The 141,071-nt window shown below is 56.8% G+C and overlaps 1 protein-coding gene across 1 annotated transcript; it reads left to right on the top strand.

The window, feature by feature from the left end:
* The first annotated feature begins 49,978 nt into the window (after window positions 1–49,978).
* C1QL1 (complement C1q like 1) lies at window positions 49,979–120,940 on the top strand. The gene is made up of 2 exons (XM_065422750.1): window positions 49,979–50,566; window positions 120,761–120,940. The coding sequence occupies exons 1-2, from the start codon at window positions 49,985–49,987 to the stop codon at window positions 120,938–120,940; spliced, it is 762 nt and encodes a 253-aa protein (XP_065278822.1). The 5' UTR covers window positions 49,979–49,984.
* The last annotated feature ends 20,131 nt before the right edge of the window (window positions 120,941–141,071 follow it).

Here is a 141,071-nt window from a genome sequence, read left to right as displayed (position 1 = left end):
GAGGAGCACTGGGTCTTCACCTCCCTCCAGCCATGTTCTCCGCAGCCCCCCATGTCACCCCAGTGACCCCCACCCTGTGCGAGGTGCAGTGCGCAGGCCGTGAGTCCCTGATCCCCTCACTGCCAGCCGCCCCCGCCCTGTGCAAGGTGCAGTGCGCAGGCCGTGAGTCCCTGATCCCCTCATTGCCGGCTGCCCCCACCCCGTGCGTAGGGTTGCCAACTTTCTAATTGCACAAACCTGAACACCCTTGCCCCGCCCCTGCCCTGCCCCTTCTCTGAGGCCCCGCCCCCCACTCACTCCAGCCCCTCTCCCTCCATTACTTGCTCTTCCCCACCCTCACTCACTTTCACTGGGCTGGGGCACAGGGTAGGGGTATGGGAGGGGGTGAGGGCTCCGGCTGGGGGGGGTGGTCTCTGGGGTGAGGCTGGGGATGAGGGGTTTGGGGTGCAGTGGGGGCTTCGGGCTGGAGCCAAGGGGTTTGGAGTGCACGAGCGGGCTCAGGGCTGAGGCAGGGGGTTGGGGTTAGGGTGGAGGTGCAGGGTCTGGGAGGGAGTTAGGGTGCGGGAGGGGGTTCTGACCTGGGGCAGGGGCTTCAGGGTGTGGGCTCCGTCTGGGTCACGCTTACATCAGGCAGCTCCCGGTAGGGTGACCAGATAGCAAGTGTGAAAAATCGGGACAGGGGGTGGGGGGTAATAGGAGCCTATATAAGAAAAAACTCCAAATATCAGAACTGTCCCTATAAAATCGGGACATCTGGTCACCCTAGCGCCTGGTCAGTGGTGCCCTGGTTCTGTGCTGCTCCCGGAAGCAGCCGGCATGTCCAGCCCCTAGGCAGAGGCATGGCCAGGCGGCTCTGTGCAGTGCACGCTGCCTGCACCCGAAGGCACCGCCCCTGCAGCTCCCATTGGCCACAGTTCCCAGCCAATGGGAGCCGTGGAGCCGGTGCTGGGGGCGGGGGGAGCACGTGGAGCTACCCTGATCGCCCCTACGCCTAGGGGCCAGACATGCCGGCCACTTCCGGGGAGCTGTTCAGAGCCAGAGCAGGCAGGGAGCCTGTCTTAGCCCCGCTGGGACGCTGACCGGACTTTTAAGGGCCTGGTCAGCAGTGCTGACCGGAGCTGTCAGGGTCCCTTTTCAACTGGGTGTTCCGCTCAAAAACCGGACACCTGGCAACCCTACCTGTGCAAGGTGCAGTGCAGCGTCCCTGCTCCCCTCACTGCCGGCCGCCCCCGCCCTGTGTGAGGTGCAGTGCGCAGGCCGTGTGTCCCTGCTCCCCTCACTGCCGGCCGCCCCCGCCCTGTGCGAGGTGCAGTGCGCAGGCCGTGTGTCCCTGCTGCCCTCACTGCCGGCCGCCCCCGCCCTGTGCGAGGTGCAGTGCGCAGGCCGTGTGTCCCTGCTGCCCTCACTGCCGGCCGCCCCCGCCCTGTGCGAGGTGCAGTGCGCAGGCCGTGTGTCCCTGCTGCCCTCACTGCCGGCCGCCCCCCCCCTGTGCGAGGTGCAGTGCGCAGGCCGTGTGTCCCTGCTGCCCTCACTGCCGGCCGCCCCCGCCCTGTGCGAGGTGCAGTGCGCAGGCCGTGTGTCCCTGCTGCCCTCACTGCCGGCCGCCCCCGCCCTGTGCGAGGTGCAGTGCGCAGGCCGTGTGTCCTGATCCCCTCACTGCCGGCCGCCCCCGCCCTGTGCGAGGTGCAGTGCGCAGGCCGTGTGTCCCTGCTCCCCTCACTGCTGGCTGCCCCCGCCCTGTGCGAGGTGCAGTGCGCAGGCCGTGTGTCCTGATCCCCTCACTGCCGGCCGCCCCCGCCCTGTGCGAGGTGCAGTGCGCAGGCCGTGTGTCCCTGATCCCCTCACTGCCGGCCGCCCCCGCCCTGTGCGAGGTGCAGTGTGCAGCTCATATCCTTGCTCTCCTTGCAGCTGGCCACCTGCCTCCAGTGTGGCAGAATGTTGCCATGGACAGGGCTGTGTCTAAAGAGGAGGAAGCGAGTGGTCCCAGTGCTGGGGCCGGGTGCGGGGAGTGTGAGCAGTGCTCTGGTCCCCTCGGTGCGAATTGCCTGCACCGGGGTCGGAGACAGCAGGGCGCTGTCCCCTCTGGCATGCTCGTCCTCCTCTTCTCCTCCCCCCCAGCCCTCCCCCCTCCCCCCCTGCACCCCTGGGGAGAGCGATGACGCCCCAGTGGGGAGTCTCCCTGGCCCATCTCGCTGGGATCATGACGAGCTAGGCTGGGAATCAGAGCCGGGGAGAGAATCCGGCTCCCATCACACCCAGCTGTCAGTCTGGTTCAGGTGATGGAGGCAGATCGGGGAGGTAAATGCCACATCTTCGCTCCCTTGCCTCTGTGCCCAGGGAACGCTCCTGTGGTGTAACTGAGCCGAAAGCCTCCAGGGACGCCGCTCCGCTCCTCCTGGGGAGAACTCTGCTTAAAGAGTCCCCAGCTGCTGGGGGTTTTTCTCTTTCCCTTTTTTATTGAAGGAATCAAATATATTTGCCAAGCGCGATGCAGCGGCTGTCGCATCTAATGAGATATTTGGAGGATGAGGTACAGGCAGCCGGGGTAGCAGCCAGCCAAGCTTTCCGATATGAAGCCGGGATCAGCTGGGTTTAAGAGATGCTGGATGGTAAAGAGAGAGCAGGGGCTGGGAAATTGGACTTTGCGCCATCATCCTGGGGGCCCGCTCACTGCCGGCCCCATGGAGCCGGATTTGGGATGGCGGAGCGAGCTGGTTTTGGTGCCAGGGCAGGATGTTGGCAGGTTTCCGGTGTGGGGGCTCAGCCTACGGGTGGGGCTGTATTAATTTAGATGGACCATACGGGCCCAAAGAGTCAAAGGGGATAATCTAACCTGTCACTGCCCAACACTAGGCAGGTGTCCAAAAACCTCGGCACCATGGCCAGCTCCCCGTCCACCATCAGTGGGACCTTTTATTAAAGACACAGAAAAGGAAACACAGTTAAAGCGTCTGGAGCGTAAAGGCGGAAATGAGGCTTTCGCTCCCTCTCCCTTGGGCTGGAGAGCGTCTGAGACGGAAAAGCCCCCGTCTGACGGGCTCTCGGGCACTATCAGAGATGGAGGGAACTGTCCTTGGGGACAGAGAAGACGTCCGTTCAGATGGGCCGGAGCTGCTGATGGTGAGCCCGTTTCCTAGCAGACAAACCACAGCAAAGGGGAGAGGAAAGAAGGGCAAAGGGAGAAAATGCAGCGTCTGGCTCTGGTGTGGCTCCCTCGCAGCCTCATGGCTGGAGACGCACAGGCCCAGCCCAGGGTCAGAGCAGCCGCTGCACGACGGGGTGTCGGGCTGGTTAGGGCATTGCTGCCTCTTTCTGGTCACAAGCTTGCTGCAGTGTTACAAAATAGACTGTCTTGGAAAGAAATCAAGTGGGAAAGGAAAAGGAGACATGAGGGGGTGAGGGGGACAAAGTCTCACACTCCAGGTGGTCTGGATTTAGCAGGAGGAGCTGGTGATGTCATCTGGGCCTCTCTCTCCTGCCCTGTCTGCTCAGGCCAGCTTTAGGATTAGGAGGAAGAAGGTCCGGGATCCCAGGAGATGGTGAGGGTGGCAGCCGTCAGGTGAATCTCACTTCAGTAGCTAATTTTTCTCCCCAAAGTCTCTTCCTGTAAGGACCCAAAAAGGGGGTGATGGGCAGAATAGACGCCACCCCGTTATTTTGTCCACCAATCAGGCCAAATTTCTGACCCAGCGATGCTGGTTCGTTGATTTCTGGCTCCACGCTTTTCATGCTGATGTATCACAAGCTTAACACAGGCCTTGCTTGGACTAATTCAGGCTTCCTGTCTTGCTTTTGCACCTTTTCCCATGAACGTTTGCTGCTGCCGGTTATTGTGGTTTCTTATGAACCAGGCATTTTTTACAGGTGAGCTCACAACTGGGGTGACTTGTGGGTCCAGTTCTCACCCCAACGGGAACTGGCCAAACAGCCGCAGGGTCCGATCGAGCGGGATCCTCGCGGGTCTGTACAGCCCAGCTGGATGTCCCGTGAGAAGACTCTAGAGGGGATCAGGCTCAGACTGGAATTCAGTGCTAGGGGCTGAGGGCTAGGGCCGGGGCTGAGCCAGCCGGGGCTTGGCTATGGGTGTTAGAAGTCAGTTCCCACTCGGACAGTTCCAACATAGCAAGAGCGCTTAACCCCCGAAGGTCTGAAACGCTGTGAGCTCAGCTCTGCTTGGGAGAATTCAGCTGCATCTGGCAGTGAATCAGTCCCCCGCCAGGACCAAGTCAGGATTTAGGGAGACCCCATGTGAGGGGGCTCAGGGCTGAGGTAGGGAGCGGGGGTGTGGGAGGGAGTGCAGAGTGCAGGCTCCAGAAGGGGGCTCAGGGCTGGGGCAGGGGGTTGGGGTGTGGGAGGGGGTTTGGGGTGCAGGTTCCAAGAGGAAGTTAGGGTGCGGGAGGGGGCTCAGGGCTGGGGTAGGGAGTTGGGGGTCGGAGCGGGGGGCAGGGTCTGGGAGGGAGTTAGGGTGCTGGAGGGGGTTCAGGGCTGGGGTAGGGGGTTGGGGGGCAGGGTCTGGGAGGGAGTTAGGGTGCGGGAGGGGGCTCAGGGTTGGGGTAGGGAGTTGGGGGGCGGGGTGAGGAGCAGGATCTGGGAGGGAGTTAGGGTGCTGGAGGGGGTTCAGGGCTGGGGTAGGGAGTTGGGGGTTGGGGTGGGGGGCAGGGTCTGGGAGGGAGTTAGGGTGCGGGAGGGGGCTCAGGGTTGGGGTAGGGAGTTGGGGGTTGGGGTGGGGGGCAGGGTCTGGGAGGGAGTTAGGGTGCTGGAGGGGGTTCAGGGCTGGGGTAGGGAGTTGGGGGTTGGGGCGGGGGGCAGGGTCTGGGAGGGAGTTAGGGTGCGGGAGGGGGCTCAGTGTTGGGGTAAGGGAGTTGGGGGGCAGGGCGGGGGGCAGGGTCTGGGAGGGAGTTAGGGTGAGGGAGGGGGTTCAGGGCTGGGGTAGGGAGTTGGGGCAGGGGGCAGGGTCTGGGAGGGAGTTAGGGTGAGGGTGGGGTTCTGACCTGGGGCTGGGGGTTCAGGGTGTGGGCTCTGTCCAGGTGACACTTACCTCAGGTGGCTCGCAGTGGGCGGTGCAGCGGGGCTAAGGCAGGCTCCCTGCCTGCCCTGGCTCCGCGCTGCTCCCAGAAGCGGCCGGCATGCCCGGCCCCTAGGCGGAGGTGTGACCAGGCAGCTCTGCACAGTGCATGCTGCCCATTGCCGCATGTCCCGCCCCCGCAGCTCCCATTGGCTGCATTTTCGGTCAATGGGAGCTGTGGAGCCAGTGCTGGGGGGCGGGGCAGCACGCGGAGCTTCCCTGATCGCCCCATGCCTACAGGCTGCAGGGACATGCCGGTGCTTCTGGGAGGTGCGCGGAGCCAGGGCCAGGAGGGAGCCTGCCTAGCCCCGCTGAATCGCCGACCAGACTTTTAAGGGCCCGATGAGCAGTGCTGAGCGGAGCTGCCAGGGTCCCTGTTCGACCGGGCGTTCCGGTTGAAAACCAGATGCCTGGCAACCCTGCCGCAGGGTCCGTCTGCATCCTGCAGAATCCCGTGTGCTCATCACCACGGGCCTTGTGGCTCTTCCTTTCCTGGGCAGTGCAGAGAGGCAGGGAGACGAGGGGAAGCGAAAGTAACATTTGTGAACCTCAGAACAGGTTTGGTCCAAGCATGGGGAGCGGCAGGAGGGGGTTTGGTACTTGATAGGATCCAATTTAGCCAACCCTAGGGAGCAGCTGCACATTACAGGGCCTAGCTCAGAGGGGCTGGGGGCCGCGTTTCCATCTGAGCAACATTTACTTCAGATTAAGGGGAAATGACAAAGACTCAAAGTAAAGTCTCCCTGAGAGAGCCCAGTGTGTGCGCATCTCTGTGTGTACATTGGTCTGTGGCTGTGTGTGTATCTGTATCTGTGTTTGTGTCTGTGTTTAAGGTGTGTGTGTAACAGTCTGTGTGTATGTGCGTGTCTATCTCTGTGTGTATACACTGGTGTGTGCCTGTGGCTGTGTGGGTACCAGTGTGTGTGTATGTGTGTATCTGTATCTGTGTGGCTGTGTTTAACGTGCGTCTGTATTTGCGTGTGTAGCAGTCAATGTGAATCTCAGTGTGTGTCTGTGTATCAATGTGTGTGTACATATTAGTGTGTGTGTATCAGTGTGTAGGTCTGTATCAATGTGTGTATGTGTCTATCAGTGTGTGCGTATATGTGTGTGTACATTGGTGTGTGTATCTCTGTTTGTGTGTCTATAATTTGTGTCCTTGTGCGTATAGTGGCGTGTGTATCTGTGCCTATGTTTCTGTGTTTAACGTGCATATTTTGTGTGTGTGTGTGTAACAGCCTGTTTATGTATGTGTGCCTGTGTATCAATGTGTGTGTGCATCACTGTGTGCGTACGTGTGTGTACATTGGTATGTGTCTGTGTGTATATATTTGTGTGTGTACGTTGGTGTGTGTCACTGTTTTGGAGTGTTTTTCTGTGTTTAATGTGTATGTGTATTTGTGTGTGTATGTGTAACAGTCTGTGTTTATCAGTGTGTGTGTCTGCGTATCAATGTGTGTGTGCATATCTGTGTGTGTTTGTATCAGTGCGTGTGTGTCTGTGGATCAATGTGTGTGTGTATCGGGGTGTGTGTGTGTGTGTCTGTGTAACAATTTGTGTGTGGATCTCCTGTGTCACACGCTGCCCTGGCTCTGCCTCACAAGCAGGCAGCTGGCATCTGGAAATGGGCCGGCTGCTGAGCACGGTGAAGCCAGAGCACAGAAACCAGCCCCCCACCTTCCCTCCGCTCCAGGCCACAGTGAGAAGGGGCTGGGAGGGAGCTACCTCCCTAGCCTAGCTTTGATCGTGCTCGAGGGCACAGCGGAGCTCAGGGCCGGCCCTCCGACTGCTGGGATGTACACGCTGCAGGTTGGAGCCAGCTCCTCAGCTCCGTTCCCTTGGTGCTAGGCCGGTGGGACAAAGCAGCTGGGGATTTCTCTGCTCCCTGAGCAGTGTAGCAGCCTCTACCCCATGCTCTCCTCTCACCCCAGGCAGAGGGGGCATCGCTGGGGATGCAGAGTGGTCCCTGGGGACTAATCAAGTGGGTGTAACTCAGAGAAGCCCTTAGGCTGCTCTAATTCACGCCATGGAGGCTGGTCCAGGCCTGGCTCAGAGCAGCAGAACAGTGGCTTAGAGTCCCTCCTCCCTCAAGCCAGAGGTAACACTGAGGCCTCTGGGGGTCAGAAGAACGTGTATGTGAATGTACAGGCAGGGTCCCGGTAGTGCATCGCTGCAGGTGCTCTTCTCCTGCGCTCCCAGCCCGGCCGAGCAGACCTCTCCACCCCACTGCTGCTGCAGCTGGCCCCGGAGCCAGGGAGCCGGCACTGGCATTTGAACGCACTGATAGGGTGATACTGTATCTCTGTCTCCTCTCTGCTGAGCTCAGATGCTGCTAATGTCTTTATTTAATTCTAGCACTCCAGCCCCCTGGGGCTGCTGTCACTCCCCTTCCCGTCTCTCAGCCGCACTGACTGTGATTGATACGCCTGGCCACGGAGCAGGCTTCGTGCAGACGCGGCAGGGGTGTGGGCCGCATTCTTAGCGAATTTCTCTGCTGTGCTCTGGACCGACCCATGCACCCGGAACCATGTGGCTAGATCCTCCCATGTCACGAGCTGGAGCAAAGCCGGCAGAGCCCGATCGACACTGGGAGTCAGGTTCTGTCCCTCCGGGGATCTGCCCCTCTACCTGCATGCGCCTGGGCACAGCCCCATCAGGGGGCTGAGCCGTGGGGAGCTAGGCTCACCTTGCCAGGAGGAGCTTTCTGAAGCCTTATGCGTGTGCGCATGTGTGTGTGTGAGAGAGAGAGAGAGGGGCCTGGGACCCGGTTGTTGCAAGAGTCCCCGTTTCCTCACCCCCTGTGCAGCATGGCATAAAGGGCGCTTTATCCCCTGGGGGCCAATCCTTGCCCCCAGCACAGCTGGGATGCTGCCGTGAGAGGCTGTGTGCTCTAATGGGAAGAGCACTGGGCCAGGTCTCAGAAGACTTGGGGGCTACTCCCTGCTCTGCCACTGACCTGATGGTGACTCTGAGCAAGTCACTGTCCCCCTCTGCCTCAGTTTCCCCTCCCCTCCCCTGTCTATCTTGTGTGTGTGACCGGTGAGCTCTTTGGGGCAGGGACTCTGTGTGATAGAGCGAACACGCACACAGGGCTGAGCAAGTTCAGAAGGGCCAAGGAGGAGAGCCAGGTGGTAACTGAAGATGAAGCCCAGTTGGGCAGTTGCAGGCCAGGCTTGTGCAATGGCAGGAAGTTGAGAGCAGCAGGAGGTGCTCTGTAGTCACTGGCTAGAGAGAAGAGGAGTTGGCCTGGGGCCAGGGCTAGTTCAAGGGGAGGCTGAGCCCTGACAGGCAGCGTCTGGGAATAAGAACAGGAGTACCTGTGGCACCTTAGAGACTAACACATTTATTTGAGCATAAGCTTTCGTGGGCTACAGCCCACTTCTTCGGCTGCATAGAATGGAACATACAGTAAGAAGATATTTATACATACAGAGAACATGAAAAGGTGGAAGTACCTCTCTGTATGTATAAATATCTTCTTACTGTATGTTCCATTCTATGCAGCCGATGAAGTGGGCTGTAACCCACGAAAGCTTATGCTCAAATAAATGTGTTAGTCTCTAAGGTGCCACAAGTACTCCTGTTCTTTCTGCGGATACAGACTAACACGGCTGCTACTCTGAAACCTGTCAGTCTGGGAATAGCCAGGTAGCAGAGGAAGCTCAGGCTGGTAAACCCAGAGGGGTCCAGGAGCTAGAGAAGTGAGGTAGGAAGGAGCCCAGGGAAGCAGCAACAGGGTCTGAGATTGAATAGAGCAGGGTTGCTAGGCACAGGGTCCCTGGACAGGAACTCGGAGTGGTGGCCAGGCCTGGGCTCCCCCTCCGGCCACTGGGAAAGTGGCTCCAGACCTGGACTTGGGCCGGAAGAACACCTGAGACGGCCAGCCTGACCAATGGGGCCGTGACACCCCAGGAGGGGAGACCTAATAGTGACCTGGCCAGAGGGCCAAGTCACAAAGAGGGAGCACCCCGAGCCCCAGGAGAGAGGCTACAGTGTGAGCAACCAGTGGAAAGGGGCATCAGACTGAGCGTGAGGTAATCCCCAGGCCCAGCCACAAGGAGGCACCCCAGTGGTGAGTGCACCCCGTTACCGTGCTTAGTGCAATGGGCCCTGATCTCAGACGGGGCCTCTGGCGCTATTGCAATGTACCCCATAATAACTGCTGGCCTGGAGAAGCCTGGCTTGGCGTGGCAGGCGAGGGACAAGAAGAGGGGAGTCCTCGGGAGGGCAGGGCCCTCTGTGTCACTAACGAAAGGCGAGCTGCACCGTTCCCCCCGCTCTGTATTTCAGCCCCACCACAGTCTGAGGCTGCCTGGGGCTGGGTGGGCCCCCTGTAGCCATGGGAGTCAGCTGTGTAGTAGGAAGAGCACCCGAGACATAAGCCCTTGTATCAGAGGCCTGGTGTGAGGCCTGAACTAAAGTAGTGGTCAAGCTTTGCTGATATAAAGCAAAGTGAGCAGAAGTCAGGCTCTGCCTGCTTGCAAGCTCACAGAACCTGGCAAGAACAGGGCTGGTATTGCAAAAACACACATTTCTAAGAAGTACTAGGCACAGGACACGCACACAAACACATTGCAGAAGGGTGGTACCAGAACACCCTGATACCAAACATGGTACAACCCCCCTCCCCTCCAAAGGTAATGAGAATACACTGACCCCTCCTAAAGATAAGGTCAGGATGACAGAGTCATGCCTAGAGATGTTTTGATCAAACCAACATGTCCGAGGGAATGGGTGGTAGCTAACCATGTCAGAGGGGCAATACGTAAATGAAGCCTCAAAGGGAGTGTCTCTGTCTAGCCTGGGGGGGAACGGAAAGTTCCACCATTCACTGAGCTGGTCCATTCTTACGGGCATAATACATGTATTAGTGGTCCGGTAGAGCCAGCGGGATACTAGTACTGTGCTTTGTCAACAATAAACCTGGCCGGGTGTCTTCGTCCCTTAACGGATCTTGTGGTCATTGTGTGGTTCGCTCGAGGTCCGCCGGGCCAGCTGTCTGTGCAGGGCTGGGGCAGCACACAGAGAAAACACGCACACACAGCCAAACATCTAACAACAAGCTGGATGCAGACCTGAGATCCCAGCCCGGCCCTGAGTCTGAGGGGATGTGCGTCTCCAGCCCCTCCCTGCTGGGGGCAGCTGGCACAGTCACAGACCAGGCCTGAGGAGCAGGATGTGACTGATGCCCAAGAGAGCAGCAGCACCAGCCTCACCCCCACCTCTAACTCAGCCTGGGTGACCCTCCAAGACCCGTGGGGCGCAGAGCAGCAGCACCTGTGGCTGCAGTGAGAACCCTCCCCCTATTATTATGTTGGAGATGGAAATTTGTCATGTCAGCTGGCTTAGCCCATGTGGTGCTTGGCACCAGACCCGAGTGATGTGGAGTAGAGGTGCCCACACGCCAAAGGAAGCGGGTGGAATTGAGAGGTGACAAGGTTGGTGAGGTGGCTGTCAGTGAGAAGAGCTGCCATGCCCGGGGCAGCCGTGCCCTGGCTCTCCAGGGACCCGGGGTGCGGGGTTGCCGGGGCAGCCGTGCCCTGGCTCTCCATGTACCTGGGTGGCTCGTGGGGATGAGCCGTGATGTGCTATCCACGTTTGTCTAGACAGCCCTTGTAAACTCCCCTCAGCGCACCCCATTGAACCTGGCGTACCCAGGCGCTGTGACATTGGGGTCCCTGCAGACACAGGAGCCAACGCTGTGGCTGGGCACAGGCCACACACTGCACTCAGGCTGAGCCAGACTTTGACCTCCTGCAGGCTGGGCCATGGCAAGGCAGCTCCCAGGCTGTCTGCTGCTGGGGTTCAGCATGTGGTCTGGGCAGGACAGGCAGAGCACAGACAGCACATGGGGTGCCCATGGCTCCCCATCTGACGCCGGACCCTCACCAGAGTCGGCCCATGAACACTGCCAGTGGGGTGGGACGAGGCAGCCCTGGGGACCAGCTCTGCTCTCCTCTCCCCTGCGATGGGTGGGGCCAGCAGGGAGGATCCTCCACAGCCAGGGAGGAGGGGGGTTCTCGTCACTTTTTGGGCTCTGGGGACAGCGGTGTTAGCGGGCGGTGCCCAGACAGGCCCATTAGAAATGCATTAGACAGATAGCTGGTCCCAGCAGGACCTCTCCAGAGATCTAGCCCTGCAGTCTGGGCTCTCAGGGAGAAGACCACATCCAGGCCCAGCCCAGGGGGGAGTGGGGCCCTCAGGTGGGGATTCCAGCCTGCCAAGAGAATGCGGGATAAACTGGAAGTGTTAGTACATGAGCTAAGTTGTGATTTAATCGGCATCACAGACTTGGTGGGATAAGTCTCATGGCTGGAATATTGGTATAAAGGGCCCAGTTTGTTCAGGAAGGACAGGCAGGGGAAAAGGGCGTAGGGTTGCATTATACAGAAAGGATATGGACACCTGTTCTCAGGTCCGGAAGGAGGTGGGAGGCAGACCAGTTGAGAGTCTCTGGATAAAGATAAAAGGGTTAAAAATAGGGATGATGTCCAGTGGTGTAGCCAGCTTCCAAGAGGAGGGGGAGCAAACATAAAAAAAGCACCCCCCCTTGGCTCCTCCTCCGGCTGTTCCGTGGCCCCCCCTTGGCTCCTCCTCCGGCCGCTCCGCGCCCCCCCCCCATGGCTCCTCCGGCCCTGCCGTGCCACCCCCGTGGCCCCCCCCCTCCGCTCCTCCGGCCACGCCCACCGGCCGCCATGCTGCGCCCCCCCCGCTCCTCCGGCCGCACCCGCCACCCCCCCATGGCTGCCAGCCGCCATGCTGCGCACCCCTGCTCCTCCGGCTGCGCCCGCTGCCCCCCATGGCTGCCGGCCACGCTGCGGGCTGCCAGCCTGCGCCCCCCCTCGCTCCTCCGGCCGCGCTGCGGGCCGCATGCTGCACCCCCTGCTCCTCCGGCCGCGCCCCCCCCGCTCCTCCGGCCGTGCCCGCCAACCCCCCATGGCTGCACCCCCCCCTCGCTCCTCCTGCCGCTTTTGGAAAGGCGGGGGAAGCGGCTGCTTCCCCTGCACCCCGGTAACTACACTACTGGTGATGTCTTGGTGGGGGTCTACTACAGACCACCAAATCAGGAAGGGGAGGTGGATGAGGCATTTCTAAAACAAATAACAGAAATATCCAAAACACAGGACCTGCTGGGAATGGGGGACCCCAACATCTGGTGGGAAAGTCATAGGGCAAAACACAAAATCGCCAGTAAGTTCTGGGAATGTATCAGGGACAACTTTTTGTTCCAGAAAGTGAGGAAGTAACCAGGGGAACAGCCATGCTAGATTTGGTTCTGACCAACTGGGAGGAACTGGTAGCGAATCTAAAGGTGAAAGGCGATTTGGGGGACAGTGATCATTCAATGAGAGAGTCCAGAATTCTAAGGCCAGGGAGTGAGAGCAGCAGAATAAGGACAATAGACTTTGAACAACAGTCTTTATCAAACCCAGAGAAAGTGATAGGTACGGTCCCATGGGAAGAAAATCTAAGGGAAAAAGGAGTTCAGGAGAGACAAGGTGGGAAAGATACTGGAACAAATTATTAAACCGTTTGTAAGCACCTGGAGGATAATAGGGTTAAGGAACAGTCAGAATGAATTTGTCATGAACAAGTCAGGCCAAACCAACTTAATTTCCTTCTTTGACAGGATTGCTGACCTAGGGGATGGGGGCAGCAGTAGCCATGATATACCTTGACTTTAGTAAGGCTTTGGACACAGTTCCACATGACATTCGCATAATGAAACTAGGGACCTGTGGTCTAGATGAAATTACTATATGGTGGGTGCACAACTGGTTGAAAGACCGGGGGGGGGGGCGGTGTCAATGTCAATCAGCAGTCTCTATGTCCAGCCACCGTAGTCAACCACACACCCCAAAGTCTAATCCCTCCTGTCAGAGATCCGGCATGGTTTATAATGGCCACTCCCTATGGCCAATGGCTGGGTGTACTGCAAGGGGGGACCCAGGCCCGCCCTCTACTCTGGGTCCCGGCCCAGGGACCCTCTGGCGGCAGCCTCGCTGTCCTCCTTCTCTCCCCTCTATCTGTCCATTTCCCTGGGCCGCTTCCCCTATGGCCCCTTGCACCCACTAGGCCCTTCCCTTCAGGGCCTGCAGCCTGGCAGGCCTCAGGCTAGAGCTCCTCTCTGCTCCCTGAGCCTGGCCAGCACTGCGCTGTCCGTGGTGCTAGTCTCCCTGCTCTAGAGACAGACCTTCCCCCTGTCAAAGGCCTGGGACAGACTAACTCTTGGCTCCCTGAGCAGCCTTCTTATAGGGCTGAGCCGGGCCCTGATTGGCTGCCTCCAATCTGGGCCCTGATTGGCTCCCAATAAGCCCTTCTCCGATTGGCTCCTTGTCTGTGCAGGCCCACTGGCCTGCCGCAGCCCATACTCTCAGGGAGTGGGGCAGTCGCCCCACTACAAGTAGTTATCAATGGTTTGCTGAAAATTAGGATGGTGTATCTACTGGGGTCCCACAGGGGTCAGTTCCGGGTCCAGTACCATTCAATATTTTCATTAATGACTTGGATGATGGAGTGGAGAGTATACTTATAAAATCTGCAGATGACCCCAAGATGGGTGGGGTTACAAACACTTTGTAGGACAGGATTAGAATTCAAAAGTTAAGTTCTCGTGGAGTCCCCGTCATTGGAAGAATTTAAAAACAAGTTGTACAAACCCATCCAGGATGGTCTAGGCTTACTTGGTTCTGCCACGGGGTGGGGCGTGGAGCGGCCGGAGGAGGAGCCAAGGCGGGCGTGGCCAGAGGACTTGATGACTTTCTGAGGTCCCTTCCAGCCTGATGTTTCTATGATTCCCTTTGCCTGGTGTTCGGGAATGGAGGCTGCACTAGTACCTTGTGCAGTGAAATCTGGGCATCCTTCTGGGGTGACAGCAACGTGAGTAAGAGGAGCGGAAATACTGTCCCCAAATGGAAGACCCCTGGGTGGCTGGCACCAGGCTCTGGGTCTTAGCTCACTGCCCTTGCCAGCCAGCAGCGTCCCGCCCCCTTCCCTGCCCCAGCAGGCTCCTCAAACCCCTCACACTCCCTGGCACAGCAAGAGAGCTGGGATCCAGCCTCTGGCAGAGGTTGCTGCTAGCAGGCAGGCCCTAGCCCGTGGTGGCCGACTGGCTGCTGCCCCCTCTCTTAGGGAGCCCTGTGGGTGGCTAAGGGCATGGACAGCAGCAAGAGACACCCTGTACTGCAGCCCAGCAACCGTGAGTGGCTGTGGGGGAGCATGGAGCAGCCGGCCAGCGGAGGAGGCCAGCCAAGCCACTAGCCCATGTTTGAAGCACCAGCACTCAAACCCCACCGCCGAGGTTGGGACCCATGGCTCTGGGCACTGCCCACCCTCTCCCCACTATAAGCGACTCCCCTGTCTCCTGCTGTGCCAACCCTTGGAGCCCCACCAGCAGTTGCTCCTGGCCGGGTGTCCTAGGCCGGCTCAGCTCTGGTGCTGTGAGCAGGTCTCCCCCCCCTCCCCGGCTCTGTGAAGCCCGTGTCAAAGGAAGGGCCAGGCTGAGACGCTGCTTGATGACAGCTAAAGAATTCCATCTGTGCAGGGGGACAAAGGCTCTGGGGCAGGGAGGGGACGGACGATTTTAGGGTGGTCTTCTCCTAGCAGGTCTGTGTCCCATTGGGGGCAGTCGCTTTCCCTGGTCCCCCCCATTGGAAGCCAAAGCAGTTTGGGGAGGGAGCGCGGGTTCTGTCCAGCTGGCGTGGGCAGGGAGAGCAGGGGTCAGCACAAGGCATCGTTGGTGCCATGCTGACCCCTGCTTGCGGGGTCTGGGCTGATGTAATCTGGAGTGATGGATGGGCTGTGGAGCCGGGCCGGCATGGCATTGTTTCTCCCGCCTTCAGCTGTTTTGCTCCTGTGCTGTCACCACTCCTGGGCTCCCCCAGTTGGAGACTATAAACGCAGAGTGACAAGATCCAGAGTGGAAGGGGGGCGAGGAGCGTGTCTGAGGCTGATAGGGAGCGAACATGTGATTCGCTGGGGAGGGGGTGGCTTGGAGCCCTGATCTGACAGCTCAGCATCTGCAGGGCACTGTCTGTTGGCAGAGGAGATAGTAGCAATAATAAGGACGCAGGGGAATGCTTAACCCGTGGCTGTCCTGCCCAGGATGGGGCGGCCTTGGAGCGTGGCACCTTCAGACACCCTGGCCGCATAGGCGTGCTCAGCACATTTCATTAGGGTGTGCACCCAGGGAGCCCCACCCTGCCCTAGCCCCGCCCCATCCACTCCCTCCTACTTCCTGCCCCCTGACTGCCACCCTCAGAACCCCCAACTCCCCCGCTCCTCGTCCCCTGACTACCCCCTCCTGGGACCCCTGCCCCTAACTGCTCCCCAGGACCCCACCCCCTATCTAAGCCTCCCTGCTCCTTGTCCCCTGACTGCCCCCCTAGGATCCTACCCCCTACCTGTCCCCTGACTGCCCCGACCGTTATCCACACCCTCGCCCCCAGACAGACCCCCGGGACTCCCACGTCTATCCAACCGCTCCCCGTCGCCTGACAGGACCCCCAGAACTCCTGACCCATACAACCCCCCTGATCCCTGCCTGCCCCAACCCCTCTCCACACCCTTGCCTCCTGACAGCCCCCCCCCCCAGAATTCCCAACTCATCCAACCCCCCCCAGCTCCTTGTCCCCTGACCACCCCCTCCAGAGAACCCGCACCCTAACTGCCCCCCCAGGACCCTCCTTGCTCCCTGTCCCCTGACTGCCTTGACCCCTATCCACCCCCCACCACCTGACAGACCCCGGGACTCCCATGCCCCATTTAACCCCCCCTGCTCCCTGACTGCCCCCTCCAGAGACCCCCCCCACCCCTATCCACCCCCCCGGGATCCCACTCCCTATCCAACCCACCCTGCTCCCTGTCCCCTGACTGCCCCCACCCCTTATCCAACCCTCCCCGGCCCCGGACCCCTTACCATGAGGCTCCTAGCAGCATGTTTGGCTCCGCGCAGAGCCAGACACGCTGCCCCACAGGAGCGGGCAGCCCCCCGCTCTTCAGAATGCTGCGCGCACGGCGGCATGGCTCCGGATGAGTGGGGAGCGTGTCTGCCTCCCAGCGGAGCCAAACACTGCCCCGCGGGAGCGCGCAGCCCCGGCCCCCAGAGCGTTGTGCGCTCGGCAGCATGGCACCAGGGGGGGGAGGGAAGGCGGGGGAGGGGCCGGCAGCTTGCTGCACTCGGCCAGGCACTCCGGCCCGGGAGCGCGGACCCCGTGGCTTGCCGCACCGGGAGAGTGGCGCCATTTGCCCACCCCTGCATTAGGGTGTGCCTGGGCACACCCGGCACACCCCATGTGCACGCCTATGCCTGGCCGGGAGCCCGAGGGAGAGTGGATAGACGGCGTGGGCAGCCTCCCTGGGCCGAGGCAGTGCCAGGAGAGGGGGGCACTTTCCCAAAGGCCCCCCCTCGCAGCCCAGGGCTCAGCCCTCTCCAGGCCTGGGACACCCAGGCACAACATTCAGACACTGGGCTTCAAACGTGCAAATATGGGGGGGGGGGGGTTCGCTGAGGAGTCTGACCTGCTGCCCAGTTAGTGGGGGATGGGGCGGGGAGTCTCCTTTGAACCCATCTCACAGCAGGCAGCAAAGGGTTGGGCACTGGCATGGGAGCTAGGACCCCGGGATCTATTCCTGCCACTGAGATGCTGGGTAACTTGGGCAAGGCCCTGTCCCTTTGTTCCCTCTCTGTCTTTTCAGACTGTGGGACAGGGCCTGGCACAATGGGGCCCTGTCCGGCTCTCACTTGAGGCCGCTGGGTGCTGCGGTCAGCCACGTCAATAACGACACACACAGACTGTCACAGGAACATCATTAAAACCAGCCTGTGATTGTGTCGCTAAAGCCTGGATCATGGTGCACAGGCACCCTTCGTGCTGCCATTTCCGAGGGCTAGACTCTGCAGCCTTAATACCCAAGAGGCAACGGGTGCGGGGGAAGGAACAGCTTTTATTGGGGGAGAGACAAGCTTTCCAGCCCCACCGAGCTCTTCTTAGGGCTGGGCAAGGAATCACAGCAAAAGGCAGGTGGGACAGATTGCTTAGCACAACACCCTGGGACTGACACGGCTACAACTACACTGCATGCAGCCTTAATAATGTTCTTTTAACATGGGGGTAGGGGGGGTGTAATTTGTGTGTTTTTTACAAAAGCAAACTGAAAAAAGAGCAATTCCATCATGTCCTCAGCAGGGCTGAAACCTTTAGGTCCATTGTGGAGGCTGCTGCTGCTTGAGCTAATGGAGTAACTAGTAACAGTAGTAGGTTGTCATCCTCTATGTGCACCAGTCCTAGAGGGCTCGGGCACACTTTGCCAGTGGGTTTCACGGGTATTTGCTGACAGCAGGATGGTGAGACTCAGGAATCCTGGGTTCGATTCCAGGCTCTGGAGGGGCGTGTGCTCTAGGGGGCCCAGAGGCTTATGCCCCGTTCCCCCAAGCTTGACCCTTTCTACATCATCCCCTCCAGCCTCTCCCTGACTCTTCCCTGTCCCTGCTCCTTGGCTCAGTCCCATTCTCCTTGACTCCCCATGTCGGTCTGCACTCCGCAAGCTTCTCGTCCCAGTCTCCTTGCCCAGCCAGTCCCAATCTCGCTTTCTCTCCACACTCGTCCCAATTTACTCTTTCCCCTCCCCTAGCCACCAGTCTGGCTCTGGTCCCTCCACATTCGAATCCTCCCCCGAACCAGCTGGGTGCCAGCAGGAGTCACTCAGAGCCTGTTTCTCATGCTCTAAGCTCTCGAATCCAGTGCCCGGCCCCACCTGGCCGGCCTGGGACAGCCGGCAGCAGCCATTAGAGGGAGAGTCCAGTGTGGCTCTGTAGCGTGGGCTGGAGGGAGCCCGCTCGGGGCTCTGCAGGGATGGCGCATGCCCAGTGTGCTCTGTGCTAGCTCCCCACACTGTGGCTCCTCCCCGATTGCTATGGGCCTGCGCGCTGGGGCTCTGGAAACGTCTGGGGGCGGGGGGTTCTTCTCAACTCCAGACCCCGGGATCTGCTGCGATCTCTCACTGGAGCTCGGCACACTCAAACCGGGCCAGAGGAGCCATGCACAGACAGGCCCTTCCCCAGGGCAGTGCCCATCGCCCCCTCAGCTTACGCAGCTGGTGCCACCACAGCGGGTGAGGGTGCCAGACTTCCTCCCCGGCTGGTGTTGCTCCACTGGAGTTAATGGGCCAGATGCCCAGCTGGTGTAAATGGGCCCCACTCCATTGGAGTCAGGATTTGCACTAGCTGAGGATCTGGCCCATGCTGTTTGCTGACGCTGCGTTGGGGTTAAAACATGCACTCTGGAAAGGCTGTCGACGCCAGCATGTGAGCGAGCCCCTCTCGGCAGCCGTGTCCTGCAGGGGATGTCATGTCACTTTGTTGCCCAGCCAAGCATGGGGAACATGACTCACCCCGTGATCCCGGGGAACTGGGTGGGGAAGGGAGTTCTCCCTCGCAGTGCTGAGAGCACTTCCCCCGTGGACATTTGGTTTGTTTGTTTCAAAACAAAAAGGGTTTGGAGCTGGAGAGGACGTGACCTTGAGGAGGCGGCAGAGGTTGTGTGGGCAGGGATTAGATTAGAAACTAAAAATTAAACTAGCCACGCGTGGGGGGAGCTGGGAACCTCTGCAGCCCGCCGAGCCTGCGTCTGTGTGAGCAGGCTGCAGTGCACGGGCTAATTCGCACGCTTCCCATTCCCAGCACAGCCCCCCCACACCCAGCGGGCTTGGGAATTAGACTGAGTTGTGCTCACCTGGGAAAACCCACTGGAGCCAAAGGATGCTGTTAAGGCTCCTCTCCCAGTACAAATACTTTGCTCTTCCTTAGCTCCTGCCAGGGAAGGATCTCAAAGCACTTGGCAAAGACTCGCATATTAAGCATCACAATCCCTCCTTTAAATGCACAGATGGGGAAACTGAGGCACGGAGCAGTGACGTGACATGCCCAGTGTCACACATCAGGTCAGTGGCAGAGCTGGCAATAGAACCCAGACTCCTTGCAAAATGTGGCCCACCCAGGCAGGGAGAGAGAGTAAAATATGTCAAGTGTTTATCATCAGTGTCATGGGAAGTTCTGAGGGAGCAGCCTGTGTGTCTGGGGGGGTGGATTTCAGGACAGTCTGGCAAGGCTAATAATATAGACCACATACATATCACTGATCAGCTCCCAGACTGGGCTGGGAATGGAGACATTCAAGTTACAGAGCCAGATACTCAGCATGTGTCAATGGGTGCAGCTCCCCTGAAGCGATGCAGGCCAATGGGGCTGCACAAGGAGCTTTTTAGCTTTCTAAACCCCGCCCCAAAGGGCTACATACAGGAACTGGAAGGAGGGGCATAGCCCCAAGGAATAGCGCAAGTGTGTAGGGACAAAATCAGGAAAGCCAAGGCAAGGAATGTTAGAGACAACAAGAGGTTCTACAACTATGTCAGACAAACAAGAAAGCTCAAGGCCGGTGGGGGTCGGTCCGCTGCTCAGTGGAGAAGCTGAGCTGGTAACGGAAGATGATAGGAGGCAGAGCTGCTCAATGGCTAGTTTGCTTCAGTCTTCTCACAAAAAATCACATGTGACTGGATGAGTAGAGAAGTTACCATAGACAATAAAGGGGAAGGGATGCCAGTCGGGATAAGTGAAGAACACATCAGAGAACTTCTCACCTATTTGAATGAATTCAGATCAGCAGGGCCTGATGCTATTCACCCGAGGGTGCTGGAGGAATTAGCTGAAGAAATTTGGGAGCCACTGGCAATAATTGCAAACTCATGGATAAGTGCCGACTCTGTGGGTGCTGGAGAACCCACAGGGAAAAAAAGTGGGTGCTCAGCACCCCACCGGTGGGCCCCGCCAATCAGCTCCTACCTCTCCCCCCAGCGCCTCTCACCTGCCTCTGATCAGCTATTCAGCAGAGGGCAGGAGGCACTGGGGGGGGAGAGGGAAGAGCGGGGGCAGGAAGAGGTGGAGTGAGGGTGGGGTGCGCTCATGGGAGGGGTGGAATGGGGCAGGAAGAGGCAGGGTGGGGGCGGGAAGGGACAGGGCGAGGTGTGGGTTTGGGGGAAAGGGTGGAATGGAGGCGGGGCCTGGAGCGGAGCGGGGGGTCGACCACCCCCAGGGAAATCAGAAAGTCAGTGCCTGTGAACTCATAGATGACAGGAGAGGTGCTGGAAGCCTGGAAAAAGGCTAACCTAGTGCCCGTCTTTAACAAGGGGGAAAAGGAGGAGCCGGGGAACTATAGACCATTCAGCCTGACTTCAATACCTGGGAAGCTACTAAAGCAATGTATAAAACATTCCAATTGCGAATACCTGGAGGATGGAGGGGTGATCACTAGCAGCCAGCGTGGATTTGCCAAGAACAAATCATGTCAAACCAGCTTGATTTCCTTCTCTGACAGGGTAACTGGTTTGGTGGATGGGGGAATGCAGTGGACATAATATACCTGGACTTTAGCAAAGCTTTTGACAAAGTCCCACATGACATTCTGACAGGTAAGCTGGAGAAATGCGGGCTTGGCAGAACTAGCATGAAGTGGATACAGAATGTGTTAAACAACCGCAGACAAAGAGTAACGATTAATGGAAAGATGTCAGATCGAGGGAGGTCTCGAGTGGGGCTCCGCAGGGATCTGTTCTGGGTCCGGTGTTGTTTAATGACGTGGGTGTCGGGATAGAGAGTACACTGATCAAATCTGCCGATGACCCAAAGCTGGGGGGGAGATGCTAATACTTTGGAGGAAAGAGCTAAAATTCAGAGGGATCTTGATAAATTGGAGAACGGGGCTACAGACAACAAAAATGAAATTCAGCAAAGACAAATGTAAGGTGCTACACTTAGGGAAGAAAAACCAAACGCACAAATACAGACTGGAGGCTAACTGGCTCGGCAGCAGCACAGCTGAAAAGGATCTGGGAGTTGTGGTGGATCACAGCCTCGACATGAGTCAGCAGTGCCATGCTGTTGCAAAAAAAGCAAATACAATTTTGGGTTGCTGTGACAGGGCGCTATCAGCAGCACCCTGATCACCGACATTGCTCCAGCCTGGGGAAGGAGGCAGGCCCAGCTGGGGGCAATTATACACTCTCTGGTAGGGGATTGTGAGCCCCTGGGTGACAGTCCCTGGGTTTAACAAGGTAATTGGGGAGGAATCAGGAAACAAGGGGCAGTTCCAGAGAGGCTCAGACGGCAGCTCAGAGAGGGAGGGTTGCAGGGAAGCTGCCATTGCACAAGTGTTATTATGGAAGAGGGAAATAAACGTGCCCCTTGGTGAAAGATAAACAGTCCGGTGGGTTTGTGCCTGGGCAATGAGGTGCATGGGGTAGCAACAGAGGCAGAGCATGCAGGTCACAGGAGGTGATAGTACCACCCTACTCAGCACTGGTTAGGCCTCTGCTGGAGAACTCTGTCCAATTTTGGTCACCAATGTATAGAAAGGGTATAGAGCAGACGCGGGCAAACTACGGCCCGCGGGACCATCCTGCCCAGCCCCTGAGCTCCCGGCTGGGGAGCCTAGTCCCCGGCCGCTGCCCCCCCTCCTCCTGCAGCCACGCCGCCGCGTGGGCCACGCTGTAGCCCGCTGCTCCCGCTGGGCAGCCTGGGGAGCGCAGCTGGCTCTGGCTGGGTGTCGCGGCTGCGAGCTCCTGCTGCTGGTAAGGGGGCGGGGAGTGGGGGGGTTGGGTAAGGGAGCGGGAGGTTCTGGGGGGCAGTCAGGTAGGACGGGGCGGTTGGATGGGGTGGAGGTTCTGGGGGGGCAGTCAGGGGATGGGGAACAGGGAGGGTTGGGAGTGGGAGTCCTGGGGGGCCTGTCAGGGGGCGGGGATGTGGATAGGGGTCGTGAGGGCAGTCGGGACAGGGAGCAGGTGGGTTGGATAAGGGGGTGGGGTCCTGGGGGGCAGTTAGGGGGTGGGGGTCCCAGGAGGGGGTGGTTAGGGGATGAGGAGCAGCAGGCGGTTGGATAGGGGGTGGGATCCCGGGGGGGCTGTCAGGGGGTGGGGGTGTGGATAGGGGTCAGGGCAGTCAGGGGACAAGGAGCAGGGGGGGTTGGATGGGTTGGAGGTTCTGAGGGGGGCAGTCGGGGGCAGGAAGTGGGAGGGGGCGGATAGGGGGCGGGGGCCAGGCTGTTTGGGGAGGCACAGCCTTCCCTACCTGGCCCTCCATACAGTTGCACAACCCTGATGTGGCCCTCAGGCCAAAAAGTTTGCCCACCCCTGGTCTAGAGAAGCTGGAAAGGATCCAGAGGTGACCAACAAAGATGATCAAAGGGGTGGAATGCAGCCGTACAAGCACAGGCTGAAGGAACTGGGTATGTTTAGTTTGGAAAAGAGGAGATTAATGGGAGGACATGATAGCGGGCTTCAGATACTTGAAAGGCTGCCACAAAAAAGATGGAGAAAAGTTGTTCTCTCTTGCCACAGAGGCAGGACAAGAGGCAGTGGGGTCGAACTGCAGCAGAGCAGATTTCCTCACTGTAAGAACAGGAGGTCAATGGAGCAGATACCTTGGGAGGTCGTTGTGACGAACTGGGACTGTTCTTACTGTGGTCTTTGAATGCTGACAGGGGAGTGTGGCTAGGACGGTCTGCATTGGGGGATGGGAGACAGGCCGAGGGAGAATACCTGAGCATGTAACATGAGAACCCAGGAAGGGGTTAGAGGCCAGGTGACACCTTTGCCCGGGAAACTGAACAAAGGCTGGGGAAGGAGTTGAGAGCTGGCTGGTGACATGGCTGGGAGACAGACGGGGCTCTGACCTCCCAAGGGGGCTAGGGTGCCCTGGGACCCCAAGATGGACCTAACTGGGGGGGGTCCTGTTGTCTGTGCCTGCAAGACCTGTCTTGGACTGTATTCCTGTCGTCTAAATAAACCTTCTGCTTTACTGGCTGGCTGAGAGTCATAGTGAATCGCAGGAAGCCGGGGGTGCAGGGCCTTGTGTCCCCCCACTCTCCATGACAGTCGTGGAAGCTCCTTCCCTGGAGGTTTTCCAAAGGAGGCTGGAGCCATCTGCCTTGAATGGTTTAGACCCAACAAATCCTGCATCTTGGCAGGGGGTTAGACCAGATGACCCTTCCATGAGGCCACGCCCCTGCCCCACCCCCATTCCAACCCCTTCCCCAAAGTCCCCGCCCCAACTCTGCCCCCTCCCTGCCAATATTCCAACTCCTTCCCAAAATCCCCGCCCCGCCCCCCCCCCCAGCATGTCACATTCCCGCTCCACGCCCCCCCCCCCCGAGTGTGTTAACACTGCCAAACAGCTGTTTGGCAGCGGGCAGGCGGGAAACACTGGTTGGTAGGTGGAGGAGCGGGGACGTGGTTCGCTCAGGGGAGGAGGAGGAGGTGGGGGGGTGAGGGGAGCTTGGCTGCCAGTGGGTGCAGAGCACCCACTAATTTTTCCCTGAGGGTGCTCCAGTCCCGGAGCACCCACGGAGTCGGCGCCTATGGTCCCAAGCGTGTGTTGTCCTTTCTGAGGAGCTAACCAAGGTTTGGGGCTCTGGACGTTCCAGCTGGGAGCAGAAATCAGTGATCGTCAGGTATTCCTCTGATGCAGTTGTATTTACTTGCAAAGACTGTCGGAAGTCCTGCTTCTGCAAACGCAGGAGAACCCAACAGTAAAGGGAGCAGTTTCTTACCTGACAGCCTCAAGCCTCTTTAGCCAACAGACCCAAATGCTGGTTCTAGGTTTGCCACCCGTCTGGGTTTTACGGGACAGGCCGGTTTTTGGCCTGTGTGCGGGTGCCATAGGATTGCCAGGTGCCCAGTGTTTTACTAGAAAGTCCAGGCGAAAAGGGGACCTGTCAGTGTGTGGTCAGATGTACTGACAGACACCAGAAGTCTGGCTACCATGGGGCGGGAGGAGGCGCCAGGTCATTAACGTGCACCACACCCTGCTAAGCTGGGGCCGCCTCCTACCTGCAGACCAGCTCCTCGTCAGGCTGCAGCAGCTCCCGTCCCAGCCCTGCAGCACAGGGGAGCATAGCTGGGGGAGGGGGGGGAGGTGGAGACGATCCAGCTAGCGATTGGGGAGGCGGGAGAGGAGCCAGCGACAGGGTTGAGGTCTTGGGGGGAAGAGGCGGAGAAGGGGCAGGGCCTGGGGGAAGAGGCAGGGCAGGGGGCAGGGCCTCGGGGGTCTGGGTACCAGCAATTAGAAAGGTGGCACCCCTAGCTGGTTCTCCAGCTGCTCCCCAAGTCACACTATGCTCACCACACACAAGCTACTGCCTGGCTTTCTTGCTTTTTGCCTTGGCCTCTCTGTTCTTGCCTGTCCTCCCTTCCTCCGTGTTTAGTCTCCCCCACCCCCCTGCTAGTACTCAGCAGCAGCCCTCTGCCCACTAGCCCCTGCCCTCCAGCCCAAACTCCTGGCCAGGTTCACAGCCCCCTTTTGAGTTAGCTGGGGGGCTTGACTGATTCCGCTGACAGTTATGTGCCTTGCAGGCTGCGTTCCCTGAGAGACGCCGTCCCCAGCTCAGCGTCACACGTGGTTCTTCCCAGTCTGGGTTAGGGCACATGGGCGGCAGGCCGGGGGGAAGAGAAGCTGGCTGTGTGGCCGCCCATTCCTGCCCTGCTTCAGGGACTAGCCTGCTCTGCCCAGCCTGCCCTCGCTGCGTTCTGTGCAGCACACCCCTGGCACCCCGTGGAGGGTGGGGGGCGCTGTCCTGCTGCAGACACAGGCCCAGCTCTTCGCCCTCCTCCCTCACTGGACAGACTTCTGCCCCCTGGCCTCCTCCTGCGTTTCCTCTCCCCAGCTCCTCGGCTCCCCCTCTGTCAATGTGCAGGAGTGCTGGGCAGAGCCCGGGCGTGGGGGGAGGGCGATGCACGGTGTTTGAAATGACCCCTGCTGTACACGAGGCAAAGGAGGGAATTAAATTACATCCCCCCTCGCCTCCCGCGGTGCTGCTGGCACCGATCCCACAGAGCCCGGAGCCCAGCTGGGGTAAGCCAGGGCAGGTTCACTGAAGTCATGGGCGTGACGCCCATTTACAGCAGCTGAGGACTGGGCCAACTGTCGTTAACCCTGCTTGTGCCTAGGTCCTGACGGGCTCCCCACAGGGCTGAACTCACTGCGTGAGCCAGCCACAGTGAGGAGGCCCACTGGGAAGAGTTAATGCAATTAGCACCTTGCCTGTCTCTAGTGCCTTCCGCCCCAGGCTCACAGACCCTGGGGGATGGTCAATGTCATCACCCACATTTTACTGAAGGGAAACTGAGGCACAGAGGGAGGAAGCAGTGCTCCCCAACCAAGCTCAGGGAGTGTGTGACAGAGCCAGAAGAGGAATGCACATGTGCCAGTGCCAGCTCTAACCTCTAGCCAACACTGTCCCATACATCCGAGAGAGAGGGTCTTTGCCTTGGCTCTTTGCCCTCTCTGCTCTGGGTTTCTTTGCTCATTTCATGCCTTGTGTAAGAATGGCCTAGAATGGTGGTTGGGGCCGTTCAGCCAGGAGGGCTGCATACAGCCGAGGACTCACACTGGCGCCGCTCCAGGGTGGGCTGTAACAGCGCCCAGCAGCATGGCACCAGGGCCGGCTCCAGGCACCAGCTGAGCAAGCTGGTGCTTGGGGCGGCAGATTGTTCGAGGCGGCATTCTGCCCAATCCTAGGGCGGCACGGCCGCTTTTTTTATTTTTGTTCCGCTCCGGCCGCCCTGTAGGGGGCGGCGGCGCAGCGGGAGGGGCCGCGTGGCAGCGCCCCCGCTGTAGCCCTGGCCGCCCCCTTCTCTCTCTCTCCCGCCCACTCCCTCCCCCTCCCTGTGACGAACTGGGACTGTTCTTACTGTGGGCTTTGAATGCTGACAGGGGAGTGTGGCTAGGACGGTCTGCATTGGAGGATGGGAGACTGGCCGAGGGAGAATACCTGAGCATGTAACATGAGAACCCAGGAAGGGGTTAGAGGCCAGGTGACACCTTTGCCCGGGGAAACTGAACAAAGGCTGTGGGAGGGGTCGCTGAAGGCAGAGTCTGAGGAGCTGGCTGGTGATGTGGCTGGGAGGGAGACAGGTCTCTGACCTCCCAAGGGGGCTGGGGTGCCCTGGGACCCCAAGATGGACCTAACTGAGGGGGGTCCTGTTGTCTGTGCCTGCAAGACCTGTCTTGGACTGTATTCCTGCCGTCTAAATAAACCTTCTGCTTTTCTGGCTGACTGAGAGTCATGGTGAATCGCAGGAAGCCGGGGGTGCAGGACCCTGAGTCCCCCACACTCCGTGACACTCCCCCCCCACCCCCCAGCCCCGCGCTCCGGCCGCGCCGCAGGTTTTTGTTTTTTTTTTGCTTGGGGCGGCCAAAAAGCCAGAGCCGGCCCTGCATGGCACAGAGCCGCCACGTCAGCAGTGTGTGGCCAGGGGATCTTAAGACAGACGAGAGGAACTGGAGAGACAGGGAGGATCTCCCCTCTCCTTGTGCAGCGAGTGTCGGGACAGTGATCAGCACGTCACTTCTCCTCCTGCCACAGGATCTAGTGGGGGCACTGACCCAGAGAGAACAGCACCCCCTCCTGAGCCTTCCCGCTCCCCTGGCTCCCCTTCCAGCCCGGCCTAGCTCACAAGCACGCACAAGCTCCCTCCCTATGGCGGTTAGTGCAGCACACGTGACACATCCCTGGTCCCGAGTCAGGGGGGCCAGGCCCCAAGGCAGCACATAACCAGACTTCGACTGACTTCTCGCCAGGTGATTGAACAGGGGAGGTGGCAGGCGTCCGGCTGGGAACAGCCTCAGCCTCGGCAGCCGGCCAGAACCCGTTGCTGGCCGCTCGCAGTGCAGCCCGGGCTTGGATCAGGGGCTGGTAGGGGCAGGGCTTTGTTTGGCCTCCCTCGCCCCAGCATGGACCAGGAGTTATTCCCCGGAGTGACTCAGCATCGGTGAGGGGAATCAAGCCCCCGTTCCTAGCGATCACCGGTGCTCTCCCAGGTAGGGTGACCAGACAGCAAGTGTGAAAAATCGGGACAGGGGGTGGGAGGTAATAGGAGCCTATATAAGAAAAAGCCCCCAAAATCGGGACTGTGCCTATAAAATCGGGACATCTGGTCACCCTGCTCCCAGGCCAGGGGACGGCGGACGCCCGGTTACCGTGGTGACTGGCTGGGGAGATGGAGCCGCTCCCCTTGGAGCTGCTGATGCAGTTGCAAGGGCAAGCAGTAGCCGTGGGCAGCTTGTGCTGGGGAGGAGCTGGCGTGCCACGCACTTGGGGGGCCTCAGCCCAGTTCCATCCTGGCATGAAACCAACAGAAAGGGGGCACTCGCCGGCAGTCGCAAGCGTGGGGGCAGGATTGAATGGGCCCAGGCAGCCCCTCTGAGGGGTCCCTCCCAGGGCGTTATGCTGGCTGGGGCGTGTGTTTGCTCAGTGTGGGGGGAGAGGATCGGGCCCCTGATGATAAACTGCAACAAGGGAGGTCTAGGTTGGACATTAGGAAAAAGTTCCTAACTGTCAGGGTGGTTAAACACTGGAATAAACTGCCTAGGGAGGTTGTGGAATCTCCATCTCTGGAGATATTTAAGAGTAGGTTAGATAAATGTCTATCCGGGATGGTCTAGACAGTATTTGGTCCTGCCATGCGGGCAGGGGACTGGACTCGATGACCTCTCGAGGTCCCTTCCAGCCCTAGAATCTATGAATCTATGAATCTATGATGTCTGGCTGACTGGCCATGGTCGCAGCTGCTTCGGTCTCAGCGGCTCCCTGCCCCCGGACAGACGCTGCAGCTTGGCACAGGTCTAGCAGCCTTCCTGGGGCTAGCACGCGTCCCCTTGCCGGGGGGAAAGCGCTGGCACCAGGCCAACTCACGAATGAGAAACCCTCAGGCGGCAGGGCGGGGCCGGGGAGCCAGCGCCCAGCCGGGGTAATGGAAAGGGGCAGTAATAGCTCCCCCCCCCCCCGATCTGAATCCAGCTGAGCAGCTTCAACCCTCCCACTTCCCTCCTCTCCTCGCCCTATGTCAGTCCCCCTAGTCCTGCAAATGGAGGAGAGGGGTGGGCAAGAGCTGGGCGGCCTCGGCCCTGCAGAGGGGCAAGGGCTGGGCGGGCTGGGCCCTGCAGAGGGGGAAGGGCTGGGCGGGCTGGGCCCTGCAGAGGGGGAAGGGCTGGGCGGGCTCGGCCCTGCAGAGGGGGAAGGGCTGGGCGGGCTCGGCCCTGCAGAGGGGCAAGGGCTGGGCGGGCTGGGCCCTGCAGAGGGGGAAGGGCTGGGCGGGCTGGGCCCTGCAGAGGGGGAAGGGCTGGGCGGGCTGGGCCCTGCAGAGGGGGAAGGGCTGGGCGGGCTCGGCCCTGCAGAGGGGCAAGAGCTGGGCGGCCTCGGCCCTGCAGAGGGGCAAGGGCTGGGCGGGCTCGGCCCTGCAGAGGGGGAAGGGCTGGGCGGGCTGGGCCCTGCAGAGGGGGAAGGGCTGGCTGGGCTCGGCCCTGCAGAGGGGCAAGGGCTGGGCGGGCTGGGCCCTGCAGAGGGGGAAGGGCTGGGCGGGCTGGGCGGGCTCGGCCCTGCAGAGGGGCAAGAGCTGGGCGGCCTCGGCCCTGCAGAGGGGGAAGGGCTGGGCGGGCTGGGCCCTGCAGAGGGGGAGGGGCTGGCTGGGCTCGGCCCTGCAGAGGGGGAAGGGCTGGGCCCTGCAGAGGGGGAAGGGCTGGCTGGGCTCAGCCCTGCAGAGGGGCAAGGGCTGGGCGGGCTGGGCCCTGCAGAGGGGGAGGGGCTGGCTGGGCTCGGCCCTGCAGAGGGGGAAGGGCTGGGCCCTGCAGAGGGGGAAGGGCTGGCTGGGCTCAGCCCTGCAGAGGGGCAAGGGCTGGGCGGGCTGGGCCCTGCAGAGGGGGAGGGGCTGGCTGGGCTCGGCCCTGCAGAGGGGGAAGGGCTGGGCCCTGCAGAGGGGGAAGGGCTGGCTGGGCTCAGCCCTGCAGAGGGGGAGGGGCTGGGCGGGCTGGGCCCTGCAGAGGGGGAAGGGCTGGGCGGGCTGGGCCCTGCAGAGGGGGAAGGGCTGGGCGGGCTCGGCCCTGCAGAGGGGGAAGGGCTGGGCCCTGCAGAGGGGGAAGGGCTGGCTGGGCTCGGCCCTGCAGAGGGGGAAGGGCTGGGCCCTGCAGAGGGGGAAGGGCTGGGCGGGCTGGGCCCTGCAGAGGGGGAAGGGCTGGCTGGGCTCAGCCCTGCAGAGGGGCAAGGGCTAGGCGGGCTGGGCCCTGCAGAGGGGGAAGGGCTGGGCGGGCTCGGCCCTGCAGAGGGGGAAGGGCTGGGCGGGCTGGGCCCTGCAGAGGGGGAAGGGCTGGGCGGGCTCGGCCCTGCAGAGGGGGAAGGGCTGGGCGGGCTGGGCGGGCCGGGCCCTGCAGAGGGGGAAGGGCTGGCTGGGCTCAGCCCTGCAGAGGGGGAAGGGCTGGGCGGGCTGGGCCCTGCTGTGCAGCCCGGGTGGGAGCTGCATGGTGCTGGAGGCAGGTTAACGCTGAGCCGCCGTACAGATCAGTCCTCACCCTAAGAGCCCTGCCGGGGGGCTCTGGCACCTCCGTGCCCTGTCCCCCAGTGCGGGGAGCAGAGGCCGCCGTCCGATCTCAGCAGAGCAGCAGCAAACTGAGCGAGTGGGGAAGTGCCGGGGTCAGAGAAGAGACCAGCAGCAAGGTCAGGACGCTCGGCTGTGCCCTGCAGTGTGACCCACACCCCCTCTGCCAGGGCCTTGGGGCCTTCCCAGGGGCTGGCGGGACTCAAGGGAACCCACTTGGCTCGGGCGGATCCGAGACTGATCACAGACTGAGCGCCGCAGCCCCTCGCAGGATCGGGCCCAAACAACGCAATGATGGGCTGGATCCTCCGGGCGTGTCACTGTGAATGGGCCAGGCACTCAGCCAGCATGACTCGAAGCCCGTGGGCTGATGCCCCAGGGAGGATCTGGCCCGTCGGTTTCTCAGAGAGGGCACAAGCCCCCCTGGCCTGTGTTACACCTCCCCCGCCTCAAAGCAGCCCCAGGAGGGGGCAGTAGGGAAGGGGAGCAGCATACACTCAGGGGTCTAGTGCAAACACTCCCTTCCGCTGGATTTCCCCCCGGGGCCCATGCACCTGACAGCAGCACTCACCCCGTGCCAGGACACAGACCTCGCCCACGCACTGGCACTCCCAGCCTGCGCCCTCTTGCCTCGGATGCAAATGGCAACAGCAGGGGCAGAGGGGCAGGGGCAGGCCCCTGGGCGCTGAAGGGCAGCAATAAAATGGAGAAAGCCACCAAAGAGCCTCCTTCCATGGGCTCTGCTGAGCCTAGCGGGCGTATCAGAGATCACAAGGCAGCTTTGCCAGCCCACAGGCCTCCCTTCCCTGGCCTGGTGAGAGCTGCCTTGGGCCTATCCACTAACTGCCTCCGTGGGCTTTCTCTCGGGCCTTAAATCTATGCCGTGAAACTGGGGTGTGTCTGAGCTGGCTGCATTTCAGAGGCAGTGGAATCTGTGGACTCGCAGTGTGGCCGTGTGCCACATCCCACGTAACAGCCTCCCGCTGCTCTCCCACTCTGTGCCCCTCCTGGCAGGGGTCTCTGTGCCGTCTGCCTCTCTGCACTGGAGCTGGAATTCACCCCTCCTCTGCACACACTGCACCAGGCCCAGAGCCTGCAGGTGCCCTCCTGCCAAGGAACCGTGACTGTGGAAGGGAAGCTAGACCCTATGTCCCCCTAAGATGCTCATGAAAGATCCCATGGCACTTTCTGCAAGAATGAAGATGTTAGCAGTAGGTCCTGGCCAAATCCCCACTGGGGTAATTCCATTCTGCCCTCCAAAAACGCTTCTGCAATTTCAACTGGACACTGGGTTCTTCATTTCCTACCCCACAATTGCCGTTGTGCAGCTCTTCTGTGTGCTGTTAAACAGCTGCCTTATTCCACTACAGAGGTGGCTGCATTTCAGTGATGGGGCCAGGCTTGGAAAGTGAATTCAGATCCTTTTGGCTAGAAGGTAGTAGGGAGATGAATTGGTGGCACTGACTGATAATATGGCAAGAAGGAATTACTGATGAACTGTCAGGCTTGTGGGAAGATACAAACTGGGTGGCAGCCGGAAGCAGCCTGGTTTCTGGGCAATGGACTCAAGACATCCATGGAAGTGTAAGATGCAATTAGCTGGGTGAGGAAGAAGCTGTTGGAAGAAATTAATCAAGGCAAAATGAAAAACAGAGCTTTAAAGAGTTGTAAACCTCATTCCAGACCCTAAAAGGCTTCTGTACACAGGGAAATTTACCAGCATAGCTCTACGGGTATAATTATACCACTAGGGTTCCACGCTAGAATTCCCCACGTGGGCATGCTTATTTCGGAAGAAGAGGGCCTTGTGGTTTAGCGTTTACTGCTTTCAGCCCAGTAAAGAGCCACCTCGCCTTGGCGCTGTGTTGTTCCTCCAGCCACAGAGCAGGGCGACACTCCCAGCCACAATGGGTTTTATTCTAATTTCAGAATGAAACGAGGACTTTCTAAGTGGTTCTACATTTTAAAGACCCCTTCTGGGATGTTCCATGATTTTTATGTTCATGGCATGCAGAGAAAGTGGATAAAAACATGAAATCCTCCTGCTGGAAGATTGTAGCGTAACATGACTTTATTGCTTAGAATTCAGAATGATAACATACGGGAACCCAATGCCAGAGAGAGACAAAGCAGGCTGCTCCATAAAACAGAGAGGCACAACTCACCTCACTTTATTCTAGGCTGGGGTTTTTCAGATTGACTCAGATTACATGCTTCCCTACAGAGCCCCTTGGCCTGCAAGCAGGACCAGGTAGCCTCTTACTCTTAAAGCGACAGCTTAGAATTTGAACACCGTTTTCAGTACACCACAACGATGAGCAAAAGGGTTTGGCTGATATTTCCAACTGAGCCTTATGGAGCTAGGGGCTCAACTCCCAGAGGATTCCCTTGGGATCTGGGCTCCCCTAGCCCCGTGGAAAAGCCCAGCCGCTGCACCATAGATTTGGTTTGATTTTAATGCACACCGAGCAAGCGCTGCCGCTGAGAAACTCCAGCCGTAGCTGATTTCCTTAGCTCCTGCGCTGAGGCTCGCTGAGCTTCGAGGGAGCACACGGCGGTGGATGAGGGTTACCTTGCTCCACATCCATTCACAAAGGCCCAGGCTTTGCAATACAGACCCGTTGCCCAGAGGGTTGGTCCCACTGGAGATGCCACACCAGGTTTTCCTGTCCATCACTTGATTAGCATTTTGCTCAGACTGTAAATAGGTGCCCATTGTGAACCATACAATACTCCATTTACATGTAGACAGACAGATAAACATCTCTGGCCTGAAAGAAACCTGTGTCTCCCCTTTTTCAGTGACCGGCCCCAAGTCACAGACCTTAAGAACATGGTGTTCCGGGCCTGTACATAACTCCCCGTGTTAGCCATACACACATCTCACCATGGTTATGAGGACGAGTGTGACACAGGCTTTCATTGGAAACCTTACATAGCACTCTTTGGTGAACTAGACCCAAGGGATGCCTGTTGCCTTTATGCATTCCTGTATCCTCTGCCAGTTGGCACCAAGAGGCCTCTGGGTCATAGACAGGCCTTGCCACAAGGATCTCAAAATCTGAACAGACAAAAGGTGTGAGGGGAAACTGAGGCACGGGAACTTGCCCAAGGTCACCCAGCAAGTCAGTGTCAGAGCTGGAAACAACACCTAGGTCTCCTGAGCCCCACAGAGCAGCCATTGCACCGAAGCATGGGGCCGGCTCCACCCCAAAGAGCCTCTGCTGCTGCTGAAACTAGGTGGCCCCTGTAAATATCCTGCTTCTGTGTTTGGCTACGGGGGGCAGCATGAAGACGCCTGGCAAGCGGGCAGGAAGAGCTCATGCCACCCACCAGGCTCGGCCCTTTCCAGCGCTTCCAGCCCCACCTCCCAGCCCGGGTGCAGCACTGCCCGCCCAGCTCGCTGAGCTTGTCCGACTCCCCCGCACTGGCGCCCGTCCCTGAACTCAGCACACGGCCATTTGCTGGGACAAGCTTCCCAAGGGCCCCAGCGCCTCTGCAGAGACACAGTAAAGCTGAGTGATATGGGGCACTGGGGGCAAGGAGCCTCTGCCCACGGCACCTCCAGGCTGGGCCCCAAGGGAGCAAGATGCACCTGGGCATTTGATGCTTCTGTGGCCAGTGAGTGAGACAAAACAGCTGCCCCGCACCCTGGGAGGAGAGGCAGCAAACGGGCTCTGGCCCAGGGCTCAGGAGAGCTTCTACTGCTGGCTCTGCCACTGACCCACTGGGTAAGTCACTGCCCCTCTCCCACTGCTCATCCAGCCAGACCGGGAGCTCTGGGGCAGGGCCTGTGTCAGTGCAGCGCCCGGCACGATGGGGTCCGGCACCAATCGCAGCAGAGGGGCTGCTTCCATGTATGCTCTGCAAAGCACAACAGGCTGCTCCGCACCGTTTCCACACTGCCTGGTGCACAAGGTACCTGGAGCAAGGGGGCTTCCCGGGCTGCCCTGAGCGTGGGTCACATCCCCATGGAAGTGGGACCAAGGCACATGAACGGACGGCTGCTCGCCTGCTGCAGGATCCAGTGGGTGGGGGGCTCCTGACTCCATCAGGCTCCAGGGCTCCTTTTCCCAGCTCTGCCTCTGACTCGCTGGGGGACCGGGGGTCCCCCTTGCTGGGGATATTCACTTCACTCCACCCCAGCAGGCTGTGCGGCTGGGTTAATGTAGGAAGAGCTCCGAGAGCTCCAAGGAGAGGGGGAACACAGCAGGAAAAAGGCTGGGCGACACGGGGAAGGCAGGACTCTATTCCAGTCCTGGCTCTCCCCTTACACCTCCGAGCAACACTGGGAATCTGTTCCCCCCCTCCCCCGCCCCTCCCGGGATGCTGGATATCGGCCCTACACCCCCACCCCCACCCCAGGGACACTGGGTATCGGCCCTACACCCCCCCACTCCCGGGACGCTGGGTATTGGCCCTACACCCCCCCACCCCAGGGACACTAGGTATCGGCCCTACATCCCCCCACTCCCGGGATGCTGGGTATCGGCCCTACACCCCCCCACCCCAGGGACACTGGGTATCGGCCCTACACCCCCCCACCGCAGGGACACTGGGTATCGGCCCTACACCCCCCCCCCACCTCAGGGACACTGGGTATCGGCCCTACACCCACCCCCACCCCAGGGACACTGGGTATCGGCCCTACACCCCCCCACCACAGGGACACTGGGTATCGGCCCTACACCCCCCCCCACCCCAGGGACGCTGGGTATTGGCCCTACACCCCCCCACCCAGGCGACGCTGGGTATCGGCCCTACACCCCCCCGCCCCCCAGGGACGCTGGGTATCGGCCCTACACCCTCCCACCCCAGGGACACTGGGTATCGGCCCTACACCCCCCCACCACAGGGACACTGGGTATCGGCCCTACACCCCCCCACCCCAGGGACGCTGGGTATTCCCCCCCCCCCCCCGCCCCATACTGGGAATCTACAGCTGCTCCCCCACCCCCAACAATGGAAGGACTCTGTGATCGGTGCTTCAGAGAACAAGCAGCTGACCCCTAAGTGCTGGACATTTCCCTGGTGGCCCAGGTTCTGCTCTGAAGCCTGTTGGCGGCTGGCTCCTGGGCGAGGGGAGTTCTGCCCCGATCCAGCCGGGCAGTGCTGTGTGCAGGGCGCTCAGATACCGAGCTCGCTCTGCCACGGGCTGCGGCGCCTGGAAAAAAGGTTGCTGAGCTGGAGCAGGATTCAGCAGGGAAAGGGTTAAATACACTGAGTCCAGACAGCAAATAAAGGCAGGGATTTGGGCCAGGCGGCTTCTGCAGGGAAGCCAGCCCCAGAGTGGGATGGGAGGCCATAGGCAGCTCCCTTCCTGGGCTCTCTGGCAGACCGCACCTGGCCCTGTGCGCCTTGCGCGCTCGGCTCCCAGAGAGCAGGGCAATGGCAGGGCCAGGGCCCAGGCCAGGGGCCCGAGCAGCTGGGTGGGGACTGGGCTGGGGGCCCGAGGAGCTGGGCTGGGACTGGGCCAGGGGCCCGAGGAGCTGGGTTGGGACTGGGCCAGGGGCCCGAGGAGCTGGGCCGGGGGTCTGAGGAGCTGGGCTGGGGGTCTGAGGAGCTGGGCTGGGACTGGGCTGGGAGCCCGAGGAGCTGGGCCGGGGGCCCAAAGAGCTGGGCTGGGACTGGGTCAGGGGCCCGAGGAGCTGGGCCGAGGGCCCAAGGAGCTGGGCTGGGACTGGGCCAGGGGCCCGAGGAGCTGGGCTGGGGGTCTGAGGAGCTGGGCTGGGGACCCGAGGAGCTGGGCCGGGGGCCCGAGGAGCTGGGCAGGGGGCCCAAGGAGCTGGGCTGGGATTGGGCTGGGAGCCCGAGGAGCTGGGCCGGGGGCCCGAGGAGCTGGGCTGGGACTGGGCTGGGGACCCGAGGAGCTGGGCTGGGGGTCTGAGGAGCTGGGCCGGGACTGGGCCGAGGGCCCAAGGAGCTGGGCTGGGACTGGGCCGGGGGCCCGAGGAGTTGGGCCGGGGGCCCAAGGAGCTGGGCTGGGACTGGGCCGGGGACCCGAGGAGCTGGGCTGGGGGTCTGAGGAGCTGGGCTGGGGACCCGAGGAGCTGGGCCGGGACTGGGCCGGGGGCCCAAAGAGCTGGGCTGGGACTGGGCCAGGGGCCCGAGGAGCTGGGCCGGGGGCCCAAGGAGCTGGGCTGGGACTGGGCTGGGAGCCCGAGGAGCTGGGCCGGGGGCCCAAGGAGCTGGGCTGGGACTGGGCCAGGGGCCCGAGGAGCTGGGCCGGGGGCCCAAGGAGCTGGGCTGGGACTGGGCTGGGAGCCCGAGGAGCTGGGCCGGGGGCCCAAGGAGCTGGGCTGGGACTGGGCCAGGGGCCCGAGGAGCTGGGCCGGGGGCCCAAGGAGCTGGGCTGGGACTGGGCCGGGGGCCCGAGGAGTTGGGCTGGAGAGACATTCCTCTGCCTGAGCCTCCCTCTGTCTCCCCTGGCCTTGTCTTCTCCTTCACCCCCACACATCCTGGTCTCGCTCCTGCCATCTCCTCCTCCTTCACTGTCCCCCATTGCCCACCCCTGACTGTCCCTCCCCATGGTTCTCCCTGCACAGGCCTTGCTGTCCCCACCCGTTCCCCTCTGCTGCTCCTGCACCCCAGGCCCTGGCACTCCCCACACAAACAGGCCCACGCCCCCCCAACCCAGGCACTGTCTGTCGCCCTGACCTGAGCAGGGGGCAGGCGTTGGCTCAGGCAGCGTCAGGCAGCCAGGGCTGGTTTCCGTCTCCTTCCCACTGTCTCTGCCTCTCCCCCTGCCCTGCACGGGAGCACAGCACGGCCCGGGACCCATTGTGCAGAGCAGGGCTCCAAGCCAGCCCCTGTTGCTGCTCGCTAGAGGGCAGCGAGGTATGCGAAGAGTTAAGGCAACTGACCAGGCAGAGGTTGAAGCTGGGCTGAAAAGGCAGCAGCGGGTGTTTTCCAGCTGGCCAGGTCTGACTCAGAAAATGGTCCATGAGGTTAACTCTGGGGGCGTCGCAGGCAGCCCCCGCCCCCAGCAGAACAGACTGAAAAACTGGGAAAATGCAGGAGCAAGTTCGCAAGGCGCTAGCCAGCATGCTGGGCTAGTTACTGAGCCAGACGGTCCCTGGGCTTCGCCAAAACGATGGGGCCATAAGGTTTTGTGTTGCTTGCAGAAAGCTTGATGCTGTCAGTTCCTGATGTGCACCCGATGCCCAGAACTGACGACACGCTGCTAGACACTTCAGGCAGAGCAAAATTCCTGAGTCCGGCATCCAAGACGGGGCAGCTAAAATCTCTTACCTAGGTCACTGGAGAGGAGAAGGCAACTTTGCCTGGACCCCTTGAAAGTGGAATTCGTTGTTAACTGGCCTTTACCCGGAACCAAAAAGCAAGTCCGGTCTTTTCTAGGAGTGGCTAATTATTGCAACAGGTTTGCGGGGGCTCTGTGACATTGGGCCGGCTAGCACAGACTTGTGCAGAAAGTCACAGCCGGCCCAGGCGGTGTGGAGGGCAGCTTGCCACGCAGGCCAGGCCAGCTTTTGACAAGATGTTTGAACTGTGCACTGACGCAGCTGACACAGGTCTAGGGCAGTGCAAGGGGACAGGAATAAAAAGCTTTTCTGCATAAAAAACTAAACCCCGCTGAACAAAAGCACTCAGTCATAGAAAGCGCTTGTGATGTGGTTGTGCAGGGGGGTCATGCGGTGAAGACCTTCCCTGTTTAATAGGACATTCAGGGTCCTAACCTGCCGCTCTCCATTAGTCTGCTACACAGAGCGAAAGGTACCAACTCCAAACTGCTACATTGGCGAATCACCCTTCAAGAATATGAGGTGGAAAATGAAGGGTAAAGAAATGTGGCAGAGGATGCTGTGTCCAGGCAAGAGGGTCCTGAAATGACGCTTGCCCATCAGCCAGTGGCTGACCCGACTGTATCAACATAAGAGGAGAGGTGTGACTCAGGGATGTCTTGATGCCAACGGGGTGCATAAGGGTTATAGGGATCCCCAAGGCCTGGTATCTACATACTAGTTCACCAAAGAGTGCTAGGTAAGGTCTCCAATGAAAGCCTGTGTCACACTCGTCCTCATAACCAAGGTGAGATGTGTGTATGGCTAACACGGGGAGTTATGGACAGGCCTGGAACACATGTGACTTGGGGCCGGTTACTGGAAAAGGGGAGAAACAGGTTTCTTTCAGGCCAGAGATGTTTATTTATCTGTCTGTCTACATGTAAATGGAGTATTGTATGGTTCACAATGGGCACCTATTTACAGTCTGAGCAAGATGCTAATCAAGTGATGGACAGGAAAACCCAGGCAGTGGGGGAGTGACCCTGTTTGCAAGTGCAGAGGGTGGATTTCTGGACTATAACGGCAGGGACAGACACACACTGGGCATCCTTCCATGGAGGCGGCGAGAGGGCAGCATGCTTGTCTCATGGATGGAAGATCACAGCCAAGCCTGGCTGTGATACGCTGGAAGGATCTGGGGTGAGCTTTTGCTCTTGTGCCATGAGAACGACTATTAGTTAATCTTAGGCTCCAGTTCGCGTGTTCTGATTTTATTTTATATGTAGCCCTTTGTTGCCAATATTTCTGCCTGCTGGCACCCGAGTCTCTGCTCTGTTAAATAAACTGACACTTGCTGTCGCTGTAGACAAATCTCTGTGCTGTGTTAAGGGGAGCTGAGATCTAAGGTGTGACTGGTAAGCTGGGGTGTGCTGTCCCTTTGGGAGCAGAGGGGCTGGGACGTCTGTGGGCGTCCAGTGGATTGGGGCTGGGCTCTGCAGGGGGATGCTCGGAGGACTTGGGTTGGAGTGTGCCGGTCGCTAACCTGTAGAGAGAGCAGGGCCTGTGGAGGCCCGGCAGGCAGTGCTGGTGTTGCTAGCGGCTGTTGGTGTTACGATGCTGACCCCGGCAGGCACAGCCAAGGCTCCTCCCGCTAAGGGCAGGGGGTAGCGAGACATCTCACAGCCCTGGGTACCCCCGGGAAGCATCACAATGGTGTAGTGGATACTATCTACACCCACTTCGCTGGTTAGCTCAGGGTCACGCTCCAGGCACTTATGTCCCAGCTAATATAAATACTGAGAGATTCACAAGTAAGAAGGTTGGAAACATCATAAAAAGGCTACGGTTGTTACTTTCTGTTTGTTTATTTCCAGTATGGGAAATAGAACCAAAGGAGGCCAGGATGAGTAAACCAGAGACATATGCTAAACTTAACAGACAGTATTGGAAAGACTGTGTACAGAGCGTGGCTTGAATGCTGCAGGGAGAAATGTGGCTGGGATGAAATCTCTGCTCCTGGAACATGATAAGCAGCAAGGAGATGTGAATGCTCCATCCACAGGGCCGGAGATGCAGGCTGAGAGAACCAGCCTGACACAATTCTCAGTGAGGCAGCAATAAACTAGAACGGGCTAAGCGTGCAGAGCCCACGGCTGGAACTAGAGAGCGGGAAGCCATGCGGCCAAAGCTGGAGGCGGAAAAGCAAAGACCGGAGGAAGAGCAAAGAGAGCTAGAAGTGGCCAACCAGAGAGCTGGAGCTAGAAGGCAAAGTGCGAAGCCCAAGAGAAGGCGCTTGAAGCAGAAGAAATGACAGCAGGAGGCAGAAGACCAGAAAAAGAGAGGGACGGACGGTACAGGCTGAGTATTCTGGACATATAAAACCAGATCAGCCCACGGGTCAGCCCCACCAGGGATCACCCAGCTGGGCCAAACTGGACTCTAGTTACGGTTTTCAACCGAACACCCGGTCGAAAAGGGACCTTCCCCAGCCCTCCCCAGCCTGGTGAAAATGAGTGAGTGAGTCAGTGTGGGGGAGAGTGAGCGACGGAGGGAGGGGGGATGGAGGGAGCAGGGCGGGGCCTCGGAAAAGGGGCGGGGCCAAGGTGTTCGGTTTTGTTTGGTCAGAAAGTTGGCAACCGTGGCTTGCACTGAAGACTATTTAACCGCCTTCGAAAGGCGAGGGAGTGTACGAAAAGTCCCTGCTGGCCAGAGAACGCCTGGCTCACTCTGCAAACTGGCAGGGAACGCCTGCAGGTGCCTAATGAGATGGATAGAAATGAGGCTAGGAAGTATGATATTTCAAATCGCACCAGCAGAGTATCGCTGGACATCTAGAAACCACCCAAACTTGCCAAAAGTAAGGACAGGGATTCGGTTTGCAAACTGGAGGCTTTTTGGAGGAGATGGATAAAAAGTCAAGGACACCACTGTGACGAAATGGGACTGTTCTTAATGTTTCCTCTGAATACTGTGTGTGTGCCTCAGTTTCCATAATGTATTTCTTAAGTCTCCAGTGTGCATAAATGGCCGACACTCTGTCTCCTAGCAACAAATGGCCAGGGACCTTCTCCCCTTGCAAGGGGATGCTAAAGGTGAACAAAGAGATTAGGTGACCTCCTGGCCCGGGAAAGAGACAAAGGCCAGAAAGGAGGGGCTGGAGGGGGTTCAGTTGGGAGCTGGCTGGAGACGGGAAGTGAGGGCAAATGGGGTTTTCTGGCTCGCTGGGCCCCAGAATGGACTCGGCTGAGAGATCCAGTTCTCTGTACCTACAAGCTCTGTTTTAGACCGTGTTCCTGTCATCTAATAAACCTCTGTTTTACTGGCTGGCTAAGAGTCATGTCTGACTGCGAAGTGGGGGTGCAGGGCCCTCTGGCTTCCCAGGACCCCGCCTGGGCGGACTCGCTGTGGGAAGCGCACGGAGGGGCATATGCTGAATGCTCCAAGGAGAGACCCAGGAGGTGAAGCCGTGTGAGCTTCTTGCCCTGAAGACAGTCTGCTCCGAGGGAGAGGAGGCTCCCCAAAGTCCTGACCGGCTTTGTGGGGAGCAGTTCCAGAGCATCGCCCGGGGACTCCACATTCTAACAAGGGAATAGAATTGCTTAGGAGCTGCTCAGCTGAGCTGCGCGTGGCTGGGGGAAGAAATCGCAGGCTGCTGACTCATAGTTACCAGCAAGACCCTTCATAGCATTACAGGCCCCAAAGGGAAGGGCAAAAGCCTGAAGTAAAAGGGAGGTTTGTTCTTGGGAGGAGCGGAGACTAGCACCCATCACTCCAGTCCTGGCCACCTCCTGGTAACCTGATGATCGGACCCCAGCCCAAAGGCCCACGGAAATGTGACTTACATTGGTCCCTTGCACTCATGAAGAAGCAATGCCCTGACACAGGGCATCCAAAGATACTCCCCAGTCTGTCCAGCTAATGCAGCTGCCCTGAGTCAGAGACAGCGGGAGCCCGAGGGGGACAGAGTTCATTGAACAGGCTCAGGGAGATGATCCGCCTGCTATGCCGGAGCACTGCTGTCTCTAGGCAGGAGCGCCGTGACGAGGGAGGGTGGGATAACCCCAGGGGAGGAGGTAAAACTCCTGGCCTTGGGGCAGTTAAAGCCACAGCGCCTTTATGTTGCAGTGAATTGTTGGGGGTTAAGAGGTGATTTCAGGGTGGGAGGACTTACCAGGTGCTGGGCTGGTTGAAATCACTGCCCAAAGCCATGAGTGCTGTGATCGGCACGCGGCACATGGGACTATGTCTCTGAGTTCCCAGAGGTGAACCCTGAGGGGGGAGGGGCAGCAGCGGATGGGGGGCAGGGGGGCAAGAAGCGTCTGTGCCCCTATTGGCGGAAAGCAGCACTGTGTCACGGGGGCTGAGGAAAAGGCGTTCCCCTTGGCAGCCTCAGGGCAAGCAAAAGCCAATGGAGCTTGCGGCCAAGGATGTCCTAGAGCCCAAACCTCACCAACCCAGAGGGCAAAGATCTGTGTAATAGTCGTGGTGGATTTTGCCAGCAGGAACCCGGAAGCAGTTGCTCTGTCTAATGTGGAAGCTGAAAGAGTTGCTAACTCATTCGTTTCTATATTCAACCGGCTGGGTTTTTCAAAAGGAAACCTTATCAGATCGCAGGTCAAATTTCCCGTCCCAGCTCTGGAGTGAGTGATGGAAGATGTGTGGGGTACGGCCAATAAAATCAGCCCCATATCACCCAGACACAGACAGGTCAGCTGGGAGAGTGAGTGGAACTCCAGAATCTATGCTGCAAACCAAGGCAAATGTGAGGGCAAGTGACTGGGATGTAATGTTATTTGCCCCATTTGATCTCCTGTGTGGGAGAAAGGTCAGACGTCCCCTGGATCTCATTCCGGGGCTGGAGCACCCACGGAAAACAAATAGTGGGTGCTCAGCACCCACTGGCAGCCAGCCCCTCCCCCTCCCCACCAGCACCTCCCACCCACCACAATCAGCTGTTCAGCGGTGTGCAGGAGGTGCTGGGGGGGAGGGGGCGGAGTGAGGGTGGGCTGTGCTGCGGGTGGAACAGGGCAGGAAGAGGCCGAGCAGGGGCAGGAAGAGGTGGGGCGGGGGTTTGGGGGAAGGGGTGGAGTGGGGGCAGAGCATTTGAAGTGGGTGATCTGGTACTGGCGTCACCCCTGTAACAAAATACAAACTGCAGCCCTCATGGGCAGGGCCTCTCGAGGGAGTGAAAAGGGTTAACGAGGTTATTTACAACATACTAAGGACCTGCAGCAGGGCTGCACCTCAGACTGTCCTGATAAATGGGTTAAGAGCGTCTTACAGCTGCGCATGGCGGATAAACGGACAGGCCCCTGGGGCCCATGCCCAGGGGACACGGCCAATTCGGGCCCCCCGCAGGAGCCCTGGAACCTGTATAGAAGTGGGGTGGGCCACCGGCACCAGAACTGGCCCTGCCCCTGCTCCTCCTCTTCTCCCTGAGGCCCCGCCCCTTAGCCATGCCAGAAGCTGGAGACGGACTGTGGTAGGGTGACCATATTTTCTCTCCCCACCTCATGTGGAGCTGACCCAAGTCCCCCTCCCACCCTCCCCCCGCCCCCGTGAGAAGCTGCCCCAAGCCACTTGCCCGAGCCCCCCTCCTCCCCTGCACGGGGCTGGCCTGAGCCCTGCTGCTTGCCCCCGGAACCCCGTTTTGGCAAAACTGGGCATTTGTCCTGTTTACTCTTCCCAGCTGATGATTGGCTGGCAAGAGCAAAGGGGACAAATGCTCAGTTTTGCCAAAAAAAGTTGGGACATCTGGAGCAGGGCTTAAAAAGGGGACGGGCCCGGCCAAAACGGGACGGATGGTCACCCTAGGCTGTGGTAAGAGGTCCCCAGGGAGCCCAGGCCACTGTGGAGAGCCCTGAACCCGCCACCTGCCCTGGGCGAGGGGCGTGGGCCCCCGAAAGCAGCCCCCAGGCCATGTCCCCGCCCCCCAGGGCAGGTGAAGGGTCCAGGGCTCCCCACAGCAGCCCGGGCTCCCTGCGTAACTGTTATGATAGCCTGGCTCTGGCTTCTTGCCTGGCCGGGGAGGGGGGCTTGGTGAGGAGGGGAGGAGCAGGGGGTGGGGCCCCATGGCAAGGGGGGCTATGGGGGCCCAAATGTTCTTTGTGCCCAGGGCCCCAATAAATCTTAATCCGTCTCTGCCCTGCAGTTACTCCTCCGGGCTCATGTCGCTTCTGGAATCTGCTCCCGGCTCCACGGCCCTGCTGTCACGGGGAACCCCCCCCCCCCCGTCCCCCAGGCTCCCCTGGCAGTCCGTGCTGAGCCCAGGGCTCCAGGGCAGTGCGAGCATAGAGCACTGTCTATCAGCTGAGATGTGGAACCAAACTCTAACTACTTGTGAGCAGGAAAGAGTCCACTGCACTTTTCACAAGAGTCTGTCTCTGCCCAGCTCACCCATGGTAACTGCGCTCTGCCTTCCTGCCGTCCCCTGAAGTTTCACCTGGGTGCAGTATTCTTCCCCGAGTCCCCTCCCACCCACTTGTGGAAAGCTGTTGTGCACTGTTAAACAGCTGCTGGGTCCCACTCCAGAGGTAGCTGCATTGCAGTGGTGGCTGGTACAATTCTGCACCACTGGGTTTCTTTGGGACCAGCAGCAGCACAGAAATACACGGCAGCAGTGTTACCTTCTGCAGCAGGGGGACTGTCTGATACCATTACAGAAGTCACGCTAATCCATTGACCCCCTCCCCAATGGCACAATCCCGCATGTGATGTTACCACCACCACCGCTGCTCGGAAATGGACTCTTGCATTTAAAAACCTCCTGGTATTTTGTCACCTGTTTCCCCATTTCTTTGTAATGCTCTGGCGTTGCTGCACCATGGGGCCATGTGACATTAAGGCCAAATCTCAAAAGTGAGTTCCTAAAGCCAGGCACCTAACCAGGGCTAGATTGTGCAGTGCACTGCAGGCTCATGCCCAGGGCCCTTGCCCCTCAGATCATGAGATCACAGCAGAGTCGACGTTTTCATTTAAAAAGAAAATGTCCAGCCCTCCTGTTTGAAAACATGCCCTGAGTGTAACTGCTGCGGCCGAGTCTGCCTGTGTCTGCAGAGAGCCTGAGGCAGTTGCTTTGAGGAGGGACGGCCTGTGCATCTCTGTGGGGTGTTACTCGGGGGGCTCCTGCCAACCCCAGCAGAGGACTGTGTGTGTGACAGGAAAAGAAGAGTAAAGCAGGCCCACTCCACCTATCCCCACAGACACAGCCTGGCTGCTGGGAGATGTACCAAGGGACACCCCCTAATGCCACTCCTGTTCCTGAGGAGTATAAAGGGCCCCATGCCATGGCCCCCCAGGGGTGGAAGTGGGGGGGGCATGGTGCAGGGGCAGGAGCTCTGTGTTGGCGGGAGCCAAGGATCCTCATCTGCCTTTGCACCCAAGCCTGTAGGCCCCTATCTCAGTGGGGGGTTGATTTCCCATATGGTGCCCCCCAGTGCCCATCGATTCAAGCACCCACTCAGGAAATGTTTGCTCTCTGCTGGTTTCATTATTAGCAGTTGGGTGATGCTGCAGCTCTGAGAAACACGCCGGCCTGGGAGCCCCCAACATGCTGCCTGCCAGGAAGGCGCGTGCAGTCATATTTTTATATCTATATTCATCTAGCCGCGTTAAGGACTGGATATTCCTTTCATAAGTTTGTCCCTTATATTTCAATGTATAATTGGGTTGCCTGTCACTCGTTCAGCGCTGCTATCTATCTCTGCGCCTGACCCAGTGGCTTTAAGCACGATATTGGCTGATGCTTTGAATGGAGGCGAAGCCTTATTATTTATACATGCGGCGCTGGGCGCTTGGAGGGGAGTGTGAGGGGGTCTTTTGATTATTACATTTTCTAATTTAGTGTCTTTCACTTACAGGGTATTAAAAGCCATAACATTGTTCTCCAAATTGGCCTTAATAGAACATTATTGGATTAGAAAATGGGGATTGGGGATTTTCTTTTCCTCCGCTGGTGCTGATTATTAGAGGGTGTCGAACGAAATTATCCAGCAGAAAGGGACGTATTCAGAACTGTTCCCATTGCCAGCCCAATAAGCCCATGGCTCCAAAGGCCTTACCAGAGTGGAGCTGCCCAGGCAATTAAGTGGGAGGAAGCAGAGAAAAGGCAAATAGAAAGGAAAATTCTGTGGACTAACATAATCATGGACTCAGCTCTTATTGGCCAAGAAAAACCCGTCCTCTCTGCACCCTGGGCCCCCTGCAGTGCTGGAAAGAGCCTCTTTGTCCGAATCTTCCAGCTGCCCCGTCAGCCTCTTCCCTTGCGGCCTCTCACCCTGTCAGCTCTTTGGGGCAGGGCCGGTCTTTTTGTCTGAGCACAACGGGGCCACTGCTATTCCGGCCCCATCAGCACAGCATGCGAGCACCTCGCAGCCATTTACCGGGCGCCCTCCCTCGGGCCGGCGCGATCCCCATTGCACAGAAAGGAAGCTGAGGCACCCACTGGCCAAAGGCCACACAGGGAGTCTATGGCAGAGCTGGGAAATGAATCCAGATCTCCTGCGTCCCAGCCCGGTGCTGTAACCACCCATCATCCCCGCCAAGCGCTCAGCGCTGCAGAGATAAATAAGACGGCTCCTCTTCCCATTCAAAGCGCTGGTCAATATCATGCTTAAAACCACGGGGTCGGAAGCAGGGCTAGATGGCAGCTATGAACAAGCGACAGTGACAAGGGAAGAGGCTAATGGGAGAAGCAGATGTCGGAGCCCTTTGCTGTGACTCCACATGCCGAGCACTGAGCCCACTTTGCAACCCGGGCGGTCTCACATTGCCAGGGAATCAGGCCAGAACTTTGCTCCTCCACTGGCAGAGAGAGGCTGGGTAGGATTCACTTCCCCTTTGGTCCAGTGGCTCTGGAGCAAGGGTGGGGACTGGGAACCAAGTTGCAAGTCTGCATGGGTCTGAGCAGCCTCCCTTAAAGCTGGCCCTGGCCTGGCACATGGGTCTCGTCTGGTGAATGGGGACACTGCAGGGCCATACATCCAGTCCCACTGGCACAAAAGGAAGCAAGTCAGCCCCCCTCCTGCTCTGTGAATACCGTGCGGTCCCTGCGGGAGCCAGCCCCAGCCTAGCAGGTGTCCCTCAGTTACTGCTGCTAGCTGCAATGCTGGGGACTGATCACTGGCAATCCAGAGTATTCCCCCTTCCCTCAGGACCCAGGAAAGTCTGAGCTGAGAACCAACCTGAGCTCGTTACAGTCACAAACGAAGAGCCTGGCGTGGCCACACTGCAATCAATGGGGTTACACCAGGGATGAATTTGGCCCTTGCAATGGGCTCTCGAGAGGTGCTGAGCACCAGAAACCCCTTTGGCTTCAGAGGGAATTGCTGGCACTCAGGACTGTGGCTCAGGCCAGCAGCTGGGGAATCGGGCAGGTCCTTGGTCATTGCTCTGTTTATTGGAGTGGGGAAGGGCAGACGCCCAAGGGCGCTTTGCTCCTTTAGTCTCATCTCTGTGGGTCCCATCCCCAGGGCACGTATGTCACGGAGTCCCCGGGCGATGCTCTGGACTTTGGGGAGCCTCCTCTCCCTCAGAGCAGACTGTTTTCAGGGCAAGAAGCTCACACGGCTTCACCTCCTGGGTCTCTCCTGGGAGCATTCAGCATATGCCCCTGTGTGCGCTTCCCACAGCGAGTCCGCCCAGGCGGGGTCCTGGGGAAGCCAGAGGGCCCTGCACCCCCACTTCGCAGTCAGACGTGACTCTCAGCCAGCCAGTAAAACAGAGGTTTATTAGATGACAGGAACACGGTCTAAAACAGAGCTTGTAGGTACAGAGAACAGGACCTGCCAGCCGGGTCCATTTTGGGGGGCAGTGAGGCAGTCTGCACTCACTTCCCGTCCCCAGCCAGCTCCCAACTGAAACCCCCCCAGCCCCTCCTTTCTGGCCTTTGTCTCTTTCCCGGGCCAGGAGGTCACCTGATCTCTTTGTTCACCTTTAGCTATTCCCTTGCAAGGGGGGGAAGGGCCCTGGCCATTTGTTTCTAGGAAACATTAAGAACAGTCCCACTTCGTCACAACGTGCAGTAGGGATAGTGAGTCATGCTGCTGGGACTGGGGCAGGATTCCAGGGCCTGTTTCCCCCTCACACTGGGGTGGGCCAGATGGACTCTGCGGAGTTAATGGAGTGCTACTGGTGTGAAAGCGGCATAAGCAAAAGAAGAGTCAGGTCCGGAGCCTGCCCCCTGTCCAAACCTTCCCCACTGTAATGGCTGCACTCCCTGAGCCAAGGCGGTTCTGCAGAGTTCTGATAAGAGGGTCCGGGTATCACAGGAAAGGGCTCCCCAGCTGGGCCAGGGAGCTGAAAAACTGGCACTCTCAGGGAAACCCTGTTCTCTCCAGATCCTCAGGTGAGCCGGGCGGCCCAAGCGGCTTGGGGGATCACCCACACGTCTGGATGGCTGTGCGAGCCACCTGCCAAGCGCTCGGCCGTTCCTCCTGGCTCGTGACCTCCCGAAGCGCTGAAGCGGGGCTCACGAACTCAGGGCTCTAGTGATGGGCTGGATGCAGGATTTACTTGGTGAAATTCTCTGGCCTGTGCTAAGCAGGAGGTCAGACTAGGCAGTCCCTTCTGGCCTTCAAATCGGTGAATTGAAGGCGTGCCTGGGGGTGGGTTTGTCCGGGAGTTCTTGCAGAATCTGGGGCATTTCAGGCCCTGACTGGGGGCAGACACCACCACCAGGTGCTGCCAGGTCTTCAGAGATGGTAGTTGATTCGGGGGGGCTCTAGTTTCGAAGCCCAGCCTGAGCTGCCTCACAGACTCTGAGCCACCGCTACCACGAACTCCAGCAGCAGCCGGCACGCTTAGCTCTGCCGAGAGCCAGCTGCAAGCTGGGATCAGAAATGGAGACAGTCAGACTCAAGGCCACTTTGGAATATGCTGATGCTACAGTGGCCCAGAGGACCCAGGAGTCAGAGCATCCCCCCATCCCCCGAGGAAGCACAGAGACCCCTGCTGCAGCCGGTGGCAGTCTGCTCAGCTCCCTTGGGGTGATTCATGCTGAGAGGCAGAGTGAATGTGCCTTTTCCTTGTAATTACTGGAGAGGGAGAGGACCCCCCCCCCCCGCCTTTCCCTTCCTGTTAAACTCACTGGAAGCAGCAGCAGCTCATGGGCCAAGATGGCTGTTAATTAAAGTGCTGGCGCCTTCTTCTCTGCAAAGTTTGAAGCTGTTATTTTCCACTCCAGCGAAGCGTGGAGAATCCATCTGGGGCTGACAGCGATGGCACTTGGGTGGTGAAGGGAGCACCCATGACGAGGGGGGGGCGATTTGAGTACAGATCTCCCTGCTAATAGGGGCGCCCTGGCACAGGTGGCTCTGGGCTGCAGGGAGAGGTGAGTGAAGGGTCACGGTGGGGAAGTTTGGGATTCCCACCAGGACCCTCCCGGGGTGCAGCGATGCCTGAAGGGTGGGTGCTGCCCCAGGCCCAAAGCCAGGGGATCTCACCCGAAGAGGTGGGTGGGAGAAAGGCCCAGGAAAGCAGCAGCCCCCTCACCTGAACCCCATTCCAGCTCCAGGCCCCATAGGGCCTAGCCCAGAGCCCAGGTAGCCGCACAGCCATGGAGCTGGGCTGGGGAAAGAGGCCAAGGCCCAGGGAAACCCGGCAGCTTCTTCTCCTTGCCATGCCCCAGAGCGACACATCACGGGGAGTCGGATCTTCCCTCCCTGGCCCCCTTGACCTGTCCCTGGCCGGCCTGAGCCGGGGCGCTGGAGATAAACTAGCTCCTGGGTCAGGGCTCAGGCTGTGGGCCGGGGGGGAGACAGAAACTCACAAATATCCCGATGGCAGGAGCCGCAACTCGCTTTGTGCAGCCGAAACCCTTTAATGCAGCAGCAGCGGCCACGAGCCAGGGCAAAGGGGAAGAGCGGCGGGCCGGGCCAGGCGGAGCAGCGACCCCGGCGGGCCCCTCGCCCCCCAGTGCCCGACAGGCTCCAGCCGGAGCCACAAACACAATAAAACCGGCCCCGGGGGGAGGGGCTGGAGCTGGCAGCCAGGTCTGGGGAGAGAGAAACTGAGGCACTGGTGAGCCGGGCCTGCAGGATCCTGTCTTGCACTAGTAATAATGAGCGGTGGGTCCCCACCCCGAAGTCTCTCACTCCTCTCCCCCAGAAGTGAGACACCCCAGCCCGTCTCCATCCCTAGGAGCTGTGGGCTGGGCGGGCAGGGAAGGGCCATGGGCCGGGAACCCCGCTAAGAGTGACTCGGCCGCGGGACGCGCAGCCCCGCGCAAGCGGCGCTGACTTTGGGTCGGGAGCGCGGCTGCTCTGCCTGCGTCCTGCCAGCGGGGCTGCCTGGTGACTCCCCGGGTGTCAGCGGCCCTGTCCGGTCGCGCTCAGCTGAGCCCTGGGCCCGGAAGGCCGGGAGCTGAACCTGCGGCTCGTTCCTTCGCTGGGCTCCCATGAGAGCGAAAAGACAGAAACACCCACGGGAACGGGCCCGCGCCTGCCGGGTCCTCCGTGGTTATTTGTAAACAGCAGCAGTCGTCCCCCCCCCCGCGCCAGACAGCGGCCCCCAGGAGATCCGGACCCTCCCCCCCGCCAGACAGCGGCCCCCAGGAGATCCGGACCCTCCCCCCCGCCAGACAGCGGCCCCCAGGAGATCCAGACCCTCCCCCCCGCCAGACAGCGGTCCCCAGGAGATCCGGACCTGCCAGACAGCGGTCCAGACCCCCGTCCCCAGGCCCAGGGACACACGGAGCTCCCTGGACAGACCCCGAGCAGCTCACAAAGCAGCGAAGGTGACTTCTCCGCGGCCAACTTTCCAGCTGAGGGGGGAGGGGGGCAGGGCCAGTCAATCCCGCTCTGCCTCCCCCTCCCCCGCCGACAGGTATCGGCAGGAACCGCTAGTGGCGAAAATCCAAGCGCGCTAATCACGGCGCGATCAATCCGCAGCCCATCGATTAGCCGCTCGCTGCCCCGCGCCCCCAGCCCGCCCCGCCGCTGTTTGCATGAGCCGAGCGCCTCTCCCCGCTGCGCTCCGGGGGGGGGGATCAATGGGCAGGGACCAGCCTCCCGCAGCTCCAGCGCGCAGACAGCCGGCGAGCGGAGACCAGCAGCCGGCGTCTCCGCCTTTGCTCCTTTCCCGTCCCGGGCTGGGGGCACCGCGCCGCGGTCACCCGCCCAGGGGACCCCCCGGCCCGCTGTCCCGCGAGGCGGCCCCGCCACCCGGCACCATTCCCTCCCCGGGGCGGCCGCGGCCCCGGCCCCTCCCGCGGCTCAGCGTGGGGAGGAAAACTTTGCTGGCGGCGGCGCTCGGCGTGGTGATGCTGCTGGCGCTGGTCATCCTCATCCCGGCGCTGGTGAGCTCGGCGGGCGCGGACGGGCGCTACGAGATGCTGGGCACCTGCCGCATGGTCTGCGACCCCTACCTGGGCCGGGCGGCCGCCACCGCCAGCGCCCGCCCGGAGCCCGACACCCCCGGCGGGCCCCCGCCGCCCTCCACGCTAGTGCAGGGGCCGCAGGGCAAGCCGGGCCGGCCGGGCAAGCCGGGGCCGCCGGGGGAGCCGGGCCCGCCGGGGGCCATGGGCCCGCCCGGGGAGAAGGGCGAGCCCGGCAAGCCGGGGCCCCCCGGCCCGCCCGGCCCGGCGGGGGGCAGCGGCGCCTTCAGCACCGCCACGTACAGCACCGCGCCCCGCGTGGCCTTCTACGCCGGGCTCAAGAACCCGCACGAGGGCTACGAGATCCTCAAGTTCGACGACGTGGTGACCAACCTGGGCAACAGCTACGAGGCGGCCACGGGCAAGTTCACGTGCAGCGTCCCGGGCACCTACTTCTTCACCTACCACGTGCTGATGCGCGGCGGGGACGGCACCAGCATGTGGGCGGATCTGTGCAAGAACGGGCAGGTGGGTGCGGGGCGCCGCGGCCCCCGGGGGCAGCCCGGCCCCCTCCCTCGGGGCGGCCGGAGCGACCCCGCACGGGGCAGGGGCAGCCCGGCCCCCCGAGCCGTGGGACCGGCTCCTGCCTGGCGGGTCCGGTAGCTCGCGGGTATCCAGGCTCCCAGCGCTGGGCAGGGGCAGGGGCCGAGCCCAACCCCGAGAGCTGGAAGTTGCGAAGGAGAATTTATTTCTAGACCGATTCTCTCCCCCCCCCCCTTATAAAAAAGTTTCTGTTCGAAGAGCTGGAGTCTCAGCTTCCGGGCGGGGGGGCGAGGCGGGTTTGGGGGTGAAGGGGGGGAGAGTAGGGGGAATCCCGGGGCTGGAGCGGGGTCTCGAGGTGGGGTCCCGGGGCGGGGGAGAAGGGGGGTCCCGGGGCGGGTTTGGGGGTGAAGGGGCGGGGGGGATCCCGGGGCTGGAGCGGGGTCTCGAGGTGGGGTCTCGGGGTGGGGGTGGGGGTCCCTCACGTCTCCTGGCTATTTAGGAGACAGGCTGGGGTTGGCAGGGCCCCGCCCCCCGTGGGGATACCCTCAGGCTGGGACGTGTTTGGGGGTTTCAGAGAGCGGCGAGTCCCTTCGGCTTGTCTCTGCCTCGGGGGCGCGGGTGCATGCGGGACGCTGGGGGGTTGTTTAGGATGGAGGGGAGCCCTCGGCCCGCTCCCAGCCCCCGGGGCGGCTGCTGCGGACACCAGCCGGGGGTTCCTGCCCCTCGCCTGCTAACTGCGCCAGAGCCGGCCAAAGCGCCCCGCTGATCTGGTGCGTGCGGGTCCCGCCTTGCGCCTGCCTCTGGGCCGCGCGGGGTCCGATTGTCCTGCCCCGCTGTTTGCCCCCTCGGCGCGGGTCCCGCGCTCCCTCTGCCCGCCTAGCGCCAGGGGGACGGGCCGGTTTCCGCGGGAGATAGTCCCGGCTGACTTGTGTGCCGCGTCCCTCCCGCAAGCATCTCCAGGGCTGGCTGACCCGGGTCTGGCTCCGTTCCCTGGGATACACCCCGGGCTGGGGCCCGCTCGCCTCCCGCCCCAGGGAAATTGCCAGGGACACGTGGGCTGAGGGATCTGGGGCCCTTTTTGCAACGCACAGTTGTACCCCACTGCTTAGTGCATTGGCCATTGCGCATGTGCAGCAGCCTTTCACAAGGCTAGCCTGTGCAGTGCGATGAGTTTGGGGGGTCTCCGGGAGCTCCTGGCAGAGGGATGTTACTTCACCCAAACCACAGCTGATTTATAGAGCCAGCGCTGCTCGGGCCAGAGGGGAACGCTGGGATCCTCTGCTCTGCCCTCCTTTGGTATCAGATTTATTCATTCCCCGATGGTAGCAGGAGGAGAAACTGGCACCACGATTTGCCCAAGGGCACACTGCCAGAGCTGGGACTAGAACCAGCCTCACCTGACTGAGTCCAGTGCACTAGCCACGAGAGCCCACTGCCTTCTGTAAACCAGCAGAGACACTGGGCAATCGCAGCCTCTACTTCCCCATCTGTGCAGTGGGGGTAATAGAACCCTCCTGTGTCAAGAGCCTGGCGAGCCAAGGAGGAGAAGTGTGACACGAAAGGTTATTTCTTCTTCTTCTGCATTATAGAGTGTTGTATTGACTCCGGGATTTGCTGTCTCAGGAGGCCAAAGGACTGGCAGGGCCATGGAAAGTGGAACTTAAATCCAGACAGGGGTTGTGGGCTGGGTGCAGGAAGCCCTGGGTGAGGGTCTCCGGCTTGTGTTACGCAGGCACCAGCCTGGATGATCAGAATGGTCCCTCCTTATCTCCTGGGCAGCATCCCATCAGCAGGGGCAGTGTGTGCCATGTGGCACCAGCTCTGCACATACACAGTTGGCATCAGTCTCCAGGGCGGCCAATCCAGCACCTTTTACCAGAGCTAAATTCCCTTCGCAATGTTAAGGCTTATTCATTCTCTCCTGCCACCCTGACACTGAAATATTCTTCACAGGGGTTTACTCCAGCACCTGGCAAAATGTCCTCTGCCCTCACCCACTTTATGTGTTCCGCCAAGCTGCCACGCTCCACCCCAGAGGTGGCTGCACACTGGTGGTGTCCCCAATTTGTAAGGCTCCTTGAGGTCCCACTTAGAATGCCCTGCAGACCTCACAGAAATGTCAAAGGCTGTTTTATGCACTGAAATCTACTTTCCTCTGCACCGTGGCTAGAATCCCTCCCTCCCACCCAAATAAAAACTGTCTGTGATTTAATGCACAGATCATCAGCTTTAATAGTGACTTTCCTGTCACACCTTAAATGTCACCTGAGCTTAATTTTCTTTGCTGTCACCCGCTATTGTAGTGGAGCAGTCTTGCCACCATCATTAAGGATGAGTCTCAGTGATTCATTTGTAGGAGAGGGAAATCTGAGAGTCGCACCCTCCCCTTCGCAACGTGCTCTGGGGCTTTACATATCTACCAACTTCCATCCAGGGAGCAGGCTTTGTCCTCTAGTCTTTTCCCGGTAGTTCCCATTATCATTTACTAAACGTGGGCCTGATCCTGTGTGCCCTGCACCCCCCACTCCAAGGAACTTGCAGTCGGAATGGACAAGACACACACAGGGCAAGAAGGGAAACAGAGGCAGAGAAAGGGCAGTCACTTGACAAGGTCCCCGAGCACTCAGAGACCCCAGCACAGCGGCTCCTTGCTGCCCCGTTCACTGGGCCACGGTCCCTCCCTGTACCTGTGCTCCCTTCAGAAAGCCCCTCTAGTCAGATGCTTTTGTTCTGTTAGCAGAACACAAGGATGCTTGGCCTAAACTTGGGTTCCCGTGTCTGGGCTCAGATGTGCAAGGTGCTGAGCATTCTGGCCCCAGCCCGCCAAGGCACTTAGCAGGTGCCTAACTGGAAGCATCTGAGTCGTCCCATTGAAGCCAATGCCTTGAGTCATGTAATTAAAGTTAATCATCCGCTTGGGTGGTTTGGAGCCAGTGCACTCAATGTGCTTAGCAGGCTCACGGGCTCTCTGACAGGTAGGATGTATTCCAACCCCCATCAGCTCGGGTGAGCTTGGCTGCTGACTGCACTGGGGGCAGGATCTGGCCAATGTTACCTGTGTTTTCACCCACGTTCTTACCTGAAAATTCCCCCTGTTAAAAGCACAACTTCAGAACTGCAATTGGGCAGCCAAGGTTCAGACGTAGGGTGGGAATATGGAAACAGTTAAACGGGAACATCTACTTGTGGTGTTGCTGCATTATGGGAATAATAATAATAATAATAATAATACGTTGGGAGTAATAGAAATGGCTTTTTTCCTATTCAAAGTATTATTGTTCTTACACATCCCTGGTGTGCCCATGTCAGCTGCATCGGCCTGTTAGCAGATGTGTCAGGATGCAGTCGTGACTGCAGGATCATCCGGAAAAAATCTGGGTGGGGGTTTCAGAGAGGCCAACTAGAGACAGGCATCGACATTCCAGGGGCTTCAGGCACCGAACTCCCTTCAGCTTTGCTGGAAGATCCCAGCCCTTGTCGGTAGTTAGACGTTTTCTCCCTAAGGACTAACTTCTGCTCCCTATGGGCCCCAACTCTGGGGGCACGGGATGAAGGCCAGAGTCAGTCAGCCCTGAACCTGGCCCCATGTCATGGAGTCCCCGGGCGATGCTCTGGAACTGCTCCCCACAAAGCCAGTCAGGACTTTGGGGAGCCTCCTCTCCCTTGGAGCAGACTGTCTTCAGGGCAAGAAGCTCACACGGCTTCACCTTCCTGGGTCTGACCTTGGAGCATTCAGCATATGCCCCTGTGTGCGCTTCCCACAGTGAGTCCGCCCAGGCGGGGTCCTGGGGAAGCCAGAGGGTCCTGCACACACACCCACTTCGCAGTCAGACGTGACTCTTAGCCAGGCAGTAAAACAGAGGTTTATTAGATGACAGGAACACGGTCTAAAACGGACCTTGTCGGTACAGCGAACGGGACCCCTCAGCCGGGTTCATTCTGGGGTCCAGCAAGCCGGACAACCCCGTCTGCACTTCACTCCCCGTCCCCAGCCAGCTCCCAACTGAAAAAATCCCTCCAGCCCCTCCTCCTCTGGGCTTTGTCTCTTTCCCGGGCCAGGAGGTCACCTGATCTCTTTGTTCACCTTTAGCATCTCCTTGCAAGGGGAGAAGGTCCCTGGCCATTTGTTGCTAGGAGACAGATTGTCGGCCATTTATGCACACCGGAGACTTAAGAAATGCATAGGGGAAACTGAGGCACCCACACAGTATTCAGAGGAAACATTAAGAACAGTCCCACTTCGTCACGCCCCAGACCTCTCTCTCCCGCTCTGTTAGAGCCTGGTCCACAGCCCGCTGACCACGCAGGAGGCTATTGACTGACTGCAGGGAGCTTTGGCTCAGTGTCCTGAACTATTGTTATTTCTTGCACTCACGTAACCAGCTGCAGAGGCCTCGAAATGTCGGAGAGCTGGATCCTGCCGACACTGGTTTACTTGAGGGAAGCCCCTTCTAGCTGCTAGAACTTCCTGGCCCTGCAGATGCTAACTGCCACGCGTGGGGCTGGCTGCTGGGGGTGGGACGACCCTGAGCGTTCTGGCCCGGAGGCAGGAAAGCAGCGCCATTCAGGACAGCAGTGAGGTACATGCGTAAGGCCCAGGGGAGTCAATGGGTTCAGCACATGCTTAAAGTGAAATGTGCGAGTCCATCTGTGTTCCTGACGTGGGGCCTCGCTTGGTGGTTGTACTTGCAAGACCAGGCACTTACAGATGAACAAAGAGCCAAGCAAGAGTAAATAAAATCCATTGTATCCCTTCTGCAATACAGCGCAATCGTCTTTTAACTGTTAATAATGGGGGTTGGGATATGCCAGTCTCCAGCCCTGCTTACTAATTACTAACCAAATCTTGCTGTTACCGTACTTCTCAAATACAACTCACACGGGCGGCAAGTGCTCGGGGGCGAACAGCACTGGTTAAACCATCACTGGGACAAGCACTTGGATGGAAAATGTGACTAAGACACTTTAAAAGGAAAATTCACAGTAATTAGTTTTCCTATTTAAAAAAAGGCAAAATCTCCCAAATGGGAACAGGAGTTGGGGGTCAGTGTTGGACCCCCCCAGCCCCATGTATCCAGCATGGGATCCCCCCTCCCACTCCAGCCCCATTTATAATGGTGTGCGAGAGAATGAGTGAGAAGGGGAGAGAGAATCAGGACATACCTAGGTGGGCCCATGATTTGTCTATTTGGCTGCATTCCTTTGGAACTGTAAAACCCAGGTGTCCGAGCAGAGGGCAGGGCAGGGGGTGGCCTGGGTGTCACTGGGTTCCAGTGATCACCACCAGTGGTTGCAGTGGGGAATAAGGACTCTCGGATCCTATTCCCACTTGTTTTCTGATCTTGGGCAAGTTCTTGAACCTCTCAGCACCTGCCCGTGAAATCGGGTTTATAACACTGATCTGCCGCCTCCTGTGTTGTGTGGCCAGACTTGGGACTGTCTGTGACATGCTCAGCCGCAGGGGCCGTGGGACAGCAGGAATTCTTACCCAGGGTGGATGGGCGAGGACTTCTCTCTGCAGGGGAGAGCTCTCTGTTGCAATGGGAACTTCGCTGTGACACTCCTAATTACCCAGCTCATTCCCCTGGGTTCCCTGCGATAGCATCTGTTGGACACCAGCCCACATTAGAAAGAAAGAAAGTTCCTTTGAAGCAAAGTGCTGCTAATTACTGATGACATGATTGGAATCCGTTGTAAATCGCCTGATCCTGGGGAAGGAGGGTGCCGGGGGCCGCGGAGCCATTGATTTCCTGTGGCTGTAGCAGGCCGAATTCTGCCCACCTTGCCCTTTGCAGAGTGGGGAAGGCAGCTGGAGATATTCCTGGCACGTGTCTGAGCCAGGCTCTGTCTGTGGCCCTGAGACACCTGCTGAGCAGCCTGCTTCTCACCACAGGGATTGGCCCAGCCCCACATCTGGGTGCTTGGCTCAGCACCTGAGCACCCAGAGCCCTAGAGCTCCCCCCATCCACCCCATGGGCTGGGCTGGGCTCAGCCCCCAAAATCCACCTGCCCCTCTGCCCTTCGTTCCCCTGCCCCCCTCAGCCTGCCTCCTGCCCCCCACGTTCCCCTGCCCCCTCAGCCTGCCTCCTGCCCCCGACATTCCCCTGCCCCCGCGTTCCCCTGCCCCCTCAGCCTGCCTCCTGCCCCCACGTTCCCCTGCCTCCCTCAGCCTGCCTCCTGCCCCCTCATTCCCCTTCCCCCCTCAGCCTGCCTCCTGCCCCCCATGTTCCCCTGCCCCTTCAGCCTGCCTCCTGCCCCTCTCAGCCTGCCTCCTGCCCCCTCATTCCCCTGCCCCCCTCAGCCTGCCTCCTGCCCCCCACGTTCCCCTGCCCCCTCAGCCTGCCTCCTGCCCCTCTCAGCCTGCTTCCTGCCCCCACGTTCCCCTGCACCCCCTCAGCCTGCCTCCTGCCCCCGACATTCCCCTGCCCCCCACGTTCCCCTGCCCCCTCAGCCTGCCTCCTGCCCCCACGTTCTCCTGCTCCCTCAGCCTGCCTCCTGCCCCCATGTTTTCCTGCCCCCTCAGCCTGCCTCCTGACCCCCACATTCCCCTGCCCCCTCAGCCTGCCTCCTGCCCCTCTCAGCCTGCCTCCTGCCCCCACATTCCCCTGCACCCCCTCAGCCTGTCTCCTGACCACCATGTTCCCCTGCCCCCTCAGCCTGTCTCCTGCCTCCCACGTTCCCCTGCCCCCCGTGTTTCCCTGCCCCCTCAGCCTGCCTCCTGCCCCCACGTTCCCCTGCCCCCTCAGCCTGTCTCCTGCCCCCACGTTCCCCTGCCCCCTCAGCCTGCCTCCTGACCACCATGTTCCGCTGCCCCCTCAGCCTGTCTCCTGCCTCCCACGTTCCCCTGCCCCCGTGTTTCCCTGCCCCCTCAGCCTGCCTCCTGCCCCCACGTTCCCCTGCCCCCTCAGCCTGTCTCCTGCCCTCCATGTTCTCCTGCCCCCTCAGCCTGTCTCCTGCCCCCACGTTCCCCTGCCCCCTCAGCCTGCCTCCTGCCCCCACGTTCCCCTGCCCCCTCAGCCTGCCTCCTGCCCCCACATTCCCCTGCCCCCTCAGCCTGCCTCCTGCCCCCCTCATTCCTCCACTCCTCAGAGTTTCCTGCTCCCTAACACTCTGCCCTCCATGCTGCCCCCGCAACCTCCCTTCCAGGCACCTCCACATTCCCCTGCCCCCTTCCTGGCTCTTCCCTTTGGGCAGCTCGTGGCTTCAGCCCTTGTGACTGTCATGGGAGGTGGCGGCCATGTTGGATAAGGGCAACAATCGGTGAAAACCCTTTAAAAAGCCCCCCAGGCAGGCGGCGAAGGAGCAGACCCTCAGGACCGTGTTATGCTGCGGGCAGAGGTGCTGGAACTAGGTATGCTGGGGGCTTGAAATGGTTTCCATCATAGGCAGGGTTTACAGTTTGGTTCAATGGCTCTCAGCCCCCCACTCTGCACACTGTCCCAGGGGGCAGCTAGGGAGACCAGCGTAATGATCCCCAGTGCATTTGGCCTGGACGCTGGGTTGATCCGACTCCTATGCAAAGGGCGCTGGGATCTTTGGTGGCCACGGGGATGGGGGGGATGGGGGCAGATACGAATGTAGTTAGACCCCAGCCAAGCAGCTCCTCCCTGTCCGACTGAAAACACTGAGTGGGGATCTCGGGGCTACCGGGACTGGGCTGGAACGTTTCTAATCGAACCAGACACGTGGGGCTGAGGAGAAGGTCAGGCAGGGCCTGGGGACACCTCGCCACCCACCCCTCCTGCCTTGTTACAGACCTTTAGCAAGGAGAAGGCCGAGGGGCTGAGACCTTGAGCCACGAGGAGCCTCCTCCCTCCGCTAATTGGGAGGAAATGGAGCGTGGGCATCCCAGGTCTAGCACTCAGCCCCTTGGGGAGAGCCGCAGCTGCCCCCAAAGAGTCACCAGAGACCTGATCATGCTGAGTGCTCAGCACACTCCACTGGGGGTCCAGGAGATACCAGCACCTTGCAGGATCGGACCTCGCAGGCCTCTTCCCGCAGCCTCGCTCACAGCCCGCCCCCACACTGCCCCATGGAAGTCTGTGGCACCCCGCACAGGCAAGGGCTGTGGCTGGGAGGGGGTAAGAGCTGGAAAGGCAAGGCCCTGGGACCCCGGAATGGTGTCTGGGAGCGAGGGGGTGGCCCGTCGCAGGGCAAGCCCCTCCAGTCCTCTGGCTCTCTGAGCATGTCTCCACGACACCTCGTTCCCCAAACCTCGTGCCCCTAGGAGGCTGCGGGTAACATGCAAAAAACCAAACCAAACCTGCTCTTTGCTAGTGAAGTTTAATTTCCTCTGACGAACCCCAGCTCAGGGGTTGCTGATCTGTCTCTCATTTAAACTGCATTCCCACCGCAGGGGCTTCCTCCCCGCCCCTCACGTGGGAATTTGCCTCTTAATAGGAAAACACCATCCTCTTGTGATCGCTAGTTGGTGCGTATTCCCAAGCGCTCTCATGCTGCGGTGCGGAGGGCTGTGGAAATACTTGGGCAGAGAGATTCAGCTCCCGCTTATTAGTTATCATTATGATTTTGATGGTGTTGTAGTGGATTTCAATGCACTGCCCTGGGACTGCCCTATCCCGAGTGTCTGCACAGTAAAGCTACCAGCGCAGCAGGAAATGCAATCCAACCCACTGTCCAGAGATTCGGGACCCCAGCGCTCTAGGGATGCTAGAGATCCCAGACTGTTGTGCCGAGATAGCTCTGGATTCCAGACACCCCGTGTCCAGGGACTCCAGAGTTTTACTTTCAGACTCATCTTTATTGCCAAGTGCTGGGAGAGGCTGGGCATGTGAATGGCACTACACGGATACAGCTCATCACGTTGCTGTGTATTTACTGAGCTCCATTCTGGAGACTGTTGTTTAACCACAAGGAGCACAGTGGGGATTCTAGGCATTAGGGGCTCAGAGGGTTGGGAGCAGGTTGGATGCTCTAAAGCCAATAGTTTTGCAGCAATCATTATGTAATGAATCGCAGCCAAGCCATGTATGGTACGTCTACACTGCAATAAAATGCACACACAGCTGACTCCAGCTCGCAGGGCTATACAATTGCAGTGTAGATGTTGAGGCTCAGGCTGGAGCCCGGGCTCTGGGACCCTCCTCCCTCGTGGGGTCTCGGAGCCCGGGCCCAGCCCAAGTCCGAATGTCTAAGCTGGGGTTTTATAGCCCTGAGCCTGAGCCAGCTATGGGTGTTTTATTGCAGAGTAGATATACCCTTAGGCAGGGATCAAACCTGGGACCCTTAGCTCCAAAAACACTGGAGCTAAAGCAGCAGCCCTTTTAGCTGTGAGTGACAGCTGCTCAGCCCACTGAGGCTGGCCCCTAAAAGAAGCAATGTCTTACACTGGGGCCAGTCTTTTAACTCAAAGACCTCACAGGTGCCTCCTATATTGCACGTGGCCATCTGCACATGCACTTTCTCCATGCAAAACAAACCCATGTGCAAATGGCACTGACGCATGCAATCACCATTTTACACAGGCAGCCATGACACACACACCGTGGTAGGAGGATCCTTGGCAGTTTCACGGCAGGAATCTGAAGGCACAGTCAGTGTGCAGCTGGCTGGGTGTGTAAGGTCCTGTGCACAGATCAGGGCGCACGTTGAGATTTGTGGGTGAATCTCGCAGTGCGGACACTCAACACTATAACCTGTGGTCAGCACAACCCCGTATAGTCTGTGCTGTGCTTTTTATTACCTGGGAAGTAACACCCTGCTCACTGGACAGTAAGGAGTCTCGTCTCGCAGTGCTGGCGAACGAAGCCGCGCCTTAGAGCCCAGTGATGGATTCTGGATGTTAGAGCGTCTATAATCATCCCAGACTGAATCGGCTACTCGTGTGCTCAGCTCGGAATACTCTTCAGGGTCTAATTGGTGGTTCTTGTCTTTCACAGATAATTATGGGTCTTAGGTGTGGTGGAGTCCTTTCTAAACAGGGCTTGGTCAATTTCATTTCACTGCAAAGTACCTGACGCACCACTGCCTTACTCCAGGGTTACGAAATCAGTGGAGTTACACTGGCATAAAACTGGAGAAATGCAACAGGGAATGAGACTTGAAATGTCGGTTTTCTTGACTGGGGAGGATTGGGGGGTACAGAGTTTAGAGTGACTAGCAGTGTTTGGGGGAATTCCTTTTCATTTCAAAACATACAACATATTTTTGGATTTGATTCTTCTGCAGCATCCTGGAGACAAATGTAACCACAGGCTAACAGGACTAGTGCATCAGAACCAACAAGTGAAACTTACTAGAAAAAATAATTGAAGCTACCTAATCTGGTGTCCAGTATTGCCCACCTCAAGTGTTCAGATATCATGAGCCCGAACCCCCAAAACCATGAAACTGACTTCAAATCATGAGATTAAAAAAAACTACCCCAAGCTATAGGGTTTATTGCCAGCTGGTGTCTGAGCCATTAGGGGGCGCTTGGGTCACATTTATGAGTTTTGCCCTGCAACCAGGAAATGCTGGAAACTTTGAAACAAACACCAAATATCACAAGACTTGCGATGAAAATGGTGGGAATTGGCAAGGCCAAGTTTCCCCATGTCAGGCATCATACGATTGAAATGAACAATGATCATGAGCACAGAGAAGTCAATCAGCTTGTAACTTGCTTTCAGATTTTGCCCTCTAAGGCCCAGTCCCGCGAATACTGACATGTGTGAGTAATGTTACTTGTGACAGCAATCTAACTGAGACTGCCCCAGGGTGTCAAACTCTCCCCATGCCTAAGGGTTTGTAGGGTCAGGCCCGAAGGGGTTACCAGTCAGACCAGGCAGGAGATTTTGTTTTAAATAGGGGAGTTTTGATTTTGATGGTGTCTCTTTCAGGCTCTTCTTTGTCCTAAAGATCAATAAACCCAGAGCAAGGGTTTGTGCAGGCTAGAGCTTGCGGCCATTGCGATTTTCCTCCATTGACTTCAGCGGGGCTGAGCAAAGCGTGGGCCAGGGCAGATTGGGCCTTTGAGGCACATTTTCCAGCCAGGTTCTCACGTGCGTGGCACCCGCAGCTGGTTCCCGGCCTTCCCACAAGCTCAGCACCCCCTGGTCATGCAGCGTGCTGAGCTCCTCTGAAAATCTGCCTCCAGATGTGAGTGCTGAGCTCCTTTGACAGGGCCAGCGCTCTGCCCTCAGCCGTGCTAGCCACTGGCCTCACTGGGGTGGCCCCATTGGAGCAGATGCCGTTCCTCATGTCTTGTGTCCAAGCCATACTGACGCCCCCGTAGGCCAAGGCTCCCTGGCATCCCTCCCAGGGAGACTGAAGGGTTATCGCAAACAGCTGGGCAGGAGCCAGTCCAGTGGCATTTGGGTGGCAGCATTTGCAGATGACACAGAATTCTTTGGGGGAATGAAGACAGAGCAGACGGAGGAAGTTCGGGGGGGCCGAACCCAGTTAGCCGGATGGCAGATGAAATTCGATGTTGACAGATGGAAGTGAATGCACTTTGGGCAGGATCACTTGAACCGTTTACACAGTCTGCTCGGACCACTCAGCTCAGGGCCCTGGGCACCAGTGTGGGCAGCTCTCTCGCTGCCCAGCCACAAAGCGCAGCAAACACAATTGTCACAGAGTCCCCGGGCGATGCTCTGGAACTGCTCCCCACAAAGCCAGTCAGGACTTTGGGGAGCCTCCTCTCCCTTGGAGCAGACTGTCTTCAGGGCAAGAAGCTCACACGGCTTCACCTTCCTGGGTCTGACCTTGGAGCATTCAGCATATGCCCCTGTGTGCGCTTCCCACAGCGAGTCCACCCAGGCGGGGTCCTGGGGAAGCCAGAGGGCCCTGCACCCCCACTTCGCAGTCAGACGTGACTCTTAGCCAGCCAGTAAAACAGAGGTTTATTAGAGGACAGGAACACAGTCTAAAACAGAGCTTGTAGGTACAGAGAACGGGACCCCTCAGCTGGGTCCATTCTGGGGCCCAGCGAGCCAGACAACCCCATCAGCCTTCACTTCCCGTCCCCAGCCAGCTGCAAACTGAAACCCCCTCCAGCCCCTCCTTTCTGGCCTTTGTCGCTTTCCCAGGCCAGGAGGTCACCTGATCTCTTTGTTCACCTTTAGCTATCCCCTTGCAAGGGGGGAAGAGCCCCGGCCATTTGTTGCCAGGAGACAGAGTGTCGGCCATTTATGCACACTGGAGACTTAAGAAATGCATAGGGGAAACGGAGGCACCCACACAGTATTCAGAGGAAACGTTACGAACAGTCCCACTTCGTCACAATGATGTATAAAGACTGGGCCAGAGGAATGATACTGGGAACTACTCTAATGTAAGTGTAGAGCTCAGTGGGGTGCCCACACCTGGCATCCTGAGCCTGGTTCTGGGGCACCCCATCTGGAAAGGGCCGAGCGGAAATGGAGGGGTTCAGAGACAGGCAATGGGACGGATGCTCTCCGTCTGACAAGACAGTGACATGCCTGGCACTGTTTAGGGGCTGGGGTAGAAGGACACAGCTCCCAAGAGGTGGACAGGTGACTGTTCACTAGGGCTTTCCTGGGCCTTCCTCTGAACCCTCCAGCACTGGCCAGGACCAGACAGGATCCCACAGACTAAATGCCCTCCTGGTCTAACCCCCTCTGGCAGTTCCTGCACCCCTAGTTACTGCAGTAAAGGGGGTGGGGTAGCGCTGCGCTCTGCAGGGAAGTCTGGGTCTCAAATGAGGGGTGTCCCTTGTAAAGGGAAGAGGCTCAGAGACACAGGTAAGACTGTGAGGACCTGCTGCTGTTGGGTGGGGAGGATGGGAGAAGATCAGGGTTTCCATTTACAGAAATGGGGGTGGGGATCAGATTCTGGAAGTGCAGCAGAGGCCACCTGGAAGTTTCCTTTTGCCTCAGTTTCCCCATATGCAGAGAGGGGATAATGCCGCTGTCCTGCTTTGAGCTCAAGGGATGAAGAGGGCTTGATAAGGGCCAGCTGTTTGTATTGTTCCCTTTGCTTCCTTGGTATCAGATAATTGGCTCCCCTTAGCTTCAGGAACAAACCCAGGGCAGGCAGCACCATCCCCATACAGGAGTCCCTGGGCACATACTCACCCTCAGTCACAGTCACATCTGCTGCAGGCAGGGGTCGCACCTTGGACTTCCATGGAGCTGGATCCTCTTGCACCAGGCTGAACTTGGTTGTTCTTTCCTGCAGGAGAAAGGAAAGGCTGGCTTGCTAAGCGGGGTTGGGGGCGGGGAAGCGCTGTGTTTTGCAGGACTGGGAATGAGGAGCTAAGGGAAATATTAGAGATGGCTCGGCCTATAAATAAAAGCACATCAGGCGCTATCCTGGAATGAAATATTCATGAACAACTTCAGTGGCAGCCTCTCTGGAAGATAGCTGCCTCCTTGTTCTATTGTGTGGCAGGGAGGGGATCCTGTGAAGTGCTGGCGGGGTAGGGATGCGTAGTACTCACAGAAGCTGTGTGGGGAGGGGGAGCGTAGCCAGCCTGGGCAGGGAGGGAAGGGGCACGAGAAATACAGGACTGCACTCTGCGAGGTGCTGAGCAGCTCCGGTGAGGTGCTGGGAGCCTCTGGATCCCACTGGAGTCATGGGAGCTGGGGGCAGTCACGTGCTGGGCAGCATCAGACCCACCTGGACGGGTCGCAGGAGATTTTATGCCTGGCTTTGCCCTTCTCTGGGACTTGGGCAAGGCACTTCCCCTCCCTCCAGTGCTTTGGAGCGAGCCCTGGCTCTCCCCTGTCTGTGCTGCTTCTAGGGTGACCAGAGGTCCCGATTTTATAGGGACAGTCCCAAGTTTGGGTCTTTTTCTTATATAGGCTCCTATTACCCCCCACCCCCGTCCCGATTTTTCACATTTGTTGTAGGGTGACCAGATCACCACACTAAAATATCGGGTCACATTGGGGTGCCATCAGCCCCGCCCGCAGTCCACCCCTGCTCGTCCCAGGCTCCGCCCACACTCTGCCCCAGGTCCCCGCTCAGGAGGGGAGGAGCGGGGATGCAGCACGCTGGGGGGAGTGGGGGAGAAGGAGGCGAGGAGGGGGGAGCTTGGCTGCAATTTTTCCCCATGGGTGCTCCAGCCCTGGGGCACCCACGGGGTCAGCGCCTTCCTCCCGCTCGCCTCCTTACCTGAAGATCGGGACAAATGGCGCCCCGATCGTACATTGATAGGGACGTGGGACAAAGGGTTAAATATCGGGACAAATCTGGTCACCCTAATGTGCTGTCTGGTCACCCTCGCTGCTTCCGGCACCTGGGGCCTGATCTCAGCTGGGGCCTCCAGGGGGCGCCAGTCGATGAGCTCCAGCCGCTCATTAGCACAGGCTGGCCCTGAAGCTGAGCAGTGCAGGACGGAGGTGTCTTTCTTGCCGGGTCTCAGTGCTAGTCATGGAGGGGGGCCAAGGTGCCAGGGCTGTGTCCGGGAGAGCCAGGCAGGTTCCTGGCCATGGCAGGTCATTCAGAGAAACCCTTTCATACAGGCCAAGCCCTGCCCAGGCTGCACAGACGCTATAGATCCCATGGGACTCTGAGCCAGTGCTGGCCAGCAGGACAGGTGGTGGCTCAGCACCCACCTGCCTGACCTCTGCCCTGCACGCCCCGATGGGCAGCAATCCAGTGAGTGGTGCTGTGTGCACACAGCTGGGTGCAAGGGGTGAGATAAATGTCTGATGAAAAGGCCTTTAGATCCAACAGCAAATGCCACTTGTCCAGGAGAGCAGGTGATTAGGGGGCTGGAGCACATGACTAACGAGGAGAGGCTGAGGGAACTGGGATTGTTTAGTCTGCAGAAGAGAAGAATGAGGGGGGATTTGATAGCTGCTTTCAACTACCTGAAGGGGGGTTCCAAAGAGGATGGATCTAGACTGTTCTCAGTGGTACCAGATGACAGAACAAGGAGTAATGGTCTCAAGTTACAGTGGGGGAGGTTTAGGTTGGATATTAGGAAAAACTTTTTCACTAGGAGGGTGGTGAAGCCCTGGAATGGGTTACCTAGGGAGGTGGTAGAATCTCCTTCCTTAGAGGTTTTTAAGGTCAGGCTTGACAAAGCCCTGGCTGGGATGATTTAGTTGGGAATTGGTCCTGCTTTGAGCAGGGGGTTGGACTAGATGACCTCCTGAGGTCCCTTTAGGGTGACCAGACAGCAAGTGTGAAAAATCAGGACGGGGGTGGGGGGTAATAGGACCCTATATAAGAAAAAGACCCAAAAATCGGGACTGTCCCTATAAAATCGGGACATCTGGTCACCCTAGGTCCCTTCCAACCCTGATAGTCTATGATTCTATGATTAAATGCATGTGTGTGTAGTGGGGAGGAGAGTGGGGAGGGGGCGCTAGGGGGTTGTAAAGAAACTTTGACCTGAAGTTTGGAGTCAAATAACTTCTATGACCAGGAGGCAAAGGGCCAATGAAAACTCAAGGGCTTCTGAATCCAGAGGGCTCGGTGGGGAGCAGATTGCAGCCCGGCCTTATCTCCAGGCTGGGCAGAATTCGATGGGTCTGGTTTATCATTTTGAGGGGTAACATCGTTTATTTTTAAGCATTTTTTATTTTGATCAGGTCAAATTTTCACAGCTGTAGGACACAGGGAGGGTCAGATGCTAATTATCTAATGACAGCAGCCTCTGAGAAGCCCAAAGTTAAAGCTTTATAACCCTTGAAACACAAAGTACCAAAATAGACAAAAATAAATATCTGTAAGTCAAACTGCCGGAAGTTCTCAGGCAGCATTTCTCTCCCTTTGCCTCTCTGGGGTCAATTTCTGTTATTATCGATGGAAATAGCTTTTCCTGGGTTTGTGTGCGTGCGGTGAAATCCAGTTACCCACACTTAGCGATACAAATCAAGTCCTTTCAAGCCTATTTATCCTTCTCCTTAATAGAGGGGTGCGGCTCACTGAGACTAAAAGTCCCAGCATGCAATGGTCTTGCCATTTTGATCCAATTAATGGAATGTACAGACCCTAACCTGCAACACAGCCTGGCCATGTGGATCAAGCTGAAACACTGCATGCTGGGAACTGTAGTCTCCGTGGATCACACCCTGACTCGGGACATGTAGCCTGTATGTCAAGGGGAATGGGAACCTTCAGATGAAGCTGTGAGCAGTCACAGTCCAACCTGTAGGACTCCCAGGCGCCCCGGATCATGTCCGAAACCACAGGCACGTCCCTTATGTGACTAGAAAAGATTTCTGTCCAGTCACTGCCAGTGGCACCAATGAGTGATGATTGTATAGCCCCTGTGTGTGACCAAGGCTCTGCTTCTCCTAGCTTCTCTGACATAAAAGTGTGCCCGTGCGAGAGTGAATCAGAGAGAAAGAGTTTCTCCAGCTGTTTACACTTTAGGAGGCTGTTGCATTTGCCCTGTACCTATGAGAGGTGACTTGACAAGGTCTGTTACGGGAGTGGGCAGGCGGGGCTCTGGGGCCTGCGACGTGCAGGAGGGCAGAGTAGGTGATCATGGTGGTCCCTTCTGGCCTTTGAGTCTCCGACGTATATAAGGCCCTTCGTGGGGAGAAGATACCAGGCGCTAGAGGTTCGTTAGTCTAGCAGACCAAGGCTGGAAGCTGAAGCCAGACCAATTCAGTGAGGCATATTGTTTAACAGGTGGGGTGATCGGAACTAACTCCATCGCTGGGTGTCTTCAGAGCCAGACGGGAGCCTTGCTGGAAGATGCTTTAGCCAACACAAGGTCCTGGGCTCACTGCAGGGTAACTGGGGAAGCGTAATGGCCTCTGCTCCAGAGATGATCAAGGCCAGAAGGGGCCATTAAAACTTCATGAAATCTATGAATCTCCATAGATTTTAGGGCCCCGTAGACCTGCTTCTGTCCAAGGTGTTCTGCAGTCTCAGTTGTGCATAGGATTTCTCTTCCCTGTCTGTCTCAGACTGTTGAGCAGCGCAGCTGTGCGCAACAAGCAGCTGCCAGGTCTCACCCCAGAGGTGGCTGCATTGCAGTGGTGGTGGAAACATCAGCCTTCCCCTATGTGGCTTGTACAGTCAGTGAAATGCCTCCTGGAGTCAAAGTGGCAGAAAGATGTTTCACAGGTGCAAGATCATTATAGTGATTCATCACTGTAGCAGCTCGGGAGCTCTGACATCCCGTGTAATTGCCAGATAGGGGAGATCAAAGCTGGGAGAAGTAAATGCACCTTTCCCTGGCTGATCTTTGGGGCCACTCTGGAGCGACCCATCAACAATCCCCCGGCAGAAGGGCTGTATCTTTGGGCATTGCAAGCAAGCAGGTTTGCAGGCTACCAGGCAATACAAGCATAGAAGTGGGAGCTGGTTCCAATTGGTTCTTGAACATATTCCACCCACTGTTGAGAGTCCAAATTCAGCCCATGCCTGGGGTTTGACCTTAACATAGACATTAGTAATAGCACAATGTAAAGATCAGCTCAGATCATCTTTCCAGGCTGGGATAGTCCTAGGTTTCCTTCCTCTGGGCTGCTCAGCCCACACCCTAGATCCTCTGTCCCCAGAGAACCACTCCCACTTCCCTTGCATCGGCATGGGAAAATGAGCCACCTGGCTCAGCAATCGGTGGAACCCAGCAGGATTAATACATGCTGCCAGGGTAGGGTAGGGTGGAGCGGGTGGGACTCAGGCATAGCCCAATACAAATTGTGGCCGATTTGCTGTTCCCCGTCCCAAGGCACTTACTCTCCCTGGGACTCAGTTTCCTGTGTGTGTAAAATGGGAATTATGGTATTTATATTACAGTTCTGCCAGGGCCCCCAACATGCCGAGCGCTGCCCAGACACAGACTGAGAGACGTCGCGGCCCCAGAGGACTCTCAGTCTGACTAGGCAAGGCCTAGGAGCGGAAGTGACGTGGCCAAGGTCCCCAGCAGATCTGTGGCATAGCTGGGAACAGAGCCCAGATGTTGAGAGTCCCCGCCCAGTGCTCCAGCCATTGGGCCACAGTGTCCTTTTCCGAGTCCCTCTGCTTGACAAAGGTTAGTGACACTGCAATAGGTCCACGTTACCCATTTCGCAGACGGGGTAGCTGAGGTACGGGGAGAGGAAGGGACGTGCCGATGGTCACACAGGAAGCTAGGGGCAGAGCCACGATCAGAACTTAGGAGACCCAGTCCTGTGCTCCAACCATTAGCTCATGCTGCCCCTTCAGTCAGTTAGCGTCAGAAATAAATGTCCGTTAGCTGCTAGCAATATGGGGTTTATGACACACAGCAGATTAGTTCTGACTGAAGGCAGCAGGGCACTAGGCAAACAGTACCTAGGTCTGGGGCTTTGTCTCTGTGTTTTAACCTAATCATCTTTATTAAACACCCTTCAAAGGGGGGGAGGGGGGGTTATGTAACTGACAGGATCATGTAAAGCTCCCACTGAGCAGCTGCTGCTACATTCTGGCTCCATTTGCTGAACTGCTCTGGATGAATTGATCTCCTTGCTCCTGGAAAGACCATTAGTTCCCCCAGACAAACTACTCACTTGATCAGCACAAGGCTGTTTTTTTCCCTTGTCATCACACTGGATGATGCCCAGCGGACGCCAGGCGGGCTCGGCACACGGCTTGCTAGCTGGCTGGACAGCAAACTGACTAACGTGGGGTGAAACATCTGGATGTGGCTCAGCGAGAGACCTAGTGACTAGGGCATGAGATTAGGTGCTAGGACGCCTGGGTTCCATTCCCAGCCCTGCTGCTGGGCGAGCTGGGGTTGAGCGGCTGCTTCCCCTCCCGCCCCTGCGAGCTCTGTGGGGCAGGGCTGCTCTTGCCCCGTGTTTGTGCGGCACCAGCTCAGTTGGGGGCGATAATACGCAGAATAATAAGAGGCAAGAGGAGGAGAGAAACCTCCGCTGTTGGGCCGTGAGCCGTGGTGCAGCTTTCCCTGGCCTGGGATGGCCTGTTGGATTAAAGGTGCCAGCTACGTGCTTACCCATGTGATTCCACTTTGCATAGTCCAGGCACTGTCCAAAGGGCTAATTAAGCCTCCCAGCACCCCTGTGAAATGGGGATGGGGAAACTGAGGCACAGAGGGGGAAGGGGCTCAGCTGAGGCAGCAGAACAGGGCAAGAGCTGGAATAGGGCATGGGAGTTCCTGGCTCAGTCCATTCCAGTTCCTGGCTGTGTTCTGTTAGGGGGTGGAGGGCCCTGACTAGGGGGAGCAGTGCCCCTGCATAGCACCCTCCCGCCTCCTCGGCTGTGGGAGAGCCCCTCCCCCCACTTGTTTCAATCTACTTTAACCCTGGACCCCGGTCTATTATCGGCACTAGATTTGCTGCCTGGCTGTAAGACCTGAATTAACTCACTGCCGTTCTACCAGGAATTTCAGCTGGCAAACTCCCCCACTGTAGGGACAGCCCTGCAACGGTAAATCACTTGGCTTCTGCCTGTAACTGAGCGAGGCCCTTGGATTATTAGTATCCAGTGCGTGTACATCAGGAGGGACAGAGGCTGGCAAAACAAGCGTTCAGGCCCTCTGGTTCCTGTCTGTCAATATCATTTTGTGTTTGTTTCATCCACCTGGAGGTAATTTGGCATCTCTAGTAACAAATCTGTGGCCACCTAGGAACTTTACAGTTGTCACTGCAGCATGCCATGACTGCTTGGAAGTTACATCAGGGACAGAACTTCCTGACCTTAGAGCCCAGGTGCACCACCAGTCTGAGAATCTCCATTAGCTGCTAGCAATATGGGGTTTATGACACACAGCAGATTAGTTCTGAGTCCAGCCAGCAGAGGGCTGGTGCCAGTTCGTTACACTCCTCTAAGCAGGTGAGAGGCAAACTGAAGCTTTGCTCTAAACACAAAGCAGAGCGGAGCTGACATGGGCCAGGCTGGTTAGTGCCTCCGTGTTCCCGTTTTCACAGCAGAGTTTGCTCTTCCTCGTTCCTTCCCAGGCCCGAAGCACCAAGCTGAAGGGAGGAAGGTTAATCCGGGGCGCTGGGGCCCGGCCTGGACGGAGGAGGTTGTGTACAAATAAACAATCAATGGGCTCAGACTAGAGCCTTAACTTAATCAAACTAGCCGCTCCACCCTCTTGCTGTCTGTGTCTTAGCCTAAGCGCCCTCTTGTGTTCACTAGTATGTATCGCGCGTAACTCCCGCTGTTCGTGTTAGACTCGTGGGCAGCCGCATTGTGTGGATACGATGGCACCTAGTGGCCCCAGCAGAGATCAAGGGCCTATTGTGCAAGGCACTGTACATATGCCCAGTGAGGGACAGCCCCTTTACAAGCTCAATAAAGCAGACAAGGGCAGGAGGGGAAACAGAGGTGCAGTGGATCACCCGGCATGTCGACCGCAGCGCCAGCTGTTCTAGCCACTGGAGCACACTGCCTCCCTCGCCTTGCCACAGAGCCGCTCTCTGGAGATTTCCAGCCCTCTTGTGCAGGCCCAAGGGACTTGGATTAGCATCAGCCTGTCTGAGGAGATGCAGTCTGACAGAGCGGGTGGGGAAACTGGACTGGGACGCCAGGACTTCTGGGTTCTGCATCTGGCTCTGCTGCTACTTCCTTGCTGCGTGACCTTAAGCAAGACTTGCTGTGTCACTTCCTCGTTCTCTGCTCCGGTTACAGAATGGGGCTAATGGGACCGACTCCCCGGGAGATCTCAGGGGGGCGGGGGGGCTGAGTGTCACTACTTATTACTGAGACTCTGCCAAGCCCCCAGGCCCAAGCAGCCTCCCCTGGCCTGAGCTCATCTCTGCTCCAAGCCTTTTACGGCTGCCCCCTCAGCGACACGCAGTGCAGGAGACAGCGGCGTTCTCGAGTCCGGCGTTGGATCTGCCATTTATCTTCACTAGTTAGGGGATAATGTCAGAGCCGGCGAGTGTGCTGTGACAAGGCATCTCCTTAACGAGTGAAGATGAATGGCCACGGCGCAGGCACGCAGCTGATCTCGCCCTGTTAGTGTTTAGCGAGCAGGCGGCCGGGGAAGGAGGGGGAAGAAAGGACTGCCAGTCACAGCACTGAGGATGCTCAAAGCAGCGGAATAAATGGCTCTTTCAGCGCTCTGTACCTCATCAGCCCCTCGGCTCAGCCCCCCGGAGGGAGCCATGTGAGAGCCACAGCAGGAGCGGAGGCAGTTCACACCCACCCACCCACCCGGAGAGAAGAGGCTTTGCCCTTGTCTAGCCCCCTCGTAGCCCAGGATCTCAAAGCACTGTACAAAGGGGGGGCGGGGTGATGGGCAGGGCAGTGGGACTGCTTGGGGATCTGGGCTCAGGTCCCAGCTCTGTCACTTGTGTGACTGGGCCAGTCGGGGGAACCAGTGTTTTCACCTGCCCCCAACGTCCTTAGCACCTCTGGCCACCCGGCCCTTTGTTCAGCTGAGCTCTCTGGAGACCGGCCCCGACTGTGACTGCTGGGCACTCTGGTACCTGGCCTTAACTTACCTGGGCCTCAGTTCCCCATGGGTATAATGGTCCCCGAGTCTGTCCTGTCAGCCCAGCCTGTGAGCTCCTTGGGCAGTCCCTGTCTGGGCAGTGCCTGGCATGGCCGGGGTCTGAGCTTGGGGCCACCAGGTGAGAAGGTCAGTGACTTGCACAAAGGTCACACGGCAAATTGGCAGTAGAGTTGGGAACAGAACTCGGGAGTGCAGCGTTTCAGCCCCATCCATGCTGTGCCCACAAGACTACGGTGCCTGGTGAACGTGGCAGGGTCGGTCCAGTGGCTGCTGCTGCAGGGAGATATCTTCGTGCTTCATATTCCCCCCGGTCTCCCCGTTTCTGTGATCTCTATAACATGGAGGAGCTTTAAGCACCCAGCCTGTGACAAGCATCCTACCCTCTGGCTGCTGATTCCCTGTGCACTGCCACTGATTGCAGCCAAGAAGAAAGCCTCATTAAGAGAGTCCTGAGATACAAACGGACTCTCTCCACGGAGCAGGTGCTGCCCTCCCCCCTTGCTGTCAGCCACCCCGAGGGGAGCTGGTGCTTGGGAGTGGAAATGGGGAAAGGAGGGTGTACGGGATTGCTCTGTGCCGTGAGTTCTCAGGCACACCAGTGGCAAGTCCAGCCCTTTCTCGGCGGTGCGCTACGCCAGGCCTGGCTCCCCCCCAACGAAGGGCTTTTACCTGAGCGCAGAGCAAGCGTGGGAAAGCTCTCGCCCCCCGAGGCCATGTCTGGACTCTGCTCTACAAAATTACGTCGTCCTCACTTACGCTAGCACACAGCCCCTGCAGTCATTACATCGCTTCGGCATGTCGGCGGTGTGCGTCCTCCCCAGGGAGCACGTGTCTCGATTGTGCTGGCGGTGGGGGATTGTGGGATGGCTCCGGAAAGCCGGGGAGGTGGGGTTCTGAAGTCGGTGTAGCAGGGCAGTGAGCTCGGGGCGAGTGAAATGTTCCGGCAGACACTAAGGGCAGGTCCACGCTGCGAACGCGCATTGGCACAGCTGGTGAAGACGCTCCAAGCCGACGGGAGAGGGCTCTGTCGGCTTTGTAACTCCACCTGCGCGAGCGGCGGTGGCTGTCGGCGGGAGACGCTCGAACCCCAGTTCTCCTGCTGACAGAGCGCTGTCTCCACGGGGGGTGAGGTCAGCGTAACCACGTTGCTGGGGGGGGGGGCGTTGATTTTTCACCCCCCGAGCGACACGGTTATACCGACGTAAGTGTGTAGTGGAGCCCTGGCCTTACGTAGTTAGGGTGACAAGCTGCCTTGCGTCGACCTAACTCTGTAGTGTAGACCAGGCCTGAGGTCCTGCGCTTCTCTGGCCCTTCCCTTTCCTGCCTCTCTTTCAACTGTCCTCAGCTCGTGAGCTGAATCACCCTGTTACCTGGTTAACCATCCTGTCTGTAGCCCCTCATCCGCTCAGCGTGGCCTACGTAGGGACAGTCGCCAAGGCTCAGAGTGGGGAGTGAGTCGGCGACTCGCCCCATCGCAGAGGGGTTATTAGGGTTTGACTGTGCTGCAGCAGCGCCCAGGGCGTGTCGAGGGGCAGGGCCCTGTCGCGCTAGGGGCTGTACAAATACAGAGCTCCCAGTCGAAGTGTGTGTGGGGGGGAGGGGTTTGGTGTAGCTAGGGCCGTTCTGGCCTGGAGTTAGAAGAGGGGTGGGTAAGGGCACAGTGGGCCGTGCTAGAACAAGATGGGGGCTTTGTTCGCACCGCCCCTGCTCGGGATAGAGTAGGTGACTGCTGTGCAGGCAAACGTGGCAGCAGTTCGTCTGCTGAGTCTCCCACACAGAGCAAACAGCCACCGTCCGTCCGTCTGTCCGTCCGGGCGCCTTCGCTCTAGCCACCCGGTAGGTACAGACGTGAGCGCGCAGTGTCCGGCTGCTCTGGGACACGCTGCACAGAGCTCCCCACAGAAATGGCTGCCCCTCACCGCTGGCAGCTGCGGCTGTCGCGATGTAAAGGGACAGTGCAAGGAGAACAAAAGCATCCCGGTTACGCAGCTGTGTGCGCCGTGGTGCTGGGTCGGCAGTGGCCGGCTCGCGCCCTGGGACGTCGGCGCCTGAGCGAGAGGATTTGCTGTGCCCAGTGCGACGGCTAATGGAACAGAGCCAGAGGGAGGGCGTGCAATGCACACTCGCGAGCACTAGAGAGAGCACAAGGGAAAGGAGGCGTAGGCAGCAGTGGTGTGCCGGGCTGGGCCGGGTCTGGTGAGCTCACCGCCTGGCTCAGACAGCGGGGGGGGGGGGGCGGGGAAGGCAGGAGCTGGGGAATTGAGGCGCTGGGAGATTAAAGGGCAGCCTCTCCAGAGCCCAGCTCCCATCCAGGCCCCTAACTAAGGGCCAGATTTTCAGAAAATCAGCACCTGGGGGGCACGCTAGCTAAGCAACAGAGGCCCCCGCTGCAGCCCCGCCCCGCTGCGAGCAATCGGTGCCTTTCTGGGGGAGTCAGGACAGCTCCATGTGCTCTGAGACACTGGCCATCTGGGCTTGGGGGGTTCCCAGGGCACTGCCGGAGACACCCTGGACAGCTCGCCTGGGGCCGGGACAGTGAGGATCCCCAGGGCCCAGCCGCTTGGGAGCTGACTGGTGATGCTGGGAAGGGAGCGTTAGCTAGCCCTGCTCAGGGGCTGCCAGACCCCAGCAGGTACCACCGCTGTCACAGACCCAGCCTCAGGCAGGCCCCAGGGCCAGGGTGCTGCAGCAGGTACGTTATGGGACCGTTACATCTTTCATGGGAGGCAGCCACTGCTGCAGAGCCCATTCTGAAGTCCCTGTCAAGCAGAAAGGGGACAGGGCTGGGCTGTGACTCTCCATTGAAGCTGCTGGCCACAGACTGGCCCTGCAGTTCGCCCTGGCTCCAGCTCCTAGCCTTTGCTGCCTTGTGGCCCTCAGATACTAGGGACTGGCTGGAGAATGGATGGCTGATGATGCTACAGAAACCAGACTCTGTTATTCGCCGGTACTGCCCTGGAGACCTCGCCGGAGCCGGGGGAGGCAGCGAAGGAGGGGCAGGGCCTGATGCCTGGTCTACACTACGAAGCTGGGCCTTTTCCTGATTGCCCAGCTTGGCGAGGACACCTAGCAGCTGGCCTTTGCTGTGTGCAACTGCCCAGCCAACCATGCCGGCTCCATGCACTAGCTGTGCTCCGGCCTGGAGTACACAGGAGATATTGGATCTCCAGGGCTGGGCAGGCCCAGCTACCGACCAGCCGTAGAAACAGGGACATCTCCGAGCAGATCGCAGGGGGGATGCAGGAGAAGGGCTACGACAGGGACCAGCAGCAATGCCACGGGAAAGCCAAGGAGCTGTGGCAGGTGTACCAGAAGGCCAGGGAGGCCAACAGTCAATCCAGCACCAAGCTGCAGACCTGCCACTTTTACAACATGTGGCCGGCCATCCTCAGCGCAGACCTCCCCACCTCCAAGCAGCCCGAGACGGAGACCCCTGCTGTGAACAGTGAGGCAGAGGAGGAAGAAAAGGAGTCAGGGAGATGTGGCAGAGGACTCCATGCCACAAGCTAGGGCCCGTTTGAGACTCCGCCACAGGCCAACCAGTGCTGCTAGTTGAGTGTGGATCCGGCTGATGGAGATGGGAACTCGGGTAAGGGTGTGCATGCATTTTCCTTACAGTGTTTACATATAAAGATGCCACCTGGCCCATCCCCAAGTGAGCAAGACACTGGCACTGACTTCTCCTTGTTTTACTTGGAGAAGAAGAGCAGCTAGAAATACAACAAAAGAGTTGGCATCTGGGTAGAGTTGGCATCTGCGTTACATTCCCCTGGAGGGTTAGGCGGGCAGGGCGCTTTGTGGATGTGCCTAGGGATGCCCCTTTTATCCGGGGGGCTTTGGGACGCCAGCAGCAGCTGTGCTCTGTGCCTTCGTCGCCCTCGGGAGTGAGGTATCAATTCAAATCACCACTGCCTGGAAAATGGAGCCCGGCCTCGGTGCCATTGCCCGGTGCTTGTACCTATGGATAGGGAACAACCTTTCACAGCTTCTTGCAACAGAAAATCCTTCACCTCTGCAGGCCGTGCTCACGTGCCTGGGGCTGGCGAGCAGTACCAGGCCGAGGCGCTCCACTGCGGCATTGCCAATAAGCATTTCTTCCTCAAAGCGTTGATGGGAATAAGGGAAGGGAGTTTGGAAGCTTATCTTCCCCTTTCCGCTGGGACTGTAAATCCCATAGAAGAGGAGGAGATCCTGCAGCCAGTGCTGCATCGGACATGACCGACAGCGTGGAGAAAGAGAGGACAGGAGAAGGCCCAGGAGTCCCAGCAAAAAAAAAAAAAGGCCGAGTGCTGCCGGCGGAGTGAAATATCGGGACAAACACCTAAATATCGGGACAGTCCCAATTTTATCGGGACGTCTGGTCACCCTAGGAGAGGGAGATGCACGAGGACATAATGGGGCTTCTCAGGCAGCAAACCCAAATGCTATAGATCCTGGTTGGCCTACAGGTCCAAAAATCCAGGACTCTCCACCTTTTGCAGTCCTTGTAGAACTCACTGGTCACTGCTCCCTACACCCCCAAACATACCATGGGGCATCACGGGAGACATGGTACCCCTACCACCCCATGCCAAGGGACAGCAAGGAAAACCACAGCTTCACAGAGACTGACCTTTGAGAACCATGGCTGGTGTATATGTAACCACAATGGACTACACTGGGGCACTTAAATGGGCATAACTGTTTGCTTTCTTTCTAATTTTAAATGATCACCCCATGAATTATGTTAAAATTTTTCATGACATTGCCGGTGGGGGGGTTTCCGCATTGATTTTCTGCACTGGTTTCTCCCATGCAATAAAGTTCTATTTTGGGGGGAATCAAATTATCTTTATTAGTTCACAACAAATATTGCAGAATGGATAGCAGCAGTCAAAGCAAATCGTACTTGCAAATGAACACTGAGCACCACAGAATTCATAGCTTCAGGAAAACACCAAGCCATATTTATAAATGTACAACAAGCACCACAGAATTCAGAGTTTAAGGAAAACACACATCGTAGTTATAAATGCACAGCGCACACTACATTTTTCCTAGCAGCTGCAGGCCAGAGAGTGCTCCAGCGCAGAACACTGCTGAAGCTGACCATTAAAAGTGCTCTTTCAAAGCCTCCCTCAACCACACAGCTGCATGCTGGGCTCTTGTACTGGCCCTGGCATCTGGCTGGTCAAAGGCAGCAGACAGCCGCTCCCCCTCCGCCCTCCAGTCTGGCAGCAGCGTTTCCCCCTTTGGCTCACAGATATTATGCAGGACTCAAGAGGCAGCTATAACATTGGAATATCTTCCTTACTGAAATCCAATCTAGTGAGTAAACACCGCCAGCGTCCCTTCAGTCTACCAAAGGCACATTCAACTGTCATTCTGCACTGCTGAGCTGGCAGTTGAGTCTTTCCTTGCTGCTGTCAAGGTGGTCGGTGTATGGCTTGATGAGCCAGGGGAGCAATGGGTGGGCTGGGTTCCCTAGGATCACTCTTGGCATTTCAGTATCGCCAGTGGTAATCAGCAAAGAAAGTCCCTGCTTGCAGCTTCCTAACCACTCCTGTGTCCTTAAAGATGCAAGCATCATGCACATTCCCTGAACAGACAACACTGATGTCAGTGGAGCGTCCTGGGTGACCCCCCCAGTGCTTGCATAACCATAGAAAAGTCGCCCTTTCTGTTGATGTACTCAGTGGCAAGGTGGGCTAGTGCCAAAATAGACTGTGCGTGTCATCTATCGCTCCCCACACACACAGTTCAGGAGCCCCATTGCTGCAAATCCATCCACTATGTCCTACACAGTGCGCAGCGTTGCAGTGCTGTGTAGCAAGAGACAGTTAACGGCCCTGCACCCTTGCGTGACAACGGCCCCACAGTGGATTTTCTAGCTTCAAAATCCCAGTGACTGGTAGCAATCCTGAAACTGGTAGCTTCCAGAATGTGATCGCCTCTTGCTTCTCCACTGTCAATGCCATGCTCCTCTTGACCTGCTGATCACAAACAGAGAAGAATTGGTAGGGGAAGTAGAAGTGGGTGGCAACCTGGGCAGCAGTGACCATGAGATGGCCGAGTTCAGGATCCTGACACAAGGAAGAAAGGAGAGCAGCAGAATACGGACCCTGGACTTCAGAAAAGCAGACTTTGACTCCCTCAGGGAACCGATGGGCAGGATCCCGTGGGAGAATAACATGAGGGGGCAAGGAGTCCAGGAGAGCTGGCTGTATTTTAAAGAATCCTTATTGAGGGCACAGGAACAAACCATCGCGATGTGCAGAAAGAATAGCAAACATGCCAGGTGACCAGCTTGGCTTAACAGTGAAATCTTCGGTGAGCTTAAACACAAAAAGGAAGCTTACAAGAAATGGACACTTGGACAGATGACTAGGGAGGAGTATAAAAACATTGCTCGAGGATGCAGGGGTGTAATCAGGAAGGCCAAGGCACAACTGGAGTTGCAGCTAGCAAGGGATGTGAAGGGTAACAAGAAGGGTTTCTACAGGTATGTTAGCAACAAGAAGGTGGTCAGGGAAAGTGTGGGACCCTTACTGAATGGGGGAAGCAACCTAGTGACAGAGGATGTGGAAAAAGCTGAAGTACTCAATGCTTTTTTTGCCTCCATCTTCACAGACAAGGTCAGCTCCCAGACTGCTGCACTGGGCAGCACAGTATGGGGAGGAGGTGAGCAGCCCTCCGTGGTGAATGAACAGGTTCAGGACTATTTAGAAAAGCTGGACATGCACAAGTCCATGGGGCCGGATGCGCTGCATCCGAGGGTGCTAAAGGAGTTGGCGGATGTGATTTCAGAGCCATTGGCCATTATCTTTGAAAACTCATGGTGATCGGGGGAGGTCCCGGATGACTGGAAAAAGGCTAATGTAGTGCCCATCTTTAAAAAAGGGAAGAAGGAGAATCCGGGGAACTACAGACTGGTCAGCCTCACCTCAGTCCCTGGAAAAAATCATGGAGCAGGTCCTCGAGGAATCCATTTGGAAGCACTTGGAGCAGAGGAAGGTGATCAGGAGTCCAGGAATGTGGCCTTTCACATCCGAAAGCTCAGCGTCCCACACCTGCAGTACACTGCAATCCCACCGGTCAGCGCTCATTTCTCAGGCCCAGAACCAATGCTCCACCCTCTGCAGCTGCTCTGGGAACACCAGCAACAACTTCTAATTGTTTTGCACTATGTCCCTCCGCAAACGGTCCTCCATGAAATCCTCCTGTTCCCCGTTGCTGCAGCACTTCCTGCCAGCCTGCAAAGCCAGGAGAATTGTGTGTCTTGTACGTGCAACATTCACGGGGACCATGCAGCGCTTTGCAGCTCCAGGCTTCCCTCGGAGACGGCAGAGTCCAAAAAGGGCTGTGCAGGTTGGTGGGATTTTTTAAAAAGGCACCAAAATGATGGGCTATGAGTATCATTAAGGGATGGAGAACGTTGCATGCTGGGAGCTTGACCCCTAGCGCCCAGAGATCCTGGGTGAGTCATTTCTATCCCACAACACATTGTGAAAATTTCCCCAAAGGCATTGAGATACCTACCCACGATGCACTGCACTTTACATCAACACCAGCGCTCCTGCTGGGTATGCACAGAGCCAACCCAGGCAGCCACGTGCACACGCGAGATACACACTTTGGTGGCTATACGCCAACGTAACTTGCATCGCCCATGGTTTGTAGCGTAGACAAGGCCTAAGATGCCCCAGCTCAGAGGAACTGCATCTCCCCGTCTTTCTCCAGGGGATGTCTCATCTTGCATTAGGTTACTCCAGGGGTCTCCAGCTTATTCAGAGCATGGGACACACCTTAGCGGAGAGATTGTCTCTGGACACCTCCGTTCTCTGCGCCAGGGGCCAGAATTTTAAAAGAACTCTGCATCCCTGGTACCTGCTCGTGAAGCTCTGGTACAGCTGTGGGTGCTGAGCCCAGGACAGTGACCAGCGGGCTCTGTACCATGGACCCCAGTGTGGGAACTGCTGCTTCCACCACTGCTTAAGGCTGAGCGAACAGGAACCCCCTGGGAAGGAAGCGAACAACCTGGATGTGCAATCGGCCCCTCGTTGCTGTGAGCTGGGCCAAGAAAACCCTCCGCAATTATTCCAGCTGCTTGGGAGAGTCACCAAGTTCAACATGGAGACACAGTCACCCTCGACCACAAAAGCCCTGTAATCCGGGAGCTGCGAGGCGCCCGATCCGGAGCTAAATTTAACCAAGCCAAAGCTGAGCCAAGGCTATTTCAAGGGCACCGAGAGGCTCCGAGCTGGGAGGTGCAGGGGTCAGCCTGGCGGGCCTTTAGAGGCAAAGAACGAAAGGCTAGCGGTGGGCAGGGAGGCTGAGCCCTCTCTAAGTGCCCTGATCTTTGCTGCCGTCGCCTTAGCGTTTCCACGGCTGCAGCTGATCCCGGATGGGCCGGGAGAGTCCCTCTCTGGGATCGGGATCACACTTCGGAACCACCGGATGAGGCCCCAAAGAATCCAGCCCAAGCTTCCCCGCACTCGGCTCAGGCGCTCTTGGCATGTGACTCAGTGTTGGGCGTTCCCCAGCCATCAGCGGTAGAGGAGGGTCAGAAGGTTCAAGACCCTGGGGAGGGGGTCAGAGCTCCCAGGCTGAGGACCCCTGGTATAGGGAGACATTTGTTCTCCCTCCCATCCAAGGGTCCCAGGTGACCCATGGGACTGCAGGTGACAGGAGGAAAATGACCGCACGTCCCAGTGCTATCAGGACAGGCGCCAGGATTCAGCCACTGTCCGGGGTGCTTTTGTGGCCACCCCTGAAATGTGCTGGGCTTCCAGCATCTCCTGTTCTGGGGGCAGCGGCACCACACCGGCAGGAGTGGGAGCTGGGGAATTGCCCGGCGTTCCCAGGGACCCTGCACTTGGCGTCCGAGCTGTGCATGGAGCGCGGGTGGCAGCCGATTGAAGCTGTCGGTGCTGGGCTGCTGTTACCGACACGCGCGCTGGGTCCCGAGAAGGTAATTCACACCCGCGGGGCTGGGTTTTCCAGAGCCTCAGCACGGGTCTAATTCTGCTCCCAGTGGCAGTGATGGGCAAAGCCTCGTTCCCTTCAGTGGGACGAGGGAGAGGCTGAGCCCTGCTGACAGTCCCCCTGCGTGACAGTCCCCCCCGCACGACTGTCACAGCTGGGCTGGGCACCACGGCGCTGGGCTGGGTGCTGCTGGGCACCCTGGCGCTGGGCTGGGCACCCTGGTGCTGGGCTGGGCACCCTGGCGCTGGGCTGGGCACCCTGGCGCTGGGCTGGGTGCTGCTGGGCACCCTAGTGCTGGGCTGGGCACCCTGGCACTGGATCATTGCTCTTCTGGCTCAGGTGCTCACAGGGAATCCAGGCAGCACTGGGGACAGAAGCCAGCCCTGCACTTTGACCCCAAGCCCTAGGCCTGACCCTCCCTCCCTGGCTGTCTGCACACGCAGTCGCTGCCCACTCCTCCGCAGCACGTGCCGAGTGGATGCAAACTGTTTTGAAGCCCATTTCTGCTGATTCCCTTTGGGGTTGTGGGGGAATGTCGTTCAGGGCCCTCGTCTCTCAGCTGCACATCTCTACTCCTGGGGGAATCCTGCCTCACTGCGCATGTGCAGAATTTATGTCCCCCACAGATTTCTTTGCTTCCCCGCAGAAAAATGACTTTCTGATGGGGAAGCAAAGGTAAGCCACAAGAATGGTCATGCGACCCTCCACAGCAGTATGTTTCAGGTGCCCAGGGCAGCTGGCAGAGAGGTAAATCACTGTGGGGTAGGGGGTGGGACTAGAGAAGACCTGGCTGGTGGCTCCTACCCTGTGCCGGGCTCAGCTGTTAATCCTGGCTGGGCTGGGGAGGACGGGACTTCCTCTTCCCCTGCACGGCATCTGGGGCCATGTCAGACTCACCCCAGATTTCTCCCCTGGCTGAAGGAAGCTCTACAGCCCCCCCCCCCACCGCTTCCTGCACCCACCGCTCCTCAGCTGCAGGGGGAGAGATCCCTGTACAGGGAGCTGCTCCCCCATCCGCCTGACCCCCGTGCATCCAGATCCCCTCATGCCCAGAGCCTCTCGCCGAGCCTCACCAACCACCCTGCACTCAGAACCCCCCCCGATGAGCCCCACTCTCCTGCACCTGGACCATCCCGCTGAGCCAGGCGTACCCCCACCCCACTGAGCCCCAATCAGCTGCACCTGGATCCCCACCCCATGGAGCCCAACTCCCCCAGCATCTGGAACCCGCCAATGAGCCCCCCACACTCAGGCCCCCCTGCTGAGCTCTACCCCCCCAACACATCCAGACCCCCCCCACTGAGCCCCAACCACCTTCACCTGCACCCCCCCTGCAGAGTCCCATTACCATTGCACCCAGAACCCCCCCCGCATCCAGATCCCCCCTCCCCCCACACTCAGATCCCCCATTGAGCCGCCCTCACTCACTCTGAGCCACCCAGAACCCTGTCAACTCACACCTGGAATCCCCCACACTGAGCCCCTCCACACTTGGATCCTGCCTTCCCACACCTGGTGCACCTGGCATGGAGGGGCAGGGCCCTGGGGTGTTTCTGGGGCAGGCCCAGTCTTTGCACTGTGTCAGGGATGGGTGCAGCCTCACCGCTGAGTCTGTGTCCCGGGAGTGGGGCGGCGGGAGCTGCTGGGTGATCTCCCACCTCTGTGCAGCCAGTGGCCTGTGCTCCCCACTGCCATGCTGGAGCCTCTGCATTTATTTGACAAATGAAATTTGCAGAATTTTGCAGAATTTTAAAATATGGTGAGCAGACGGTTTAGTGTTGGGGAGCAGAAGGTTTGTTTTGGAGCAGAATGCGGCTGCTCCGAGGCACAGGGTGCTGACCTGGCCTGCTGGTTCCCTGCCTGCCAGCAGGGCCGGCTCCAGGCACCAGCCCAGCAAGCAGGTGCTTGGGGCGGCCAACGGAGAGGGGCGGCACATCCGGCTCTTCGGTGGCAATTCGGCGGCAGGTCCCTCAGTCCCTCTTGGCGGGGGGGACCTACCGTTGAATTGCCGCTGAAGAATGAAGCGGCGGCGGTAGCGCTGCCGCTGAAGTGCCGCCGATCGCGGCTTTTTATTTATTTATTTTTTCTGCCGCTTGGGGCGGCAAAAATGCTGGAGCCGGCCCTGCTGCCAGAGGCTGCCCTTCCAGGTTCTGCTGAAGAGGTTGGAGGGTCAGAACAACAGCAAGGATGGTGCAGCTTGTCTCCTAGGCTCGGGCGCTGCGCCTGGCCTGTTGGCGCCCAGTGTGATCCCCCAAAACAGGAACTGGGCCCAATCCTGTAACGAGCGCCACACACAACGCCGCAGACTTCGGGGGGCTTGGCACCAGATGGCTGCCTGTGGGAAGCTCAGTGCCAGGTGGGGGCCTCGGACGCCTGTGGCAGCTTCATTCCCCTGACAAACAGCTGGGTCCCCTGTGATCACTCAGGAGCTGAGTAACCAGGCAAGGCAGCAGCCCCCGTGCTGTTTGCTCAGGCGTTCGGTTCAGTGGATTTTACACCAGCCCCCAGTTTCATTCCCCGCTTGGATTGACAACATGTAACTGCCTGGTGAGACAGCCCGGGCGGGGGAGGGGTTGTCTTTTGTTGGACCAACTCCGCTGGAGAAATAGACAAGCTGTGGAGCGCCACAGAAGAAGAAGAAGAAGAAAGGAGAGCTCTGTAGCTCGAAAGCTTGTCTCTCTCACCAACAGCAGCTGGTCCAGTAACAGACATTACCTCGCCCACCTTGTCTCTCTGAAATCCTGGGGCCGACTCAGCTACAACTGCCATGCAAACAACTGCCTCCTGGCCATTCTCGGGGGAAGCTGGGGGCTTTGGCAGAGGGGTAGGCGGCAGGTGGGGCTTCTGGCCCCAGGGGATGTGTGGGAAGCTGCTAGGCATTGTGGGTAAGCACATTAGCTGGGTCTTTCTGTCCCAATGCTCAGCAGCACTGAGAGAGTTAACATCGTAGTGGTTAAATCATCTCTAGGTTTCAGAGCTAACGTCCCATGGGGATAAACGGGGTGGTTCACACCTCCCCGAGCTAGTGTTTCAGGCTGTCTGCAGACTCTGTCAGTGTCACTGCCTCACTTACACTCAGCTCACTCGCTCCTTTGCAACCATAAGGCTGGGGCCGTATCTCTGCAAGAAAAACTCAGCTCATGGAGCATGGTTCTGCAGTGCTCGGAGCGCTGTTAGGAACCACATGGCTCCATCCAAACCCTTTTTACCAAAGAAACAAATCAGATGAGGAATTTCCACGCCAGACTGGGTCTGCCAGTCACATGGCAGCAGCACATCTGGTGTGGAAGGCCCCGGCCGGGCAGAGACCCGCCGCACAAAGTCAGCACAATTCAGCCTTAACTCTGAATTTCCTGGACACGCTGCGTCACTGCTGCCGTTCTCCATTTTCCTTGTTCTTTATAAAGCGCAGGGAGAGGTGCTGAAATGCCTCCCAAGGCACAGCACAAACTCCGGTGAAATGACACCGATTTACCCCAGCCGTGGATCCGGCTCAGGTGTGGGACCCGAGTCCTCACTGCGTTTCTCCCGTTACTGCCTGTGTCCCTCCCTTGAAATCAGTGGTGACCCAGGCCCTTTATCTAGAGGAGCCCAGGGGGGCAGAGCCTCATATGGCACAAATTGGCATAGCCCCGTTGACTTCACTGGAGTGATGCCAGTTACCCAGCGCAGACTCGTTCTCTTCTCAGACACAGGCGTCCAGGTTCACGGGTGCGCTCCGGTAATGCGAAGCAGCCACAAGCCAGTTTCAGTGTTCGCTGGCTTTGATGGAGTGACGCCGATTTACCCCAGCTGGCCAAAGAGCTGGCCTGGGCTGCATCTTGTAACCCAGCTCTGAGCTTCCTTGTTAAGGCAAATGAAGCCCAAGGCGCTAAGTGCCAAGGGTGTTTTCCAGTGACCTGACTTAGCCTGTGCTCGGTCACATACCCAGCACCAGACCTCGAGCCCAGCCCCCAGAACTGGGGCAGATTTTCGCAGGGGTGCGTGCTGGACTCTGAGCTCTTGGCCTGTCGAGTCTGATTCTTCTCTCCTGTCCTGGTGTTAGCAGGTGTGAGATAAATACTACCTGGCTCAGCACTTTCAAAATCCATCCGATGTCTGCGGCCGACGATGGAACAACGAACACCTGTCTGTGCAGCATTACATTAGCAAACAGCCTTCACCCTAAGGGCTCTGCACAATACATGAGATTCCAAGACAGAGCATTTCACCCAGCTCTTGGGTGGCACCCAGAAGCTGTTTAACCTCACACGGCAACGCAACAAAAGAGCCGATGCCCAGAGGAGATGGTTGGGGGATGGGCAGGTTATAATTACCCCAACTGAAATTTGACCCTGGCAATGGTGTTACCCCCTAACTCTTGCACACAGTATACACAGCTCGTTAAAGGCAAGAAGCCCCAAGGAGCCAAGGGCCACGTGTGCGCTGAGGGGTCCCTGTTGTTACCGGTATTACAGTAAGCCAGGCAGTCACTGGGACTTGTGCTCCTAGCTCATTCGGGCACTGCTGGAAATCCATCCTAAACCAGACAAAACCCACAGAGCAGGAGAAGGAACAGAGGGGCAAGTACCTGCCCAAGGTCACGAGCAGAACCAGGAATAGAACCCAGGAGTCCTGGCTGCTGGTCCACTCAGTCACACTGCCCCCCTCGAACTGTACAATACCTCCCCTCCCAGCCCAGAGAGGCACCGGGGCAGAGGAACGGGCACCTCCTAGCAGTGTTTCCTTGGGTGTCTCATCCAAAGCCTGCTCCACGGTGCTCCTGTTTCCGTTAGGCGCTCAGCCCAAGGCAGCGCAGCAAGGTTGAGGAAGGGTCCCTAAAAGCGCCTAAAAGCGCCACGTGATACCCCTGGCTGGGCTGTCAGCGGAGGTGAGAGCAGCAGGTCTCTGCACCGTAAAGCCAGACTCCCTGCTCTGGTGGGTGGAGCTATAACAGGCTCAGGCTCATCACCTGTATCTGTGACCCGGCCTCCCCCTGAGCTTCAGGGGTCAAGTCCCTGGCCAGGCTGCTGCTTGTGACACAACACCGTGGGGTGGGGCACTGGCAGCAGGGATCAAACCCGGGCCCCCCAGCTCTAGCTCCTGGCGCTGGCGCAGATGGCAGCAGCTCCTGCTGCTCGAGCCAAAGGCCTTGGCTCTGCTCACTCTGCTGACAACCCGCCCAGAGACCAGAGGCTAAAGGAGGGCAGAGCGAGCCGTCACTTCAGCCCAGGCTAGTTTGGTTTTTTAGCCCCCCAGTCTTGCCTGGCATCGATCTACCCTTCTGCAAAACAGGAGCAAGTCCTGTGGCCAAGAAGCCTCCTGCCACAATGAATGTGCAAAACGGGGGTGATTGTTTTACCTCCAGCACTTCTGGGCAGGGGGAGCAGAGCTTGTAACCTCCTGGTGCTCAGGTGAGGAGTTCAGGGCAGGCAGCCCAGGCCTAGACTTTGCTAATTAAAAGCCAGTTTCCTCCCACTGTGCAGTGCTTAGAGTGTGAACTTTAATCTTGGTAAAATACAACTCATTTGCAGACCCCGCTAAAAATATTAGCAGAGCCCTGAAATATCCCAAGCCTTAGGGAGCTGTAATTGTCATCTTTCCCGTCGGGTTAGGGGGTTCAGCAGGCTTCCGGCCTGCCACACTCACATGCCCAGCTCTGAGTGCAGGGGAATCCCGCTGGATTTACCCCACTCAGGTGAGAGGCGACTCGGGACCTTGGCGTTTTAGAGAAAGCTTCAGTTATGAATTACCTGACGCCAAATCAGGACACGACACAAAACATTTTGTTACAGTCCCCAGCTTGTGAGATTTCCCCTTAGTTTCCTTTTCCTTTATCGCTCTGGTGCCTACAGCTCGCCAAAACCTCCTTTGCCCAAATCATGTTTGCTTTATGCAAATACAGAGTCCCCTTGCGATTCCTAGTGGCTGCGAACAGTTCTCTTTCAAGCTCTCTTCTCAGTTCACCTGACTTATCTTTCACTCTCCAATTACAGAGAAAAAAGCTCTTTCGTTCTGTTATACAGACTTTCAATAGCGATGAATAAGTCAACATAGGTTATTGGAACAATAAAAGTATTATTGTCAGTGGAGCTGGAGTTCAGGTTGCCTAACATTTTCCATTCTAAAACCCTGTTTTCAGTGGCTGATAATGTTGCCAAGTTTTGTCCCTTGGGGCTGAAATGTTCTATGCTGGGTGTTTGCCTCGGGTTGATTTTTGTTTTGGAAAGTCACAGCTCAAATGGTGCGGCTGTTCCTGAGATCAAAGGGAGAGGGAAGTGCAGTGTTTTGCCCCCATTAAAAATTCTCACCGCTATTTAACAGAGATACTCTTGTGCCTCCAGGCTTTGGCGCTGGCACTTGAAATTTGGCAGGGGATGGCTATGGAGTAAGGGAGGTGCCACCCCTGTGAAAATCTGCCCAAATTTGGTCAAATTATAAACCCTCTGAAAATCACCATTCACACATGCTCAGAAGAGATCTGTCAGAGTTGGGCAGGTAGATTATCTGAAGATGCCGTTGTACTGATAGGGTGACCAGATGTCCCGATTTTATAGGGACAGTCCCGATTTTTGGGTCTTTTTCTTATATAGGCTCCTATTACCCCCCACCCCCTGTCCCGATTTTTCACATTTGCTGTCTGGTCCCCCTATGTACTGAGCATGCTACAGCCCAGGCTGCAGGCGCTGAGCAGGTCTTTTCCGGTAGCAGCTCCTCCTGGCTGCCAGCTTCGGGTTCGGGTTCGGGTTGTGGTGCTGGGCTCTAGAACTGAGAGCTGGGAGCCTGTCTCGCCCCTGATGGCTCCCAGGCCACGAGGAGCGACGCTGCCTAAGTGGAAGACAGGAGACAGGGAGAGGCTGGGTGGGGATAGATACAGAAGGGGTGGGCTGCAGGGGACTTGCTGGGAGCAGAAGGGGCTGGGACCAATAAAGCATATTCCCCTCCAGAACCTGGAACGGAACCCAGGATTTCTGGATCCCAACAGTCCTCTGCTGTCAGCAAATAGCTGTGAAACCCACTAGGAAAGTGGGCATCCCCCTCAGGGGACTGGTCCTTATAGATGATAACAGCCTACTGCTTTCACTGATAACTCTAGCTTGAGGGGGGCTCAAGGTCCTGACCGGCTAATGAGCCAGACATGGGGTCAAAATGATGCCCCATGATGGAATTTCTCGTTTTTTCAGTTTCCTTTTTAACAAATAAGCCTGTAGACGCGGGAACTAGGGGTGTGGGGGGTGCTTCAGCACTCCCAGGTTTTGTGCAGCGTCCCAGCCGCAGGCCCCTTGCCCAGGGTCTTGGCCCTGCTGCCAGCCCCGCGCCCAGGGTCCCGTCCCCACTGCCAGCCCTGTGCCGGGGTCCTGGCTCTGCTGCTGGCCCCGGTCCCAGCTGCTGCCCCGGGTTCCTGGCCGCCAGCTTCGCATTCAGGGGCTCCGCTGACAGCCTGGGGTCCCGGTCACCAGCCCCACACCTGGGGCTCTGCACTCACCTCCAGCTGTGGCACCAGCCTCAGCTGCCTTACCCCAGGCCAGAGCCGCAGCCCTGCTCCCGGCCCCAGCTCTAGGGGGTGGTGAGGGGCTTGGACAGGGGCAAGGGGGGGCAGCTCAGCACCCCCACTCTAAAAACTGTTCCAGCACCACTGAATAAGCAAATAACAACTCAGGAAGTTACAGACGTCCATCCTGTGCTCTGCCTGAGGCGGGGTCCTGCGGAGAAACAGCAGGTATCCTGTAATTAAAGACTAGCATACGGACTAGGGGGCCATATTAAGTTAGCATGGGATGGGAACCTTAGTTTTGACATGACCTAGCTTTGGAGGGCTGGACTTTGCAATCTGAATAGCGTTCTTAGCGTCATGTTTTGTATGTAACGTATCATCAGTACTGCCCTGCTCTCTTCACTAAAGCAAACCCAGCTGCTCTGTTGTGACAGCTACAGTGATGCGCAGGTGCCGCTTTAGAACTAAGCTTCCAAAGACTCTGTAATCCCATGGGCCCAAATCTTTCCAGGGGCTGGGGGCCAGGTTTTCAGTGCCCAGCAGTCAGGACTGGGCCCCAGTTCGGATCAGTTTCCATTTTGGCACCTGAATCAGGGTCAGATTTTCCAGAGGTCTGACTCTCGCTCCCGCTGGGTGCAGGTGGCCAAATCTCAGACATGCTCGGGACCCCTCCACTGAGCTCTGTGGAAAATCTGGCGCTGCGCCCGCTGGACGGATGCTGCCAGCAGCCTTGCGAGGCCAGGGAAGGAGCTTTGGAAGCAAGGATGCTCCACAACGTCTCCCTTCCCCAGGGAACCATGTAAACAGACGGGTTTTCACTCCCTGCCCTTTGCCGCGCTGTGGGACGGTGGGCGTGACAGGAGGGGGCTTGGCCAGCATGTCCTCCTGCATCCCTGAAGGGTTCCTGCGAGGTGGAGGCATTGATAGATACATTAACATACCCCAGCCTCTCTATGCGCTTGCACTTGCCAGGTACAATGACCTGTGTGTGCACTGCCAGTTGTCTAGCACTAGGGATGCCCGAGGACCAGCATTGTCCCTGCTGTGCCCTCCAGCAAGGCTGGGTTCAGGCTGATGGGAGAGGGGGGCTGGCAGAGTTTTGGGCTCACTCTTTGTCTATTCAGCTCCAGGCCTTTACTGTTTCGCCATTACCCTGACCCGACGCCAGCCATTCTCTTGTTAAACTACTGTGGTTATTTCAGTTCCAGTTTTTAAATGTGATGGACCACCTGTAACGGTGAATGAAAACCGTTTTAATTTTGGCACATAACTGGTAGTAATACACATAGTGATGGGGTGGCTTTAATGACCTAATAGGTACTCCTGGGGGAATTCTGCACCACCACACGTGCGCAGAATTCATGTCCCCCACAGATTTCTTTGCTTCCACGCAGAAAAATGACTTTCTAACAGGGAAGCTGCAAGATCAGTCACGCATCACTTCCTAGCTGCACAGGTACGTCATTTCAGGCACCTGGAGTAGCTGGAGGAGAGGTAAATAACTGCAGGGCTGGGGACACGCCAGCCAGTGGCTCCTACCCTGAGCCGGGATCGGCTGCTAGTCCCGGCTGGGCTGGAGGCAGGAGAGGACAGGACTTCCTCTTCCCCTGCAAGGAATGGCTGGGGCTGTGTTAGACCCACCCCCAGAAACCTCCCCTAGCTGCAGGAAGCTCAGTGTCCTCCCCTGCTTCCTGTCCCCATCGCTCCTCAGCTGCAGGGGGAGGGGTCACTGTACGGGGAGCTGCTCCCCCATCTGCCCAACCTCAGTGCATCCGGACCTCCCATACCCAGACAGCCCCACCAAGCCTCACCCCGTATACCCAGAACCCCCCTAACCCTAAAATACCTGAACCCCACCCCACTGAACCTCAACCCCTGCATCTGGAGCCCCCTGCACCCATATCCCCTATCTCTGGCCCCCCCACCCCTGCACCCAGACCACCCCACACTGAGCTCCCTGCACTCAAACCCCCACCCTGATGATCCCCACACCCCTGCACCACCCCGAGCCCCACATCCAGACCCCCATGCCACTGACCCCCAACTAGCTGCACCCAGACCCTCACCCCACCAAGCCCCACTCCCCCAGCACCCAGCTCCCCCGCTGAGATTCCCACACCCAGACCCCTCCGCTGAGCCCCAACCACCTTCACCTGGAAGCCCCTGCAGAGTCCCATTGCCCCTGCACCTGAACCCCCCCAATGAGCCTCTGTGCATCCAGACCCCCCCACCTAGACCCCCCCACTAAGCTGCCTGCACCCAGATTGTCCCACACAGAATCCTCTCACCTGACACCTGGATACCCCCACACTGAGCCCCTCCACACTTGGATCCTGCCTGGTTGAGCCTGCCTGCCCCACACCTGGTTTGCTGGGCGCAGAGCAGGGCCCCAGGGTGTTTCTGGGGCAAGCCCAGGCCGTGTGCTGTGTCAGGGTCGGGTGCAGCCTCACTACTGAGTTCGTGTCCCCAGGATGGTGGGTGGGGAGGCTACAGGGTGATCTCCCACCTTTGTGCACTGCCATGCTGGAGCCTCCGCATTTATTTATTGACAAATAAAACTTGCAGAATTTTAAAATATTGTGCGCAGAATTTTTAATTTTTTGGTGCAGAATGCCCTCAAAAGTAACCTAATTACCTAGAGCTGTGGTATGCAGTGTTGTGTAGCCATGTCAGACCCAGGATATTAGAAAAATAAGGTGGGGAAGGAACATCTTTTATTGGACCAACTTCTGTTGGCCACACAGAGCTCTTCTTCAGGTCTGGGGAAAGTACTTGGAGTGTCACAGCTAGATGCAATGTGGAACAGATTGTTTCGCATACGTAATTAGCACATATTGTAAGGGACCATTCTAGGTGAAGTGGCCCTCTGCAGTCATATGACAAAAAGAGGGGTTAGTGGGTTTCAGACTGTGGTAATAAGCCATAAACTGGTGCCTCTGTTCAGTCCATGATGTTCAGTGTCTAGCGAAGTTATGAATTTATGCTCCCAGGCTCGTCTTTTGAAAGTGTTGTGCAGGTTTCCTTTGAGGATGAGGACTGATAGGCTACTTATGCTAAACAATCTATTCCACATTGCATTTAACTGTGACACTCTGAGGACCTTTCCCAGACCTGAAGAAGAGCTCTGTGTGGCTCGAAAGCGTGTCTCTCTCCCCAACAGAAGTTGGTCCAATGAAAGATATTCCCTTTCCCACATTGTCTCTCTTGTTTGATGAAGGCAGTTTTGAGTGTGTTAAGGTGTATATCCCGGACTTTCTCCTCAGAGCATATTCTGTGCCTGGCTGTAGATAACAGATTTCTTGGTGTGTTTGGGGTGGTTACTGGATCTATGAGGTAAATAGAAAGGAGCAAAAACACTGCCAAATTAAGTGTAAAAATGTAATAAGAAAAGCCAAAAAGGAGTTTGAAGAACAGCTAGCCAAAAACTCAAACGGTAATAACAAAATGTTTTTTAAGTACATCAGAAGCAGGAAGCCTGCTAAACAACCAGTGGGGCCCCTGGATGATCGAGATACAAAAGCAGCATTTAAAGATGATAAAGTCATTGCGGAGAAACTAAATGAATTCTTTGCTTCAGTCTTCATGGCTGAGGATGTTAGGGAGATTCCCAAACCTGAGCCGTCCTTTGTAGGTGACAAATCTGAGGAATTGTCACAGATTGAAGTGTCGTTAGAGGAGGTTTTGGAATTAATTGTTAAACTTAACAGTAACAAGTCCCCGGGACCAGATGGCATTCACCCAAGAGTTCTGAAAGAACTCAAATGTGAAATTGCAGAACTATCAACTATGGTTTGTGACCTGTCCTTTAAATCAGCTTCTGTACCCAATGACTGGAAGATAGCTAATGTAACGCCAATATTTAAAAAGGGCTCTAGAGCTGATCCTGGCAATTACAGACCGGTAAGTCTAACATCAGTACCGGGCAAATTAGTTGAAACAATAGTAAAGAATAAAACTGTCAGACACCTAGAAGAACATAAATTGTTGGGCAAAAGTCAACATGGTTTCTGTAAAGGGAAATCGTGTCTTACTAATCTATTAGAGTTCTTTGAAGGGGTCAACAAACATGTGGACAAGGGGGATCCAGTGGACATAGTGTACTTAGATTTCCAGAAAGCCTTTGACAAGGTCCCTCACCAAAGGCTCTTACATAAATTAAGTTGTCATGGGATAAGAGGGAAGATCTTTTCATGGATTGAGAACTGGTTAAAAGACAGGGAACAAAGGGTAGGAATAAATGGTAAATTTTCAGAATGGAGAGGGGTAACTAGTGGTGTTCCCCAAGGGTCAGTCCTAGGACCAATCCTATTCAACTTATTCATAAATGATCTGGAGAAAGGGGTAAACAGTGAGGTGGCAAAGTTTGCAGTCGATACTAAACTGCTCAAGATAGTTAAGTCTAAAGCAGACTGTGAAGAACTTCAAAAAGATCTCACAAAACTAAGTGATTGGGCAACAAAATGGCAAATATCAGAGGAGTAGCCATATATCTGACTTGTGTCCATTTATCCTTTTACGTAGGGACTGACCAGTTTGGCCGATGTACATAGCAGAGGGGCATTACTGGCACATGATGGCATATATTACATTGGTGGACGTGCAGGTGAATGAACCGGTGATGTTGTGGCTGATCTGGTTAGGTCCTGTGATGGTGTCGCTGGTGTAGATATGTGGGCAGTGTTGGCATCGAGGTTTGTTGCATGGATTGGTTCCTGAGTTAGAGTTACTATGGTGCAGTGTGTGGTTGCTGGTGAGAATATGTTTAAGGTTGGCGGGTTGTCTGTGGGCGAGGACTGGCCTGCCTCCCAAGGCCTGTGAAAGTGAGGGATCGTTGTTCAGGATGGGTTGTAGATCACTGATGATGCATTGGAGAGGTTTTAGCTGAGGACTGTAGGTGATGGCCAGTGGAGTTCTGTTGGTTTCTTTCTTGGACTTGTCCCTACATAAAAGGATAAATGGACACAAGTCAGATATTCGGAATGGCAATATACAAAAACCTGTAGGAGGACACTTCAACCTCCCTGGACACACAATAGCAGATTTAAAGGTAGCCATCCTGCGGCAATAAAACTTCAGGACCAGACTTCAAAGAGAAACTGCTGAGCTTCAGTTCATTTGCAAATTTGACACCATCAGCTCAGCATTTAACAAAGACTGTGAATGGCTAGCCAACTACAAAAGCAGTTTCTCCTCCCTTGGTGTTCACACCTCAACTGCTAGAAGAGGGCCTCATCCTCCCTGATTGAACTAACCTCATTATCTCTAGACTGATTCTTGCCTGCATATTTATACCTCCCTCTGGAAATTTTCACTACATTCAAAATGGCAAATGAAACTTAATGTGGATAAATGTAAAGTAATGTACATTGGAAAAAATAACCCCAACTATACATACAATATGATGGGGGCTAATTTAGCTACAACTAATCAGGAAAGAGATCTTGGAGTCATCGTGGATAGTTCTCTGAAGTGTGCAGCGGCAGTCAAAAAAGCAAACAGGATGTTAGGAATCATTAAAAAAGGGATAGAGAATAAGACGGAGAATATCTTATTGCCCTTATATAAATCCATGGTACGCCCACATCTTGAATACTGCATACAGATGTGGTCTCCTCATCTCAAAAAAGATATACTGGCATTAGAAAAGGTCCAGAGAAGGGCAACTAAAATGATTAGGGGTTTGGAACGGGTCCCATATGAGGAGAGATTAAAGGGGCTAGGACTTTTCAGCTTGGAAAAGAGGAGACTAAGAGGGGATATGATAGAGGTATATAAAATCATGAGTGATGTGGAGAAAGTGAATAAGGAAAAGTTATTTACTTGTTCCCATAATACTAGAACTAGGGGCCACCAAATGAAATTAATGGGCAGCAGGTTTAAAACAAATAAAGGGAAGTTCTTCTTCACACAGCGCACAGTCAACTTGTGGAACTCCTTGCCTGAGGAGGTTGTGAAGGCTAGGACTATAACAGGGTTTAAAAGAGAAGTAGATAAATTCATGGAGGTTAAGTCCATTAATGGCTATTAGCCTGGATGGGTAAGGAATGGTGTCCCTAGCCTCTGTTTGTCAGAGGGTGGAGATGGATGGCAGGAGAGAGATCACTTGATCATTACCTGTTAGGTTCACTCCCTCTGGGGCACCTGGCATTGGCCACTGTCGGCAGACAGGATGCTGGGCTGGATGGACCGTTGGTCTGACCCAGTATGGCCATTCTTATGTTCTTATGTTCCTTATGAAGGTACGTGTGGTGATCCCTGGCTTTCTTCTACATAGTTAGTTGTCTGTAGGGTTCTATCATTCAAGCTGATCGTGGTGTCCAGGAAGTTGATGCTAGTGTGGAAGTGTTCCAGAGAGAGTTTAATGGATGTGTGGTGTGTTGAAGTTCTGGTGGAAATCTATGAGGGAGTTTAGGTCATTTCTCCAGAGGATAAAAATATCATCTATGTATCACTGGTAGATCACTGGTTTTGTGCTGCATTTCTCCAGAAATTCTTCTTCAAGGTGACCCTTGAAGAGGTTGGTGTATTGGGGAGCCATCCTAGTACCCATGGCTGTTCTCATGGTTTGGACAAAATGTTTGTTGTTGAACATAAAATTGTTATGGGTGAGGATGAAATGGATGAGCTTGGCAATGTGTTTGGGGTGGTGTGGTGAAGTGGAGTGGCCTCCCTCCAAAGTGGAGAGCGAGGGACCACTACATTCTCCCTGGTAGGCAGAGCCAAATCCACCCCGCTCCCGCTTGCCAGAAGTACCAGGGTGGAAGAGGAAGTATAAAAGGAGAGCCTTGGAACTCAGTTGGGGCTGGACCACCAGAGGGAGCAGATGTCTCTTCCAGAGAGCTGAGTCCTCTGCAAGATCGCAGACCAGCCCCGAGTGGAGCTGCACCTTGCTGCCAGAGAAGATGGAAGACCTCAAGGAGGGGCTGACATGGCTGCTGCCTGACTGCAAGGTGACGAGACAGAGCCCCAGCTCAACGGAGCCCCAGTGACTAAGTGGGATAGGAAGTAGCCCAGGGGAGGTAGACCGTGATCCTCTTGTGCTACTGGGAAGCGAGGCAGCGTGTTTCAGTGGTTTCCACGCTGACCCAAGGGTAGGATTGCTCGCCACTTATAGGGTCCTGGGCTGGGAGCCAGTGGAGTGGGGTGGGCCCAGGTCCCTCTATCCCCTGCTGCCATCCCACACCTGGGGTGGCTGCAGACTCATTCTAGGCCAAGAGGCCTGCACCAGAGATGGTGGGACTACTGTCTGTTCCATCCAGAAGGCTGAGATCTAAAGACTGTGCTTTGCCCTGCCCAGAGCTTCCGCATAGACTATTGATTACTGTCTGCCTGTAGTGAGGCAGAGTGGCCTCTCTCCCCTCTTGAGAGTGAGGGACCACTACAGGTGGACATCTGAGTGTTGTCTATTGTCTTCTAGATATTTGAGGCAGGCAGTGTCAGGGGAGGGATAGCTCAGTGGTTTGTGCATTGGCCTGCTAAACCCAGGGTTGTGAGTTCAATCCTTGAGGGGGCCACTTAGGGACCTGGGGCAAAATCAGTACTTGGTCCTGCTAGTGAAGGCAGGGGGCTGGACTCGATGACCTTTCAAGGTCCCTTCCAGTTCTAGGAGATGGGATATCTCCATTAATTTATTTTTTATTTATTTTTTATTTAGTGATGCCGCCATTTTTGTCAGGGATGTGGATGTATAGGGAGGAGACATCCAAGGTGGTGAGGAGGGTGTTCTGAGGGAGGTTGTTAATGTTGCGGAGTTTGTGGAGGAAGTCAGTTGTGTCCTGGAGGAAGCTGGGCTTTTGCTTGGTGAGTGGTTTGAGGATGGTTTTGATGAGTCCTGATATTCCTCCAGTCACAGTGCCGTGTCCAGATAGGAAGGGTCTGCCGGGGCACCCTTGTTTGTGTATCTTGGGGAGCATGTAGAAGGTCTGTGGGGTGGGTTCATGGGGGATGAGTTTGTAGAGTTTCTCTAGGGGTTGTTTGGTGAAGGATTTGATGACACCCTTAAATTCCTGGGTAAACTGTGGTGTGAGGTCTTCTTTGAGTTCCTTATTGCTGCTGGTGTCAGAGAGTTGTCGATTGGCCTCGTTAACGTAGTCATCACAGTTGAGGCCTACGATGGTGCCCCCTTTGCCTGCTGGTTTGATCACTATCTGGTGGTTAGATTTCAGGGACAGTATAGCTGTCCTCTCAGTGGTGGAGAGATTGTGGTGGATGTGATGTTTGTTAAGGTTCCACAGTCAATTGTTTTCCTGAAGCAATCAATGTAATGATCAACAGTGTGGTTATGTCCACGCTGCAGTGTCCAGTCAGATGATTCTTTTTTCTTATGATGGTCAGTGGGGATGTGGTAATTGTGAGTGAGGTCACTGTTCTAGTCCTCCACATGTTTGTCAGGCATCAGGTTCTGTGGTGGCACAGAAGCTCAGTCCCTTAGAGTACATATAATTCAGCTCCACTTGGGGGTAGTCTGGATAAACTGATGATGTTCGTGTGTCATGTAGTGTCCATGAGGGGGGTACTGGTGCCATGGTTTCTCCAGGAGATGGTGTTCTGGGGGTTGTGGAGTAGTTGTAGTTGGTTCCATTTTTTGTTTTTGTGTTGGATGGCTGTCATCAGGTTTTTCTGATAGTTGTTCTTGCATTTCTTGCATGATTTCCAGGTGACCTTCCTGATTTCTTTCTTGCAGTGTGTGAGAGCATGTGATGCTTTTTTGTTTGAGGGGGTCCCTTCTGGACGATGTGAGGTGTAGTAAGTGACTCCTGTTTTTCTGAAGTCCGTCTGCAGAGCTGTTCAGCATAATTGGAGATGTAGGTGTGGTCAGAGGGTTATAGATGGTGACACCTCTGAGGATGTTGTTTTGTTTCTTGGATTTACTTGGGAAGTCGCTGTCACTATTAAGTTTAGCTGTGATATTCAGTTACGTTTTCTAGTGGCCCGGGTAAGGCAGTGTCAAATCTCGGGGGGCTAAAGGATGCTCTCTAGGGCCAAAGGGCTCTTCAGGTGTTTGTTCTCTAGTGAGCCTGCCCCTGGCCAGGGGTCACCACTTTTCCAGAGTGATGTGCTGGATTGTGTCTAGTAATCTCAGAATAAAAGGTTAAGTGTGTGGAGACAATATTCCAGTGAACTCTTGCAAACCAATCATTATACAACTACACTGTAATGCTTTAAAACAGCGTGTTATTGATATTAACTCTCTTAAAACAGTGAGAATCAAATGAGAAGTTAAACTCCCAAGAAATGAATGGACATCTCATTTCCCTTCCTTATGGCCTGGAATTTTGACACTCGCACCAACCGTCTTTTTCTCCCCAGAAAGGTACCGGGCAGCACTCCATCGAGTTAACTAATGAAAGTGTGTCAATTACAGATCGGTTTATGTCACAAACCATCTGATTAAGTGCCTGATTAGAAGTGCACCACTGTAAATTGGCATGTAGTGACACAGTCTAGCTCCGATCTGTTTAAATGTAGATGAAAAGTTTCTAAATTAAATACATGGATTAGGGAAAATAAAGTGAAGTGTGTCTGCCCAGCCCCCATCAATTCAGCCCTCCCAGACCCCACCAGTTCTGCCTCTAGCCCCATCTACCCAGCCCCCAACGTCTGTAGCCCACGCAGCCTCACATCTGCTCCTACTGGGGGTCTTCACCCCTGTCTCCCAGGTGGAGGGGGAGGAGCTGCTGTGGGGTCCCCCCCCAGCTGGGTGTTACAGGGAGGGTGGGGTATGTAGCCAGCCCTGCTCACAGGAGGTGGGGGGAGGAGGGAGTGGAGCACTGAGCTCCCTCCACCCCTGCCCACCCAGTGAGAATAGGCTAGGCTCCTGAGGGGAGGGGGACCTCTGCTCCCCAGGAGGCAGGAGGGGACGGCTGACACCCAGCACCGGGGGCCAAACGGGAGGCCCTTGCAGCCAGACCTGGCCCACAGCCGCCAACTGAAGAACAATGCAGGAAATGAAATATAGTTGGGGGGGGCTCAAAATATAGTTTGCAGCCCCTAAAGCCCCTGTGCTAATCCAGCCCTGCCCTCAATCCTTCCCCGCTGAGGTCTGTGCCTCCCAGGGGTGGTGAGAAGAGGTTCCCTGCTCCCTTTTTTTGCCCCCCAATGTCACCGCGGGCAGGACTATGCATGAAGGTGGAAGGGGCCCTTGTAGGGGTGCAAACTAAGGCTGTTGATTAATCGCAGTTAATTCACATGATTAACTAAAAAAAGTTAATAGCCGTTTTAATCGCAATGTTAAACATATATTGTATTCTGTGTTGTAACAGAAATCAAAGTGTATATTATTTTTTATTACAAATATTTGCACTGTAAAAGATAAAAGAAATAGTATTTTTCAATTCATCTCATACAAGTATTGTAGTGCAATCTCTTTGTCTTGAAAGTGCAACTTACAAATGTAGATTTTTTTTGTTACATAACTGCACTCAAAAACAAAACAATGTAAAACTTCAGAGCCTACAAGTCCATTCAGTCCTACTTCTTGTTCAGCCAATCGCTCAGACAAACAAGTCTGTTTACATTTACAGGAGATAATGGTGCCCGCTTCTTATTTACAATGTCACCAGAAAGTGAGAACAGGCATTCGCATGGCACTTTTGTAGCCGGCATTGCAAGGTATTTACGTGCCAGATATGCTAAACATTCGTATGCCCCTTCATGCTTCGGCCACTATTCCAGAGGACGTGCTTCCATGCTGATGATGCTCATTAAAAAAAATAATGTGTTAATTAAAGTAGTGACTGAACTCCTTGGGGGAGAATTGTAGGTCTCCAGCTCTTTTTTACCCGCTTTCTGACATATATTTCATGTTATAGCAGGCTCGGATGATGACCCAGCACATGTTGTTCCTTTAAAGAACACTTTCACTGCAGATTTCACACAACGCAAAGAAGGTACCAATGTGAGATTTCTAAAGATAGCTACAGCACTCGACCCAAGGTTTAAGACTCTGAAGTGCCTTCCAAACTCTGAGAGGGATGAGGTGTGGAGCCTGCTTTCAGAAGTCTTAAAAGAGCAGCACTCCAGTGCAGAAACTACAGAACCCAAACCAACCTTCTGCTGGCGGCACCTGACTCAGATAATGAAAATGAACATGTGTCGGTCTCAGGGCCGGCCTTAGGGAAAATGGCACCTTGTATTTTGGTGCCCCCCCCATCACTTCTGGCCCCCACGGGCTCCCTGGGGCTCCCTGCCCTCCTCCCCTCATCACCTCTGGGCCCTGCTGCCTCACCCAGTGTTTAATTTGTATTGCAAGAGATGCCAGAGGCTAGAGTTCAGCCCTGGCACAAATTAAGCCCTGGCAGGGCGGCCTGATACTGGCGGGTGCTGGCCGGGCACCCAGCTCTGAAGCCCACGCTGCCACCAGCAGCAGCGCAGAAGTCAGGGGGGCCTGGCACACAGTGTATTGCCACCCTTCTGCGCTGCTGCTGGGGCTTGTGGTGCCTGATGCTCGGCATGTGGCTCAAGGCTTCGCGCTGTCACACGTGGGCTGCATCGTGCCAGAGCCCACGGCCTCCTGGCTCACCCAGGGCGCCAGTTCGGATTGGGGGTGGGGTAGGGTTACCATTCGTCCGGATTCCCCCGGACATGTCCGGCTTTTTGAGCTAAACATAGCGTCCGGGGGGAATTTGTAAATGTCCGGACTTCCCCCCCCATGCAGAGCGCGTGCGGCTAACAGGGCAGCCGGCCGGATGGTGCCACTTACATGGGGCTCCGACAGCCAGAGAGAGCCCCTCCTCCCCCTGCAGCAGAGATCACTCCCTCCCTCCCTGGATTCGCAGATCGCCTCCGGCAGTCTGGAGCTCCTCCCCTGCTGCCCAGCGTGCCGGGACGAACGGCTCAGGCCGTTCCTGAGCAAGTTCACAGAGACGTTAGGCGAAGGCCAACAACAAGGGGGCCAGGGGGGCGGAGAAGGGGCAGGAAGGTTTTGGAGGGGGCAGTCAAGAGACGGGGGGGGAGGTCGGGAGTTCGGGAGAGGGATTTCTGGGGGGGGGGGTGGATAAGGTTTTGGGCAGTCAGGGTACAGGTAGGGGGTAGGGTGGTGGTGGGGGTCTTAGGAGGGGGCAGTTAGGGGACAAGGAACAGGGAGGCTTAGGTAGGGGGTGGGGTTCTGGAGGGCAGTTAGGAGCAGGGGTCCCAGGAGGGGGCAGTCAGGGGACAAGGAGCGGGGGGGGGGTGTTTGGGAGTTCTGGGGGGGGGCTGTCAGGGGGCAGGAGTGGGGAGAGGGATCGGAGCAGTCAGGGGACAGGGAGCAGAGGGGTTTAGATGGGTCGGGAGTTCTGGGGGGGGGGCTGTCAGGGGGTGGGGAGTGGTTGGATGGGGCATGGGAGTCCCAGGGGTCTGTCTGGGGGTGGGGGTGTGGATAAGGGTTGGGGCAGTCAGGGTACAGGTAGGGGGTAGGATCCTAGGGGGCCAGTTAGGATGGGGGGAGGGTCTCAGGAGGGGGCAGTCAGGGGACAAGAGGCAGGGAGGCTTAGGTAGGGGGTGGAGTCCTTGGGGGCAGTTAGGGGCAGGGGTCCCAGGAGGGGGCAGTCAGGGGACAAGGAGCGGGGGGAGGGTTGGGGGTTCTGAGGGGGGCGGGAAGTGGGAGGGGGAGGGGCGGGGCTAGGGAAGGACGGGGGCGGGGCTAGGGCGGGGCTCCTCCCGTCCTCTTTTTTGCTTGCTGAAATATGGTAACCCTAGGGTGGGGGGAAGGAAACTTTAACCATGATTCCAGGGACGACTTAGGCACCTGAAAACGCTAAGGTTTTTGCAGATAATAACTTAGGGATTAGCTGACAGGAGCACTGTATCTAATTGTTATATAAAGAAAGAAAAAATAGATACAAATGCCAATTAAAGCCACGTTTAAAGTTTATATGTAAATTTAGAACAATCAGGAGATAACACAGCAAAATATTCCCAATCCCAAACCTTGAGGTATCAGTTCTGGAGCTTTAACACAGCTCTCAGAAACACAGATTTGATACGTTGTACACTATTTTTATTAGAGATACATAACAATAAATAAAATCTGCTTAAAATCTGTGTTACTGTCATTATCTACTCTATTTATCTACTCCAGTGGTCCCCAACCTTTTTGTGGCCAGTAGCACATTCATGTTTTCAGAAAAGTGTGGCGGGCGCCAGCAATTTTTCAAGGCTTCTTTTGTATTTGTACATTAAATAATATAAAAAACATCATATTTAATATTACATAATATATGAATCCAGAGAGAAGAGAGAAGCCGGAGAGAAGCCGCGAGGACAGAGAACACCGGCGCCCACAGCCCCGGAGTACTCTGTCCCCAGCAGGCGCAGGGCCCCGGCTTCTCTCCCCTGCTGGGCACTAGGTGGGTCCCGCGCCTGCCTGGGACAGAGAACACCGGCGCCCGCAGCCTGCAGCCCCAGAGTTCTCTGTCCCCGGCAGGCGCGGGGCCGCGGCTTCTGCTGGGCACTAGGTGGGCGCACATAAATGCCCCGGTGGGCGCGATGGTGCCCGTGGGCACCGCGTTGGGGACCACTGATCTACTCTATTTAAGTCAATAGTTTTTCACTAAAAGCATAATTTTAACATATGTGATTAAGGGTTTTTCTCTTTTATCAAGAAAGGTAATTTATTTTTCTAATGATTTTGGTATTTATGTTTACTGATCACAATCATATATGTGACTCACTAACAATTGACTCCATCATTGCTATTGGTATCAGAGTTGGAACTGCAGTTATTTTCATGCAAATTTTAAGTTATTTTACAGATATAACTAAAAATACAATTTGAAAATAAGCAACCTTCATCTGCCCAGTGTCTATAGTTATGGGTTTCGCTAATGTTTTTTAAACTGGCACTGCTAAGGTTAGTACAAGCTAAAGTTACATTCTAGAAGAATACTAGTATTTGATTGTATCACTTTAAATAATGAATGCCAAAGCACAATATGGTAATAACAGTAATAATGATCATTGCTCCAGCCAGGACAGGTTAGGCATTTTAGCACTCACTACTCAAAGAATTCAATGGAAGCATGAGAGAGAAATAAAATAATGAAATGCACTGACCAGTCATAACACTAATATAACAGCACTGTGAAAGAATAAAATTACAGAGCACATATATGCATTGCAGGAAGTACCAACAAGTACCAACAACAACAAGATAAGTATGTGCTGGGGGGTGAGTGTGAAAGAGACAGCGTGTGTGAGTGTGAGACCGCGCGCTGCCCCTTTAAGAGAGTGGCACTTGCCAGCCTGAAGGAAAACTCCTTCAGACACAGCAGCAGCTGCCAGCAGCTCGGTCCCTCTCTTGGTGAGCCCTGTCCTCACCCCCCACCCCCTCCGCCCTGCGGCGCTAGGGTACATGGGCGAGGGGGGGCAGGGGACACCCTGATATCATCTCCACACCCCCTTACAGCCAACGGGAAGCTCCCAGGAGCACTTGGCCAGGGGCGGCTCCAAGGCAGGGGGCAGAGCAGCAGGGGGAGGGGCACCCCTGCTCCAGAGGCGCCCCGTTTATAACGGTGCCCTGGGCTTTCGCCCTGTTCGCCCCTATGTAAGGCCGGCCCTGGTTGGTCTGCACTGTTTTGGATTGTTATTGAGCAGAACCAGTCATGAGCATGGACACATGTCCCCTGGAATGGTGGTTGAAGCATGAAGGGACATATGAATCTTTAGTGCATCTGGCACGTAAATATCTTGCGACTCCGGCTACAACAATGCCATGCGAATGCCTGTTCTCACTGTCAGGTGACATTGTAAGGAAGAAGCGGGCAGCATTATCTCCTACACATGTAAACAAACTTGTTTGTCTGAGCGATTGGCTGAACAAGAAGTAGGACTGAGTGGACATGCAGACTCTAAAATTTTACATTGTTTTATTTTTTAATGCAGTTTTTTTATACATAATTCTACATTTGTACATTCAACTTCCATGATAAAGAGATTGCACTATAGTATTGGTATTAGGTGAATTGAAAAATACTATTTCTTTTGTTTTTTAACAGTGCAAATACTTGTGATCAAAAATAAATATAAAGTAAGCACTGTGCACTTTGTATTCTGTGTTGTAATTGAAATCAATATATTGGAAAATGCAGAAAATATCCACAAATATTGAAATAAATGGTATTCTATTATTGTTTAACAGTGCGATTAATCGCGATTAATTTTTTTAATCGCTTGACAGCCCTCGTACAACACGTCACGGCTGGCTCCCACCCTCCCATAGCTTCATAGATCCCAAGGCCAGAAGGGACCATTAGACCATCTGTTCTGAACTCCTGCACACCACAGACCAGAGACCTGCCCCAAACAATTCCCAGCGCCGAGCGGTTAGAGAAACAGCCAGTCTGGATTTTAAAATTGCAAGTGCTGGAGACTCCACCCCCACCCTGGGTAAATTGGGTTCCAATGGTTAATTAACCGGTGTGGTAAGAATTTACATCTTATTTCCAGCCCGAATTTGTCTAGCTTCAACTTCCAGCCTTTGGATGGTGTTATCCCTTCTGTGCTAGACTGAAAAGCCCATTATTAAATATTTGTCCCCCGTGTCCTCTTGAATTTAAACAGTCACTACCAGAGGGGATCAACCCCCCCCCCCCCCCCGAGCCTTATCCCAAGGCAGAATCCTGTATAGCACTTGGCAGCAGTCAGGGCCAACGGGTCCTGCCATCGTTTGATACAGAAGGACTGACAGACCAGGCCACTGGTTTAGCTCCAGCAATCCCTGGACAGCAGGAGTGGGAAGAATCTAGTGGGTGATCTAATGCATTCCCCTCCCCCAGCTAGTGCAGGCCTGTGACCTCCACCTGGGCCCTCTGTCCTCATAGCACACTGGCACCAAATTCTGTGACAGCCACTCTGTCCACTGCGCCATCAGTGCATTCTTGGCCACAGGAGACCCTTGATTCCTGCAGGAGGTGCACATTGCTAACAGGGAGGTGAGTAGGCCTTGGAACAACCTACCAGGGGTATGGGGGATCCTCTGTCCCTGGAACCCTTAAACCGAGACAGGCTCTAGCTCAACCAGACACTCTGGGCTGGCTGCAGGAACCCTGGCATTCCGGCCTGTGCTCTTCAGGAGATCAGACATGGGGACCGTTACCTTCCCTTCTGGCTGTAAAACCTCCGGCTCTGTGATTTCCCCCCTCCTTGTGCGCACACTCCACATGCGGTGCGCACACGCCACACACGCCACACGTGGCGCACACACACGCCACATGGGGCGCACACACGCCACACGCGGCACACACACTCCACAGGGGCACACACACTCCACACGCGGCGCATACATGCCACACGGGGCGCACACACTCCACATGTGGTGCACACACACTCCACATGTGGCGCACACACACCACACGGGGCGCACACACTCCACACACGGTGCACACACACTCCACATGTGGTGCACACACACACTCCACACGCAGTGCACACACATGCCATATGCGGCACACACACACATGGTGCACACACACTCCACACGCAGCACACACACTCCACACGCGGCGTGCACACACTCCACAGGGGCGCACACACGCCACACACAGTGCACACACACTCCACGGGGCGCACACACACACACACCACACGGGGCGCACACACATTCCACACTCCACAGGGGCACACACACGCCACACACGGCGTGCACACACTCCACGGGGCGCACACACATGCCACACGCGGCGCACACACCCCACACTCGGCACACACACACTCCACACGCGGTGCACACACATGCCACACAGGGCGCACACACACTCCACACGCAGCACACACACTCCACGGGGCACACACACATGCCACATGCAGTGCACACACACTCCATACGCGGCGCACACACTCCACATGCGGTGCACACATACTCCATAGGGGTGCACACACACTCCACACACGGCGCACACACACTCCACATGCGGGGCACACACACTCCACACGCAGCACACACACTCCACAGGGGCACACACACATGCCACACGCAGCGCACACACACTACACAGGGGCACACACACTACACATGTGGCGCACATACACACCACACGGGGTGCACACACACCACACACGGCGCGCACACACTCCACATGCGGGGCACACACACTCCACACGTGGCACACACACACTCCACACGCGGTGCACACACACTCCACACGCAGCACACACACTCCACAGGGGCACACACACATGCCACACGCAGCGCACACACACTACACAGGGGCACACACACTACACATGTGGCGCACATACACACCACACGGGGTGCACACACACCACACGGGGCGCACACACACTCCACAGGGGTGCACACACACCACACGGGGCGCACACACACTCCACAGGGGCGTACACACACGCCACACGCGGTGCACACACACTCCACAGGGGCACACAGCTTCAGTGCTCATCGGCGTAAAAATTCCCAGCCGATTCTGGACAGTGACTTTCCGGGGAGAGGATTTTGGCGGTGCGCTCCCAATGGCCCAGCCCCACTCCCCAGGCCCAGGCTCCCTTGGGACCGTCCCGGTGAGCCAGGTCACAACCTCCATCCCTCCATGTGTGCCAGAGAAAGGGGGAGCCTCTTGCCGACTTCAGTGGTTCATCTCCCAGCTCCCGCAGCCTGGCCTGTGGCTCTGCTCACCAGGCTACTATGCTCACAGCCTGCCCCTGCAGCTCCGCCGGCAAGCTGGGTGCTGGCTCTGGCTCCCCGGCCCCTTGGTTCCTGGCTCCGTGGAACAGGGAGATTATTAGTAGGGGGCCAAACTGACCGCAGGTCTCCTGAGGCCAAGGGAGGTTACCCCAGGGCGGGATCCATGACAGCCAATGGGGTTACAGCGGGGCGGGAGCTGGCCTGTTTTCCCTGCCTAACTAATAAGAGCAGGCGAGAGTGGGCATCCACTGGTGATGTTTCGTGGAAGTTGGCCCTGCTGTGTCCCTCTGGTGAGCACTGTCCGCTCTCCCCTCTCTGCCCGCCTTGGGTTGCTGTGTGCAGGGCAAGTGCCAAGCCCAGCTGTGACACTGGTTATTAATCCATTGCTGTGGGTGCTGTTTGGATGAGCAGGTGCCTGTTTATTGGTGGCTGCTCTGTGTCCGGGGGGCTGGAGTCCCTGGTGAACTGGGGAGCCGTGCGCAGCTTTGCTCTCCCCCTCCCATGAGATCAGTTGCACTCACGCTGCCAAGTTCTGCACTTGTCTTGCCTGCTTCATAAAATCATGTGAATCCCGGGGCAAGGTGACAGCAGCGTTTGCTAAGTGACGGAAAATAAAAGAGCAAGAAAAAAAACCGGGGCATGTCCATTAGCAGCGCCTCTGCACGCACTGCTGAGGAGTGGAGTGGCTGGGCAATGTCACAGCTCTGGCCAGGCGTTTCTGCCCCCTGCCTATGTCTGCTGTGGCACAGGGCTAGTGATGTGCCACATGGGGGCTGGCCGATGGGGAGTTCCCCTGGCCTGGAGTCAGTGTCAGATCCATGTAAGTCACTCTAGGCTGCCCCTTTGCAAGCCCTGGGACTGGGCCTGGCTAGGGGGTGGGCCCACAGCACATGCTGGTACAGGGATTCTGGGCTGTGCCACAGACCATAGGCATGCAGAATGGGTTGCTGTGAGTTAAAGCCAGGGGCGGCTCTAGGCACCAGCAAAGCAAGCACGTGCTTGGGGCAGCCCATTTGCAGGGGCGGCATGGGAGCTGAGAACCAACAGGGGGCCCTGGGAGCTGTAGTTCCTTGGTTAGTTCCCTGCCTATAGAGCCAGCCCTGGAGCAGGGAAAGAACTACATTTCCCAGCATTCCCTTGGCCACTACCAACAGGAAAGAGGGGGAGGGAGGGAGGTAGCCGAGACCTCATGCTGCAGCCTGCTGTGAATGGAGAGCTGCACTGGGAAGGGCAGGGATACCATATTTTAACATTCCAAAAATAGGACACTCCACGGGGAGGGAGGGTAGCCCCACCCTGCCACCATCCACCCCCTCCGACTGCCCCCCACAGAAACCCCAACCTATCCAACCCCCCCTGCTCCCTGTCCCCTGATCACCCCCTCCCGGGACCCCTGCCCCTAACTGCTCCCCAGGACCCCACCCCCTATCTAAGTGCCGCTGCTCCTTGTCCCCTGATTGCCCCCTCCCAGGACCCCACCCCCTATCTAAGCCTCCCTTCTCCTTGTTCCCAACTGCCCCCTCCTGAGACCCCCCCAACTTCCCCCCTAGGACCCCACCCCCTACCTGTCCCCTGACAAACCCCCGGGACTCCCATGCCCAACCGCTGCCTGTCCCCTGACTGCCCCCCCAATCCCTGAGCCATCTAACCCCCCCTTCTCCCTGCCCCTGACTGCCCCCCCGAACCTCCGCCCCATCCAACCCCCCAACCCCCTTACCGTGCCACTCAGACCAGCGTGTCTGGCTCCGTGCAGCGCCAGACACACTGCTGCATACATGCTGCCGTGCTCCCCCGCGGAGCCACAGCCGCCCCCCCCCCCCAGCACCTGCCTTCCAGATTTGAACACCTCAAAATTCAGGAGTGCTCAAGCTCAGTTTGGGCAGCTGTTACTTCATTTCTCCCAAATCAAATATACTGATCCACTGTAACTTGCTGTAGAAAAAGTAGGATAAAATTGAGCAAGAAATGCTTCCCAGTGGTTATTAGGACTGGAATTGCTATTTTCAACAGCCATTGCCTTGTTTGTTTGTTTGTTTGTTTGTTTGTTTGTTTGTTTGTTTGTTTGTTTGTTTGTTTGTTTGTTTAAAAGGAAGACAGTCATATTGCATTGGCAAATTCCCCATAGAAAGAAAGAGTGGAACAAAAGAATAATAAAGGCACCTCAGCTTTTCCTCATTTATGAAGGACAGTCTTATAATATGCATCCAGATATCCTCCAATCACACAAGCTGAAAATTGTTCCACTTTACTGCAGTTCTGTAACCATATGGGAACCAATCCTGTCTGTGTTCTGTGCACATCTAAAATTCCTGCTGAATGACCTGCCATGGGAGCGAGTTACCAGTGACCCAGGGCTGCGGCGGAAGGAGGGTGCAGGTGGGGGTGGGAGAGAGCCCAGGGCTGGGGCGGCAGGAGGTGTGTGTGTGGGGCAATGGTGGGGGGGAATGAGGGAACCCAGAGCTGGGGCTGCGAGGGGGGGTGGGGGAAAGCCCAGGGCTGGGGCAGCAGGGGGGTGCGGCGAGGAGCCCAGGGCTGGGACGGGGGCAGCCAAAATGTTTTTTGCTTGGGGCGGCAAAAAACCTAGAGCCCGCCCTGGTTAAAGCTCCTGGAGCAGCTCAGAGTCTTGGGGGCACAAAGGTGGCAGAAAGCCCCTTAACCTCCTTCCCCTCCCCTGGCACTGCTCCCGGGGTGCCGTGAACTGAGTGCGATTTGCAGTGTCTAGGTCTGGTGCTAGCTGGCCTCTACCTACACAGCCATGATTTGTTATAGAGTTGTGTCTGCAACACATACAGCCCCCTGCAGCACTGAGGACCCCAACACACCAGCCCCACCCTAGCACAGAAGATCCGGCTAGTGAAATGGACAAACTCCACCAGCCCGCGTCCTCCGCCCACGCCCAGGGAGATGCACAAAAGGGCAGAAGAATTCTCCCGCCCTTCCCTCCATGCCATATTTTGAAAATGATGTTTGTTTTGTGCCTTTTTCTTGACAACTATTCATGACAAATCTGCCCCTCACTGGATTCAGAGAGAATACAGGGCAATATTAAGTGTCTGGTTCTCCACTTATACTGATTCCACACTGCTGTAGCTGTACTGATCTCAGCAGATTACTCACCATTCATACCCATGAAATGAGAGCGGAGTCAGGCATCTGGGGCCAAATCTTCAAAAGAGCTAAGGGGCAGGTTTCCTCGGAAAATCTGGCCCTGGTTTCTGAGATAGTTTCTTACCCACACACACACACTCTCGATTATTTATATTACAGTAGTGCCTAGGTCCAGGGCCCCTCGGGCTGGAGGCTGCACAGGTCCCTGATCCAAACAGTTTCGAATCTAAGGGTAGACGAAAGGAAGACTCATTATCCCCATTTTACAGATGGTGACCCAAGGCACAGAGAAATGATCTAGCAAATCCCTTCAGCACATGAATTCAGTGGGACTCTTTAAGCACACGCTTAAGAGCATTGGATCCAGGCCTCAGGACCAGGTTCACAAAGATTTCTCAGCAACTAAAAGTGAAGCCAGCACCTACTGAGACTGACCAAAGTACCTAAGCTGGTTAGGCACCTGTGTCCCATTGACGTCTATGGGAGTTAGGTACCTAACCTGCTTACATGCTTTTGTAAACCCCACTAGATGCCTGTCTGCATGTAGGTGCCTGAAGACCCTTAAAAATCTGGCCCTGAGTGACTTGGCCAAGGTCATTGGGGGAATATGTGGCAGAGTCCCCCTGGAGGGCCTGAAGCACAAAACCATCTGTCCAGCTTCTGCCAAGTTTCTGCATACATAAATAAATAAATACAGTCTCCTGTCTGCAAACAATCTCTCACGCCCAACAGAGAATCGTTCCGAGGGTAATTGGACGAGCTCTCCTTGAGGCACTAGACTGTGGGAACACTGCTGGGTTGTTTTTTTACACTATGTCTTTATCTAGGAAGTTTAAACAGGTTTAAAAATCCAGCCGTGAAATATCAGAGACGAAACATAGTAATTATAACAGTGAGCTTTTGTTCAGCGAAACGATGCCCAGCAATATTCTCGCGGGAACGCTCTGGTTAACAGGGTGTTACCGGGTTAGAGAGTGAGCATCTGTATGTTGCCCATTACATGTTGTTTCTGGTGGTTTTATTAAATCGATTGATATCCCTGATTACACATCTTTTAGCAAACCAGGCATGACTATCAAATGTTAATATTTTAAAAATCTGGACAGGTGAGCTGGGTTCTTTGCAAGTGTGAATGCAATCAAATCTCTAAGTAGCTATCTGTTCTCTGTCTGTTTTGCTGGGAACATAACTGGTGCATTAATTTTTCCATAACACCCACCTCCTGTATTGGTTGAATCATTGTGGTTGAGCTGTTTTTCTTTTTCCAAGGGAGGCTCTCAGTAGCTGAGCAGCTACTAGCAGATGAGAGATTAATTCTTCATTTCCTCTTGTGTAACCATTTCCACTGGGCAGTGCCAGAAGCTTTACCAAAGGCTCATTTGGTAATGAATATCCAACAATTTGTGATATCTGGTTACAGATTGCATCCCGGTGCTCTTTAATGACTGGCCACAATAAATGTATAAAATCTCCTCTTTCAACACTATCTATCTATCTATCTACACCTCTACCCTGATATAATGCGACCCGATATAACACGAATTTGGATATAACGCAGTAAAGCAGTGCTCCGGGGGGGCGGGGCTGCGCACTCCAGCGGATCAAAGCAAGTTCGATATAACGCGGTTTCACCTATAACGCGGTAAGATTTTTTGGCTCCCGAGGACAGCGTTATATCGGGGTAGAGATCTATCTATCTATCTATCAATCACCTGCCAGGAGTGAAGTGCCACTGAATCATTATTTTAAAGAAAATTTCTTTGTTTGTGCTACAGACTGAGGTTGCTGGTCCTCTTTTCCAAATCAAGCCCCATTCTTTTGGGATAATTTGTCTGTCCAGTTCCTTTTCCCCATGTGTTGTATTTGGACATTTTTTGTTAGGAAAATTGTCTGCAAGGGTTGATATAAATTTGTTATAATTTGATTTGTTTTCTAATTGACCGGTTGCGATTGCTTCGATTAAAGTTAGCTTTCTGTATAAAACAGCTTTTCTAGAAAGTTGAGAAACATAATGCCAAACTTTAAAGTATTGGTGCCATGGGAGAGTGAGCCAATTAAAGTTAGTGTTGATCTTCTAAATAAGGTAGAAGAGTTTCTTTACTGAATAGCTGGCTAACCATTTGTATTCCGTAGCTTTCCTAGACTTTAAAGCTCTCTGGTTTGGGATTTGGGTTAAGATCTGGATTGTGTGCAATGGTTGTTATTGGCAAAGGAAAAGAACGTATACATTTCTGGAGGGCATGATTTTTAATTAATCCATGGTAGCCTAGCAATGTTTACACTGCCACAATCCCCTTGTTCAATAAAGACCAAGTGTTTGATTGGGTTAGAGCACCCCCAATCCACTACTGCTTTGAGCTGGCTGGCTTGATAGTACCACAGAATATTTGGAACTGCTAGTCCACCTTACTTGATAGGTTGGTGCAAAGTATCTATAGTCACTCTTGGTCTTTTCTTATTCCATATAAATTCTAACAACATTCTCTGTATTCCTGCTAGGGTTTTATCTGGGATGGCTACAAAAGATTTTAAATCAAGAAAGATGGAACAAAATGTCCATTTTGATCATGGCTATGCATCCTAACCAAGAAATTGCATGCTGCCCCCAGCACTCCCAAACTCTTTTCATTTGCTGATGCAGTAGTTTGACATTTAGATCATAGACCTCTTCTGGAGATTTGAATTCCCAGGTATCTTTTAGAATTTGTGGCCTATTTGTACCCAAATGTTTTTGGGAGGAATGACTTCACAAAGTCTGGCAAATTGATAGCTAGCTGTTCAGATTTGGCATAATTTGCATTCAGGGGTGGCTCTATGTTTTTTGCCACCCCAAGCACAGCAGTCAGGCTGCCTTCAGTGGCGTTTCTGCAGGAGGTCCGCCGGTGCCGCGCCTTCAGCGTCCCCGCCGCCGAATTGCCGCCGAAGCCGCGGGACCGACGGACCTCCCACAGGCATGCCGCCAAAAGCCGCCTGGCTGCTGCCCTCACGGCGACCGGCAGGCTGCCCCCCAAAGCTTGCTGCCCCAGGCACGTGCTTGCTGCGCTGGTGCCTGGAGCCGCCCCTGTTTGCATTAAAACCAGATGCTTTCCCAAAGTCCTGGATTTATTTCTCTACTAATTTTAGGGAAATATTTGATTTAAATAAAAATAGTATTACATCATCTGCATGTTAAGCTATTTTCTGATGTGTCTCTGCAAGTTTTATTCCTGTGGTGGATTCATTGTTCCTTATCCTCAGTGCAAAACGCTGCACGGCCAGTGCAAAAAGCAAAGGAGACAACAGACAACCTGCCTTGTCCCACTGTGTGATTCCACCTCGCACAGCTGCTTTTGGCCTGGTGTAAGGAGCAGTTATCCATTTATAGAACTGGGGCCAATGGCCGTATAGGACAGGACAGGACTTGAAACAGAAAGGTTTCAAAAGCTTTCCCTGCATCAAGCGATATCAAAAGAAATGGATGTTTTTTTGAGCTGGCATTATGGATGATTCCAAGTACTCTCTGAATATTGTCTGACATTTGTCTGTCCTTAATGAATCTGGTCTGATCTGAGTTTATATAAACTGAGAACATGGACTGCAATCGGCTAGCTAGTATTTTTGCTAAAATCTTCATGCTAAGATTCAGAAGTGATATGGGCCTATCAGAGATAAATAAGGTAAACTGTGCTATACAGGAGGTCAGACTAGATGATCAACAAATGCTCCCTCTGGCCTTGTAATCTATGAATCCAGGGTCGTTTCCAACGTTAGGGAGAACAACAACAGTAGTTTCTGTCATAGGTTGTGGAAGTTCCTCCCCTAAAAGAATGGCATTGAAGGTACATCTCAAGGAACTCCCAAAGACCTCCTTAAACACTTTGTAATACTCAGCTGGAATGCCATCAGATCCTGGAATTTTACCACTTTTTATACTTGCGATTGCCTTTAAGATTTCTTCTTCTGCTATTTCTTTATCTAAAGTTTCTTTATCAATTTTGTTTATCTTTGGCAAGCCTGCTACTTCCAGATATAGAATCGTAGAATCAGAGGACTGGAAGGGACTTCAAGAGGTCATCTAGTCCAGTCCCCTGCACTCATGGCAGGACAAAGTATTATCTAGACCATCCCTGACAGGTGTTTGTCTAACCTGCTCTTAAAAATCTCCAGTGACGGAGATTCCACAACCTCCTAGGCATAGACGACTCATGCCTCCCAATACCAGGCACGGAACAGAGGGGACGGGGCGGGCCACCGCCCGAGCCAGGCTCTCTCAGGAAGCCGCCTTGCTGCAGAGCAGTGACCCTGAGTGGTCCCTCCCCTTCTACTCCCCACCAGGGGGCAGGCGCAATGGGAGAAGGACAGAGCCCCTCTTTCTCCCCCACCCCGGCAGGCCAAGCAGAAATCTGGGGGCACTTGACCCCACATGCCCCCCCTATACATCGCCTATGTGACCCCGAGGCAATTTATTCCAGTGCTTAACCACCCTGCCAGTTACGAAGTTTTTCCTAATGTCCAACCTAAACCGCCCTTGCTGCAATTTAAGCCCATTGCTTCTTGTCCTATCCCCAGAGGTTAAGAAGAACAATTTTTCTCCCCCGTCCATATAACAACCTTTTATGTACTTGAAAACTGTTATCATGTCCCCTCTCAGTCTTCTCTTCTCCAGACTAAACAAACCCAACTTTTTCAATCTTCTCTCATAGGTCATGTTTTCTAGACCTTTAATCATTCTTGTTGCTCTTCTCTGGACTTTCTCCAATTTGTCCACATCCTTCCTGAAATGTGGCGCCTAGAACTGGACACAGTACTCCAGTTGAGGCCTAATCAGCGCAGAGTAGAGTGGAAGAATTACTTCTCGTGTCTTGCTTACAACACTCCTGCTAATACATCCCAGAATGATGTTTGCTTTTTTTGGAACAGCGTTACATGGTTGACTCATATTTAGCTTGTGAGCCACTATGACCCCCAGATCCCTTTCTGCAGTACTCCTTCCTAGGAAGTCATTTCCCATTTTGTGTGTGTGCAACTGACTGTTCCTTCCTAAGTGGAGCACTTTGCATTTGTCCTTATTGAATTTCATCCTATTGACTTCAGAGCATTTCTTCAGTTTGTCCAGCTCATTTTGAATGTTAATCCTGTCCTCCAAAGCACTTGCAACCCCTCCCAGCTTGGTATTGTCCACAAACTTTATACGTGTATTCTCTATGCCATTATCTAAATCACTGCTGAAGATATTAAACAGAACTGAACTCAGAACTGATCCCTGCAGGACCCCACTCAGTATGTCCTTCCAGCTTAACTGTGATCCACGGATAACTACTCTCTGGGTACAGTTTTCCAACCAGTCATGCACCCACCTTAGAGTAGCTCCATCTCGGTTTTATTTCCTTAGTTTGTTTATGAGATGGTCATGTGAAACAGTATCAAAAGTGTTACTAAAGTCAAGATATATCACGTCTACTGCTTCCCCCCTAACCACAAGGTTTGTTACTTTGTCAAAGAAAGATATTAGGTTGGTTTGACACAATTTGTTCTTGACAGATCCATGCTGACTGTTATTTATCACCTTATTATCTTCTAGGTGTTTGCAAATTGATTGCTTTATTATTTGCTCCATTATCTTTCCGGGTACAGACGTTAAGCTGACTGGTGTGTAATTCCCCAGGTTGTCCTTATTTCTCTTTTTATAGATTGGCACTAGATTTGCCATTTTCCAGTCTTCTGGAATCTCTCCCGTCTTCCATGACTTTTCAAAAATAAACACTAATGGCTCAGATATCTCCTCAGTCAGCTCCGTGAGTATTCGTCTAGAATGTATTTCATCAGGCCCTGGTGACTTGAAGACATCTAACTTATCTAAGTAATTTTTAACTTGTTCTTTCCCTATTTTAGCCTCTGATCCTACCTCGTTTTCACTTGCATTCACTATGTTAGACGTCCGATCGCTTCTAGCCTTTTTGGTGAAAACTGAAACAAAAAAGGCATTTAGTACTTCTGCCATTTCCACATTTTCTGTATTGTTCCCCCTGCCCCCCATCTTTGAAAAACAGGCCTATGCTGTCCTTGGTCTTCCTCTGACTTCTAATGTATTTGTAGAATGTTTTCTTGTTGCCCTTTATGTCTCTAGCTAGTTTAATCTTGTTTTGTGCCTTGTCCTTTCTAATTTTGTCCCTTCATACTTGTGTTATTTGTTTATATTCATCCTTTGTAATTTGACCTAGTTTCCACTTTTTGTAGGATTCTTTTTTGATTTTTAGATCATTGAAGATCTCCTGGTTAAGCCAGCGTGGTCTCTTGCCATACTTCCTATCTTTCCTACGCAGTGGGATAGTTTCCTCTTTTGCCCTTAGTAATGTCTCTGAAAAACTGCTGATATAAAATTATTCTACTTAACTGCCAGGGGGCAAATTTGTCACGTACACATGGGAGAAAGAAGAAGGACAAAATGCAGGGTCAGCTATAGATAGTCAGGAAGTTCCTTCAAGAGGAAATGTAGCCAAACTCCAAACCTGGAGACAATGGACCTTTCTGTGCCTGCGTCCTGTAGATAAACTGCTTGGTTTGCAAAATAAGCAAGGAGGAGGGGGCAAATAGATGAACAATAAGGGGTCATAAGAGGGGCAGATACATGTAGCTTGCTAATTATGTATGGTAATGATAGCAAATTTTGGCCAATCATAGAGCGATAGATTATCATAGTCAACTGCATATAATGCTTTGGTGTAAGTGTTTTCTTTGTTCTTGCTGACTTATGAGCTCGAACCCAATTGCAATTGAAATAAACGGATCGCCCCTCCCGGGGCTCCTTGCTTGATTAGCTGTGTCCGTCTCTCTTTATTCCTCAGCTGGAACGGACAGAAATTTCTATGACACTGCCAACTCTCTTGAACTGTTTTTCCCCTTAGACTTGCTTCCCATAGGATCTTACCTACCAACTCCCTGAGTTTACTAATGTCTACCTTCTTGAAATCCATTCTCTTTATTGTGCTGTTTTTCCTCCTTCAATTCCTTAGAATCATGAACTCTAGCATTGTATGATCACTGTCACCCAAGCTGCCTTCCACTTTCAAATTCTCAACAGATCCTCCCTATTTGTCAAAATCAAATCTAGACCAGCCTCTCCCCTAGAAGCTTTCTCCACCTTCTGAAATAAAAAATTGTCTCCAATACATTCCAAGAAGTTGTTGGATAATCTGTGCCCTACTGTGTTATTTTCCCAACAGATGTCTGGGTAGTTGAAGTCCCCCATCACCACCAAATCCTGTGCTTGTGATGATTTTATTAGTTATTTAAAAAAAGCTTCATCTACCTGTGACGAACTGGGACTGTTCTTAATGTGGTCTTTGAATGCTGAGTGGGGAGTGCTGGCTGGGAAGACAGGGGAGTGTGGCTAGGATGGTCTGCATCGGGGGATGGGAGACTGGCCGTGAGGGAGAATACCTGAGCATGTAACAGGAGAACCCAGGAAGGAGTTAGAGGCCAGGTGACACCTTTGCCCGGGAAACTGAACAAAGGCTGAGGAGAGGGTTTCAGAGCTGGCTGGTGGAATGGCTGGGAGGCAGACGGGACTCTGACCTCCCAAGGGGGCTGTGGTGTAATGCCCTGGGACCCCAAGATGGACCTATCTGAGGGGGTCCTGATGTCTGTGCCTGCAAGACCTGTCTTGGACTGTGTTCCTGTCGTCTAAATAAACCGTCTGCTTTACTGGCTGGCTGAGAGTCACGGTGAATCTCAGGAAGAGGGGTGCAGGGCACTGACTCCCCCACACTCCGTGACACCACCTCTTCTTCCTGGTTAGGTGGTCTGTTGTAGACCCCTACCCATGACATCACCCTTGTTTTTTACCCCTTTTATCCTTACCCAGAGACTTTTAACAAGTCTGTCTCCAATTTCCATCTCAATCTCAGTCCAAGTGTATACATTTTTAATACATAAGGCAACATCTCCTCCCTTTTTTCCCTGCCTGTCCTTCCTGAACAAGCTGTACCCCTCTATAGCAATATTCCAGTCATGCGTATTATCCCACCAAGTCTCTGTGATGCCAACTATGTCATTGTTGTATTTATTTACTAGCATTTCAAGTTCTTCCTGCTTATTCCCCATACTTCTCGCATTAGTATACAGACATTTCTTTGAATAACTTCAGAGTATCTGTTTCTTCTTACTCTGTTTTCTAGATCAGCCAGTTGAAGCTGCACCCCTCTCTCTCTGTTCCATGTGGCTCTGCAGCTCTGCCTCGCTCTCACTTGCTTCTCTTAGGCCAGTCTCTACAGGCTCAGTGACGCGCTCTTCCAAGTCCGTAACTTCCTTCGTTACTGCTCAAAGCGTGGTTCAGGGCCGGCTCTGGCTTTTTTGCCGCCCCAGGCAAAAAAGCCTCCGACGCCCCACCCCCACCCCCCCGCGGGGGGGGGGCGGCCGGAGCCCGGGGGGGGGGGGCGGCGAGCCCCGGCGGGGGCTCCGCTCTCCCGCCGGGGGGAGGGCGGCCGGAGCCCCGGGGCGAGGGTGGCGACCCCCCGGCGGCCGGGGGGAGGGCGCCGGAGGGGAGGGCGGCCGGAGCCCTGGGAGGAGGGCGGCGAGCCCCGGCGGGGGCTCGGCTCTCCCCCCCCCCCCCCCCCGGCGGCCAGAGCGCCGGGGGCAGGGCGGCGAGCCCCGGCGGGGGCAGGGCGGCGAGCCCCAGCGACCAGAGCGCCGGGGGCAGGGCGGCGAGAGGGCGGCGAGCCCCGGCTGGGGCTCGGCTCTCCCCCCGGTGGCCAGAGCGCAGGGGGCAGGGCGGCGAGCCCCGGCGGGGGCAGGGCGGCGAGCCCCAGCGACCAGAGCGCCGGGGGCAGGGCGGCGAGAGGGCGGCGAGCCCCTGCCGGGGCTCGCCGCTCTCCCCCCGGCAGCCGGGGGGAGGGCGCGGGGGGGGGGGAGGGCGGCCAGAGCACCGGGGGGAGGGCGGCGAGCCCGGCTGTGGCCCCGCTCTCCCCGGCGGCCCGAGCGCCGCGCCGCCCCCCTCCAGGTGCCGCCCCAAGCACCAGCTTGGTTGCCTGGTGCCTGGAGCCGGCCCTGGTGTGGTTGTGAGATCCTCTCTCATGAGCGTAAACTCCGACATCGCTCTCCACTGTCTGCTAGCCTTTGGTAGCCATTTTGTTTTCTGCAGCCCTGGCATTTCTGCCTGATTTGCCTGCCATATGTTCACTTGGTCTCTTCCATCTCCTCACTGCGAGCTGGAAACACTCGTCTAAGTGAAGGATCGTTTTCAATTTTCCAATTTTTTTGAGACTCTTCAATTGTGTGCTCAGGTTTTTGGGGAGCTTACTAAGTTTCAGGGGGGTCGATCATGGATGGCGGGTATCGAAGGCCTGGCCAGGCTAAGGCTCCCCGACCCAGGCCGTGGCCCCATCCAATCTCTGGCCTGAGGCCCTGCCCTCCTTCCCTGTCTACCCTTAAGCTGGCAGGGGGTGCTCAGCTCCAGCCAGCAGCCTGGAGTTTGGGCCTGCTGGCGGCATGGGGTGGCACTCGGGCCAGGCCGGCCTGGGGCAGGGTGTGTGTGTCAGGCCAGTGGCCCAGGGACTGGGCCGGCACTTGGGAGGGCCAGCCAGCATGGCTGGAGTGGGCAGGCTGGAGCTCCTCCGGCCATGGAGGGGGGGTCTCCAGGCACCTCTGGTCACGGGAGGGGGCCTTGGGGCCTTGGGGCTCCAGCATACGGGGGGCGGGGCCTCAGGCAGAAAGGGCAAGGCCATTGGGCTAGCGTCCCCAAAGGGGGGGTTCACCTGCCACCCATGGGGTCGCTGGAGGCAGATTACTTTGCTATCCCCTCAGAGCTCAGACTTCAGGCAGCCATGTTAGTCGGGCCCCTGCTGGTCTCCAGTGCTGCTGGGTTTTTTAATTCCCGAAAATTATCCTCACTTTTATTTTGGTCCACTCCTAGAAATGGCGTTCCTTCTTTCCCTCTCCCCCCCCCCCCCCCCCACAAAAAGTGTTACGCTGTACAGAGCTATGAGAACTAGGGGCCGAGGCGATTCGGGCCAAGCTGTAGCGCAAAGGTTTTTCTTTATCAATGAGCCAAGGTAGCTGCCTGTGTTTCTCACATGGTATTAACCTCGTATTAAAGGGTCACATTCCCAGGCTTCCTGCTGGGCTTTTGGTCTGGGAATAGATGTTATTTCTACATGGAACTTCTCTGAGACCAAAACTGTTGTGCCCCAGACTGGGACTCAGAAGATCTAGGTTAAGATTTCTGCTCTGCTACAGACTCGCCCTGGGACCTTGGGCAGCTCCTGAGGGACCAGACTTTCAAAACGGTTGGTAGCCAACATGAAAATGTGGCTCAATCTCCATCCATCACAGGGGGCTGATGGTCCATCCTGGGCCTGGCCTGCAGGCTGGGTGGAGCAGGGACTGGCTCTAGGCTGGTCTATGTGCCGGGCCCTGCTCTGGGTTGAGCCCCCTAGGAGTTCCTGGAACAATCACCCGAGCAGCCGAGCTGTGAGCTGTCCGGCCGGGCCTGTCTCGCCGAAAGCCTTCGCGCCGCCTGACTGACACTCGCAGCATCGATGCCCCAGAACACCCCAGCCAGCCCCCCCGAAACAGAAACACAATCAACAAGTGAAAAGGGAAATTAATCACGTCCAACCCACGAGCCCCTAGCCCCTCCCACAAGCAGAGGTTACCACAGAGAGGGGTTGCCCGAGATGCCACTCGGGGCTTCGCTATGCTATTGATTTTATGGGCAAGGTGCCTAGATACTACGGGGATGGGCAGCCGTATAAAACCCTCATATAGAAAGATTCCCCTTAACTTCCCTCCCGCTCGGGGAGCTGGGCTCTGGGCAGGGGAGGTGATGCCCTTGTACCCCTCCAGCGCTGGCCGCGGTGCTCCATGGCCTCAGAACAGGCTCTCTGCTGGGTGCTAGGGGTGTCCCTGAACTCTCAGCAGAGACCTCATGATGCCGCTCCTGTCTGCACCAGAGTCACGCTGCACTCAGAGTCATGGCACCTCCAGAAACGTCTGCCTTCACTGCGCCTCCCTCAGCATCTCCCTCCCAAGTTACAACCTGCCCCTGCCCTTGCTGCCTAGCCTTGCCCATCACTGCTCCTTCGCTTGCTCTTCTAAGGAGTCCTTTCCTTTCTTCCTCACCTCTTCCCTTTCCCCGTCCTGCCTTTCCTCGCTTCGCCTTTGCTCGCTCTGCTCCAGCTGCTTCTTTCTTTCTTTCTTTCCCTCCCCTTGCCAGTGTCATAGGTTCCAAGGGCAGATGAGCCGGGCTGACCTGTAGGACCCAGGCTGTAGAGCCGCCCCAAAGTAACCCCTAGAGCAGATCTCTTAGAAAAACATCCAGGCTTGAGTTTAACATTGTCAGTGGTGGAGAATCCGCGCCGACCCCCAGGAAGCGGTTCCAATGGTCGCCAGTTCTCCGGCTCCATTCCTTCCTGAGCCCTGCTCCGGCCGCATGTTTCCAGCCACCGTGCTCCTGTTAGCGTCCCTATGATGTGGCCCCCGCCACAGCCTTGCAGGGAGAGTGTGAGGGGGCTGGCCCAGCCAGTGCAGGGCTGGGGGACACTGCGCTGGGCAGGAAGGGGCCCGGCCTCTGGCTCGTGGGAAGGGAGGCAGCAAGGCAGGGGTCTGGGCCACGAACAGCCCTGGTGATTGGTACGACACAGCTCCCTCCCCCCGCGGTGAGCCGGGATGGGGCTGGCCGTGGGGCGAGGGGTGACCGCACTCTCTCTCCTCCCCCAGGTGCGGGCCAGCGCCATCGCGCAGGACGCTGACCAGAACTACGACTACGCCAGCAACAGCGTCATCCTGCACCTGGATGCCGGCGATGAGGTCTTCATCAAACTGGACGGCGGCAAGGCGCACGGGGGAAACAACAACAAATACAGCACGTTCTCGGGCTTCATCATCTACTCGGACTGAGCTGCCGCCCGCTCGCCCTCGCCAAGCAGACTGGGAAGGTTCCCCGGGGCAGGGCACATCCCTAGAGCCTGGCCCGGGGGTCTGGCCACGGCCTCCCTGCCACACGGAGCGCTGGGGAGGGCATCTGGCTGCCGACAGTGAGACTCTGACATCTGCCCCTTTCCCTTCCCTTCTTTCCTCCCCCCAACAGCTACGCAGCCTCCATGAGTCCCGTCTCCCCCCCCCATGGCCACACGGCCCCCGTGAGCCCCGTCTCACCCCCCACGGTCACGCGGCCCCCGTGAGCCCCGTCTCACCCCCCGACGGCCACGTGAACCCCCGTGAACCCCATCTGACCCCTGCGGCCCCCATGAGCCCCGTCTCCCCCCCATCGGTCACGCGGCCCCCGTGAGCCCCGTCTCACCCCCCACGGTCACGCGGCCCCCGTGAGCCCCGTCTCACCCCCCGACGGCCACGTGAACCCCCGTGAACCCCATCTGACCCCTGCGGCCCCCATGAGCCCCGTCTCCCCCCCATCGGTCACGCGGCCCCCGTGAGCCCCGTCTCACCCCCAACAGCCCTGCGGCCCCCCGTGAGCCCTGTCTCCCCCCGATGGTCACGCGGCCCCCGTGAACCCTGTCTCACCCCCCAATGGCCACGTGGCCCCCGTGAGCCCCGTCTCATGCCCCGACGGCCACGCAGCCCCCCACAAGCTCCGTTCCATCCCAACTACCACGTGGCCCCTGGTGAGCCCCATTCCCCCAATGACCATGCAGCCCCCCATGAACCCCAGCCCACCCCCTGATGACCACATGGCCCCCCACAAGCCCCGTCTCACCCCCCGATGGCCAGGCAGTCTCTCATGAGCCCTGGCCCACCCCCCCCCAATAACTACGCAGTCCCCACAAGCTCTGTTCCACCCCCGACTACCACGCAATCCCCGGCGAGCCCTGGCCCACCTCCGATGGCCACACAGCCCCATGAGCTCCATACCATCCCCGAGGGCCACATGGCCCAAGAGCCCTATCCCACCCCCCGTTAGCCCCGCGGCCCCCAATGAGACCCGTGCCACACAGCCCCCCGCAAGCCTCGTTCCACCCCACCATGGCTACACGGCCCCCAGCAAGCCCTGTCCCTCCCCCTGATGGCCATGCAGCCCCCTGCAAACACCTTTCCATGCCCTCCCAACAGCCACATGGCCGCTGCAAGTCCTGTTCCACCCCCCACCCCTGACGGCCACGCAGCCCCTGCGAGTCTCATTCTAACCCCCCTCCCCCGATGGCCATGTGCCCCCCCCTCGAGCCCTGTTCTCCTCGATGGCCACATGCCCCCCCATGACTCCCCTGATGGCCACACAATCCCCACGAGCCCCCTACCACCCCCCAACTGCTATGTGCCCCCCCAACTGCCCCAATGGCCACATGGCCCCCCATGAGTCCCCTTGCACCACTGACAGCCACAGGGCCCCCACAAGCCCCATTCCAACCCCCGGATGGCAATCGGCACCCCCGTGAGCCCCCTTCCACTCCGCTGATGGCCATGTGGCCCCCCGCAACCCCATTCCACCCCTCTCCGCGGCAGCTACAAAGCCCCCCTGCAAGGCCTGTTCCACTCCCTGGTGCCATAGAGCCCCCAATGAGCCCCCCCCCAAGAGGCACATAGCCCCCGTGAGTCCCAGTGGCTCACAGCCCATCACCACAGCTCCCGTGGCTTACTCTCATTGTGGGGGAAGGCGCTGGGGAAAGGCCAGTAGGGGGCGGGAGTGGGGGGAATGTCCTGTCACCAGCCCGACCCCTTACAGTCCTCACTGCAAATTCGGTATTAAGCCCACTCGGCGCCCGTGCCCTCCCCTGTCACACAGTGCCCGTTCCCTCCCCTCCCATTCAGTGCCCGTGCCCTCCCCTCCCCCGTCACTCAGCGCCCAAGCCCTCTCTCCCCCCACCTCGGTGCCTGTGCCCTCCCCTCCCCCATCACTCAGTGCCCGTTCCCTCCCCCCCATTCACTGCCCATGCCCTCCCCTCCCCCGTCACTCAGCGCCCATGCCCTCTCTCCCCCCACCTCGGTGCCTGTGCCCTCCCCCCCACTCAGTGCCCATGCCCTCCCCTCCCCACTCATCGCTCATGCCCTCTCTTCCCCACTCGGTGCCCGTGCCCTCCCCCCCACTCGACACCTTGCCTCCTGTTTCCCTGGCTGTTGTCCCTCCTGCGATGGTGAGAACTGGGGGGCTGCGGGGTGCTCCCAGATACCTGCTGCTCCCTGGTTCGGTCTTCACCCTGGGAGCAGGCAGATCCCAGCTGGGCCCCAGGAGGGCACGGGGTGAGCGCTGGCTCCAGCGGGGAGGGCGGGCAGCTGTTCCTGGGCAGTCAGCCGCTCATCCCCTCCCGCTGGCTTGGCTGCTGGGTCCCCCCAGGCCTTCCCCAGTGTGACAGTCCTCGCTGGGGGGCACGGGCTCCCCAGCCAGCGTGTACATATGTACAGGATGTGTGTATATTTATATGGGGGCCTCTCCTGGGGAGCGGTGGGGGGCAGCTGGAGCTGCAGCCCCCTCCCCCGAAGAACGGGGTGGGGGAGACACCATGGGTGCACCAGCCTCCCTTCCGCACAAGCCCTCGCAGGTGGAGCGAGGGACCCGGCCATGTCAGTCCCCTCCACGCCGCCTGTCCCAACACCAGAGCTGGGGGCTGGGGCTGGAGATCAGGCGGGGGCAGGGCCTGATTTTCTTACCAACATCAGAGCAAATCCGTGGTAAATAAGAGCTGTCACCTCTCCCGAGTCTGGTCTCTTCTTCCACGCGCTGCTCTCCACGGGCTCGGCTTGGCTGTCCCACCTCAGGGACGGGGCTGGGAGCGGGCAGGCGGGAATCCTTGCCACCAGGCCTCACCCTGAGCGGGAAGCGGCACAGGAACTGTTCCTTCTCCAGGGCTCGCAGGAGACCCCTTACTGGCTGGTTTGCAACACCGGCCCTATGACCCCATTGAAATGACCCAGTGTAGCCAAGTGTCCCAGCACCGCAGCCTGGAGCCACTGGGGTTGCCAGGTGTCATGGACTCACAGATCGTGCCCACTCTTGGCCCTGTGCGGGGTGCCCCTTTCGGTGGGACAGCCCTTTTCCTGGGGGTCCACTCTCTCTCGGGGTTAAGCCCCTCCATCTCCTGGAGCCACACCTCTCTAAGCCTCAGCACACCTGTTTCTCACTGTGGGCCCCCCCAGGGAGTCCACTCGCTCTGGACCCCTGGGGCCTCCACCCCCCGAAGGGGACGATGCAACCCTGTTCTCTAGACCGGAGCGACTCTCAGCCAGCGTAACACAGGAGGGTTTATTGAGTGTTGAACACAGCACAGGAAACTCTCCGGCCTCAGGCCTGGCCTCCCTCAGCACAGCACATCCCAGTCTCCCTGCATCCAGGTAGGCTCTGCCTGCTCCCCCTCTCCAGCCCTGAGCCCCCCTGCTTCCCAGCTGGGCATCTGAGATCACCGGCCCCAGGCCCCGCCTCTGTCCATTGTCTTCTCTCCAGGTAAATAGGGTCGTAAACAGGGTCTCCTGGGCCTCATCTCCTCTCTTCTGTCCTCTGGCCCCCTCTGTCTGGAATCGGCTGATTAGGTCACCGGGGTCCTCTCCCCGCAGCCCATTGTCCTCCCACTGGCCAGAACCGTCTGCAACTCCTGAGCTGGGCCTCCAGGTCACCCAGTCACCGGTCGCTGGGGTGTCCATTCTCCACGCCATTGGCCGGGGTCCCAAGTTCCCTCGCCGGTCCTCTGTAACCACAAACTCCCTCTCCCCTCACCTCATTAAACCCGTAGCACCTAGGGAAACTGAGTCCCACCCCCTCTGCATGCAAACCATAGGAAAACCAAGAAAATCCCCCATAGGAAACAAGGAAAAACAAGAAACTCTCCCACTTTGTCACACCAGGACACTGAGAACGTTCCCCTGAACAGCACCGGGGGGGGGGGGGGGGAGGAGCAGCCAGGTGCAAGCAGGGTGTTGGGGTGAAGCTCTTGGGGGACAGACTTGCCAGCAGTGCTTCACCCTCCCCAACCCACCTGGCCTAGACTCTTTGGCAAGAGCAACAGGAGAGGTGCCCGACAGACCTGCCTGATACAGTCCTGTAACCCTGGAGACAGACAGACAGACAGACAGACACCTCATCGGAAACAGCTCCCAGTTCTGAGTCTTCGAGCCCCCCCAACTCCAGCTGAAATTGATGGCACTGTGCTGACAGGCAAGCAGGCCCTCGCGGCCAATGCACAGGACTGTGAGCTGGAGCGCTGGGCTCGCTGCGTGGCTGCAGGCAAGGCCCTTCCCAGCTCTGGGCCTCCGTTTCCTGGTGGGGGTGACCCTGGGCTAGAACTGATCATACCGATTCCTAACCCCACAGCTCCCAAAGCGCTCCGCCGAGGGCAGGCTCCTTCGCCCCGTTTCCAAGGAGCAGGGACGTCAGACAAGGGCCCGTGTTCAAGCACATGCTGATCTCGGTAACAGGCCTGGGCTCTGGGGGAAAGTCTGGCTCCAGAACTGGGCCCATCTCTGCTCAGGGGTTTATTTCCTGGGGTCGTTGGCGTTTTCCTCTGCCCATGGAGCAGGGAAGCTCCTCCCTTGTTCTTCTCACCCGTCCGTGCAACCGGAGCACTTTGTTGGTAAGGTCCCGTCGGTGCTGTTCCCAAACGGACCCGGAGCGGGCGCTGCTGAGCAGCACTAGCACCCCTCCTCCCAGGGACCCAGGTGCTGCCCTTACCGAGCCTGGGCCGTTCGCCATCTCAGTGGCATGAGACGAGGCTGGCTGCGCGAGCTGAGCGTGGCATCTCAGAGTCCTGGCCAAATTCCAGCAGGAACCCATCTCTCCTGCATCCCCGCCCCATGGACCATGGGGTTCTCCCTCCCTTCCCTCATGTTGTTCGCTGTGAAACCACCCCAGAGGTGGCTGCACTTGAAAACACAGGGACTCAAACTGTCCAAGTCAGCAGGAAGGTCCCAGTCTATCAAAGCCAAGGGGAGCTGAGGGCGCCCAACCCCCTCAGGACCCGGCCTGGGCAGCGCTTTAGCCTTGTACGAGCGCATGGCAGCATGGTGCCTGCAGCACTCTCTGGTCTGCAGCCAGGGGCGTTAACCCCTCGCCCACGCCGGTGCAGTCACCACCTGGCTCTCCGGAAGAGGGAGAGAAGAAAAACCGGGGCAGGAGCTTTCAGCGCGGCTGACGGACGCACAGACAGCTCTTGATTGAGCCTGGGCCGCTGCCAGACGCCTCTGCCTCTCCCCCTGTGTCACCCCACTTCTGAGGGCAGCCTCAGCTGCAGCATCACTTGGGCTGCTCGCCGCACGTGAGCACGAAGCGCTTGGCCGGCAGACTCTTCCTTCCAGCCCAGTGGCTCCCTGACACCTAACCCAGCCTGACAGCCACTCCCGCGTGCTGCGCGGCTCGTCAGGCATTGGCATCGCTGGGGGGGCAGGGCCAGGGTCAGTGCGCCTGCCCGCGGGAGGGTTTGGGGCAGGGAAGCTGAGAAGTGTGCCCCCCCCTCGCCCCTCCCATGCCCAGCCCGAGAGCCGGGGCACTCCGGGACGAGCAAGCAGCTCCTCAGAGGCAGTTGGATGCAAGTGGCCCTAATGCACCAGCCTGGGTGCCATGCAGCTGGTGATGGGGGGAACCACATGAGCAGCCTGGCTGGGTTTGTTCCTGCTTCCTTCGATTGGCATCGCTGGAGCGCTCAGGCTAGGAGAGCAGCTGGCCTGGAGGCGGGCACCTTGCAACAAGCCTGGGAGTGCCTCAGGGGATGGGCATGAGGAACCAGCCACACCCTCCCTCTGCACAATGGCCCAGGTGCTGTCTACTTTGCATGGCACCTCTCCCCAGCAGTCCTGTGTCCGACCCCGCTCCACCCTCCGCTCTCTGGACTGGAACAACTGGGAGGGAGGGGAGCAGTAAGTCACCCAGGGAAGCCATGGTTATAGCAGGCAGCTGCAATGGGAGGGCGCAGTGATAGGATGAAGCAGTAGCAGGAGGCTAAGGGGATGGCAGGCAGCGGTAACGGAGGCCATGGTGGAGGCAGGGGGTGGTTATGGAGGCCAGCGGTGGTTATGGAGGCCGTGGTGGAGGCCGGTGGTGGTTACGGAGGCCATGGTGGAGGCAGGCGGCAGTTATGGAGGCCGTGGTGGAGGCTGGCGGCAGTTACAGAGGCCGTGGTGGAGGCTCGCAGCAGTTACGGAGGCTGTAGGGGTGGTAGGAAGTGGTTACGGAGGCTGTGGTGGAGGCAGGCAGTGGTCATGGAGGCCGTGGTGAGGTAGGCAGCGGTTATGGAGGCCGTGGTGGAGGCAGGCAGCGGTCATGGAGGCCGTGGTGAGGTAGGCAGCGGTTATGGAGGCCGTGGTGGAGGCTGGTGGCAGTTACGGAGGCTGTAGGGGTAGCAGGGAGTGGTTACAGAGGCTGTGGTGAAGGCAGGTGGCAGTTATGGAGGCTGTAGGAGTGGTAGGGGGTGGTTACGGAGGCCGTGATGGAAGCAGGCAGCGGTTATGGAGGCCGTGGTGGAGGCTGGCGGCAGTTACAGAGGCCGTGGTGGAGGCTCGCAGCAGTTACGGAGGCTGTAGGGGTGGTAGGAAGTGGTTATGGAGGCCATGGTGGAGGCAGGCAGCGGTCATGGAGGCCGTGGTGAGGTAGGCAGCGGTTATGGAGGCCGTGGTGGAGGCTGGTGGCAGTTACGGAGGCTGTAGGGGTAGCAGGGAGTGGTTACAGAGGCTGTGGTGAAGGCAGATGGCAGTTATGGAGGCTGTAGGGGTGGTAGGGGGTGGTTACGGAGGCCGTGGTGGAGGCAGGCAGCAGTTACGGAGGCCATGGTGGAGGCAGGCGGCGGTTACGGAGGCCGTGGTGGAGGCCGGTGGCGGTTATGGAGGCTGTAGGGATGGCAGGTGGTGGTTACGGAGGCCGTGGTGGAGGCAGGCGGCGGTTATGGAGGCCGTGGTGGAGGCAGGCGGCGGTTATGGAGGCCGTGGTGGAGGCCGGTGGCGGTTATGGAGGCCGTGGTGGAGGCAGGTGGCGGTTATGGAGGCTGTGGTGGAGGCAGGCGGCGGTTATTGAGGCCGTGGTGGAGGCAGGCGGCGGTTATGGAGGCCGTGGTGGAGGCAGGCGGTGGTTACGGAGGCCGTGGTGGAGGCAGGCGGTGGTTACGGAGGCCGTGGTGGAGGCCGGTGGCGGTTATGGAGGCCGTGGTGGAGGCAGGTGGCGGTTATGGAGGCTGTGGTGGAGGCAGGTGGCGGTTACGGAGGCTGTGGTGGAGGCAGGTGGCGGTTATGGAGGCTGTGGTGGAGGCAGGTGGCGGTTACGGAGGCCGTGGTGGAGGCAGGTGGCGGTTATGGAGGCTGTGGTGGAGGCAGGCGGCGGTTATGGAGGCTGTGGTGGAGGCAGGTGGCGGTTATGGAGGCTGTGGTGGAGGCAGGTGGCGGTTACGGAGGCTGTGGTGGAGGCAGGTGGCGGTTATGGAGGCTGTGGTGGAGGCAGGTGGCGGTTACGGAGGCCGTGGTGGAGGCAGGCGGTGGTTATGGAGGCTGTGGTGGAGGCAGGTGGCGGTTATGGAGGCTGTGGTGGAGGCAGGTGGCGGTTACGGAGGCCCTGGTGGAGGCAGGTGGCGGTTATGGAGGCTGTGGTGGAGGCAGGTGGCGGTTACGGAGGCCGTGGTGGAGGCAGGTGGCGGTTATGGAGGCTGTAGGGATGGCAGGTGGTGGTTACGGAGGCCGTGGTGGAGGCAGGTGGCGGTTACGGAGGCTGTAGGGATGGCAGGTGGTGGTTACGGAGGCCGTGGTGGAGGCCAGTGGTGGTTACGGAGGCCGTGGTGGAGGCAGGTGGTGGTTACGGAGGCCGTGGTGGAGGCCGGTGGCGGTTATGGAGGCTGTGGTGGAGGCAGGCAGCGGTTACAGAGGTTGTGGTGGTATGGTTGCCAACTTTCTGATTGTAGAAAACCTAACACCCTTGCCCCGCCCCTTGCCCCAAGGCCCTGCACCTGCTCTGCCCCTTCTCCTAGGCCCCACCCCTGCTCACTCCATCCCCCCTCCCCCTCCGTCACTCGCTCTCCCCTCCCCCCCCCCCCATGCTCACTCACTCACTCATTGTCACCGGGCTGGGGCAGAGCATTGGGGTGCGGGAGGGTGTGAGGACTCCGGCTGGGGGTGCGGGTTCTGGGGTGGGGCCAGAAATCAGGAGTTCAGAGTGTGGGAGGGGTTCGGTGTGGGGCAGGGGGTTGGGGTGGAGGGATGTTGAGGGCTCTGGCTAGGGTTGCGGGTGTGGTGGGTTCCCCCCAGGATGCCACCTGGAACTGGGGTACCACTGAGCCCCCTGACCCACCAGCCTGGGCTCCCTCTTACACTGCACTTCTGTGATGAGCTGCAAAGTCCTCCAGGCTCCAGCCTGCACTTTCACCAGCATTCACACAGCTAGGGACACACCCAGCTGCAGTTACATGCAGGCGCTTTGACCAGCCCCTGCATAGGAAGGCAACATCTAGGGCAACAACCAGCTCCTCAGGCACAATAAGCGCAGGACCCACCAAGATAGAGGAGGAACTTTGTCACAATACATAGATACATAGTCAATGTTCATAACTTCAGATACAAATGTGACATATGCATACAGATAGGTTATGATTTGCTGAATATGATTATCCTTTCCAATGACATCTCACATGACTTACCTTGCATAAAATACATCATAACTATGTCATAATCATATCATAATATCACTATGAAGAATATGGTGTGAAGTGTCACAGTGGGCTCTGGTGTGGGGCCAGGGATGAGGGGTTTGGGGTGCAGGAGGGGCCAAGGGGTTTGGAGTGCGGGAAGGGCTCAGGGCTGGGGCAGGGAGTTGGGATGCAGGAGGGAGTGAGGGGTCCAGGTGGCGCTGACTTCAGCAGCTTCCGGAAGCAGACGGCATTTCCCTCCATCTCCTTGGTGCAGGCACGGCCTGGGGGCTCTGCGCACTGCCCCCGTTCACAGGCACCCCACAGCTGCCATTGGCCGTGGTTCCCAGGCAGTAGTTACGGAGGCCATGGGGGAGGCAGGCAGAGATTACGGAGGTTACAGAGGTCATGGGGGCTGCAGGCAGAGGTTACGGAGGTCATGATGGAGGCAGGCGGTTGTTACAGAGGTCGTGGGGGTGTCAGGCAGAGGTTACGGAGGTCGTGGTGGAGGCAGGCGGTTGTTACGGAGGTTACAGAGGTCGTGGGGGCTGCAGGCAGAGGTTACGGAGGTCGTGATGGAGGCAGGCGGTTGTTACGGAGGTTACAGAGGTCATGGGGGGGCTGCAGGCAGAGGTTACGGAGGTCGTGATGGAGGCAGGCGGTTGTTACGGAGGTCGTGGGGGTGTCAGGCAGAGGTTACGGAGGTCGTGGTGGAGGCAGGCGGTTGTTACGGAGGTTACAGAGGTCGTGGGGGCTGCAGGCAGAGGTTACGGAGGTCGTGATGGAGGCAGGCGGTTGTTACGGAGGTCGTGGGGGTGTCAGGCAGAGGTTATGGAGGTCGTGGTGGAGGCAGGTGGTTGTTACGGAGGTTACAGAGGTCGTGGGGGTGTCAGGCAGAGGTTACGGAGGTCGTGGTGGAGGCAGGCGGTTGTTACGGAGGTTACAGAGGTCGTGGTGGAGGCAGGCGGTTGTTACGGAGGTTACAGAGGTCGTGGGGGTGTCAGGCAGAGGTTACGGAGGTCGTGGTGGAGGCAGGCGGTTGTTACGGAGGTTACGGAGGTCGTGGTGGAGGCAGGCGGTTGTTACGGAGGTTACAGAGGTCGTGGGGGTGTCAGGCAGAGGTTACGGAGGTCGTGGTGGAGGCAGGCGGTTGTTACGGAGGTCGTGGGGGTGTCAGGCAGAGGTTACGGAGGTCGTGGTGGAGGCAGGCGGTTGTTACGGAGGTTACGGAGGTCGTGGTGGAGGCAGGCGGTTGTTACGGAGGTTACGGAGGTCGTGGTGGAGGCAGGCGGTTGTTACGGAGGTCGTGGGGGTGTCAGGCAGAGGTTACGGAGGGCGTGGTGGAGGAAGGCGGTTGTTACGGAGGTCGTGGTGGAGGCAGGCGGTTGTTACGGAGGTTACAGAGGTCGTGGGGGCTGCAGGCGGTTGTTACGGAGGTCGTGGGGGTGTCAGGCAGAGGTTACGGAGGTCGTGGTGGAGGCAGGCGGTTGTTACGGAGGTCGTGGTGGAGGCAGGCGGTTGTTACGGAGGTTACAGAGGTCGTGGGGGTGTCAGGCAGAGGTTACGGAGGTTACGGAGGTCGTGGTGGAGGCAGGCGGTTGTTACGGAGGTCGTGGTGGAGGCAGGCGGTTGTTACGGAGGTTACGGAGGTCGTGGTGGAGGCAGGCGGTTGTTACGGAGGTCGTGGTGGAGGCAGGCGGTTGTTACGGAGGTTACAGAGGTCGTGGGGGTGTCAGGCAGAGGTTACGGAGGTCGTGGTGGAGGCAGGCGGTTGTTACGGAGGTCGTGGTGGAGGCAGGCGGTTGTTACGGAGGTTACGGAGGTCGTGGTGGAGGCAGGCGGTTGTTACGGAGGTCGTGGTGGAGGCAGGCGGTTGTTACGGAGGTTACGGAGGTCGTGGTGGAGGCAGGCGGTTGTTACGGAGGTTACAGAGGTCGTGGGGGTGTCAGGCAGAGGTTACGGAGGTCGTGGTGGAGGCAGGCGGTTGTTACGGAGGTTACGGAGGTCGTGGTGGAGGCAGGCGGTTGTTACGGAGGTCGTGGGGGTGTCAGGCAGAGGTTACGGAGGTCGTGGTGGAGGCAGGCGGTTGTTACGGAGGTTACGGAGGTCGTGGTGGAGGCAGGCGGTTGTTACGGAGGTTACAGAGGTCGTGGGGGCTGCAGGCAGAGGTTACTCCATCATAGTATGTAGACCGAGGCAAAACTTTTAAAAAATATGGTTTGATATGAATGGAAACAAAAATGTTCTGTGTTTCTTCCTGAACTGGAAAATCCCCCTGAATTTTTGTGTCAGAATCGTTGCCACAGTGTGTTTCTAAAAGGAAATTAGCTCCCCAGCACTGCTGCCAGCACGTCAGTTTCACTCGGCATCTGAGCGGCTCCCAGGGTCTGCAGCTCTAGGGCAGCCCTGCCAAGCAGCCAACAGGCCAGTCTGGATGGAGTCTGGAAGGCCCCCTGCCCCAGAATTGCAGAACCTTGGACCCCACCCCAGAGCCGCCAGGCTACCGGCTCCACAGGCGTGGGTCTCCAGGTTCCCTGCTGCAGACCCAGGAGCCAGCCTCAATTCGAGTCAGGGCTCCCAGGGTATCCAGGCTCCCTGCCATGGAGCTGGAACTGTGGAGTTCCTGGGAGCCTGGACACCCAGGCATGGCTGGTCTGTCCCTGAGCTGCTGACCTCAGAAGCACCAGGATCCGCTGCAGCCCACCAGGTTCCAGGCAGGTTTCTGTGGGAAAATTTCTGACCAGCTCCAGTGGTAAGACATCTCTGCACCTCCCTTATTCTGGACCCAGGCCCCACATGACAGTAACCTCAGACCTAGCAGCTCTTCATGAGGTTCCTCAACCATTGAATCCAAATCTTAGTGCTGGAGTTGGCTTCAGAGCCAGTCTCCAACCCCCTGACCCCTCCAGGGACAACCCCTCATCAGCCCTTGTACCATTTCCCTAGTGCCTTTTATCCCAAATGATCCTGAAGCACTTTTCAGATGGTAGACACCCTTTTCCACTGCAATACAGCCACTTCTGGGGTGGAACACACCAGCTGGTTTACAGCACACCACAACAGAGTAGGACATTGAAAGGATGAGAAATTCTGTACTCAGCTGAATTTAATTCCCAAAATGGGGCCCAGACACCCTTAGAAATGGGCGTGTGTGGCAGTACGAGGGGATGTGGGTTCATTTCCCCCCTGAGCATGGGAGTTGAGTTCATGGGCACAGAATCAGCTGTGAAGGCTGGGAAGCTGGCACACACAGTGCTGTTTGTCACATGGAGGGTTGGTGACTAGCTCAGAGGGATACAGCCCCAGTGAGACGCTGCTGCCTGGAGCAAGCAGCGCTTGCATTCATGTTTCCTGCTTCATTCAATCATTCGCTCCCCTTGTGTCCTGTTCTGTTACACCCCGGTCCCAGACACTGCCACGCAAACACACCATCAAGTGTCAGGCTACCAGCTCCCTCACCAAACTTGTTGCTCAGAGAAGCCAATACTACGCACACTGAACTTAAGGGGACGGCCAAACTAACCCCAGTTTAGCTTGTTGTATATGACCAAGCAGGGGTCTGGGTTCTATTCCTGGGCCTGACACTGTGGTCAAGTCATAACCCCTCTCTGTGCCCCATTCGTAAACCAAAGGGGATCATACAGCCCTAGTTCACAAGGAAGATGAGAGGAGTTCTTTGTCCAAGGCTTAGCAGCAATGTGACCTCTTCAGAATAAAAGCACTAGGGGAATGCAAAGGATCAGATCATTACCTGGAGCTGGACTCACACAGCCACTGGCCCCTTGCAGGGTCCCAGAGCCCAGGCCCAAACGTCTACACACAATGAAACAGCCCCCTAGCCCGAGCCCCCCGACCCCGAGTCAGATGGCCTGGGCCAGTGGCGGGTGTCTCATTCCAGGGTAGACGTGCCCGATGTTACAGCCTGGCCACAAAGCCAGTGGATTTGGCTCCCCACATGACTTAAGCCGACACCGTGGCTCTATGTCACTTCCCACCAGGGTCCCTGGCACAGGGCCATGGCCCCGGAGCTGCACTTCAGCTACTCTCAGCTGCTGAAATGGAACCTTAAAGCCACAGGCCACTGAGGGTAGGTCAAGCACCTCTGAGGCTGCTCTAACTATCATGAAAGCCGCCTCCAGAATAGGGGCGGTCCGGAGACGGCCCTTTGCCCAGCCCGTTCCTGTGCCAAGTACGAAGTCTCAAGCTGGGCACCCAAAATCAGAGGCCATTTTCGAACCACTAAGCCTGATTCACACACAGCTCTGCTACGGCACAAGCCATTCCACAAACTCGTTGAGAATTCGAAAGTAGAAGGCAGCCTGGGTGAAAGTGATCATGATATCATAGAGTTTGCAATTCTAAGGAAGGGTAGAAGGGAGAACAGCAAAATACAGACAATGGATTTCAGGAAGGCGGATTTTGCTAAGCTCAGAGAGCTGATAGGTAAGGTCCCATGGGAATCAAGACTGAGGGGAAAAACAACTGAGGAGAGTTGGCAGTTTTTCAAAGGGACACTATTAAGGGCCCAAAAGCAAGCTATTCCACTGGTTAGGAAAGATAAGAAATGTGGCAAAAGACCACCTTGGCTTAACCACGAGATCTTGCATGATCTAAAAAATAAAAAGGAGTCATATAAAAAATGGAAACTAGGACAGATTACAAAGGATGAATATAGGCAAACAACACAGGAATGCAGGGGCAAGATTAGAAAGGCAAAGGCACAAAATGAGCTCAAACTAGCTACGGGAATAAAGGGAAACAAGAAGACTTTTTATCAATACATTAGAAGCAAGAGGAAGACCAAAGACAGGGTAGGCCCACTGCTTAGTGAAGAGGGAGAAACAGTAACAGGAAACTTGGAAATGGCAGAGATGCTTAATGACTTCTTTGTTTCGGTCTTCACCGAGAAGTCTGAAGGAATGCCTAACATAGTGAATGCTAATGGGAAGGGGGTAGGTTTAGCAGATAAAATAAAAAAAGAACAAGTTAAAAATCACTTAGAAAAGTTAGATGCCTGCAAGTCACCAGGGCCTGATGAAATGCAGGGCCGGCTCCAGGCACCAGGCAACCAAGCTGGTGCTTGGGGCGGCACCTGGAGGGGGGCGGCGCGGCGCTCTGGCCGCCGGGGGGAGCCGAGCCCCAGCCGGGGGGAGCCGAGCCCCAGCCGGGGGGAGCCGAGCCCCAGCCGGGGCTCGCCGCCCTCTCGCCGCCCTGCCCCCGGTGCTCTGGCCGCTGGGGAGAGAGCCGGGGCTCGCCGCCCTCTCGCCGCCCTGCCCCCGGCGCTCTGGCCGCTGGGGAGAGAGCCGAGCCCCAGCCGGGGCTCGCCGCCCTCTCGCCGCCCTGCCCCCGGCGCTCTGGCCGCTGGGGAGAGAGCCGGGGCTCGCCGCCCTGCCCCCGGCGCTCTGGCCGCTGGGGAGAGAGCCGAGCCCCAGCCGGGGCTCGCCGCCCTCTCGCCGCCCTGCCCCCGGCGCTCTGGCCGCCCGGGGGAGAGCCGAGCCCCGGCTGGGGCTCGCCGCCCTGCCCCCGGCGCTCTGGCCGCCGGGGGGAGAGCGGAGCTCCCGCCGGGGCTCCAGCCGCCCTCCCCCCCGGTGCCCTCCCCCCGGCCGCCGGGGGGAGGGCTCGCCGCTCTCCCCCCGGGGCTCGCCGCCCTCCCTCCCCTCCCCCCCCCCCCCCCGTGTGTGTGGGGGGGCGGCCGGAGGCTTTTTTGCCTGGGGCGGCAAAAAAGCCAGAGCCGGCCCTGATGAAATGCATCCTAGAATACTCAAGGAGCTAATAGAGGAGGTATCTGAGCCTCTAGCTATTATCTTTGGAAAATCATGGGAGACAGGAGAGATTCCAGAAGACTGGAAAAGGGCAAATATAGTGCCCATCTATAAAAAGGGAAATAAAAACAACCCAGGAAACTACAGACCAGTTAGTTTAACTTCTGTGCCAGGGAAGATAATGGAGCAAGTAATTAAGGAAATCATCTGCAAACACTTGGAAGGTGGTAAGGTGATAGGGAACAGCCAGCATGGATTTGTAAAGAACAGATCATGTCAAACCAATCTGATAGCTTTCTTCGACAGGATAACGAGTCTTGTGGATAAGGGAGAAGCTGTGGATGTGGTATACCTAGACTTTAGTAAGGCATTTGATACGGTCTCGCATGATATTCTTATCGATAAACTAGGCAAATACAATTTAGATGGGGCTACTATAAGGTGGGTGCATAACTGGCTGGATAACCGTACTCAGAGAGTTGTTATTAATGGTTCCCAATCCTGCTGGAAAGGCATAACGAGTGGGGTTCCGCAGGGGTCTGTTTTGGGACCGGCTCTGTTCAATATCTTCATTAATGACTTAGATATTGGCATAGAAAGTACGCTTATTAAGTTTGCGGATGATACCAAACTGGGAGGGATTGCAACTGCTTTGGAGGACAGGGTCATAATTCAAAATGATCTGGACAAATTGGAGAAATGGTCTGAGTTAAACAGGATGAAGTTTAACAAAGACAAATGCAAAGTGCTCCACTTAGGAAGAAAAAATCAGTTTCACACATACAGAATGGGAAGAGACTGTCTAGGAAGGAGTACGGCAGAAAGGGATCTAGGGGTTATAGTGGACCACAAGCTAAATATGAGTCAACAGTGTGATGCTGTTGCAAAAAAAGCAAACATGATTCTGGGATGTATTAACAGGTGTGTTGTGAGCAAGACACGAGAAGTCATTCTTCCGCTCTACTCTGCTCTGGTTAGGCCTCAACTGGAGTATTGTGTCCAGTTCTGGGCACCGCATTTCAAGAAAGATGTGGAGAAATTGGAAAGGGTCCAGAGAAGAGCAACAAGAATGATTAAAGGTCTTGAGAACATGACCTATGAAGGAAGGCTGAAAGAATTGGGTTTGTTTAGTTTGGAAAAGAGAAGACTGAGAGGGGACATGATAGCAGTTTTCAGGTATCTAAAAGGGTGTCATAAGGAGGAGGGAGAAAACTTGTTCACCTTAGCCTCTGAGGATAGAACAAGAAGCAATGGGCTTAAACTGCAGCAAGGGAGGTCTAGGTTGGACATTAGGAAAAAGTTCCTAACTGTCAGGGTGGTTAAACACTGGAATAAATTGCCTAGGGAGGTTGTGGAATCTCCATCTCTGGAGATATTTAAGAGTAGGTTAGATAAATGTCTATCAGGGATGGTCTAGACAGTATTTGGTCCTGCCATGCGGGCAGGGGACTGGACTCGATGACCTCTCGAGGTCCCTTCCAGTCCTAGAATCTATGAATCTATGAATAAACAATTCTCTGAGAACTTGGTGCCTCCCCTTCCTTCCACTCGGAATTTATCCTTCGCTCTTCTGCCTGCGGCGCCCCGGCTGCCTTTGCAGGGTTCTTTTCCCTGGCAATGGGAAGGAATATTTTGAAGCTCTGGAATCTGAAGTGTGAGCTGCTCTAATCTCACGGGCAGGTATCAACCCTTTAACTCTCCCCAGGAGGTGATAATGAGAGAGGCACACACAGCGGGAGCATGTTAAAAGCAGTGCTAGGCTATAGATGTTGCCAAAAAGACACTTCTCCATCTGTAACCTCTTCTCCCGCTGTGATAGTACTGGCTGGAGGGGGCTAAAGTCTCCAGTATAGAGCCAGTACTCCAGGCGCTTGATGGTCTCCTCCACCTGGAACATGGGGACCATGACCATGAGTAGAGCGAGGCAAAATTTTTCAGACAAATAATTTATTCACTGAAAAATGCAGCTTTGGTCAACCTGAAACAATTTGCAAATGTGACCAGCTTGGGTTTGGCTGGGAAAATATTTGTCAAGGCCAGTTTGAGAACAGTACGAGTGTCCCTACCCCCTACTCTCCCCCCCTCCCCCATTTATAGCCTCAGACCAGTGGCTAGGCTGCTTGCCCAGAACATAGAAGTCCCTGATTTCAATCCATACTGGAGTAGGGAATTGACATCAGAGGCTACCCCCAGCCAGGTGAGCAGCCTGACCAATGGCTACAGGCTATGTTAGGGGCGAGGACTCTCAATCTCTCCTGTTGAAGCTGCTCTACTTTGTGTGAATGAGAACAACTCTGGAGCCTGGTGCTTCAGACAGGTGGGTGGTAGGAGATTTGAATTCACATTTTCGCTCTGCCTGATTCAGAGGAAAGATTTGAATCCTGTCTCCTACTTGGCAGGTGCGTGCCTTCATCACCAGGCTATAGAAATGCTGCTTCTCTCTTTGGCCCAGTGAATTTGTATGTGGTTATTTAAAGTGGACCAGGTTCAACAGGAGAGCTTGAGAGCACCTCGCTCCAGCCTAGCCTGCACCCTGGTGGATTATCTGAGTTCAAATGCCCGCTCCTGAGCAGGGACTCAAACCTGGGTCTCCCACCTCCCACGAGTGCGCTAGTCCCTGGCTAAAGATCACAAAGGAATGCATGGTTGCTGGCCTGGAACAGAATTTTGTTGCTTTCCAAACATTTTCAGATCTGAACTAAGTATTTTCCTGGATGTTTCCGTGTTTCCGTGTGGTGGCCAAACTGCTGCATCGGTTATTCACCCAGCTCCAATCACGAGTCCACCAGAGCAGGAGCTGAGGTACCCTGAAGGGGAAACATTTTGCAGAGTGCCAGTTGTACTACCCATTGCCTCCAGGGGGCAGCATGGAACCCTAAGAAATGCTGCTTTCTTGTGCATGGCAGGGCAGGCGCTCTCTGGAAGATGTGAGCTCAAGGCCTGGCAGGTTGTTTGGCACCCTCTACAGGTGAAGTGGGAGAATGGAGGAAGTGGTCCACATGTCATGGGCTAATTTGCATGCTCAGCTCTCTGGGGAAGACTGAAGCCCTCTGTACTTAGAATATCAGGGTTGGAAGGGACCTCAGCAGATCATCTAATCCAACCCCCTGCTCAAAGCAGGACCAATCCCCAGACAGATTTTTTTACCCCCGTTCCCTAAATGGCCCCCTCAAGGATTGAACTCACAACCCTGGGTTTAGCAGGTCAATGCTCAAACCACTGAGCTATCCCTCCCTCCAGGAGGGATAATTGCTGGCAGGTATAATTTCCATATACCCCAGGAGCTGCATAATGTACCAAATGTGAACAATCTGGAATTCCACACTCCAAAACTCTGATATACTTGTGGCAGATACCTGGCAGGGGGAGGGAGTGGGAAAACATCTGGGAGTTGTCCAATGGGGAAAGTGGAGCACCCTAATCTAGACAGCTGTGGGGCCAGATTGGCAGGTCAAACTCACCAAGGAATTCTGGGGTCGTCTTGACTCTTTTTAGGTAGGATTTCCTTGATGAGTTTTCTCTTAGAAAGAGCTACTCTAATGATCTTGAGTGTATTAAAACTATTCTAAGTGACAAGGCGCCATGTTCCTGGGTATTTCAGGCTCTGGGTGTAGAAGAAGGTGGCAGGGGGCTTTATGTTTTTAATTTGTAAAACATAAAAGGGAACAACGTTTTAGCTGGGGCTGGGATTTTAGACATTTACTTTCACTATATTAAGTGGAATATTAAGGTATTGTTAGAACCAGGCCATTATTACTGCAAATACCACCCCAGCTGAAGGATTATACAGAGCAGAAGGGGTCCCTGTCAAACATATCATGTGTTTCTAATCCCCCTGGCTCTGAAGCAGAGCCATTGACTTCACTGTGGTTGCATTTGCTTACTCCAGGGATGAATTTGGTTGTTTGGTTTTGGTGAGCCTGGTGAGCCTTCACCGCAGAACCGCCTTCTGATCCCAATGTACAGTGTTGGCTTTATTCTGCTGCATGTTCACCCCCACTTCGTTTCTGTTTCAGCTTCCCACAAGGCCTCACCAGCTCCCCACAAACTATCTGCCCCCCCTCCCCCCTGGAAGGGCTGTTAGTCCAGTCCAACCCCTGAACTATCAAAATAAAAGTGACAATCCCAAAGGATATTTCCACAGCTTGCTTAAGGGATGTGAAATCCTTGGCCCTTTCACATGACCTACAGTTGTATGCTGTGGAGCTGGGATTTTCAAAGCCTCTGAAGGGACATTCCCATTGACTTTCAATAGGAAGCAGGTATCCAAATAGGAGGGTTTGACAATCCAGCCTGGGTGTATATTAGCTGTTCCACCGCTGGCACTGAAGAAAATAAAACCCAGTAATATATAGCTAAGCACAGGGGCCCAAGCAGTTATTGGCCTTGCTGGTGCTTAGGGGCAGCCCTGTGGGTCCAACCCTGCAGATCGCCCATGCTGACTGCACCCCAGTCCATAGCACTGTCCATTGCATGGGTAGCCCCTTCCCAGGGAGGATCTCAAGCGCTTTACTAGCCCCAATCTCCATTGCGGGCCTAGGCGTCTGGGCTCAGCGCTACCATGCGGCGGGTGGGGAAACTGAGGCCCCAATTTGGGCCATGCCCAACATCACTGCATAGCGCCCTGGCTGAGCTGGCAACGGCACCCGTCCGTCCTGCTGAGGGGGCCTGACCAGTGACCTGCAGCCCGCGGCGCACCCCTGGAGCGGGACCCCGCGCCCCCATCCCCAAGGGGCCAGCCCCGGCGCCGCAGTACGACCGCGGGACCCTTCCTCAAAGAACTACAACTCCCAGCGTGCCCTGCGACCCCCCCCCCGCCTGAGGACACGCCTATTGGGTGTGTGACGGAAACGGGCGCCGCTCTCTGGCGGCGCAGAGCCAATCAGAAGAAGGCTGGCCGCCAATGGGGACAGCGGCCGGGCGTTGCCGGGTGATTTGAAAGGCGGCAGGCGGAAGTGGCTGGTCGCGCGGGAGGGCGAGCCCCGTTCTACGGTAAGAGCCGCGGCCCCTCCGCTCTCCCCCCTTCGCGGTTGGGCCCTCCGCCCCCGAGCGCCAGGGGAGCCCTGGCCCTGCCCGAGCCGCCGCCGCCTGGCAGCGAGGGGCCGCTGATGGGGCCTCGGGCCGGGCCCGCCCCGCTCCGCTCCCCGGGGCAAAGTGGCACCAGCCGGGGGGGGGACGGAGTGTCACGTGCCTCCAGCCCCGCTGTGACTCAGCGCCTCCGCGGGGGGCCTTGCCCAGAGCCCCCTGGAGCCGGGGCCTCAGACCGCCCCAGGGACAGTGCGGGGGGGTGAGAGCCACTGAGCCGAGCTGCAAACCCCGCACGCGCTGGGATCCAGGCCAGGCCGGGGTGCGGCGCCCCCACTTCCAGCCCCCTTGCAAGAGCCTCTCCCCCAGCACAGCAGGGGGGGCCCGGCGGGGTTCCTCCCCGTGCGCTCGGCGCAATGCGCTGTCCTAGTTTCTACCTTACCTGCTTCGCTTCCTAAATAAATCAGCGTGAACACGGGGAGCCTAGGAGGGGAGGGCAGGTCTAAAATAACTAACCTGTTTGCGCACGCCACATGGGTGCGATCTTTAAGCAACTAAACTTAAATTTCACGCTTTCAAAAGGTTGCCAAAGGGGGTGGGGAGGGCAGGATTATTTGGAAGGTCATTAAAAGTTCATCACTGTTGCCTTTTCAGTTTCTTCTGCAGAAGGTGAGTACATGCCACCTGGTGTTCAGAGCGCTGCTG

This window comes from Emys orbicularis, chromosome 25, assembly GCF_028017835.1.
Source record: "Emys orbicularis isolate rEmyOrb1 chromosome 25, rEmyOrb1.hap1, whole genome shotgun sequence".
NCBI classification, from domain to species: domain Eukaryota; kingdom Metazoa; phylum Chordata; order Testudines; family Emydidae; genus Emys; species Emys orbicularis.
This window is presented reverse-complemented; position numbering and strand designations above follow the sequence as displayed.

Coding starts and splice junctions, on each gene's coding strand:
- C1QL1 (XM_065422750.1), top strand. CDS start 49,985: ATGCTGCTGGCGCTGGTCATCCTCATCCCGGCGCTGGTGAGCTCGGCG. Junction 50,567..120,760: donor ATCTGTGCAAGAACGGGCAG/GTGGGTGCGGGG, acceptor CTCCTCCCCCAG/GTGCGGGCCAGCGCCATCGC.